At 37.5% G+C, this 144,179-nt stretch overlaps 2 protein-coding genes across 5 annotated transcripts; one reads left to right on the forward strand and one right to left on the reverse strand.

The window, feature by feature from the left end:
• The first annotated feature begins 1,250 nt into the window (after positions 1–1,250).
• On the forward strand, positions 1,251–61,786 carry trim55b (tripartite motif containing 55b). Of its 4 annotated transcripts, none has more exons than XM_051929168.1 (11): positions 1,251–1,580; positions 2,335–2,507; positions 15,358–15,535; positions 17,107–17,202; positions 21,083–21,316; positions 21,611–21,633; positions 21,729–21,853; positions 25,505–25,770; positions 29,340–29,609; positions 30,420–30,510; positions 61,699–61,760. In XM_051929168.1, exons 1-11 carry the CDS (start codon positions 1,416–1,418, stop codon positions 61,707–61,709), a joined length of 1,632 nt encoding a protein of 543 aa, XP_051785128.1. In that variant the 5' UTR covers positions 1,251–1,415; the 3' UTR covers positions 61,710–61,760. The 4 variants fall into 4 exon arrangements, with proteins under 4 accessions (XP_051785128.1, XP_028659416.1, XP_051785129.1 ...); XM_028803583.2 differs by lacking the exon at positions 61,699–61,760 and adding an exon at positions 48,587–49,209; XM_051929169.1 differs by lacking the exon at positions 30,420–30,510 and having other exon boundaries at positions 1,253–1,580; positions 61,699–61,786.
• On the reverse strand, positions 49,378–51,562 carry crhb (corticotropin releasing hormone b). The gene is made up of 2 exons (XM_028803584.2): positions 50,578–51,562; positions 49,378–50,059 (listed from the first exon to the last, which is right to left on the reverse strand). The coding sequence occupies exon 2, from the start codon at positions 50,037–50,039 to the stop codon at positions 49,563–49,565; it is 477 nt and encodes a 158-aa protein (XP_028659417.1). The 5' UTR covers positions 50,040–50,059; positions 50,578–51,562; the 3' UTR covers positions 49,378–49,562.
• Positions 61,787–144,179: the final 82,393 nt, after the last annotated feature.

Genomic DNA, 144,179 nt, shown 5'->3' on the forward strand with positions numbered 1-144,179 from the left:
CAATTTAAAGTAAAAGTTGTTGATTTGATTGAGGACGAGCCCAGTTTAATGTTCTGCTCCCAAGCTTGAATTTGAGATTTCCTGCGTATATAGTTTTTTCACACTTAGATTTATTTTGGCATGTGCTGCTGTTGTATTTAATTAGAAAATTCCTTGTATACCTTATTTAACATGTCTATGTTTTTCTGTGTTTATTTGGTTACATGGCCTATGTTTTTCCTAAGGGTTAGAGTGGCAACACTGCCAAAAATGCTTCGTGAAGCCACCTGGGGAGCAGCCAGGTGAGTCGAAGGTCAGCGCGGCACTTTGGGCGTCTGATAACAAGAGTATCTTTAAACCGCCAACAGTTATTTTTTACTATAGAATTGTAAAATTTAAGAAGTACAGTGTCTTTCCTTTTGTAAGTCCATAGTGTGACAAAATTATTTGGAAATCTAAATCTAGTCTCTCTTGAATGAACACGGGTGTTGGCTCCAGCCTTGCATGCAATGTGGCTGAGAAAGGCTCAGACTCCTAACAGTCTTGAAAAAAAGGCGGTTGATAGGCATTGTGGTGTAATGGTTAAGGCTTTGGATCTCAAGCACAGAGGTTTTGGGTTTAAATCCTGTGCCTGTGTGACTGTGAGCAAGATGCTTCACCTGCCTGTGCTCCAATTGGAAAATAAAAACAAAAGAAATGTGGCCAATTGTATCTCAAATGTTGCAAGTCACCCTGGATAAAGGTCTCATCTAAATAAGTGAATATATAGGCTGTAGCTTTAAGCTTATTGCCTGAAGTCATATGATGCATCACTTGATGTTTTCAGTTTTGGCAAAAATCAATGTCCCTTTCTGACTGGCAGTTTGACAGGGGGTGTTGCAGAAAGCTGTTAGATTCTGCTGCTGACATCTTGGTTGGCTCTTGCTCAATACGTTGCCATGTGAAGTATTTTTAGAACCATGAAACTGCAGGAGAACAGGGTTTTATTTTTATGGAGGTCATCTCAACACCATTTCCTTTGGCTTGCTCACACTTGCCGGCGGGTTGAGCTTCCTAGAATGATATCAGTAGTGGTATTGGTCTTCACCTGTTAGCTTAGCTTGAAGTCACAGGGCATTTTGTCATTTTCTTTGAAACAGGAATGTTAACCCATGTGCTCCTTCCCCTCCCCTTACTCTCAGAGCCTTTACCAGCTGCTGGAGTTTATCCCCTTGTCATTTTCATATAAGGACAAGTTAGCATAGCAACCTGTGACGAGGTTAGTGCTAAAAACAGCTCCACTGCCCAACAGATTGCAGGCCGTTAAACAATGTGACCTGCGAGTAGGCTGAGGACATTGAACTATCCAAGCAGGCAGCCCATGAGGATAAAAACGTGTTTGTAGTATTTACACATACTGTTTAATCCCATTTATCTGCCTTTTATTAAGTAGTGCAATGAGCACCTCTCTGGACTACTCGTTTTCCAAAGAGAAGCAAACCATGGATAATTTGGAAAAGCAGCTCATTTGTCCAATCTGTTTGGAGATGTTCACAAAGCCTGTGGTGATCCTCCCCTGCCAGCACAACCTCTGCCGGAAGTGCGCCAATGATGTTTTCCAGGTAGGCGTTTTGTTTTTTTTTTTTAACATACTACACATAAAAAGTAAAGCATTTCCTTGTGCAAACGCGCAGTGACACAGTGCTTAGCACTGCTTCCTGACACCTCCAGGACATTGGGTTCAATCCCTGCCCTGGCATTGTCTATGTGGACTTTACTTAATCTCCTCATGTTTATCTTATATTCTTTTTTTCAGATAGACCTGTTTTTTCCCTAACATCCCAAAACACATGGGTTGAGTTAACTTATAACTGTGCACTGTTGCTACGTGTATAAATATGACACCTGTCTACGTCTGGCTTCCACCTTAGACGCAGCTCTGCCAGAACTGACTCCAATTCTCTAAGAAAATAGGTGGATTAATTATGTTCTCATATTCAAGGAATAAACAGAAATGAGTGTTTGTATTCAGAATGAGACCTAGGACTTTATCACCTTTATGCAAATAGTGCTACTCGTTTTTAATCATTAAGAAAAGAAGACACTTAAAGTACTGTAGTCAGTTTTAGTTTATTTCAAAAGACGAGCAGTACACCCTCATTCTTCCAAAATGCTAATGGAAAATGGTTTATTGATGTAATTTTAGGAAAATAAAAATTTGAAAAGAGGCTGTGACTATAGTTTATCTTTTGCAATAATCTAACACGTTTTCTTTGAATGAAATTTTGTTACTTTTCAAGATTTTATCAATTTTTGACAAAGTACTTATTGTATTTCTTTTTGACTTGCTCCTTTTTATATGTTGGTTGTGCTTAGGCTTCTAACCCTTACTTACCCACCAGAGGGGGAACCACGGTTGCGTCAGGTGGTCGATTTAGATGTCCATCATGTAGGCATGAAGTAGTCTTGGACAGACATGGTGTTTATGGTCTCCAGAGGAACCTACTGGTGGAAAACATTATTGATTTGTATAAGCAAGAATCCACCAGGTAAGGCTTGTCTTAAGTGATGTTTCCACTAAGTGCAAGTTATACTGTTGCATAGGCACCAAATTGGTGTACTTTGAAACTAAAACTTGATATGCACGTTAATTGTTTTGTGGACCAATAGAAGTCATAAAATAGCAATCTGACACGGTGAGTCATATTTTCTAAGTTAGTCAAATCTCTGTCCTAACAGGTGCAGCTGAACAAATGATGTCTGTAGCACCCAGTTTAGTAGTACACTCATGATTTTCCGTATGCACTATTTTATTAGAAGGTAAAAAAGCATTCTACTTGTCAGAGAAAAACAATAAATAATATAGGGGAAAAATCCTAAAATAGAAGTTTACAGTTCTAAAACAAATCACAGACCTGCCTGGTTTACTTCCAAAGTCTCATCCTTTCATGTAGGTGTTTCCTTTTATGTTCCTGTTTTCAGTATAAAAAATCTTCACCAACCATCCAAAACAGCACATTAAATTTCTGAAATTAGTCATATAAAAAAATGGACATTTCTGGTTTCCCTCACCTTAAAGGGCACTAATCAATTGCTCCTGCATAATGTAACAACAATAAAGAAAATTAATTCATTTCCTTTTAATTTATCTTTGATTTGAAAATGTAATAATCAGTATTAACATTCTAAAATGGCACATGTTTGTGAGGTGTCACAGACCTATCCTCAGAGCTTCAGAAATCTTCAAAAAGTTAATGTCAAAAAAGGCTCAGATTGTTGTGATAAATGTTTTTTATTTAATTTTCTTGAATTTCCTGTAAGCTTAAAATGTATCTTCACATCTATTCTGTGGGTTTCATATCCACAGAATCAATTTTTGATGTTTATTTTTGTTTGTATCCCTTATTTAGTAGTTGTTAATTTAATAACTTTATTTTTGATGCCATCTTGTTCTGGTAATGCCATCATGTCATTTTGAGAGCTGTGTGTTGGTCGTTGCCATGGTAGCATTCCCATCATGCATCAGGAATATGTGTCAATAATATCATCAAGAGTGACGGTATAATGGTCCCTCCTTGTAAGCTCCAAACTTGTTAACTTTATGGGTGATCATGTGCAGTTCTGTCTTTGTTATTTTGCAATTTTATCCCAGCTTGAAATGAGACTTTAAATTTTGCTCTTGCATTACCGGTTTTGACAATCAGTTTTTGACTTACAGTTTTAATCTCAGTGTTGTTTTTTGACCACATTTTTTTCCTAGTTCCTCCATTCAGATTCGCTACTCTCTTTTTCCAGAAAATACACTGATTCCTCCTACTTTTGTGAACCCAGATATGATTGCTGTGGTTACCTCTACATGGCAGAACAGTTGTTAGAACTAGAAAAATCAGTAAGAAATTGTCCATGCAGCACTTCCGTTTAAATTTCATTTTAGTGATACCACAGGAAATCACTCAACAGAAGATTTTACAATACAATACAAGCAATTGTACTTTACAATGATATACAATAAATGACATTAACTTACATAAAACATAATATGTACACAAATAAATGGCAGAGGAAAATGAACTGAAAATTCAGTAAAGTGAGAAATTAAAATATTTAATTTGAAACTAAACACATTAGGTCAAAAAAAGTAAACAAGTTGCAGGAGACCGGCAGATTGGTACAGGGGTCATGCCTCTGCCTCTGCCCACGTTGACCTTTTCAAAGTTGTTGTGATGTGTGTGTGTTTGTATGTGTTCATTTCTTTCTCTTCATCATCTAGCATATGCTCTGGTAGGGCAAGCAAGCTGTCAGCTGTTTTGACAGCAACATTCAGAGTGTATATCTTAGAAACTGCTCCTTTTAAATGTTTGTATCTTTGCTTTGGTCTAATCATCTACAAGCTCTACACAACACAAAAAATTGCAGAATTCTTCTTTGAAAATTTTAATTTTAAGACATCAAAATCCCTTTTGATTTTCCATTGACACATACACATACCGACACCATGTTAAAATCAGCTTTTCTTGACATTTTGAACTTTGTCACATGGAAGTAAAAGTGCATTGGCAAATGTTCATATCTTTAAAATTTTAATATTATAATAAATAGTCAATATAAAATAATCAAAATATATTTCTGAATTAAGTCAGAAAAATATTTCTGATATTCCTCCCACAAAATGACCATGGAGAGATATACAATGGTCACGACAAACACCATTTCTTTAATATTTTTGGAGTTTATGAAAAGTTTACACAAGGTTTCCCAAAACAAAGGAACAATTAACTGAGGAAATCCTGTAATGTTCATGCCACTCGCAGAGCTTTACTAGCCTACTCTAAGCACTTCCAATGATCTTTAATGATAATACAATTGTGCTAGGATTTTCCAGTTTAAATGGATTAACAGGATTTAATTAAGGCATTAACTGGTCATAAATATGCTTCATGGATGAATGGCTGACATCTTCATCAACTTAGCACAGACTGACAGTCTGAAGATACAGAATGCCTCTTTATCTTTTCTGGAAATCTTTTGTATTTGTTATTTTTGATTGTTTTTGGAGGAAAAAATAGGCTACCTACAAATAATATTGTACTCAAAATTTAGGGTGTGATTTGATACTATTTTACCTATGTCCTTTTTTAATGAGAGCAATTGGGCTTACAAGGCAATTGGCCATTCTAGTAACTGACCATTCTCAAAATCAAACCAAAACAAATAACAATTTGGAACTCTGCAAATAAACTGCTTTGTTTAAATCAGGGTAACATCCTTTTACATAGTTTGCGTCATTCAAAAAACAGATTTAATTTGCACAATAGCTATAGTGATTTTAAAAGAGGCGCACATCTCCTTTGCACATCTTAGATGCTTTGTTCCATATATACATCTAAGCAGTCTGAGACCTCATTAAGACCCCACGTATCAGTTTTTAGTATTGTGCTGGCATCAGTCAGTTACCCTGAGTTGCTGACAGCACTGCAGCCACAGATAAAGCGACAAACTCATTTCACTAGGACAGGTCCTTATCACAGTCTGGTGTGGCACACTTCATATTCATTGTAAGTTCTGCTTCAGACTGTCCTGTATTTTAGAGGATTAACTAGGTGGGGCTTGGGCATGCTCTGATTATTTGATCAGACAGAGTAAATATCCTTGGCTCTCACTGAGCCAAAGAGATTAGAAATCTGATAGGAGGGCAGACAAATTAAGTGCACATTCTATAAATATTCATTCAAATACATTTATCAGATACATGTTTCTCACCAATGTAACTTCTACCGAGGTTTCTGACAACTTTCCAACCCTAAAATTGTGGTATCAAAACGAGGGAATGCTATTATAGAGACTGTTATACCCAAAATAATACAATAGGCTAAAGCATACAAGCCATGGTGACACTTTATAATAATGCATTGATTAGTCAAACATAATACTGTATAACACTCTATAGATTATTTCTTTGTGTGCATTTCAAAAGCTGTAAATGTCATTAAATGAAAATTCATATACAGTATAAGAGTTGGGTGTTTTGAAACATTTACAAATTATTTAACAAATAGTATTTTTTCTAATTTTTTAAATTTATACTTCATAACAAATGTCTTTAAAGTTCAATGATGTGTGTCTTATTTATCATGTACTAGTTTGTTGTTCATGAGTTGAACAGTCCTGTAAAGATGACTATATCATATTTCTCCCTGATTTGTTACATCCTTACAAATCATTCATTCATTCTTTTTTCAGTACTTAAAGTTGAAACTTTTAATCCATTACAAAGGTTTGTGCATTTTTGTTAATGAAAGTTATTATAAAGTGTTACAGAATTTATCGAATAACCCACATTTAAGGGATGAGGGAACACATGTAAACACAAATTAGGCAATGTTCTTCTTTCGGCTGCTCCTGTTAGTGGTTGCCAGGGCAGATCATCCTTTTTAAATATCTTCCAGTCCTCCGCATCTTGTTACACCCATCACCTGCATGTTCTCTTTCTCCACATCCATAAACCTTATCTTAGGCCTTCCTCTTTTCCTCTTGCCTGACAGCTCTATTCTTAGCATAATTTTCCCAATATACCCCTCATCTCTCCTCTGCATATGTCCATACCAACGCAATCTCGCCTCTCTTACTTTGTCACAACCGTCCAATCTTTGCTGATCCTCTAATGTATTCATTTCTAATCCTGTCCATCCTCGTCACACCAAATGCAAATCTTAGCATCTTTAACTCTGCCACTTCCAGCTCTGTCTCCTGGTTTTCGGTCAGTGCCACCATCTCCAAACCATATAACATAGCTGGTCTCACTGCCATCCTGTAGACCTTCCCTTTCATTCTTATTGATACCTGTCTGTCACAAATTACTCCTGACACTCCATACTCCACTCCACCCATTGCACCCTGCCTGCACTCTCTTTTTCACTTCTCTTCCATATCCCCATTACTCTGTACTGTTGATCCCAAGTATTTAAACTCATCCACCTTTGCCAACTCTACTCCCTGCATCCTCACCATTCCACTGACCTCCCTCTCATTTACAAACATGTATTCTGTCTTGTTCCTACTGAACTTCATTCCTCTCCTCTCTAGAGCATATCTCCACCTCTACCGGGTCTCCTCAATCTTTTCTCTACTCTCGCTACAGATGACAATGTCATCAGCAATCATCATAGTCCACGGAGAGCCCTGTCTAATCTCGTCTGTTAACCTGTCCATCACCATTGCAAGTAAGAAAGGGCTCAGAGCTGATCCCTGATGTAATCCCACCTCCACGCTGAATGTATCCATCACTCCTACTGCAGACCTCATCACTGTCACACTTCCCTCATACATATCCTGTACATCTCTTACATACTTTTCTGCCAATCCCATCTTCCTCATACAATAGCACATCTCCTCTCAAGGCACCCTGTCATATGCTTTCTCCAGGTCCACAAAGATGCAATACAACTCCTTCTGGCCTTCTCTAGACTTCTCCATCAACAACCTCTGAGCAAACATCACATCTGTGGTGCTCTTTCCTGGCTTGAAACCATACTGCTGATCACTAATCATCACCTCTCTTCTTAACTTAAGTTCCACTACTCTTTCCCATAACTTCATGCTGTGGCTCTTCTGTTTTATCCCCCTGTAGTTTCTACAGCTCTGAACATCCCCCTTATTCTTAAAAATCAGTACTAGTGCATTTCATCTCTACTCCTCAGGCATCCTCTCACTTTCCAAGATTCCATTAAACAATCTGGTTAAAAACTCCACTGCCATCTCTCCTAAACACCTCCATGCTTCCATAGGTATGTCATCTGGGCCACCGGCCTTTTCATCCTCTTCATAGCTGTCTTTATTTCCTCCTTGTTAATCCGTTGCACTTCCTGATTCATTATCATCACATCATCCAACCTTCTCTCTGTCTCATTCTCATCATTCAACAGCCAATCAAAGTACTCTTTCCATCTGCTCAACACACTTCCCGCTTGTGAGTACATTTCCATCTTTATCCTTTATCACCCTAACCTGCTGCACATCTTTCTCAGCTTGGTCCCTCTGTCTAATCAATCGGTACAGGTCCTTTTAGTTGCACAGCTATCTGGCAACTCTTTACTGCCACCCAGTACCTGTCTTAACTCCTCCCTGAACTCAAACTTGCAGTCTTCCTTTTTCAACTTCCACCATTTGACCCTTGGCTCAGCCCTCACTCTCCTCCTCTTCTTGATCTCCAATGTCATCCTACAGATTGCCATCCTCTGCGGCCTAACTACACTTTCCCCTGCCACCACTTTGCAGTCTTCACTCTTCTTCAGATTGACCCTCCTGCATAGGATATAATCTGTCTTCATCCACTCTTCTGAACAATCTGAATTGTTGTCTGCATATAGATATGGAAAAAATTTACACTGGATGCCCTTCCTGGTGTAACTCTCCCCATTTATTTGGGCTTGGGACTGGCAAGAAGAAACACACTCTTTTGTGCATCCCCTGTGGCTGGGTTTAAATACAAATTATGCAATAAACTTTGCAAAACCTTTTGTCTATCTAGTCCAACCTGTATATCTGTTGAGATATTCTGTTAAGATTTGCATGAATGTCATTTCAGTTACTGGTACTTGTGATCTCATTCTTTTAGGCAATATCCAAAGCTTGTGTTGATAAGTTACTTTGATTATACAAGGTGAGACACAAAAATAACCAGACTGTGTTTAGGGCTTTCCTGGAAAACTGTCTGGAGGTCGGCCGAACGTGAATCATAGAACTATATCTCCTCCTACACACCATCTCAAACCGCTGACTGTATTTGCACAACAATCGCTACACGAGTTGCTTCTAAAATGTCGAGTGAAAAAATTGAATATCAAATCAACATCAAATGTCTCACAAAATTGAACAAAACGGCCACAGAAATGTATGAGATGATAAAAACAGTGTGCAGTGATAACAGTTTGTCACACACACAAGTTTTTGAGTGGCACAAACATTTCAAGAAAGGACAGGAAAATTTGGAAGATGTTCAACGTCCAGGTCGCCCACGCTCGTCTCGGATGGATGAAAACATCAAAATGGTGAATCAGATTGTTCGAAATGATTGTCCTGCTTTTTCTGTAAAGCAGTTTTTGACTGACAAAAACATTCCTGTCCTCGATCATCCTCCCTATTTGCCCGATTTTGCTCCCTGTGATTTTTACTTGTTCCTGAAAATCAAAAGTGACCTGAAGGGAACATATTTTTCTTCAATGGTTGAAGTGAAGACAGAAACGGCAAGCTTGTTGAAGAGCCTCAAGCAAGAAGACTTCCAGCACTGTTTCAATCAATGGAAGATATGTATGGAGCGGTATAGAGATCTGGAGGTATATAGAAGGTAACAATGTTTAGAATGCTTTAATTTCATCAATAAATACATATTTGTTTACCAATCCGGTTATTTTTGTGTCTTACCTCGTATGCTATAGAACGACTGGTAACACTGGCAAATTTAGATCCTGCTTCACCACTACAGTCCTGTACAACATTTAATACCAAGTATACACAAATAATTCTCAACTCCACAAATTCAGGGATCAAATGACATACAGCAGCAAACCCATACTCTTGGAGCCTACTCCACAAGGTGCTGCAGGGTACATTCAGTACCAGTAAAATGTATTCATCCCTTGGAAGTTTTCACATTTTATTGTTATAAGACATTGAATCACAGTGGATTTAGTTTGGCTTTTTGAGACTGATCAACAAAAAAGAGACTTTTTAATGTCAAAGTAAAAATACTTCTCTGCAAACCGATGAAAATTAATTACAAATCTAAAATACAAAATCAAATGATAGCATGTCATTCTCTAATGTTAACAGTACCGTTTTCCACCCTGTATTTACATAAATCACAAAATCGCCATTTTGAAACTCATATGAATATTATTTTGCAGTTTAATTCCCTTATTGCATTTGGCCTAGCATCACACATGGTTTAGTACACCTTAAAACAAAAGGCTGTCAGGAAGGTGGAAAGCTGCACAAACCCTGTTCCCATCAGCATGGCAAATTTATTGGCTTGTAAAGTACCCAGCTACTGATTCAGTCTTCACCATTAGTTCAGTCTGTGTCTCTGAGTAAGTAAGGTTTCCCATCAGTTCTCAGACTGTAGAAATTACTAAGTGAATATAAATGTGAACCCATGGTTACACTGTATCTGAAAACATATATGAAACATCCAAACACACAATACTCTGTTGCAGAAAGGTCAAAACTATGTGTGCATGCACTGTATATAAACACCAGTGCCTTGATGTTGAACTTTGACTGACAGTGCACAGTTTAAAAGTAAATGTGCAAACAGAGGGAAACATATGAACTTGGGTTTTGCATTATAGTCTCAATTGTTTGAATTTTGGCTCTATAATTGCCTTAATGCTGTCAGAGCTTACCATTTTTCTTGGCTTTGGTTTTGCTTTTCCATTATTTTGATCAATGTGTTCCAAATATTTCTCAAAGACACTGACTCCATTTTTGTTCACGAAACAATTCTGTGATTTACCTTAGTTTTGCAGATTGCTGCAAAAGATGGTAAAATGAACACCATAAAATTAGGTACAACAACAACAACAACATTTATTTATATAGCACATTTTCATACAAAAAGTAGCTCAAAGTGCTTTACATAATGAAGAGAAGAAAAATAAAAGACAAAATAAGAAATTAAAATAAGACAACATTAATTAACATAGAAAGGAGTAAGGTCCGATGGCCAGGGTGGACAGAAAAAACAAAAAAAAACTCCAGAAGGCTGGAGAAAAAAATAAAATCTGTAGGGGTTCCAGGCCACGAGACCGCCCAGTCCCCTTTGGGCATTCTACCTAACATAAATGAAATAGTCCTCTTTGTAGTTCGGGCTTTTCACGGAGTCACTTGATGCTGATGGTCATACAGACTTCTGGCTTTTAATCCATCCATCATTGTTGGAACATCATGGTGCTTTGGGTAGATGGTGGTGGCGCACGCCACCACCAACAGGACACCGGAAAAGGAAACAGAAGAGAGAGTAGGGGTTAGTACAGTTTTTGAATGAATAGTTATTATAATGAATTGGATATACAGAGTATCAGGATTAAATTACAGTGAAGTTATGAGAAGGCCATGTTAAAGTAATGTGTTTTCAGTAGTTTTTTAAAGTGCTCCACTGTATTAGCCTGGCGAATTCCTACTGGCAGGCTATTCCAGATTTTAGGTGCATAACAGCAGAAGGCCGCCTCACCACTTCTTTTAAGTTTTGCTCTTGGAATTCTAAGGAGACACTCAATTGAGGATCTGAGGTTACGATTTGGAATATAAGGTGTCAGACATTCCGATATATAAGCCGGGGCGAGATTATTTAAAGCTTTATAAACCATAAGCAGAATTTTAAAGTCAATTCTGAATGACACAGGTAACCAGTGTAGTGACATCAAAACTGGAGAAATGTGTTCGGATTTTCTTTTCCTGGTAAGGATTCTAGCAGCTGCATTCAGAGGGCAACCAAAGCAGATTGAGCTTAGACGTTATACTGACAGCTGAAGCTCACCGGTGTTTAGATGAGTTGACTTTCATTAATATAACATTTACAAAAGGATGCTGTAATACATTTAAAAGTGTAGGTCCTGGAGAGTTAAGAAAGACTAAGCAGTTGTCAAGGAACAGGATTATTATACGATATTGTCCTCTGAATTCGTGTCTGGTAATCCATACACAAATGAATGAAAAACAAATACAAAATTCAAAATATATTTTTGGGATTGGTCCATTAATTGAATGCACTTTTGAATAATTCATAACTAATTTGCATGACAGAGAAACACTATACATTAAGAAAGCTCATATTCTTTTTTCTTTAAAGGGAAAAGTATATTTGTTTCTTTTTAACCAATGGCATCAGAACTGAGAAGAAAACCAAAACGGTAACCGAAAAATATATCTATTGGTCAGGACTTTGTTCTCTTGCAGAATCACCTTTAGAACATTAGAAAACATTTGATGAGAGCAGGCCCGTCTGCCCAGTATAACTTACCAAATGTATTCCCCTATTTTCTGCAAGATAACATCAAGTCAACTTTTGAAGGTCCTTACAGTCCTACTCTCTACCACACTACTTCATTTATTCCATGTGTCTATAGTTCTCTGTGTGAAGAAAAACTTTCTAAGGAAATTTACCCTGAACAAGTTTCCAACCGCGCCCCTGTGTTCTTGTTGAATACATTTTAAAGTAGTGGTCTGGATTCTCTGTACTAATTTCTTTCATGATTTTAAAAACTTCAGTCATGGCACCTCTTAATCTCCTTTTCCTCTTGTAAAATACGCATCACGCAGAGCATTTGCATGGCAGATGCACTTCAATGAGGTGGCTGCGGTGGCAAGTGTGTGCATGTGTCTGACAGTGATGTTCACAGAGTAACAACAGAGTGTCGTCATGTAATTCTGATGATGTCATTGACATAACATTTAACAGCAGAATTTTAATAATAATATTGTCATTATGTATATTTACATGACTTATTTTTCAAACCTACAGTATTTATTCCAAATCAGGGCCTTGAAGGTCAAATACTGTGCATCCCAGCAGCAAAGGTAGTGGGCAGTGCTGAACTTTATAATTACATCAATGCAATTCTTAACTTTTTTATTATGTTTGCTACTGACTAAAGGATAAATATAGTCAAGGGATGCCCTGCTAGTAAAAGTAACACTTTCTCGAGTAATACCTTTATATTTAGTTTATTTTAGAATAATTCCTTTACATCTAGGTTCTGTAAACACCTACAGAGTGGAAAATGCGTCTCTTTCTTGAAAAAGGTTGCAAAATGGTAGCCGCATTGTGTGCAGTAATTGAAGTGCAACCCTAGCTTTTAGAGATAATCTTAATGCTATATTTGCGTGCTATAGGGATTTTTAGAACTGTGATATACTCATGTGAATTTCTGCTCTGAGTTTTGGGAGAATCACAAAATGAGTGTTTGATATTCTGCTTGATCTTTACCAAAAACAATTAAAGGTTAAGGTTTATTTTATTTTATTTTATTTTTTTGTTCAGATAAAAAAACAAAGGAAAGGAAAGAAAATTAATTAATCAACATAACTTACAAATATCATTTCTCACTTATACATTAACTTTATTTTATATAATGAAAGTACCCCATATTCCTGAATTTGTTTAGTAGGGTATGACACTGTTATGTTATAAAGAAATTAGGTGAGAGGTCAGTGCTATGTTGTAACATAGAAGTGACCAAATGAAATATCCCACTGGGAAGCTTGTATTTCCTTGGGAAGATTGTATTTCCTATATTTCCAATAGTACATGAATGCAGCATGAGAATGTCTGCTAACTGGGGTGCAGTGCTTATAGGGTCCACAAGGGAGCAGTGTTTCCTGGTGTTCATTGCAATTTAACACTGTGTAGTATTTATTTATTTTTTGTCTTTTTATCAAGGTAACTCTTAATAAAGTGTAGACATCTAAAAACCTTAAAATGCAGTATATTAAAATTTTACATTGAGTATGATGTTTCAGTTATTGCTTTGCATATGTCATGCCAATGTCCTCTTCTGTTTCCGTATTGTTTCATAAAAGCAACTGTGTAGAAGTACATTCAAACTAGTAAAACTGCCAATAACTTAAGCTACTTTAATATTATGATATGCATGTATCTGTCTAACCTTAATTTCTAATACTTGAGTGTAAACAGTAGATAAGAAAACAGAACTAAGTAAGGATTTAAAGAAACAAGGTCATAGACTGAAGCCTGTATAATGGTGAAACAGAACAATGCTATGAATTTCTATTATTGAGTTTGTATTTGAGCTCTGCACATACACCTTTTGCACATTATTTTGCATTGCGCAATATACAAAAATATTTAGAATGGCACTGAGTATTATAGGAATAGTGAGAAGAAAAAGTATGTAAACACTTTGGAAATAAATGCATCTATGTATATATTTGTCTTAAAATATGGTCTGATCTTCAACTAAGTTAAAATAATAAACACAGTCTGTTTCAGCTATTAATGAACACATTATTGTATTATTCTTGTACATATTGAATACACCATTCAAACATTCACAGTGTAAATTTGAAAAATATGTAAATATGTAAATCCCTAGGGCTGATGATTTCAGCAAAGCTAACTTGGGTCAGAAGTTAGCAAACTTGGGATCCAGTTAATGAATTGAGATTGAAGGTGTGGTTTAGAGATACTTTGTCCAATAAAAAAAAGACTCAAGTATTTTGACATTGTTATTTGCAAGACGTATCTGCTGATGTGACGCATGCTTCGCATTATTAAACTATTGAATTATCCTGGAAGAATATGCACCAGTACGTATGGCGTAAAAAGGGCACAGCATACCAACCTGAAAACATCATCCAAACATTGAACTACGGTGGAAGGAGAATCATGATTTGGGGCTGCTTTGCTGACTCTGGGTCTGGACAGCTTGCCATCATCGAAGGGAAAATGAACTCCCAAGTTTATCAACGTATCCTACAGGATAATGCCAGAGTGGTTGTCAACCAGCTGAAGCTAAATTGAAGTTGGGTGATGCAGCAGAACAATGCCCCTAAACATTGAAATATATCTACTACAGAATGACTTCAAAAAAAGGAAATCCATCTTTTGGAAGGACTCAGTCAGAGCCCATATGCTAACCCAATAGAGATGCTGTAGAATGAACACAAATGAGCTGTTTGCAGCAAACATCCTAAGAATATGCATGAGCTAAAGCCATATTAATCGAAGAATACAGCATAATTCCTCCTGAACATTGTGCAGGTCTGATCCACAACAACTTGAAACACTTGTTAGAGGTTATTGCTGCCAAGTTAGATTCAATCAGTTATTACATTTCTAAAGCACATTGTGAATGTTTGATAGGTGTGATCAATAAAAACATGAAAAATTAAAATTGTTTCTGTATTATTAGCCTAAGCATATCATGTATGTCTATACTTGTGACTTTGATCAAGATCAGATCACATTTTCTAACCAATTAAGGCAGAAAATGAAGTAATTTCAAAGGGTTCATATGCTTTTTCTTACCACTGTGCATAATACAGTAAAGGCTTTGTGTGTCAATCAATCCTTTAACTAACTACGGAGCTTAACTCTAGTTCAGATCTACAATAAATATTGTGTTTTTTTTATGGTAAGTGTTGTGTTAAATGTATGCACAGTATCTTTTGTTCTAATTTGAATTATTTGGACGGTACTGCCGATGGAGCTGCTGTGATATCAATAAAAATTTAGACTTGAGTGACAATAAAGTATTATCATATAATATCACACATCAATAAAAATACTGAACACATGAAAAACACAGCAATTTAGGAATTCTGACGTGCTATTAGATTAACTGAAATATCAGCTGCTCCTAAGATGTTAATTCTTCCCATTAGCGGTAAAACCAGCACTGAGAGGAAGCGCGACCAACCCATGTGTGAGGAACACGAGGATGAGAAGATCAATATCTACTGTACCACATGTGAAATGCCAACCTGTTCTTTATGTAAGGTTTTTGGAGCTCATAAGGACTGTGAGGTGGCACCTCTTGATACGGTGTTCCAAAGACAAAAGGTACAGTATGACAGTAAGCTGCTGTGTTGTGATCACTTGTATTCTACAGTTTACCCATAAAACATTACAAAAGATTTTAAACATACAGTAGACACTTCTCCATATGAAATATGTAAAGTGGGTTGTCTCATTTTAGTTCAAAGGTAGAACCTCCTCTCTTATTAAAGCGTTGCTGTTATATTTTTAATGAGAAATTAAGTGTGTGAAAAAAAATCAAATTTGATTATTAGTATAACACAGTTTTTCATTAAAAACAGAAATGTAATGTTTTTGTATACTAGGGGGTTTGGCCCCCTGCTCGCTTCGCTTGCCCAACCCCGGGTTTGGTTTACCGGATATACAATTTAAAGAGATTGTTATTTTCATGGGAATTGCTATATATGCATTATTTTCACTTTTACTTTAAAACTTTAGTATAAACAATATTTGCAATTAACTTTTCTTCAAGATCTCATTGAATTTTGATTCCGTGTTTGGACTTACATCATTACAATGCAACGTATAACTGCCTGTGAGTGTATATCGTTTCTTTCTCTTTAACAAATAAAACAACTTATTCGAATGTTTGTCCATGCTCTTTCTTCTTCGTTTTGTCATTGACCTGTCATCTAGAACGTATAAAATTATTGTCCTGATAAAATTTATAAGAGCTGAGAGCGCAGGAAGTGTGTCTGTCAAAAGCATTCACACAAGTAAGAGCTGAGAGCACAGGAACTGTGTCTGACAAAAGCATTCACACAACTAAGGTTAGATGACTGTGGTCTTGTTTGAAAATAGTTGTAAGTAGGGTGTGGCTTGAAAGAATCTGATGTTAAAAGTCTCCGTCTCAAGGGACTTCCTACCGTGCCAACAGTTTTGGAATCTTTTAATTCTCACTGGCAACACAAATTAGATGATCTACAAGTCTCCGACTTAAAGTTTAAATCTGAACAATATATTCAATCTCTTTTCGCTGTTCTGTTATTTCACGTCTTGTCTCCTTCCAAGATTTTTTTTTGTAATAGAGAGATACCATGGTATTTTACTTATTGTGATTGGGAATAAAATTTATTTTTAAACTCTTCTTGTATTTATAAATGAAAAATTGATTAAGGAATTCTCGCAAAGGACACATGGTCAAACTTAGAGGATAAGTTAGCATAACTTGGCATAATTCTATATTATATTGGTATTTGTTGGGCTCATTGTTTTCATTGACTTGGTACATTCAGTACTTCAGTTCATAACTAATTTTAAGCGTTTTGTTTGAGGTAAATTTGTATTCAGTCCTTTGGTGATACATGAAAATGTTTTACCAAGAGTTTCTGAATTGCTACTTAATACATATATAAAAACAAAATTAGCATAGTCTATTTTGTAAAAAATCAGATTCAAGACTAGTTCACCACATGATACTGACAGAAAGCCTAGACAAATGGCTAAAAATAAGTAGCTGGAACATGACCCAGCTTCCCTTGCTCTATGATTGACACAATGAGTTTTTGTTTTTCAAACAGCCTCTGATCTTTTAAACCCTGTGCGTATCAATGAATTAGTTCTCACAGTTTTTCTTTTTGATTTTTCTTTCCCAGTCGGAGCTCAGTGACGGCATTGCAATGCTGGTGGGGAGCAATGACAGACTACAGGGCATAATCAGTCAGCTGGAGGACACATGCAGAACTATAGAGGTAAACAACATTTATCAAAGAGATTATTAATTTATATCAGCGGTTCTCAAACTGTGGGGTGCGCCCCCTAACAAAAAAGGGGGCGAAAATGTTGCCACATGTGGCATAATTTTGCTATTTGTAGGGAAATTTTAAACTTGCAGAGGTGTATCGGCAGCAAAATATATAGGAATACATTTTTTTAGGGTTTCAAAAAAACGTTAGGGGGGCGTGATTAAAACTGTTATGAAAACTCGGGTCGCAAATACTTAAAGGTTGAGAAATGCTGATTTATATGATCATGTATTTACTATTAATTTTAGACAAATACATGTTAATGGTGTGACCTGTAGGAGGTGCCACCATGCTTGAAAAACCACACACAACCTCACCGACAAAAAAACTGCTTCAAATAAGTGTGTTTATTTAACAAAGTACTTCACAGAAGCTTCTTTCTTGTTCCATCACCACCATACAGGCGAGCTTTGTCCACCTTCCACACCTGACTCCAGTATGCCTGTGTGAGGCAGAGCAGCTCATGTTATACAGGGCCTGGGAATACTTCCAATGCTAGGATGTTGCACGTAGGAAGCATTTCTGGATCATGCGGAAGCCCCACAAAATTGGGATCACTTATCTCAGCAGCTCCACCTGGTGGCACCCACAGAACCCAGCTGGGCTCCCCCACAGAACTGAAGATCCCAGCATGCCTTGCAGTTGTGCATATGGGTACCCCGGCCTAGGAATGCTGCCATCTAGCATGTCAAAGGGGAACCTACATTCCTACATTCAAATTAGTAAAGTCAGTGTATAAGCAGTTATCCACTGTTATTAACACAGGGGGAAATACAAACTGTATTAGTCTCAGTAAGAAGTCAGGCCATCCCCAAAGGATAAATGATGGTATTTTCAAAGGAGACTACTAGGTTTCTGATTTATTAAGAGACATTGGGGCTGCCATAGAGTAGTCCTCGATGTCAAAGTCTTTCGTGAGAAATCATGAAATCTTGGTGTAGTATGGATGGACATATCTTTCAGGAAGGGTATAATGGCCTTCTTAATGAGCTTTAAATTGGGAGGCTGAGGACAGTGTGGATGATTCACCAGGATGAAATGTGACCAAACACTATACAAATGAGAACATGTGAACTGAAAAACAGAAAGGACAGTAGGAATACTGAGGAGCATGAGGCAAAGCAGACCAGCTACCTCTTCTTTTAATTAGGATACTCATTATTTATTGTGTCCGCTTTTTGTAGGAGACCCATAATATTATGTTATAATATTATCCATCCGATTTGTACAAAAGAGGGTGTCTCTACTTCCTATAAGGTTTGAGAAGTCCAACTGATCCATTGTGACCAGAGGTGTGACCACGGTGGGGCTGGGGTGGGCACTGCCCCCCCCAGAGACAAGCCGTGCCCCCCTGTGAAATGCTCTCTGTCCAATGAAAACTCTGGAGAAGAATAACATTTGATTTTCAAAACTGAGTTGCTTTCCAATCGGCTCGTTTGAATTTGGGGCGTATCCGTCAGTGTCTCCTCCACTAGACAGGCACCATGCTGTTCACAGTTCACTTCGCCGCACAATTTTGCAGTACGTTTTGAACCTGTTGACTGCATTCTTTAATTAAAACAGCGTATACGTTCCATTCTTCTTTTATTTTCTGGCTGGTAACACCAAAGGCTATGTATAGGTAGCTCATTAAAAAGCAGACATCTTCAACCTCTGTCCCTCCGCAAGCTGCTGGCTTCACGGTTGAGCCAGGCACCGCTGCTACCAACACGGAGCACAGCGCACCCATGTTGGGAACTGAAACTCCAAAAGATGTAGATAAGCCTACACAATCCTCCAGCTCTGTGCCCGTGTCGGGTACTCCAAACCTCTGCCTTCAACAAAATATACAGTCCGGTCTGCCTGACTTAAATATGGATAGCACATTCCAGCCCATTTTAATTAATTATCCCAAGCTTGCATTCGGAAAGACACTCAGATGTTTTAGTGCAAGTTGGTATCAGTCTCGACCATGGCTTGAATATTCTGTTGTCCGTGATGACAGCTTTTACTTTGCCTGCCACATATTTAGTGTTTCCAATTTGGACCGCGAGGACATATTCACCAAACACGGCTACACTAATTGGAAAAAAGCTCTAAAAAAGACGGTGGCGGCTTCCACAAACACGCGTCTAGTATCGCGCACATCAGAACCATGTCTGCATCATGGCACTCATCATTGGTGTGTCTTCAGCAGCATACGAAAGCTCTTTCTCTACTTTGAACCGCATTCTCACTCCACTCCGCCGAACAATGCTGCATTCAAGGAAGAGAAATTTAGTCATTCTGGCACATGAGAAAACCATCACAGAAAATCTAGACATGAATGAATTTATTTCAGAATTTGCCAAGAGTAACCGCAGACTGGTCCTAGATAATATCCAGGTTAAACACTGGAAACTGATGTCCTATAGCCTCCAATGACTACAATAAGCCACGTTTCTGTTCTTGCTCTCATATGTTGTATACATTTGACTTTAGTGATATTTACCTTGTAGATGTAGTTCTTTATTTGTTCACAAAAAATAATACAAGTTCCATTGCCTCTGTTAATTTTATTGAACAATAGGTTATGATTTATGCCACAATTTTTCCTTTTATATGTTACATAAAACTATGTTATTATTATTTAACCCCCCTACAAAATGGGGATGGATGAATGGATGGATGGATATTTTTTGCCCCCCCAGACAAGCCAAATGCCCAACCACACATGATGTTCTGGTCACACCTCTGATTGTGACTCAGTGAAAAGATGTCAAATGCTATATGGTCTACATTAAAATTAACTCTTGTGGCATTTTTCAGCTTGGATTAATATTTTTAAGATATAAAAAATGTGTATGACTCGTCTATTTTAAAGTGTTAAGGGAAGATGCAGCCTCTAATCAAAGGAAAACAGTCTTGAGCTACAGTGGATTCAGAAAATATTCAGACTTCTTCACTTTGTGTACATTTTATTGGGTTGTAGATTTCATTTTAAATGTATACATTTTTGCCCATCAATCTTCATTCAATAACCCATAAAAGAAAATTGAAATATGTTATGAGAAAGGTTTGCAAATTTATTAAAAATCAAAAACCGAAATCCCTCTTTCATGTAAGTATTCAGACCCTTAATTCAGCACTTTGTGGGAGACATTTTGACAGCACTGAGTATTCTCAAAAATGTTAAATATAAGAAATTAAAATTAAATCTACAGCACAATTATGTGTGTAGGAAGTGAAGGGGTCTGAATAATTTCTTAATCCACTGTAAGTTACTGAATTTACATATACTGTGATGTTTTGTCTTGTATGTAAAGCTTTTTGTTTTTCATTATGAAAAATGAGTACACTTTTATTGTTATATTTTTGAAATGTAATTGACCTGATAAGCATGAGTCTACAAGTAAGCATGTTCTGTGACTGAATGCATTTTCCATGCAGCAATTTCTATTGCCCTGTACTCAATGCTACCTGTGTTAAATTCAGCTCTTCACAACTCTGTGATAGAATAATTTTATAACTGAATTATGATGGAAAACAGTACATAAAAATAAATTCCAATGACAATTCAGAATGCCTAACCTTCTTACTGTGCAAAGCTTGACAAACTTTATAACATGAAGTAGGAATACATTTGATTTGCTTCCCATCGAAAACCATTATACATTTTCTCAAAAGTTTATCTCTGTCTTATTTTCAAGATAGCAATACATTGTTAAATGCTTAGGAAAATAAAGCACACAGAAGACTTGAATCATGCTAGGCTAATATCAATTTTTCTTTGATTTTACTTTTGAAAATAAAAAATCACTATGTGATTGTTATTCATTCTGACACTAGTCATTTATATATTCATTAGGAAAACTGTCGAAGACAGAAGTCCCAGATTTGTGAAAAGTTTGATTACTTGTATGCGGTACTAGAGGAACGAAAGGCATCAATGACTCAAAAAATAACCAGTGAACAAGAAGAAAAACTCCAGTATGTACGCACTCTGAAGAAAAAATATGGAGATCATTTGGAATCTGTTTCTAAGATAGTGGAGTCCGGGATACAATCTATGGATGAGCCTGAAATGGCTCTCTTTCTACAGGTACGTAGTCTTACTTTTTAAAAAATTCAAATTTTGCCTTAGAGAGGAAACATTTCTGAAATAACATTCACAACCATGCAAATGAAGCTTCCTGAAAACTATTTTTTATATGGAACAAAAAAAAATTAGCTTATTTATTTTAATTATTTAGGTGTTTAACCTATTTACATTTTAGCTTATTTAAGTAATTCACAAATACCTAATTTGTTACTTATTGTTTTATTTTTCATTCTTTGTATGAGGAAGACATTTCAAATCTTCTAATTGTGTGTGTTAACATATATTTCTTTACAGAACGCTAAACCATTGCTACAAAAGTAAGTCATATATTTTTTAACATACCAATCATCTATCATTTTAGCTACTGTATTGCTAGAAAAGCAACTATAATCTGTCTTGATTGCCTAACCAGATTTGCAGAAGTTTCTGATATATCACAGCTCGAAAAAGTGGAACGGGGCTATGAGAATATGGAACACTTTGAAGCCAATTTTGAAAGAGAGGGAAGAGCGCTGAGAAGCATCGATTTTATGAGAGGTAAAAGTTAAAGATATCATTTTCACTTGATTTTTGTAACTGAAAGGAAAAGCTAAAAATAAGAAAAGAAAATCACAATGGAAGATTTGTTTTATTTTTACACCACCGTTTATGCCCAGGGAAGCATTTAGAGTGTGATTCCTAGAAATTTAACTGAAATGTACCTCTGACCCCAAACCAGTTTGTATTATTATATGTTTGCAATACTTTTGACCACATTCATATTCATATAGTGAGCATCTGCAAGACTGTGGCAGTACTTCCTTTGCCATTGACTACTCTAAAGTCACTCTTTAGAATATTCCATGTGGATATATTTATTTATTCAATATTGTAGAATAGGAGTAGCAACTGAAGTATTTGTTCTATTGGAGCCACTTTGGCAAGACAATGATATTCCTACGCTTAAATAGATGTAGATAAAAAGTAGCGAATTATCTTATAAACTGTTGAAAGTTACTAGGATAGTTAAAGTCCACCACTTATCATATAATCCAGGCTATCCCATTTCCCAAGTGGAGCTAAAAGAAATCCTTTATTCTACAATGACCATACATATGAGTAGTGGCTATGCTACCCATCTAAGACAGATTGAAACCTAAGTAATGAACATAGACCTCATATTTTTTATTTGATACATGGGTTGCGCATTTAGTCTGGTTTAATAATATGCACCCAGTCCTTTTTCCTGGCAGCAGCCTTTTTCTCCCTGTTTTCACTGCTTCCTCTTGGTGCCAATCGTTGAACTGACCACTTTTATGGTCAAATTGTTTTTCAAGGAAATACAACACTATATATAGTGAAAGAAAGAAAAAGATTTGTGGTCCCAGGGGATACCTCGTTTAATGTCTGGATTGAAAAGATTACAGAAATTCACCAGTTTATAGTGGTGAATTGTTTGTAGGTTGTTTGCTCCTCAGAGTGTCAGAATTGCTTCATTTTTTGATGAGTTGTTTCAGCAGGTTCCAGTCTGAATAGGGTCTGAACGTTTAGGTATGGTCTTTAGAGTGGTAGAAGCGGAACGGGTGGGACTAACAACAGCGGAAGCCGAAGTGATGTCAGTTATTCTGTGGCCCATTCTCTTCCATTCTTCAAGGAATAAGGCAAGTGGTTAGTGATGGTGTCACACCCAAAACATTCCCCATATTATCAGATATGGACATGCCTGCAATAAACACTCTTCAGGCTGGCATGTTTGTCTTTTGCTCTCTCTCTCTAAATATATACAGTACATACACATAGAAAAAAAATGCGTACAAGTAATTTCCTCCATGCTATCCATTCATTTATTATACCTGTTAAATCAAATTTAATGTACCAGGGACCAGTAACTATCCTAGAATTACTAGGTGAATTTGTTGATGTATAAGACAAATTAGGCTTTTATTTAGTATCAACAAGAAAACACATTTTTTTTACTGGTGACTCTTCTGGTTTCATAATCACTGAATAAGTAGAAGACTTGAGCTCATAAATAAGTTGTGACCACTGGAAAAACACAATGCTTCATTACATACAGTATACAGCTGTAGACAATACTTCAGACAGTGTTAGGTACACAGAAATAACTTACACACATACTGCAGACATAACTACGAATGATTTGTAGCAGTAGTGGTGGTAGTAGTAGTAATAGTATTGTAACCTAATGCTTTCTGAGAGCTAACAGTGATCAATCATCCATCTAGTTTAGTATTGTCTGCCATGAAGACTGCAATTTAATAAATGTCTGCTCTAATAATCAAAACTATCCCTTTATTTAAAAAGACCTTTCACACATATAGGTGGTACCAAGGCATTTGGGATTAATTACTGCTGTTGGAACTCTGAGACGTTGTGTGTTGTCCATTTTAATGGAGCACTAGGGAATAGTCAAGGAAAAACAAACAAGTGAAGCCTAAAAGAATAAATGATGTTGAAAAGAAAACTGTTAAGGCAGGTCGATCGAACCCTGAATTATTGTGAGGTACCAGAATACTAGGTATTTTAAAATGCTGGACAGAATTGTAGTCTTTTTTGCAGACAAAAGTTAAAACCAGAAATTCAGAAAGGAAAAATCAGAGGACAAAACCAAAAGAGCAAAACAAAGCTCAAAGTAATAAAGAAAGTCAAACACCAACAAGAATTAGCACTGGCTAAGACTTTTTTCTATTAACTAGCTAATATTGAGTGTTTTAAGTTGTTTTCTCAATCCACTGGAAAATACCAAAAATGCTGTATCCCTGAACTTATATAGTTGATGTTTCGCTAATATGCTACACCACATTGTCAATGGTCACATTGCAAGTAGCAATGGACCTGGGTAGTTAAAACAACAGGATGGCATCCAGGAAACATAGGACCTGAAAATGTCAACCAAAACATAACAATTATTTATACAATGACGAAAATAATATTACTGCAAAAAATTCATAAGGGCAAGAAAGAACAAATAAAATAACAGCATTAAAGCACAAATATACAGTATTTTGAAGTACAGGATATAATCTCCCACATCCTATTATGTGCACGATAATTGGTGAGCCTAAGCTGGTCTACTTTGAGTGATTATGAGTGTGAGCATGACTGTTCCCTGTCCCCTGCTATGCATATGATGCTCTTGGGAAAGGCTTTTGTTCTCTGTGATGATGACTTTGGATTTTTCTGTTTCAACAAATTGGTGTTTGGATGTTTAATGCCCATCTTCATACAGTAAAGGAAGAGTAAGCTCATTTTGTAAAGGGCATTATCATAATGGAGATCAATAAAAAAACTTTTATGTTGTTTTGAACAGGCCCATCTTGAAGATTTTGAAAAGGTTAGAACATTAAAAACAACTTTGGTGAGATGGCCAGTCAGCCCAGCAAGCCTGCCAGTTCTATTCACCTAGATTCTCTAAAATAATATTGAGTCAAGAAAACCTTATTGTGTTTTGAACAAGTCCATCTTATAAAAGAGATATAAAAATTTCAGTATTTTAATATTTCATGTAACCTACAGTACATCATATATTTCAGTCACTTAAATTAATCATAGGAAAATTTCTCTGCACAAGTATGTATTATGGTTTACAGTTTCCTACCTTTCTATATCATTTCTGTATATAAGTTTGTTTTTTGCTACAATAATCCACTTCTCATTTTCATAAGACTTCTGTGATGCCATTGGTCACTTGTTTCATGTATATATATAGTAGGAGGGCCCCTCCCTCTCCCCACAGCCCGTTGAGTCTCTCTCGGATTCGCACTAATAAATCGGTACTGCAGGCGAACTATGATACTTAGTGCAATGAGAAAGTTGCAAAATCAATAGAATGTTCAAGCAAATTATAGAAAAAAAACCCGATCTGAATCCATTAAGTAGTTCTGTCATGAAAAGCGGACAGACATAAAAATGGGTCTAAATAACTATAAGAAATTTCACTCTTGGACCACGAAATCTTTAAAACCATTTCTTAGCGAGCACCTATGGGCCAAGGGTAACCTACATTCCAAATTTCAAGTGTCAAGTCCTCATGGTTCGGGAGATTTCGTGATGAATGAGTCAGTGGTATTTGGCTTTTATACATATAGATTCATTATTTTTTGTTGATGTTTTAAATCTTCATAAGCCTGCAGATGGATCTGCCTTGTCTGTATGTCTAATGTATGTACTACATGTATGTATACACAGAGGGGGATGAGGAAGACGAAGAAGAGGAGGAGGGTGAAGAAGTAGAAGAAGAAGGGGAAGCAGAAGATGAAGGAGTTACAAGTGTGGAAACTGAGAGAACAGAGGAAGTTCTTACAAATATTGGGCAATCAGCTCCTGGTGAAGAAGGAGTCTCAGAAACACAGTTACCGCTAACACAGATCCCTGTACAGGAAGAAATAGCTCAGGAATCATTAGGCCTCAGTGCACAAGAAACCGGGCCTAATCCGACAGCTTCTTCTCAGCAGGTAACAAACCATGATGTGTCTGATTTCAACATGAGGTTCATTGATTCTATTGTGTGTCATGCTCATCCATTTCTCATCCAAGAAAATACCAAGCTCCTGAAATTCTGAAGTTTAATGAAATATAAATATCTATACAGTTTATAATGAAGTTGGTAGAGAGTGAAGACAATTAATAATTGGAAAGGTTTGATAGCATGCAATTGGTACTATTATATCACAGTAATTAATCAAACTTAGGATTGTTCTTACTGCAGTACACAAAATGGCTAAAGTGATGTGAGGCCTCAAAAATCAGAGCCCAAAAACAAACTTCCTACAAGCCTTCCCAGATAAGGCCATCTCCACACTGGGCCAAAGGGACTTTGACTTCAAAAGTTAAAAGAAAAAAAAATACTGTATATATATATATATATATATATATATATATATATATATATATATATATATATATATATATATATATATATATACAGTATATATATATATATATATATATATATATATATATATATATATATATACACACTGTATATATATATATATATATATATATATATATATATATATATATATATATATATATATATATATATATATATATATATATATATAAAATGGAGGCAAAAAAGAGTTGAAGAAACTAGTTTACTTAAAGAAGCAAAACAATGCTCTGTACACTTCCCTGCTGTCCTTTTATTAAGCTGGGGGCAGTTCCTAACTGTGATTCAAAGGGTGGTCCTACCTCTTTTGTTTACACCCCTAAAATACAAAGAACATAACAATATTCAAAGATCTACCATAAGACTAATCTTAAAACATAACAAAATCAACAATGCATTGAATGAATCAAACAATAATAACAGAAATAAACAAAATAAACAATCTCAACTGAAAAATAAATGAAAAAGAGTTAAGGAAAAGAAATAGATAGATATAAGGTAGGAAAGTAACCCCGGCAAAAACATAACAAGGGTCCTAACGCTGTGAGGTATCACTGTTCACTTCTGTATTTCCATGGTGCCAACTATATATGATTAATTTCCCCATTCATTTACTGAACCTGTTTAATTTAATTCAGGCAAGTTTATTTAACTCTTATTATGTACAGTTCTACTTAAGAGGTCAGTGTACTATACAATATGGTATGAAAAAGGATATGCAATATAAACACAAGAGATAATTTTGAAATATAAACAGAGAAACATTAGACAATATATACAAAATATGCATACATATACATACTGTATACAGGTTTACTGGGTAGTTTTAAGTTCAAATTCCAGCAGTTCTAGATCAGCCACATTTTGGAATGGTTCATTCCATTATCATATAACAATAATTTAATTTGGATAGAAAATGTCTAGAGAAAGGTCCATCACATATGATGACATATGAACTCCTAGGCAGACAATATGCCAGTACTATTGCCGAGAAGAGAAAGAGAAATGCACAAGAGTTATTAATATTTACTAATGATGGTGCTAGGAAGTGGAAACGTGTTGCATACTGATTAGCACATGCATGTAACAATTTTACTGTGCTCTGTATATGTGACAATTATGACCCTATAAACCTTTATAATAATGCAATCTGAAAGTCTCAATGGCAGATCTGGGGTGTTATGCACTAATACGTTCTAATTCTGTAAGGTAACAGGGAGCTAAATCATTTACAATATTTTATTAATTGAGAATGAGGATTTTAAAATCTGCTCTAAACATCATTGAAAGCCACTAAATGAATTAAAGTAACTGAGTTATATGGTCATACAACTTAGTATGGATAAGATCCATGTTTCCATCTTTTGAACTAACTGTAGCATAGTAATTGAACAACTTAAATAGCCTGATCATAAAGTATTACAATAGTAAATTCTGCTTGAAAGAAATTAATTAACAAGCTTTTCAGGATCCTGCAGCTTAAAAAACTGAAGCTTGCAATGCTTTTAAGCTGGAGAAACCATGCTTTAGTAAGTGCAGTGAAAATATCTGTGTCAAATATAATAACTTTTGGACAGATTCGACTGATCTAAAATTCTGCTGCATAACAAGTTTTTCTGAATTTAAACAAAAATATTTTTCATCCACATTCTCACTTTAATAAAACACTTCATCAGTAATGTAGTTAAAATAGTCTCTCTATTATATAAAAAAAATCCTGGGACGAGACGTGACTTTTTCAGAGAGATACTTTCACGTCCCACAAGACTTTGTGCCAAGAGATTTAACCACGCCCGGGGCCGGAAATAAAAGACAAAGAGTAGATGACAAAGTAGAACGTCGTAAAGAGGTTTCAAAACATTGGCACAATACACATGCAGAGCAGGTTAGAGATAATGAAAGTACTAAAATTCGAAAGTCTCAAAAAAATGATAGTAAAGATTGCATTCGTGCAAACAAACGGAAATTATTGCTTGGTGAAATAACGGAACAGCGAAAAGAGATCGAATATATTGTTCGGATTTAAATTTTAAGTCGGAGACTTACCATCAGGGAAAAGTAGTGTTTCTTCCCAATGAAGAGGTGTATCTACGTGAATTAAAAGATTTGTTGTTTGGTGAAAGTGAAATCGACATACGTGAGCGGCAGAGACGCGAAGTGGCTAGTGCATAGCACAGACCGGGGGGTTTGGCGAGCGAAGCGAATGGGGGTGAAGCCCCCTAATATTATTTGGTTTAAATGTTAAATGCTGTTGAGTTTCATCAGCATACAATTGAAAATTATTCCTGTGTTTCCAATTTACATCCCCAAATGGCAACATATACAGAGAAAAAAAAACTGGTCCTAGCACTGGCCGGATCTAGGAGGGTGCTAGGAAAGTTGCTGTGCCCCCCATCCATGTTAAATATGCTTGATCAAAACAACTGAGGACACACACCCCTTCACCTCCTCCCCATCATGTGCAACACAAGTTAAAATAATTCTGTGCTGTTGCTACGACAAAGATCAAACTGAACTTCCTCATGAAAATTATAGTTTTTTAATGTAAGATTCAAGCTCTGTGAATACAGGTTTATTTAAAATATTTCAATAAGAATCGAATTTGGAAATTAGTCTACAGTTTAATTCTTAATGGTTCATTTGTAGGAGTAAATTTCAATGAATGCTTTTGGTGAAATGAGTTCTGGAGTCAGTCCTGACCGCATTTGTTACACAGGAGCACAAACTTTCCCTGGGAAGAGTGACAGGCCATTACAGGACACACTCACACACACAACTTGTGATGCTAGGACAACTTAAAGTCACCAATCAAGCTAAAGGGGGAGTAAACTGATTAAAGGTACCGTGCAGCCGCCTGTGATGTCAGAACATAAGTGGATACCTACATCTACTGAAGAGACCCACTGCATCATATCTTCTAGGATACAATAAGGACCAACTTAAAAGATATGTTCAGTATTATTCAAGTCAAAATTATTTCTTCACAAATATAGTATACATATGAATTTGCCACACAACATTTTGTTGTAAAGTTAAGAATTTCCTGTAAATTTTAAAAAATACATTGCCTGTCCTGGCATTTTATAATTATGTAATTCTGATTACAATACTGTGTTTGCCTTGCTTCAGGTAACAGCTGAACAGATCACTGGATCTCCAACTATGGAGCAGAATGAACTGAGCACCTCACCACCTACAAGAAATCTCTTGCTATACCCTGGGTGGTACAAATCAGCATCCTCTGGCACATCTGCCACCAACCAGTTAGGGGCAGTTCAACAGGCGCCTGCAGATTCCCAGGAGTTAGAAAAACCTGCAACAACAGCAAAAGGAACAGCGGACAATGAAAACTCAGGGGCAAACAATAAGAATTCCAGCTTTGCTGAAGACACGGTCCAGGTGAGTAAAAAGCACAACCTATATAGAGCTGCAACTTGCCCTGTTAAGAGGCTTTAAAGAGTAGCTTCTGAAAAAGGAAACATATATTGTATAATTTCATAATACGGTAGCATATTGTAGTATTAGAGTATATGCAGTTTCTAACACTTTATGCAGGCATAGTTTTTATTTTTTTGGTACAATCGATAATTCTACACCTAAGGATATCACCAATGGATGTTATGCATCAAAGAAATATAGTACTTGCCTTAAAATCTACCCTCATACTTGTTTGTGCAGACTGCCTATTTTTCTATTGACACTCTAAGATGATCAAGTCTTATCCATTACATATACAGTATATGCGTACTGACTCCATGGATTTTTGCTCATTTCATCACTCTCTTAGGTAGCTTGCTACACTTAGAAGGTCCATTCACTTTATCCAAGCTGGAATGGAGATAATGTCACTGTGACTGGCATGCCATTTTTGTGGGCTCTACTGAAGGTTTTTCATTTGAGTATGTAATGCCAGCTAATGCTGCCATGGAATCATCCCCAGGATTATACAAGAGTCAGCACTATAATATACACCATATATATACACAGTATATACTGTATGTATGTATATACTGTATATATATATACATATATATATATATATATATTTTGAGTTACAAATCTTTTCATTGTTCTTATGTAAACAGATTCACATTTTTTGCTTGATTCCTTATTTGAATAAATAACAGATCTGTATAACTATTTGCTTTTGTAACAAATCAAATGAGAGTGCACACAGATGAAGCAATGGTGTCTTGTCTCCTCACACAGGGTTTAGCGTTCTGCTTGACAATTCTGGCTTTGTTTGTCATTCTGTATCAGCTTTGGAGTCAGATTCAGTGCGTGATTGTAACAGTTTTGGGTAGGATTCTTATTTCTGTCTTATTTTCCTAATTCATGTCAACTAATTTTGCTGCAATGTAGTTTCTCATTATCCAAAAATCTTTACGTTTACTAGTTTGAAGTTCATACCTTAATGAATGGGTATTGCAATAGAAAAAAATACACCAATAATTTTTTGTATACAATTGGATTTTCCGTCTCTGATAATGGTAAACTACAGTGAAGTATTGTTTTACTATCAGCTGTCCTAAAAGTACGGATAAAAAGTGGTTTCCATCTTATTAAAGTTACCCAGCTGTGCTGTTACTGAAATAGGACACTCTTAAACTTACCCTAAGTTTTTACATATTTAGATGAGGAAATATTAGACTAAAATATGAATACTCTGTATATTCCTTGGGTGCATTTATTCAGATCCCAGAAGGCTAAAGGGGCAGTATGTCTAACCTCTCTCCTGCATCTGTGCATATATGTTATATAGCGTATCTTTATCAATACATCCATAGCCGTTTTTGTTGGTCATAGTTGCTGGAAACTGGAGAGTATCCCAGAAACAGAGACAATTTAAACCTAGTTAACGTCTAGAAAAGTTTAAATTCACATGTTAGTAGTACTGTTTTTTTTTCCCGTTATCCATCTGTGCACCTGACCATCTATGCACACTTTTCACTCACAGTGTGTTTTCAAGGCTTATGGAGGCCCAAGGATGGCAGAGAGGGATAACAGAGAGAAAACAGAGTGGGAATACTCCTAGTTTGAATTTGGCACAATTATATGAACACTGCTTATTTATAGTTTGCTAAAAGTAGGAACAACAAACTATCTACTATAATTATTCTGAAATAAATAGTTTAGCATAAGTTAGCTGATCCAGATATTTTTTTACTTCAAGATGAAATTTTAGTACCAGCTTCAACAATTATATTTGAAATGGCACATATAATTTACAGAATGTACCATATAAATGAGCTTTCATAAGGTAACAAAATAATATTAGTTTGAAGCTGAAAAGCCTAATGGTATTTAAATCATATGAAATCAAGAACCTAATAGCATTACATCAAAATGCTTAGAAAACTGCTTCTGTGGGTGTAATGATTAATCTAAATACTAATCTGTGTGTCTCTGCTATATGGCTAGAATTTTTTTAGAAAACGTTTGCGTAATTGTGAACATTTGTTTCTCTGTTGCACCAGTTTATTGATTCCACACAACAAGGAACCTTTAACTGCATTAACAATATTCTTCTGACATTTCTGTGTCTCTAGGCCACTTCCTGAATTATACATCCAATGTACAGCTATCTCTTATGTTGGCCTTTGTAGCCAAAAATGGATCTTCATTTGTTTCCACTATCCTTTCCACTTTTCAGCCACACATGTTGATTCATCCTCATCTAATTCACCTCCTGTAGATCATACATAACCTTTTTTTGGAATGAGTGTTGGAATGTCCTAGTGAATGCCAGTTAGCCTTTTTTTTAAGCTTGTTTTTACCTTTCTTGATATCAGGCAACATCTTTTTATCAAATGTTTCAGTTGTGAAATAGGCCACTGGAATTTATGAAAACCCTCCTTCAGTTACTTTGCGTACCTCTTTTCATCTCCCTCATACTTTACTTTCTCCTTTGGTTTAAATAAATACCTCCAAGCTGGTTCCTTTTCATTTCTTTTTCATTTTCTTTTTCATTTGTCTATAATCAGCTTACTGTTCAGTATTAGATGTAGCACTATTTCCAGTCTATTTGGAGTTCACAGATAAGAATATCCTTAAATAAAATCTGTACACAGTTATCTATGTCACAATCTCTGTGGCCGCAGTTTTTTTAATTATGAACTTTTGTCCACCACTACCCTATATATTTGTTAATTTGTTTATCCTTTCATGCTGTTATTCATTTCATATTTTTTCCATTTCTAGATCTTGCCCTTTTATTTCTTTCAACATTGTCATTTTCTTTGTCACATACTCCTTCAAGTTTTGGAAGCACTTCTACTCTATCGTATCTGCCACCATCTCTTTCTGTTGTTGTAACTATTGATTCCTTGCCCAGAAGATACTCTTCTTAGCCACACTAATTACTTCTCTCAGTTGTGTGCTCCCTGCTTAAACCACTTGATATTCTCTACATTGCTCCCCAAAAATCTTCTTCCAACTCAGCCATCTTCCAACATTCTTATAGCATATACTGTATAATGCTCTAGTTATCTTTGATATAAGGTTTTTGCATAGGAAGCATTTCTTACACACCAAACAAGCTTGTGTCTTTGTGCTTATTACATAGCTTCTTGTGGATGGTGCCTGTCTTCATATCCTCTCATATAGTTCCTCAATATAACACTTCATATTGCATTAAATTTTTACAATTTCTACATATTTTTTTTTTTTGTTTTTTCTGCTTATCTGCACATTTTAAACTTATTAACACCTACCCGAAAGGTTTTGGTCTATCATTAGGTTTGCGTACATTTATCACAGTCAAACTTGTGTCTGTCAGTTATCTTACCAAATTTACAGCTTTCTTTCCTCATTGCCAAGTTCCCGACCATGGCTGTAAGCTTCAATATCAACATTTCATGAAGATTCAGTTTTCCTTCACTACCTTTTTTTCCTGCTTCTCAATTACAATATCTCTTCTTAATTTTAAATTTTTGTTAAATAGGAAAACAAACAACAGCACACAGTTCAGTCAAAGATACATTTATGTCAGCAAAACAGAGGTACAAACTTTTTGCTCAAAAAAAGAATTACATTTTCTTCAACTTAACATAATATTAGATATCACTTTCCCAGTTATGAGAGGTAGACTAGGTTTCTTTCATTTAAGCAAAATGAGTTTTCATGTGAGAAATGTCTTAGAGAATACCATCATAGGTTTTCCTTTACATAGTATAATCCCATCTGGTGTTAATCAAAATATTACTGTTAAGGGGTTGAGTGTCAATTTCCATCTGAGACAGGGTGAAAATTTTACAAAAATACTGGCCAAAAATGATCTTATCTGAACGTAGAACATTCCCCAAACATATGAGCTAGTAAGGTGGGTGGCTATTAATAGCATTCACAGTTCAGATCTTGTCCTGACGATATTTTCAAATGAGATACTGTTTATGTGCCTGATACACAAATAGTAGTTGATTTATCATATACTTTACACACATTGAAGAAGAATGAATTTTCTGAATAGCTGAGATCCATTATTTATTTGAAATTATTTGCATTTACTATAAGCAAGATGGAGAAAACATATCTTAATGATACCCCAGATATTATTTACCACTATCTACTGTATATTTTCAAAAGTGTTAGCCTTAAACTGTATGCAAAGTCAAGATCTGTTTTTGACATATTTGCAGTGGTAGTGCTGCTGCTTTGCAGTAAGGAGACTGTGGAAGATTGTGGGTTCGCTTCCCGGTTCCCCCCTGTGTGGATAGCGCTTTGAGTACTGAGAAAAGCGCTATATAAATGTAATGAATTATTATATTTGGATTAACCATCTCCAACAAGGGTCTTACTTGAGCCCCAAACCTTATCTACCTTCTTGTTGTTGCATCTCCTTTGTTAATTTTGCAATTTTTTCCACCACTTCCTATTTAACTTAGATTTCCCCTCCCCTGAGTCCATTTACTTAATTTACATAGTAGGTACTTAGTTTACACAGTTGAGAATATAGGATAGTAAATGAAGAAAGTAATAATGTTAGATTTAAATAAACAATTGGAGGTGTAAAACTTGAACTTACACATAAGAGTCATAGTGGACTCTTTGCCTTCTACATCCATATAGTGTTCAGCGGTAATTAGGAAATCTAATAGGATGTTAAGTTAAATTGCATGATGTGTAGAGTACACGTCAAGGGAGGTTGTGCTTAAGCTATACAAGGCACTAGAGAGGGCTCATCTGGCATACTATGTGCATTTTTGATCTCCATGTCGCAAAGAGAAGGGTAATTATTCTAATTTCCAGGATTACATGGTATGTAATAAATGAAGGTGTTTGTTGATGAGTAAGAGACAAGTATCATATAAGTTGTAGCCTCTTGAAACCATGGGAGGACTTTTGGGGTGATAACTGGCTTGCATGCAGCATGTGTTGGGCTTTGGTTTTCTGATTAAACAGTCATTAGGGAAAAGGCCTTTACAGTTGTCCCTTCTCTTGTGACACAAGACATAACTAATGAGGAAAAAATAAATTACTTAACACTAGAATCCCTGAAACCTACAAAAAAAGTTGTAATGCCAGGCCACCTTAAATTTCTTTGCACCTCCTCATCAGCGTCTTTGTCTTGCAAATATATCGATCAGCACTGGCAGCAGACTGCCTGCTCACTCATCCCCCCACGGAGGCAGCTGAAGTCAAATCAGATGCTGAAGTCTCTTTATCTGGCAATGAGGAGTTTGGAATTGTATAGGGTAAATAATATATAGTTATTTGGGATACATATATTTCATATGTGTTCCGTGTCTACAACGATCTGGGTAAATGTAGGATGAGAGGAAACGCGAGGCAAGAAGTGTTGAACACGTAACTAAAACAAAAAAATTTTCATGCTACTGTAATAATGACAAAATGCTGATGTGAAGTGCATAATGTGTGAAGACTGAAGTTCCAATATCAAATAAACACTTTCACAAAAGGTATATCAAAAGAAGTGCGCTTTTATTCAAAAATATATCCAATGGAAAAAAATCATTCAATTTAAATGTTGTTGTTGAATCTTTTCAGTTTAAGCAAACAGAAGTTAAAAGGTGATATAACTGAAGTGTTCAAAATTAGGAAGAGAATTAGTATGGTGAATCCCAGAGGTTTTTTAAAATGAGTCTTTAAAAAGAAAGCAGGGAGGTATGAAATTTATTGAGGGTAAAATTCACACAAACATTAAAATTGTTTTTTCTTTTAACTGAGAACCATACATGCATGATATAAGTTAACAAGTAGTTCAGTTGGCAGTTGTACTTTAGGGATCTTAAAAATATCACACAATATAATTTTGGAGAAATTAGTCAAATATGATTGATAAGAATTGTTGGGTTGAATGGCCATTTTTCACCAAAAGTATTCTAATGTTCCAAAGCTTCAGCTATTCTTTCTTCTGGAAAGAACATCGTTTTCTTTTAAACTCAAATTCAAAACTATTTTTTTTTCTTGGGAACGAGAATAGATAATAAAATCACCAGTTACAGTTCCCAAAGTTTCCCATGGGATTTACCTGCTAACAGTGAGTTTTCCCATCTGACTTCCAAATAGCAGGTCAAGCCTCATTGTGTTTCTTCTCCTTGCTTGATTCACCGGAATCTGTCTTTAGTTATGTTTTCAACTTCTTCTCTCAGGCTCCTTCTGCAAATTTCTTTAGCTCTTGAGTATCTGTTCTCCAAAGTATGCTTATTTTGTTCTGTCATTTTAGAAATAAGTCATTAAATGGCCATCATGTGTTTAGAGGCTTAACTCCAAGTAGTGGTCAATCCAACCTGCTATTCCCAGACCCAGAGGCCATGAGACATTGCGTAGCTTGATTCTCTCTGATTGAACTCAAATATACACATGAGATCATCCAGATGTCAGAGAAGCAGCATCACAAAACTAAAACTTCACATCCTAATAAAGTCTGAGCTCTTGATCTATCCTTCATGTTGCCTTACAGTTGATATAACTTAGGTTCTTATGGAGAACACATACCTGTGGTTCATAATAGCAATTAGGAGACCAGTCAAAATACCACGCAGGTTTAATGACCAATTGTAAAATACTTCCCCAAGAGAACAGATTCACTTCAAATTGACTGCCACTGTGAAAATTATTTCAGCTGGTTAGAAGGGAATGGGAAGCTGGTAAAAGAGATAACATGTCAGCTATTGCTTTCTCTGTGCTATTGTGTTGAAAGGACTAGCACCTTTATTACTCCTCTTTTACAGTGTCCAAAAATGTGTTTTTAAATCTTTAATGGATAACATCTCAGTCAAACAGGATAAAATATTATTTTAGATACTGTCAACAAAGCAACTGCCAAAGACCCTGACTTTTGAGCATATGATTATAGTAGGGCAAAAAGGGCAAAGGGTTATCACTGTGTCCAGCCTGTTTTTCTCCAGTAGCTTTCCAAGATCACCATTATTACATTCTCATAACGTACTCATCCTGATTACTGTGACTCATACCGAGGGATAAAGCTTTTTATTGCTCTGACTCACATAAGGAAAGGGAGATGAGTTTTCAGGTGACAGCTCCAATAATTCTTTCTCTAGCCTGAGACTTACAAGAGAAGGATGGTGGGCAACTGACCACATCTCAGAGTAGATAACAAAGATTTATTATGGTTTGTTGTCTGGAATGAGCATTCAATTTGTGACTTTCCTTCATTTGAAATCTGGAACTTCATATGTACTAAGAGTAGGCCCCAAAAAAAAAGCAGAGGAACAAAATTAGAGTAAGGACCAAACAAGAATAATGTCTGACAGCACTTTTGTGTAGGTGTCCTTGCTTGGCAGACACATATTAGGGTTCCATGTGCCTTTGATCACCAGTCCAGGCAACCATGCCTCCATCTCAACTTGGCTTTAACCTCTCTACAGCCTAGAGCTCTCATATAGAGCTTGGACTCCATTAATACGGTGGTCACCTAGCAAGAACAACAAATGAGGCCTGAAACTTTTACTTAAAACTGTTGAAATAAGCTCGCTAGTATTTATTGATAATGGGTTTTCATGTACGGCATTACAATATAGTCGGCATTTTCTTTATGTCTACATGATTTGTTCTGTTAATTCTCCTGTATTTGAAAGCGATAGATAGATAGATAGATAGATAGATAGATAGATAGATAGATAGATAGATAGATAGATAGATAGATAGATAGATAGATAGATACTTTATTAATCCCAAGGGGAAATAGAGGATAAAGGGAAAGAGAGATGTGTACAATTAATTAATCTATGTATGAGTGTTCAATTCATTTCAGTTTATTTTGTTATAATACTCTTCACTTCAATGTCACCTCATTTAGAATTCTTTTTGCTGCTATGTCCTCAATTCTTTTAGCATAAGCTCCCCAATGACCTCATATTGCATTAAGTAGATTTGAAAATTGATAGATGATTGTAGTGAAGGATGCAGTTATCCATCTGCTCCACCAGGCTTATTCTCACCTGGACAAATCTAGCAGCATTGTGAGGATTATGTTTTTTAATTTCTCTGTACCTTCAATACCATCCAGCCATTTCTGTTAAAGGGTAAGCTCAGAGATTTGCTGGTGGATGCACCTATGGTGTAATGGATAATGGACCAGATGTTAGAAACACTGGAGCACCACAAGGAACAGTCTTGTCTCCTTTTCTCTTCGCTCTGTACACCTTAGACTGTCACTTGCAGACGTTCTTGGACGACTCTGCACTTATAAGGTGTGTTGATAAAGGGGAATGAAACAGAGTATCGGACTTGGTGGACAACTTTGTTTCTTTGTGCAGAAAGAATTGTCTGCAACATCAGCAAAAGCAAGTAACTGGTTTTTGATTTTCGCTGCACCAAAGACCTTCTATGTCCAGTCACTATTCAGTACTATGAGTACTTGGGGAACCACGTTAATGACTGGTTGGAATGGTCTCATAACACAGAGGAACTATATAAGAAAGGGCAGAGTGGGCTCAGTTTTCATAGGGGACTGCGTTCCTTTAATGTGGGAAGTCACATTCTTCACATCTTCTACAAATTTGTGAAGGTCGGTGGACTTTTCTAAGCTGCGGTGTGCTGGACTGGTAACGTCACTTCAAGAGAGGCCCACAGAATCCACAAGCTAATCAAAAGGGGGTTGCTCAGTTATGGTAGTAGCAGAGTAGAGAATTAAAACAAATCTAAGTGCCATTATAAACAATGCTGCACATACTCTCGCAGACACACTAACATTGAGCACCTTCAGCCAAAGAATTATTCACCAGAAGTCTAAAAAATCTTGAACTATTCTTTACAGAGGATAATATTAGAAACCACTTTCCCATTCAGTTAGTAGACAGGACTGGATTCCTTCAGTTGAGCAATATTTCCATATTTAATGTTGTCCCATCTGGTGTTGCTCCAAAAATTACTGTTTAAAGGACTGAGGGAGATTTTACGTCAGAGGTAGCCTAAAAGGTATGCTAAAATTTTATTCCAAAATGGTCTGATTGTAGAGCACTATACCAAAACATATGATCTAGTCAGGTGGCACCTGTTGGCAGCATTCACAATTCGGACCATATCTTGGATACATTTTCAAAAAGAAATGGAGTTTGCACCCAGGGTACAATTTTCAGCTGGGTTATAGTATGCAGGGCATCAAATTTCAATCCAGACTCTTTTCATATGCAGCTTCTAGCTGTGCCCCAAAGCTGCCCACCTCCATCTGATCCGCTGATTCCCTCAGTATGTTTAGGAAGACTTTGAAGACTCTCTTGTTCTGTGACTATCTGTCTAATATTTAATGGCTTTGATAGGCTCTTGTAACTAAGGAAATATTAACTAGTCTTGTGGTGTTCTGTATGGCACAGAGCTCTTCAATTATGATGGTCAATTTTCTTTTTGTAAACACTTGTTTCAAAACAGTCCACAGAAAGATGTTCACTTGAATATGTTGACCTCTTTTGTAAATCACTTTGGATAAAAGCATCTCCTTAGTGAGTAAATGTAAAATGTAAATATAAGTATGATCTGTACATTCTTAAGATTGATCTTAAGATCCCATCATCCCATGCAATCATCTAGGTTGAATTCCTTAAATGTTTTTGATAAAGCCTACAAATACTAACAGTATCTTCATCAAAACTAGACAGTATTTCTTCAGTAATAGAGAAAGTGAAAGATGGTGCAAACATTTTAATGATAACTGGTGATTTCCATATACTAAATATTTAACACCTACTGTATGTAGTCTTTTTTATTGTTAATTAAATAGAAAAATAAATATTTTTTTATTTAAATAGGTTTCCTAATTAGCTTTATTTCATAGAGTCTGTTTATATAGTTATTGGGACACTTGTTACTTTTTGAAAGGTAGTTTCAAATAAGAACTCACAAAGTAAATGAAAAATTTACCCCATTCTCTTTAGGTAATAAAACTTGAACTTCCTAAAATGCAAGTGAAATTTTGAAAATAGCACGGAGGTAAGGTTAGTAAAGCTGTCTTGTGGCTGTGTCAGCCTAGATCAGATTGTAGGCTGAGCATTGTGTGTGTGGAGTTAGGCACAGTCTGCCTGAGTTTTTCCTCTGGGTATGACAGTTTTTCTTCCTCCATGTTAGGATATAATATACAGTAAGTGAGTGTGGAAGAGAGTGAGAGTGTGCCCTGTACTGAGTGGGTGGTCAATTAAGTGCCTAAACCAACTTTTATAGAATCTAGCTATCTCACTTTGTCATAGAAAAATCCCTTACAGAAGATGGAGACACAAAATTTACGATTCAGATACAAAATCTTTTGTATAAATTATGCTTATATTGTCTTCTGTGCAACACCTTAAATGTTTTGAAAATGTGCACCATATCATAAAGCATTCACACATTTTTATGCAGGTTATCATTATTTTTTAATCCATCTGTCTTGCTAACAATTATTACATATTCTTAATTAAATTGTTGAAATACTTTTATTCCTTTAAGGCAATGGTTCTTAAACTTTTTTTTTGTTACAATACAACTTTGCCTTATTTGTGTCCTCAAAACCCAGAATAGCCCCTAAATGTCATTCTGCCCACTTGGAGAACCACTGCCAACCATCATCCTTCTCATCCTAGGTGGGGTGGGTCTCTTAGAGAATCACCAATGTAGGTTGTAATGAAGCAATGAAGTTTAACTGCTTGTGGCCACAAATAAACAGACAATCCACAAACTGTAAGCGACCCTTTCACATTAATTACTATTGTGAATCTCAACCCTGTGTGACCCAAATTCAGACAACACTGATCACTAGTTTAAGAACATATGCTTTAAAGGAATACTCAGACTAAAAATATTTTTTTAATAAGTTACTTACCCCATATACTTTGTAGTGATGGCCGAGAGAAATGTTTAATTTCATATTTTCATAGAGAAAGGACATAACAAAATTTTTGAGGGAACAGGACCCAATGGTGAGCAATGTTGTATAATAGCAAACAATACAAAATGTCCATAAAAAAAATCTCATGTTGGTTGTGTTGTATAATTCACACATCGAGTCATTCAGTTATATGCTGTGGAAAATAAAACAGTTCACAAACAAGAAGTGCTTCATCCGGAGTCACACTTTTGATTTGAACTCAGTACTCTTGACCAATGAATGAGGGGGAGAGACAGTTCTTCAATTCAAAGCTATATCCTGTTCATGTTTTATTTTCTGGAATTATTTATTCAATGATATTTTAGCAAAAAATACATGTACTTTGCATGATCTGAGTATACAACTGGATGACTTAATGTGTGGATTATGTGACACAAGTAACGTGATATTTATATTGTTTGCTATATTCCAGCATTGGTTATTTATGGGTCTTGTTCTATCAAAAAAAATTGCAATGTTCTTTCTCATTTAAAGTATAAGATTAAAAGGTTTTCTCAGCCACCATTTCAAAGTACATGAAGTAGCATATGAAAAAGATATAATTTTTGGGTAGGGTATTCCTTTAAGTATTTTTTGCCCAGTGAATAAACATAATAATGTAATAATGGTAACCGCTTTTATTTTACTCTTTTTAATGTGATTTCACTAGAGTTTATTATCACATCATCAAGCTGCACTTCACAGTATTAGGATTTCAAGCTCAGTTCTGAGCATCACTTGGATTTGGTCCACTGTATGCGCAGAGATTACATTTCCTCCCCATGTCTGCATCACGTTTTTTCTGAGTGCTCCAGTTCTCCTTCCATATTTCAAAATCATGCAGGATTAGGACAGAATTCAAAAATTGAAGGGTGCATTTATTAACACATGATTTTTTTTGCTCTTTACAGTGATATTGTCAAAGCATATAAGCTTTTCACAAAAGTTTTTTCTTTTTCTTTCTTTCTTTCTTTCTTTCTTTCTTTCTTTCTTTCTTTCTTTCTTTGTTTCTTTCTTTGTTTCTTTCTTTCTTTCTTTCTTTCTATTGAATTGAACAAACAGATAAACACTTTGGAGAAGGGTTGAATACTGTGTACATTATATCATTACGTAATGTCATCAAAGATTCTCTAATGATAAATATGAATAGGTCTATTATTATAATTATTATTATTATTATTATTATTTCAATATTGGTTGCCACTTTACCTTTTCATCCCTTTGTTTGGTGAACATCTGCTCTTGGTGTTAATTCACCTTCTTTTTTTGTCTTACAGCAGCGCTGAACACCTTTTATTGAGCATGCCTAGGTTTAGGTTTCTGTTAGATAGATTTTCATTAAATATGCCAAGTTTCAAAGCAAAAAAAATCAAATAATCTCTCAAATTATGCTTAGAAAACAAAAATCGTTAAGGAGAGTATTATTTTTCGGGATACACTGTAATTCGGTTTCAATTTCATTGAACATGTGTAAAACCCTCCAAAAATGTTCTGTTGTGAAGTACAACACAAGAGCACTTATGTTTCAAGGAGGGATGTTTAAAGTTGTTTCTTTTATTAATTGTTGTTAGTTTTAAATTGAAATAATATATTAAAAATAGTATTACTGCATCAGAGAGATTTGGTATTTGCATAAATACATCAAGGGAGGCATGATGGTGGATTTGGCAGTGCTGCATATGCACAGATCTCATGCCAGACATCGTCTGTGTGAGGTCTGCATGTTCTGTGAGTGATTGTGTTGGTTTCTTTGTGGGTACTCAGATTTTCTTTTCACATCTCCAAGGACACACAGGATAAGCTAATTGGTGATCCCAAATTGACCCCTGTACAGGTGTGTGCATGAGTAGGTCCTATGATAGATTGACATCCTATCCAGGGTGGCTTCCTGCTTTGTGCCCAGTGCTGGTGGTATAAGCTCTGAACAGAGACCCTGAAATGGATAATGTGTGCTTGAGAATAGGATAACATCATGAAATGTCTTCTTTCTGACTTAACCAAGAAATATTAAATGACCCTGAACAGGAGTCCTGTTTGGAGTTGTGTTCTATTTTGTACCCTTTACTGCTGGGATAATTTGCAAACTTCCACAACACTGGGTTGTATTAAGTGGGTTTAAGAATGTTACCTGTATATATATATATATATATATATATATATATATATATATATATATATATATATATATATATATATATATATATATATATATATATATTCACGGCATTCGTAGTCTGTGTCACAATCTGATTGTATGGGTGGTTACCTACCAGGTAACGCTTGTGGTTGGCCAGCAATCTGCTAACATCCGCCACGGTGCCCTCAGTTTGTGAGGAGCAGTTGTGTGTGTGTGTGTGTGTGTGTGTGTGTACATCCATCCATCCATCCATCCCTTTTCAAATTCACTTCATTATGGGTATTTTTGCAGGGATGCTGGAGGCTGTCACAGCAGGCATCAGGCACAAGGCTGGAATTATCCTTAGATGGAGCACCAGTCCATCAGAGGGTGAACACACATGCACAAACACACACTTGCTAGAACTAATTTTAGCATTACTCATAAACCCAAATTAGAATAGTGTGAGCAAACTGAAACTGTCTTATAAATATCTGCTTACTGTCAATATGTGATGACAATATTTTCATAGTTTCAACCTATACTTAACATTCACTGTCAGTCATGTAAGATATGGGTGTGATGACACCAGAGGAAATACAAATGGAAAACCTTTTAAAAAAGCAATAAAAATAAAAAATAATATGCACAAGGATGGAAACATTTGGAAACATTCAAACATCCATCCATTTGCCAAATCTGCTTATTCTATGCTTATCCTGACAACATCAGGCATTAGATAGGAACATGGCACCAGTCCATCACTGGGCACACTCACTCACTTGCCCTTACATTCACTTACACTGTGCAGATGGACTAGTTGATCTAGTATACACAGCTAGCACCTGAATTCTTGCCCCCAGAAACCGTGAAGTAGCAGCATTAATAACCACACTCCCTTGCAAGCAGGTCCTCCAACTTGCAGGAAAATCTTGGGGGTTGGTGGCAGGATTGGCACTCCAGCTGCTGTAAAAACCTCACACTGTTCCAGTGGGGAGCTGAGGTATCACTAAGTGCACTCGGATGCCAATCCAGGTGGGTGTGGGTGCGGTAACGCACTATCAGCGTATGATCCCAACCTCTCTCTCTCTCTCTCTCTCTTCAGCAGGACATATTTCATGAAAACATTCAAAACAACAGCCATCCTCCAGTAAACTGGGTAGAAGTCACTGCCTGTGTGAAATCTGCAATTTTTTCCCATCTCTACATGCGATTTTATGTGTCCATACTGGTTTTCCGCCCACATCCCAACCATATGCTTGTTAGCTTAACTTTACATTGTCCCTCCATAAATGGGTGTGTTTGTGTGTTTGAGTGTGCCCTGTAGTAGACTGCCAGGCTGTCCAGCGCTGGCTTTGCCTTGTGTCTGATGCACTCAGAAAATGTTTCAGCCCCATAAACCTGCATTATAGACTAACAGGGGTCAGTAGATTTCCATTTTCAAGTTTACTTCTAGTGCTTAAAACGTTTTTAAGAATTTGAATGTGTATTTTAATGCATAGGAGTATTTTTGTAGGTGGGTTTTGAAATATGCAAAATTAAATTTACTATGGAAGGTATCTTTATTGGGTTTTAGTTAAAGTGCCAAAGTACACTTGCAGCATTCTGGAGCAAGAAACCTACTTTTTTATCCGCAGGCCTTTAGGACTGATTGATCTTTTACAAAGCTTGAGAGCAAAACTGAATTTAACCCTAGTCATGCTGCTCCATATCAGAAGACAGCCTTTAAAAGTGAAACCCCTAAGCATGTCTGAGCTTCTAAGATCCCATTAAACCATTAACTTCAGAACCAATGCTGCATGGTGCACATGAAGAACAATAAGTAATGGAACATATTTCTTTTTTTAATAAAATAAGTTTTTGATGTGTTTTTGATAATATATAGCCATTTGTTTAAGAAAATGTTGAAAGTAACACAATTCATCATTCAATAGAGGCTGTGTTTCTCAAATACTGAATGTGAAGAACCTCCATCAAGAAAACAGTGTACAGTAGGCTACATTGAACAGCCTATAATGAAATATTAGGGGCAAAAATGAAAATCCGTTCATGTTGATCTTTTAGAATCTCAGTCTGGCCCAGAAGAAGGGATCTCTGTTCCTGGATGGCCATACTGACAACAAGAGTTTTTTTATCCATCTTATATTCAAATCCTGTTTTATATTATATAGAGTCCTGGAGTGCTGTAGTGACTACAGTATATGTTATGTTTACAAACAGCTTAATAATCAGAAGCTACTTCTTTCTTGTAATTAATTATTCCATCTTATGATCTGCCCTGTATATCTGCCATTTCACCATTCTAAGAAAGCCAAAAATTTGGTGGATTAGCATCTCTTAATTCTCATTTTCAATCTCATTTCTTTCTGCAGACTTTAGGAAAAGGTGGAATGGTGGCACAGCAGACTGCACTGCACCGTCACACATCATGTTTAATGGGTTCAGATTTTGCACCAGAACATTGTTTTGTGTTAGGCTCTCCCAGAAACTGTGTAGGGTTTTCTCCAAGTGCTCAAATTTTTCCTCCTACATCCCCAAAGACTTACTTTACATGGTGGGTGGATTGATGACTCAGAGTTGGCCCCCATATCAGTGACTGCAGGTGTGTGCGTGCTTGTGCTCTGTAATAGTCCAGCATCTTGTTCAGGGTGTTTCCTGCAATGCATATTGAATTAATTATTCACATTTATATAGCACTTCTCTTACCACTCAAAATGCTTTATATAGACAGAGGTGAACCATTTCAACCAACACCAATGTGTTCTACCACCAAGATAATGCAACAGTGGCCATTATTGAGCCAGTACGCTCACAATACGTTAGCTTTTAGGTGGTGAAGGGGTGAGAGAGATAGGCAATTAGAGACAGAGATTGATTAGGGGACCAGAATGCACGAGGCCATGGTGGGCAATTTAGCCTGGACATCTCTTTTTGAAAGATGCCTAGGGATCTTCAATGACCACAGAGAGTCAGCACCTTGGTTTTACGTCTCATCTGAAAGATGGCACCATTTTTACAGAGCAGTGTCTCCATCTCTGCATTGGGGCAGTGGGGTCCACATGCAGACCACAGGGTAAGCACCTTCTGCTGGTCTCACCAACAGCTCTTCTAGCAGCAACCCAAACATTTCTTAGATGCTCTCCCATCCAAGTACTGAATGGCCTGTTCTAAAGCACAAATGGTATGGCTGCTGTGATGCTTGGATGGGCTGTAGGTACCCATGAATTTAATTTGGATTAAGTAGGCTTGAGAATATATGAAAGTATGAATGTATGGATGTGTGTATGTATATATGCATTTATGTATGTATGTATAACGGTATGTATGTGTTTTATCAAACAGTTTCTACACTACTAAAATTCCCATGTTTTAACAGTACCATTTGATCTGGTAAGCTGTTAACTGCCATTTTTCTATTAGTCTCACTGTTAATTGGCTGTTGTGTAAAGAAAAAATGAAATCTTAAGAAAACCGAATCTTAAGAAAAGGGAGAACTAAATTAGACTTTGCACTAAAATGTGTAAAAACTTTTTTCAATTGTAACTTAAAACCCAGACTGTTAATGTTTTCTGTGACTGTGAACAGAGAGACCCTGCAAGCCATCTAATTAAATGAGACCATTAATTAACTACAGAGACTGGCCTCACTTCAAAAAAGTGGTCCAAAGTACTCCCTCCAGACATTGTGACTCTCGAGAACTAAGGTGGTGGGGAGCTAATATCATTCTGGGTGGCAACAGCCATGTTTTGAAATTGATTGCTATCACAGTGCTGGGCGATACCCACTCACAGCAGGACAGATTGATGAGGAAGTTAGAGTCCGCTGATACTCCCTGCTGTGTACAGACTCGTACTCTTTGGGTCATTCTTTAGAGTACCACTCAAACTAAAGAATTAGGACAATCCTTGCTGTAAATCAATTACCTTATATAATTATTTGTCTCGGCGGCATGGTGGCGCAGTGGGTAGCGCTGCTGCCTCGCAGTTGGGTGATCTGGGGACCTGGGTTCACTTCCCGGGTCCTCCCTGCATGGAGTTTGCATGTTCTCCCCGTGTCTGCGTGGGTTTCCTCCGGGCGCTCCGGTTTCCTCCCACAGTCCAAAGACATGCAGGTTAGGTGGATTGGTGATTCTAAATTGCCCCTGGTGTGTGCTTGGTGTGTGGGTGTGTTTGTGTGTGTCCTGTGGTGGGTTGGCACCCTGCCCGGGATTGGTTCCTGTCCTGTGTTGGCTGGGATTGGCTCCAGCAGACCCCTGTGTTCGGATTCAGCGGGTTGGAAAATGGATGGAATTATTTGTCTCATTCTCTTTTGTCATAAAGCCCTTCCTATCTGGAACAAAGTGGCAGCAGTCCTGAATTTCGGTATTATTTGTGTCCATTATTTCTTCTTAAGTGTTGAATTGAAACATCTTGCTGTGATGAGCTCATGTATATCCAAATAGTATCAGATACTCTTGTTAGTTAATGATATTTATTATTTGCACTTCAGTGGTTATTTTTAATAAAAAGATGTAGGAGTTTAGAATCACAATAAACAAGAGACAAAAAAAAAAACAATAAGATAACAGAGACAAGTTAATACTCGTGTTTAACACAATGACAGTCTGAATTTCACAAAGACTTCACACAATTAATAAAACCTAATGTTGCAAATTGGGACAAGCCTTCTTATCACATGTGAAATTCAGTTAAAAGAAAGAATTAATCTCAACTGGTTTAAACAAACATTTGCACCCACTGTGACATCACATTTCTCTAAACTTGCTCTTCTACAAATTATATCCATCCATCCGTTTCCCATCCAAATCAGGCAGCCTGTCCCAACAAGCATTAACAGGGCAGGGCATCAGACCATTGCACACAGACACCCCTCTGCCAGTTTAGCAATGCCGATCCACCTAATCTAATCGAACCTGCATGTCTGCAGGAAACCAGAGTACATGGAGGAAACCCTTATATACACAGGGAGAACATACAAACTCTACACAGACAACAACCTGCACCCATGATATGTTTGATCCATGTTAAAACAGTGCTAAACACTTTATCACTGTGCCTTCTTGTTCCACAGTAGTTCAGAATACGTCATTTCTAATGCTCCATTCTAAAATACTAATCTATCTCTCTATCTATCTATCTATCAAGCTGTTTATCTCTTGTCAGCAGTCACAGTCTCACATAAAAACAAACTCATTACTGCCGAACCAATAAACTTACTATTTTATTAGATGCTGGTAGACGAATTTTAAGCATCTGCAGAAAACTGGCCGAAAACGAATTCCCTAATAGCTAATATTAAACAAAGACTTTAAAAAGGTAAGTTTCAGGAAAACTGGCCAGTTTGAATTGTGTCACAGTCCAAGTTTCACTGGGCTTTTGTAAGTTATCCTAGTGTCTGCATGAGCTTTTATCAGAGGAATTTCTCCCAAAGTTAGGTCACTGCCATGACAGTGAATATGCTCAGCGGCGGCCAGGCATCCCGTCCAAGACTCAATCCTGCTCGGCACGATGTGCCAACCTGCAAAATTTCAGATCCGACGTCAAACTGAAACTGATTTAAGTTGTTCAAAAGCGGATGGACTCTCAATGACCAGAACTAAACAAAACTGCCCTGAATATATTTCTGGTAGACCCAAACGACTCTGTCAAATGATACGTGCCTGATCTCTAAACCTGATTATCGGGGGTGCACTTAAAATCTCAGCTTTCACGCTTATAAAAATGCAACTACATCAGTGACCAATCTGTAACACTCACTGTATTTGGAATTGCCTATGCCTTCAGAAGTGACTACCCAATAAACGGAGAACCCTGCAGAGTTACATTTACTGGGCTGTGCAGGTACAGCGTGGGCACTTACTGTCTGCTAGGACTAAAACATTGCGGTCTCAACATGAAGCTTTTATGATTTTCCTCTTTTCTCTTTTTCATTTCTGCGCAGCCTGGCTCCGGTGAAGCATCTTCTCAACAAAATGAAACTCAACCAAACGCAGACGCCAAAGCCGGCGAGGGACCTCGACATGTTTTCTCCTTTTCCTGGCTCAATTCTCTTACTGAGTAATGAGTCTTCGAAGCTGAACAAGACCGGGGTTGTTTCGTTCAAACTGGGCCAAGAAAAGAGCACGTGAAGACTTGGAAAGAAGAAGATGATGATGATGATGAAGAAGAAGAAGCCATTCTAAAACTTTTAGGAAGGATTCCAGGTTGCTGGTGTACTTATTTAAGTTGAGTGCTGCTTGGGTTGATTCATAAGCAGCCTTGCGAACTTTTTTTTTCTAATTCTCCAAAGCGGGTTACTGTCAGTTTCTTGTTTTAGCATTGCTTGTTTCTTTACACTCCCCTGGGATTTAACTGCATTGTAAGGGGAAGTCATCTCGCGCTTACCCTGACAAAGATCATAGTAAAATGATGCTAACATTAAAAATAACAAGATCTTCACACTCGAATGTAAACATAGCGTTGAAAGTTTTATTAAAAATATAAATATTAGACATTCTGTTAAACAACAAAAATGCCGGATTGCTCATATTATGTTTATTATTAAACAAAGTACAGTGAAATTGATTTCACGATTTATTATCCATTTTTTTTCTGAATACAGCAACCGGAATTTTGTGGATTTCATATCAACCTAATATGAATTTCTATTGTTACGAAAAGAATTAAGATCTTTGCGTCAATGTTATTGTTTTGTATTATCACTGGTACAATAGTTATACAAATTAAAGATGACTTATGCTTCAACTGCCTCGCGTTTCTGATACGATTCGATTACCATCAAGCGAAATACATTTCCTGTTTCTGTTTCTTCAGCTGGAGGTTTAAAGCTATAAAAATAAACAAATAATGTAAAGGTAGCACTATGATACATAATACTGCGTGTTTTAGGTTAGCCTTCACTCGGGTTTGGCGGAAGATCACTTTCCGATGACCTCCATCATTTTCCTGTTGTTGTGCGCCTGTTGGGCCAGTTGCTCAGCTCGAGCCATTTCCAGAACCTCTCGGAGGAGATGGAAGGTCAGGTCCAGTGAAATGGGGGGCTCCTCAGAACGCTTCCCCTTCTGTATTGAGCCGTCTGTCTGGTCAGCATAGTGTTTCACCAGCCGGCTGACGTTGCCAATTTTACCTTGCAAAAGCCGCTGAGTAAGTTGAACCTGCAGAGCTCTGGACAGCGTGTCGGGAGGCACATTTGATAAGGACAGATGCGCATTTCCAAGCCGAATGAAGTACTCCTCTCCCATTCGCACCAGTACTGGAAGAGACTGCTGCTGGAGATCTGTTTGAGGATCGACGCCGGTCTGAGCTGCTCCGCCACTCTCGGCTGGTCGACATTGACGACGTGGTAGAAACGCAACTAGCAGGGCAGCGGTGCAAACGAGCAAATGCAGCTTCATGTCCAAAATCCTCCAAGAACCTAAAAAAATAATAGTAAGAAGTAAATAAAGAGTCTATCTACCAGTTCATTTTTTTATCATGTATCTAATTATTCAAACGAGGCTACTTTTCCGTGTTTTTTGTTGACTGTAAGTGAACCAATTTGCAATCCCATTCCGCGAGAGATTATTTTAAAGGTTTCCAACCCCTTTTAACAGTAAGTAATCATAATCGTCAAGTAATTCAGCTCCTTGGAGTCTGGCAATGCGCTGTTTTCCCATAAACTTTTTTTGTTCATATTCTATGTGGTTTGTATTCAGCGAAGGGAACGCTGCGTCCCAGCAACAGAATTGTTTTAGCAAATCATATTTGTTTAACAGCGCCTACAGCCGCTCTGTAAATGCACGCTGCAAAATGTACTTTACTACTAAAAAAAGAAAAGTTCTATAGTAAAAAAAACAGTAGAAAAACATCTCCTTTTAAACTAGAATATGATCTGCAATCTATCAATCACATTCCACTTCTATATATATTAGAAAGCCGAAAAAAATGTCTTACCTTAGGCAGAGTAAGTCAAGTCGGTAAATGTCTCAGTGGAAAGAGGAGCCCAGTAAAAGAGCAGTGTCCTCCTGCTTGATTTGCTTCTTGGATCACAAGAGATCTCTATATCGAATTTTACAAATAAAGATAGGAATTTGGGTTTTATAGCTCGAGATCTGCGATTAGAGTCACGCTATGAGCTCAGAGCTCGCGCCTGCGTAGACACTTGAATGAGTAGACACCTGAATGAAGAATCCATTTAAAAAGGTGCTGGGCAGAGTTAGCCAGTGTCAAGTGTAGCCACTGTCCAATTGTTTGCAAATACCTTTAATGTGGTAGAATGACGCAACATAAACTGTAACAAATCCGTCACAGAGATCGACCCTCTCCATTGAAAAGCACGAGAACCGGCACCTTTTTCCTTTTTATCACACAACAGCTGGCTAAAACCGGCGCGGGTTTGTTACGCCTCGTAGCGGTTTGTCATTTCTGTACTTTGATTTTACTGCCTCGAATTCATTTCTGGATCCAATTAATAACTTTCACAAATTAACCAGATTCATTGTCTACCGCTGTCCCTGGTGCTGAACATTGAACATTGGTGTTGTAACTTTTGTCTTACGTAACCAAAACGAGTTAAACGTCTTCTGTTGCAAGCAATCTTTCAGTGACTTACAGTGGAAATATAAAGTCAGAAACTAGAGGGCAACATCAACATTAATTAACATAAAAGGGGTTACATGCGGAAATATGCATTAAATCTACGGAAGCTGTGTCACGTAACGCTGCTTTAATGCACACGCTACTATAGCTTATTCAAATAAATGTATTAGTTAATAAATGACTATAGTGCTCTTATGATGAACTTTACATTAAAAAACACGGAACGCTTCATTAATTATAATGCCATTGACGCTCATTTTGTTAAAGTGGCAGGGGGATAACACTTTAGAAATTCTATCAAGTTATGCATACAGGAGAGGATGTCCTCGGGATGTGTTATTGTTTTTATTGTTATATTTCAACCAGCTTTTTGGATTTAAATATCAGATTATTATTATTATTATTATTAATAATAATAGTCATCCTCGCTAGTTAAAATATTTCACTCATTTTGTCTCATTTGAATTATATCAAAACTATCAAAGTCTGTTAGTCTCAGAAAATAAACGAAAGCATTTATAACAACAAACGTAAAATGTAATTGAACTGATTTGAGTACTTTTGTACATTCTAATCAATTAATTAGTCAGGCTGTGGGCTCTGTTGACTAATTTTGTCTTCTTTATAGATTATATAGTTTTGTCTGAAGTAGATAAAAAAGAATACTGAATATTTTGTAATTACAATTAAAACAATGGAAAAAGTCTGTTTTGAACTACCTCATTATTTGCAGGGAAAATGTAAATTAAAACATCAAATATTTCCAATGGTGAGAGTTACATAAGTAAACTATGAAACTGAACTCAGTAATCTTTTTCTATGCACAAAACAAGCATCTCATCTTTTGAGGGTATTTATGTATTCTGACCATGAGGATGGCCTGCAGTGTTTATATCTGAACTCTGATTAGAATGGTGCTAGACATGCCTGTAAACAACTGTACAGGGTAATATGGATAAGCAAGATATTGATAACATAAAGAAAATAAAAAATGAGAGGAATTCTCACATATACTTCATATGGCAATACGTTTAATACAGTTAAACAGGTTTTTAGTGGCAAATAAGTTACACTGAGCAACATTTTTTTCAAATGTATTGCTTCCTGGAAAATGGCCAACATTAATGGATTCCACTTGCCCTGATAACGCTTTTCCATCATTACAGTTTCCTACTGAAATCTTTCACCATGTTCATCACTGACTGCACCAAGATTACCAGGGAAGAAGTCCAGGTGTGAATGCAGAAACAGAATCTTCGGTGACATGTTGCACTTCATGGTTTTGTATGTTTGAAGCATGTTGTCAACCAGCACAAAAGGGTAAGATAGGTAGACTTTATTATTTTATAGTGATATCTATATTGTTTAAAAATGCATGCCAAACCCAAAATGCAAACCGGAAATCATGGTCAAAAATAAATGTTGCAAAATCTTAACTCAAACTTTGAGTATGTGTCCCTAATTAAATATAGAAAAATGTTAGTCTGTATCTTTGTTTTATCCTTGAAAATTGCTTGTAAAAATCTTTGTCACTTAGGGAAAGATAATGTAAATATTCACACACTGTGTATGATTATTAAATTACAGAGACTGCTGCATTCATTTAAAAAAAGGTGTGGTGGAGTTTAAAATGAATAATATGTAGCATATCTGTTGTTAAATGTTCTGTATGTCTTTATTTGTAATGTCACAGAGTCAGGATGCTTGACAAACCAGCTTTCTACCCCCAGAGTTCGATTGAAAAGGAAAGCAGCACCTGGGCAAGTTTTATGACTTAATTGCATTCCTTCCTTTCTTATTTATTTGAATCTACAAAAACGCTGGACTGGGAATGTTCAGGCTGCCTGAGTTGTTTCATTGTTGAATGACCCAGGAAGGAGGTGTGTGTGTGTGTGTGTGTGTGTGTGCGTGTGTGTGTGTGTGTGTGTGTCAGGAGCTACAGGGGGAGCCATGTTCCCTCTGCCATTTTCCATCCTGAAGAGAGCAGACAAGATGATGACCTGGAGAGAACTGACCAGAAGAAACACAATGAAACTACAAGTTTATCTGCTGCCTGAAACTACACATTTAGTATTATCAGGCCGTATGGTTTGGTTTGTGACCAGCATTCACATTGTACTCTGCTTCCTTATAATATGGGCCTATTATCAAAGAAACATAATTAAATGTGTCACTAAACTCTGCCTGTTCTTTTACTCTATCTAGTTGTCTGATGTTATAGATGTAAATGTCGAGGAGGGTTTGAGGGTTTAGTGCACCTGACAGTTCAGCAAGAGTATGGGATTTGAGATATTCTGGTAAAGTCTATAAAAAAAAGAGTATAACGGGGAAAATTGTGTCACCTAGGTCTGTATACAACAAAACAATAGTAAACATTAAATGTAAAATATATCAACATTTGACCTAAACCTTTCTTTTATCAGACATAAACTATAACATGAAAATGTAAACATGTGATAACACTGATTCAGCAACCCACCTGTCACTTTGACGTATGGTGATATATGCTATAGTTTTTCACCAAAAAGATTTTAAATGTTCTTTCCTGAATTCATTTTCTATTTCATTTTTAAGGAAGGAACAGTATTTTTTATTACAGGTAAGAAAGACCATAGTGAACTAAGGCCTTAATATATATCACATAAGACACATTGTGACAGACAGACAGACAGACAGACAGACAGACAGACAGACAGACAGACAGACAGACAGACAGATAGATAGATAGATAGATAGATAGATAGATAGATAGATAGATAGATAGATAGATAGATAGATAGATAGATAGATAGATAGATAGATAGATAGATAGATAGATAGATAGATAGATAGATAGATAGATCCTACTGCAAGGATGTCCAGACTGAGAAGAAACAGAGCAGAAAAAGACAAATAAACACACGCAGTAAGTCCTTAGATCGTGAGATCTGTTTATCGAAATATGGGGGAGAAGGCAAGAACCAAAGTCAGAAAACTAGCAAGGTGAAAACCAAAATAAACTTGAGAAAAGCATTCTTTTAATGTCTCTTGAATCCACAAAGTTGAACAAACGAGTAGTCAAAATGGCCAGTATTTATATTGTTGTAGAGATGATGAGTCTAATGTGACTTTCGGGGGAAGCCCCTTACCACCGAAGGTTACACATAGAGTCAATACCTCAAATGGTACCTTTGCAAAATTAAAACAAAGACAAAATAATTGTTCATTCTTGATAATGGCTTCCCATGAAGATATTATATATGCCAAAAGTTTATCCATAGTAAAAATCTTAAGGGAGAGACTTTATTTTAGGTGAGAAAACTGTATTTCTTCTAAAAGTAATTAATTTCTAACTGAATTCATGACAAAGCCAAGCAATAAGCACTGATGATGTCTGAAGTTGCATGTTCCTAGAGGATCATGGGATACATCATTATATCAATGGGACACACTGAAATTCAAAAATAGCTGCACCCATCAATAAATAAAATGCCACTGCATAATAATTAGAAAAATGAACAACTTTGAAACAAAAAGATATTTTAAAAATTACATCATAAATGGATTTTCCACTGTAAAAAATAAAACCTAATTGATACAGGCAAATCCACAGACCAAAAGTCAGCAATCAAAAAACAGAGCAAAAAAAGGTCAAAATCCAGAAAAATCTACAAAACAATAACAATAAAAATGCAATGCCAATCTGAAAAACCTGACCTTCTGCCTGAGGTGTTAAGGACAGACGATGGTCCTCCAGCTATGTGTTGTGGTGGCCTCAGTCCTGAAACTCAGTTTTAAGGGGATAGGGAACATAACTAAACACAAAAACATAACATAAATGAAGAAAACGATATTCAATATGTAATATCGAACATATATAAAAAAACATAAGTAAACATAAGAATAACGCATCAGACAACAATTTAAATGAGCCAGGGATTAAATCCTAACACTAATAAACTGAAAATTGCATTACAAGAATGATTCTGATCTAGCATATCATTCAGCATAAAATACTTGCCATTTCTACTCTTAGGTCAGTTATCTGACCTCACACTGTGAAGTGGATCTTCCTGATAGATTGATGTCTGAAGTAATCACATTTAGTGCTTATGTTATGATCAGAGCCTACTGTACTGAAGTAATCAACTGCAGGTAAAATGATGATACACAATGTTCTGAATGCAAAAGTAAGTTAATACATAATACACTGTATATATCCTGTGAGTTGGAGTAGTTAAATAAATAGAGATTTATACACATCTTCTCATAAGAGGCTGCAGCAGGATTGAAAAAATGCCACACACAATGAAGACATTTGGATCTAGAATCCACAATGAAAGTGTAAGGAAATCTCACTCTTGTGAAGGGGAGCATGACTGGCATGAAAATGTAAACTATTGGTACATATAGATGAAGGTGTTTGGGGAAAGGATTACGTAGATTATTAAGAGAGCAGTTATTGTATGTTATATAATGTCTATGCAGTTTTCTATTTGTTTTCAATCTAATTAAATCCAATTCATCCCAATACACTATATGTACACATTAGTGCTGACGTACCTCCAGTGAAATCTTAGCCAGCTCAGTCACTTCCGTTGTCTGCACTAAAGCTGTGATTTTTGTTTAGTGGCAAAAGACAAAGAAGTTTAAGTTTCAGCGAACAGATAGCCCTACAGCTGGACATTTTTGTGTACCTTTATGTCAAACTTCCAGTAAGCACAATGTTTTCATACATTTCCCCTCTGATGCAGAAACCCAATTTAAATGGATCATTGTTATCCAGAGAGAGAGCTTTACAGTTACCAAGTTTGAGACCGGCATTTTATAAAAAAGGATTTTCACGAACCAGGGTCTGAGGTCAGGCGGTGACTGTTGAAGAAGGGAACGGTTTCTGTATTGTTTGAGTTGCACAATTTCTCCATTCCACATTCAAGACTGGGGGTTTGGGAGAGGAGAAAGTGACTGACTGAGGATGACATACCGGGCAAAGAGGAGGTTGATAAAATCCTCAAGGGAAACAACTAAATTTTGTCTCCGGATCAGGCAATTGTTGACCTGGCACTTAATAAATAATGACTCTCAGGGAGGAGATCCTCAACCTGAGAAAACAAATTGAGACCCTTACAATGAAGCAGCGGTTTGGCATTCACCGTTTTTCTGGCTCATACAGAGGTATTTGCTTTTTTACAAGGTAAGATGTCCAGCAGACTCATGTTATTATGCATTGTAACAATGGTGGCGAGTACCACTATGGATGGATTCTCTGCTCTTTACATGGCTCTTTGAGGTCTTCAGGACTGGAAGTGACATCATCATTGGCACCGGAAACAGAAGTGATGTTGTCATGGCCTGAAAGTGACGTCATCGTTGGCGACAGAACCAGAAGTGACATCATCAGTGGCTCTGGTACCCTGCAGGATTTCCTGTGGATGGTCTGCAAGAGATTGAGAAAGACAGTCAGCGCACCCCACTGCCCCAGGGTCTGGCGTGGAATTACTATCATTTAGGCCCTTCAACTGTCTCCCAAATGCATGTGTGTGACACCTTCAAAATTGTGGATGTAGCTTGAAACATATAGTTTGAAGTCCTTCTCCTTTTCAGCTCCTGACATTTGGCACAATGTTTGAATAATGCAATTTACATTGTTTACCATCAGTCGGGGCACATCTTGAAGCGATCAGATGAAAAACGCCATAGCTACTCTGTTTTGATATCCATGGTGGAAGCACAGCAGCTGGCTGACCCAGAACCCAGAAGAGAGTGTGCATATAGTATATTACACACAAGACAGGAACCAACCTTAAAAAATGGGAGATATACAATATTTTATATTTAAATAACACATTTATGGAAAGCATACACAGTTATAACAAAATTTCACACTTGCAGTGAGTGTTACAATTACTTTACAGAAAAAAAGAAAAGTATTATAGTTAAGACTAAAATAAAACCAATCAAGTACAGTAAATCAGTACACATACGGCCCTAGTCAATAATGCAGCACATTAGGAATGCAACATAGCAAACTGTTAGACAGCTATTTGTGGTAATGTGGTTTGAAATTATTTGTCAGAATTTAAGGAAACACCTTTTCTGAAATCAGTCGGCAGAGTTGTGATGGTTGAAAAATATAAAATGTAAACTTTTCATCTGAGCTAAGTCTTTAAGCTTTTCTTTTAAAGATGCGATATTTCAGTATAAGGTGGAGTGGTGGCTCTGAGCCTAAGGATCTGCGCTGGTCTCTGTAAGGTTGCCAGTTCAAATCCTGTTACTGCCAGACGTGATCCTACTCCATTGGGCCCTTGATCAAACCTCTTAACCTGAAAATTGCTCCACTGTACAATGTGTGATCCACAGCGGTCATGTGAGAAGACAATTCCCCCTCGGGAATTAATATAGTAAATCAAACAACAATCAATCGGGATTTTGAGGACACTTCAGTGTCGGCTGGGAAAACAGAAGCAGTATAAGGTTAAACACTTGACTCCATCTCTTCAGAGGAGCTTTAGCATAAAGCCCTTCTTAAATCAGACTTCTATAAGTGTCATTGGCTTGACCTACAGCTAGTTATGAGTGAAACAAACAAGTTTCAATTTGCATACAGTATTGTGAAACTGACACTAAAATTCGTTTTGCAGGCGATTTCACAATTGTGCAGCGCAAAACTCACTAAAAACAGTTTTTGGGGGGGTTTTAAAGTTTTTTGCATTAAAACAGGAAACATTGTTCTCTAAATTCTCATTTACACTTGCATATTTCCAAATGTCATTTTCTGCTGAATGTAATTTGAAAAATCAATTCTGTTTATGCCACTCATTCATCAAGGAGGAGCACAGCACATTTTCTTAAAATGTGACATGCTGCATATTTGCCACACACTAATGTGTTACCTTCTCAGGAAAATCTCACTACATGGGGATCCAACATCCATTCCCCTCTCAGTTGAAGAAACGGCACTACCTACCACTATCCTGCAACTTTCTTGATTACTGCAGAAGAGGTTGAGGACATGTATGCAGAAAGTCAGTCTCTGATACATCTTTAGGATGTGGGTCTCTAAGACTGTCAATATAATTGTCAAAGTGGAGATTATACTACCAGAACATGTCTGGCAACACCAGAAAATGTCTACCAGTGAGAGGACATTAGTCTGGTGATTTTGTTTTCACTAGAGGTCTTATAATACTAAATGATAGGTAGAGGCATACAGAATTCATGCATTTAAACACTTCCAGACAGGACTAAACACCTTTCTTCTTGTGCCAAAAGCACAGATTTCTTCTGTATGACAGCAAACACTGAACAGGATTTAGGGGTGGATGTTGACACACATGTTTTCATCGACACAGAAGAAATTAAAAAGGCAAGTAAAATGTTAGGTTAGAGCATAAAATCTGTTGAATTTAAATGAAGGTAAGTTATACTCAAAGTTTTCAAAACTATATGATGCACTAGTAAGCCTGCAGAAGACAGCGGCCAAGTGCATCCCAGGACTAAAGGACACGTCCTACTCTGACAGACTCAGAGAATTAAACCTGTTTAGTCACGAGCAGAGGAGACTGCGTGGGGACCCAATCCAGGTCTTCAAAATCCTCAAAGGCATTTAAAGCAGATCCAGCAACATTCTTTCAGATTAAGGGTGAATCACATACTCGAGGACATCAGTGGACATTAAGAGAAAGTGTATTTAGGACTGAAGACAGAAATTACTTTTTTACACAAAGAGTTATGGGACTCTGGATCAAACTACTGAGATACATAGTTGTAGCAGAAACCTTGACAACCTTTAAAAAGAATCTGCATGATATATTGGAACAGCTTAGCTATGAGCTAAACAGATGGGCTTGATGGGCTGAATGGTTTCCTCTTGTTTGTCAAAAGTCTTATGTTCTTATATTCCATTTTTTTTCCAAATATAACACCAAATATTACTGTGAATTCAGTTATGCACAAATCATTTCACTCATTACTACCTAAACCAACTTTCTTGAGTGTTCTCTGGCAACGGTATGAATACGTCCAATATAAAATCCCCAAGAGAATCATAAAGAAGATTGATCTTTGGGAGTACAGAGGAGTAACTCATTCCAAGAAAAAAACAGAATAACAAAGAGAAAAAAGGCACTCCATAGTCTCAGTCTGGCTTTCCAGTGTACACCTCAACATTCTTTCATCAAGTATCCGCTTTATTGCTTTATTTGCTCCTTTAGTGCCAAAATCTTAAAATGCAACTTTAAAAACAAATGTTAATAAATGACCACATTATATCTTTTCAGAAAATTACATAAAATCAAAATCTTTGTTTCCAAGGTTTTTAAGTGGCTCCACTTGCAATTTGGCTTTGTTGGTTTTCGGAATTCTTGTTTTTCAGATTTGTGTTCTTTTGCTAAGTTTTAAGGTCTGCCCTGTGCTTCTGTTGTAGCTTCATTTATAGTTGAGGTGTTCTGTTTTTTAGTTGTAAATGATTGTTTTGTTTTTGGGCTCCATCACTTTGTGTTTTTAGTGAAGCCAATCAGAGAATTTTTGAGTGTTTAAGTGTTTCAATTATTTATTGTCTTATTTCTTTAATTTCATTGTCTCTCAGTTTTGTTGTTTATTTTGTATATGATAGAATTTATGATTTAAGAAATTGTGTAATAGTAGAGATTGTTTCTTTTTGTCTTTTTTAGTTTTGTAAGTTTATTTTTTTGTTAAGTCATTAATTCTTAGTTATTTAGTTAAAGAAAGATGAATCAGTTTAGATAATGTAAAACAAGAAGTAGGAAGAGAAAAAGGTTTGGGGAAAGTCTGTGACCATGTATAATGAAACTAAATTTAATTAATTAATTAATTAATGAATAGGCAGCACGGTGGCACAATGGTAGTGCTGCTGCCTCACAGTTAGGAGACCCGGGTTCGCTTCCCAAGTCCTCCCTGCATGGAGTTTGCATGTTCTCCCCGTGTCTGCATGGGTTTCCTCCGGGTGCTCCAGTTTCCTCCCACAGTCCTAAGACATGCAGGTTAGGTGCATTGGCAATCCGAAATTGTCCCTAGTGTGTGCTTGGTGTGTGTGTGGGTGCCCTATGGTGGGCTGGATTTATTCCTGCCTTGCAGCCTGTGCTGGCTGGGATTGGCTCCAGCAGACCTCTGTGTTAGGATATGGCAGGTTGGACAATAACTGACTGACTGACTAATTAATTAAATAATTAAGTAATTAAAAAAAAAATCTTTTTACAAAGATACTGCTGACATCTTTTCAGATGGGAGTCCGATGCAGAACTGACTCAAGGAGGTCTGAACTGTTGGTGAAATGCTGGTCATATTCTCAAAACTGAAGAAGCACACAGTGCAAACCACTGCTTTCGTAGGTACCTACCATCACCAGAGCCCTTAAGCTGCCCCCCAAGCACACATGCATGGCAACAGATAATTGTCATCAAGGGCAAATTTAAACCAAACTTCTTCTTATTGCTCTCAATTAGGAAAAGTTAGTAGCTCAGTACAACCTTTATTTTTGTCCAGAACCACAACCCATAACATAAATCACAGGTATGTACCCAAATAGGTAAGTAGGAGCAAGGTGGTCAAATACAAGATACAGGGGTGAACAAAAGTAGGTTTATAGTTGTTTGTATAGTAAAAGACATGCAGGTTATAATTATTACAATAGCTGGATTAACTCAATAGCTTTATGAACTTTATTAACTCAAAAGAATGTCACAATGGCACAATGCACTTGCCGGCCTTATGTACTCACAGCTGTAAACCTATTTTTTCCCACCCTTGTATAGGGGGCCCTTTAGAAAATGATGTATTATAGAGCTGTTGAGTTCTCCCATGGGTATGTGACACTTTAATTGAGAATAGGTGTTCAGGGGTACAGGATTACCTGCCATCACCACAGAAGGATGTCTTAGTAATTTCCTGAGAGCATAACTAACTGTAGTAATGGATGTCAGTTGTACTCTGGAAAAAGATTCAGGCTTTTATTGAAATGAAGCTCCATACCATTGAGTGGTTGAGTGTATGGGATATAAATGAGGGCAAGCATTTGACCTGTGGGAGGAATAATGGCTAACAGGGAAGAGAGACAGGAGGTGGAAGGTGGAAAGAGGACACATATATATGGCACTTTGAGATGGATGAGTGGCGAGCCACTCCACCTAGCAGACTGAGTTTCCAGATCTGTATAGTCAAGCCCAGTGATGAAACAATGTTTTTATGTTACTTACTTATTTATTGGTGTGTTATGAATAGGTTTATTATTTTTCAGGTGTATTGCCCTCCTATTTTCTTCCCTCGCATGTGTTTCCTTTGAGCTAATAAACACTCTTTTTTTTTTTTAGCATCTTGGCCTTCTTAGTGATATTCTGGATTCAGAAGCAGTGCAAAAATCCACTCTTTTGTTTTCAATACTTACTAATTGATCTTTTCTTCTCATTTGTCTTTACACTCATTTAACACAAAGGGACGTAGCTATGTGACTCATGAATATGATCTTTACTCTCTCAATAGGCTGGAATTGATCAACCTAATTCAATCTGAAAAATGAACTGAAAAAGTCACCATGGGGACATACATGAAAGGAGATTACTTGGTGAGACTTGTGTAATTAAACCAATAAATTTTAGAATAGACAAATGAATGTAAAGTAATAAATGTAATAAAAATGTCACTTCAGTATTGATACAAACAAAAGATTTTTTCCTTGTAATTTCGGAATAAGTGCACAAAAGTGCAATTTATAGCAACTGTTATAATATCAGTTAAAATTTCGGGGCTACTTGTATGTGTAAATCACATAACCCACGGAGAAAATGTTTTTTATAGAAGCCAAAGTTATTTTTAACCAACAAGACGGTAATTCACATTAACATTAATAAATATGAATTGTATTATTACAAATACATATACATACAATACTATCGTAAAGATCTCACATAGCTTTAAACTAGGTTTGCAGTAGGATTCCATAAAGCTGGTCCCATTTTGTTTTATGAAATTTGGTGTCACAGTAGTTCACAGACATACTCTGGAGGTCCAGAGCTTTTAACTTCCTCTTCTATGAGCGCTACACTGGCGTCCTGTAGTGACATGTATTGAGTTCAACAGGTCAGCACCAACAAGTATATAAATGGAGACACTTGTGTGGTCCTATGTTCCTTCTCACCCACTCAGGTCTGCTGATGAATGGAGCCTGACAATGCCACCTCTGCGTGGCAGCAAATCTCAATCTGACACTTTTCTTGTGTAGCTCCTAGCTATTGGAATGATCTGCCCACCGCCATTTGATCTGCTGACTCCCTTAATGTGTTTAAGAAGCATTTGAAAACTCTTGTTCTGTGAATTTCTGTCAAATTGGGAATGGCTTTGACAGGTTCTTGTGACCAAGGGAGTCTAACTAACTTGTAATTTGTTGTCAGCTCTTACTTATGATGACCATGACTATGTCCTGTAATGTTTATTCCTAAACAGTGTCACACACATGTGAGTAGGAGTCAACTAAAGGGCCTGAATAATGACAATTCCACCTCTGACCTGGGGGGTGGCAGGATGCACTAACTGTCTTCCTCAATCACTTGCAGACCATTCTCAGGAAATCCAACAGGGTTCTGGCGCCTTTGATGACATCACTACCGCTTCTGCCATCGTTGATGACATCACTTCCAGTCCCACATCTAATGACGTCACTTCCACTTCTGGCCCCAATAATGTCACTTCCTGCACTGGCATTTAAAGCCGCCATCTTGAATCAGTATTGCAGTTCTGTTTTGGACTCAGTTGAGTGAATAACCCACAACCTGTAAAAATACCTTTTTGCAGCCAAGGCACATTATACGGGTGGCTACCCCAACCTTTATGATGTTTAAGTGTCGTTCTTGTCACAACAGGCTAATGTTTATTCGATTATGTTGACCTATTTTGTAAGTCACTTTGAATAAAAGCATCTGCTTAGTGAATAAATGTAAATGTAACCCATATTAATTAAAAATCATAGGTTCAGCTGCACAAGTATATTTCGAGACAGCTACTGTTAAGGACTACATACTGTTGTCACACATGCGCATGGGAGGCAGCTAAATAGCCTAAATAAGGGCAATTCCACACCAGACCAGGGGGTGGCAAAGTGTGCTGATCCTTTCTCTATTTCCACTGCAGACCAGTTATGGGAAAATCTGTCTGACCCTGACGATGTCACTTCCAGTTCTGGCCCCACTGGTGTCACTTCCTCTACTCTCCCTTAAAACTGCCATCTTTGCCTCAGCAATTCAGTTCTGTTTTGGACTCCAACCTGTACACAACTGTACATAAATTTCAACAATTTTGCAGCCAGGAACTATTATACGGGTGGCTGCCCCAAGCCTTTTTGTGGCTCCTTGTCTTATCTTTGACAATCCATAAAACATAAAAGTTCTTCTATAAAATAAAAACTGGTTATTACTTTAGAGTATAGAACAGATTTTGTGTGCATGCAAGCATCTTTGCTAAACTTATGTCTGTTACAGTAAATCTATCACTTAAAAATGTGGAAGGAGAGAGCCTCAGTCTACTCCACCTCAGTCCAACTAGCATGTTCTATGAGTTAACGTCACGATATCCATGCTGGTTCCTCAACTCTTTCTTTGTTCTCCCTAACAAATTACCTTTTGCGTTTTTCTCAGTGAATGACGTGAATCCAGCTGCCCTTATTTGCTTCTGGTCGCTCCTCAAGAAGACACTCTTGAGAAACAAAGCCAATCTCATGTCCTTTTGCCGATGGCAGAATCAGGTCATGTATGTAACTGCCATACTTATATGTTTTGTGTTTAGAGCAGAGGTTTTCAAGTTCAGTCCTGTGGCTGCACTGTGACTGCAGATTTTTATCCCAACCGAATTTGCAATCAGTGATTCCTTTTTAACTTTACTTAACCTTATTGCTTAAATAGCTGATCTTTGTTTCTTCTGTTATTTTGCACTTAGAGAAGTTCAGTAGTGCATAAGAACTACATTTATGCAAGAAATTGATTTTTTTTTTTGCCATAGGTTTAAAAGCTCAACTGAGTTTAGTAATTTTCTTTTTAGTTCCTATTTTTCTGTGAAATTTGCCTTGCTAATTGTATCCAAATACTGACAATTAATGAGCACCTGAGCAGACACAGGTGCAAATGACATTGAATGCTATAGGGTAGCAGCTAGTTCTGTGTTATCAACTCACATGCTCATTAGCAAATAATGTCTTAAATGACAGAGAGGAGGTGCAGCGGTTAACGGACTGGTGTAAAGCCAATAATCTGTCTCTGAATGTAGACAAAACAAAGGAGATGATGTTTGTCTTTAGGAAGACTAAGAGTGACCGTCTGCCACTGAACATTGTAGAGTGGCACTGTGAACTGTAGAGGTCGTCAATAGCACCAAATTCCTGGGTGTCCACCTGGCAGAGAATCTCACCTGGTCCCACAACACCAGCTCTTTAGCCAAGAAAGCCCAGCAGCGGCTCTACTTCCTGCATAGGCTGAGGAAAGCCCATCTAAGATAGATAGATAGATAGATAGATAGATAGATAGATAGATAGATAGATAGATAGATAGATAGATAGATAGATAGATAGATACTTTATTAATCCCAAGGAGAAATTCACATACTCCAGCAGCACCTTACTGATACAAAAAAACAATATTAAATTAAAGATTGATAATAATGCAGGTAAAAACAGACAATAACTTTATATAATGTTAACGTTTACCCCCCCGGGTGGAATTGAAGAGTCGCATAGTTTGGGGGAGGAACGATCTTCTCAGTCTGTCAGTGGAGCAGGACAGTGACAGCAGTCTGTCACTGAAGCTACTCTTCTGTCTGGAGATGACGCTGTTTAGTGGATGCAGTGGATTCTCCATAATTGATAGGAGCCTGCTGAGCGCTTGTCACTCTGCCACAGATGCTAAGCTGTCCATCTCCATGCCAACAATAGAGCCTGCCTTCCTCACCAGTTTGTCCAGGCGTGAGGCGTCTTTCTTTTAATGCTGCCTCCCCAGCACACCACCGCGTAGAAGAGGGCGCTCGCCACAACCATCTGATAGAACATCTGCAGCATCTTATTGCAGATGTTGAAGGACGCCAGCCTTCTAAGGAAGTATAGCCGGCTCTGTCCTTTCTTACACAGAGCATCAGTATTGGCAGTCCAGTCTAATTTATCATCCAGCTGCACTCCCAGGTATTTATAGGTCTGCACCATCTACACACAGTCACCTCTGATGATCACGGGGTCCATGAGGGGTCTTCTCATGTTCTCATGACATCTTCCACCATCTACTCTAACAACATTCTACAGAGGAACCATAGAGAGCATCCTGAGCAACTGCATCACTGTCTGGTTTGGAAATTGCACGGTCAGGGATCTCAAAGCCCTACAACAGATAGTGAAGACAGCTGAGAAGATCATCGGTGTCTCTCTTCTCTCCATCATGGACATTTACACCACATGCTGCATCCGCAAAGCCACCAGCATTGTGAATGATCCAACACACCCTTCACATTCACTGTTTACACTCCTGCCATTGAGAAGAAGGTACCGAAGCATTCATGCCCTCACCTCCAGAATGTGTAACAGTTTCTTCCCCTAAGCAGTCAGACTCCTGAACACTCATGGACCAGACTGATATCTGATAATTGTGTTCTGTTCTGCAGTGTTGCACATGGTTGCACATGTTTGCACATTTGACTCACATGTACCTTGTTATATATTATGTGTCTTTATGTTATGTGTCATGGATTCTTCATTGTCCTGTGTTTTATGTAGCACCATGGTCCTGGAGGAACATTGTTTCGCTTCACTGTATTCTGTACTACTGTATATGGATGAAATGACGATAAATACTCTTGACTTCTTGACTGAACATTAACAAAGAAGAAAATATTAAACAGCAAGATAAAAAGAACAGATCCATCCCTGTCTAACACTCATTAAGGCTTAATCTAAAAGTCATTTATCATAACCAGTCTGAAATTTCTGGAGGAACACAAGCAAATAATGAAACTAGGAAATGAGAGCTTCATTAATGGACGAGTCCAACTAAAAGATAATAATGGTTAGGGCAAAAACCAGCAGACGTGGGGGGCCCAGGACTGAACTTGAATAAAAACCATTTTAGATAAGATTCTGCACATACATCATGTGTCCTGCATTACCGACAAACAAGGTATGAATTTATTTTTGAGATCCAAAACAAAAAATAACCTACTTGAAAACTGTTTTCAATTCCTATAAACTGCAACCACTTCATATTGTAATTGCCCCTTTAAGATTCACCACTCCAAATCCTGTTGAGGCAAATGTTATTTTAAGAATGCCATTAGCTCAATTTGTTCTCCAGATTAAGCTGGCCTTGTGTTCTTAGTTTGAAATTTCCCATCTAATGGGGGTTTAATAAATGCATGCATAATTAAATGTCAATGTTTCATTAAATATTGAAACTGAAAAAGAGAAAAACAAAACAAAAAAAAACTGTCAAAGATTTTTTTTTTACAAAATCCATCAAAAAAAGTAAATAAAACTACAAAGCAAAGCAGATTTTTTTCCATGAAAGATATTTTAACATAAAGTGTGTACTTGTGTTTTAATTAGTGTAAGTGTCATGTTGCAACAGTTTAATTTGAATTTACTTAAAGTCACAAAATAAGCTCTACTTGCATCGTTTCCCATAGGAAATGCGCTTAGTTTTCAATGTTTCATTTCTGTCTCCCTTTGCTTTCTAATCATCTCATTTATTGTTAATATCACCCTCCGAACTGCTTTACTTACATTTACATCTACCTCTAAATTCAAGTCAAGACTAGCTGATGTATTTAGTCTTGATGGACTTTTAAATATGTCCCTTGTGTGCAGCGTATGTAAAGCAGAAAGGAATGGGAAGAGTTCCGAGGCCTCTAGAGTGGCTTCCAGTGATTCATTACAAGTCATTTATTAGAAAAACACGTCACTGGAGCTGTCAATCCTGCTCACACCATTGGGCAAAAGAAAAAAGAAAAAAGTTATCTTTCAAGCTGTTCAGTTCTGTGCACAAGTTTCCATCATCTTCTGAGAATCTCAATCAGCTCTTTAGTTTATGTAAATGGTCTTGCTTTCGTCATTACTTTGCCACAGAACCACTGGGGAGCAGAGATGAACAGAAAGTTCATTTCAATTCTACGCTGCACAGTCAACTGAAGAAAATGACAAGTCTTCAGAAGATGGGAAAGCTTTCATGAGCACCTTTAAAAGCCAGAAGGACAAGGAAGAGCACAACGTATGCTGGGCTTAAAATGAAGTGGAATCAAGACAAAGAAGGGCAAAACAAATTCAGACATTTTACAACCCCAATTGGGCAGAATCCAGTTCTGGACAGGATGCCTTCACAGGATAGGACATACACCCCAGTGTTCAATCAGCGTTGGGCAATTAGTCAAGTATGCACAACTATGAAGTGTACGTCGAAACCCGAGTCCATATAAAATAGCATTTCTGAATACACAGAAAGTGTGCGCAGTCCTCACATACACAGTGGTCAGGCTGGGATTCAAACCCAGGTCTCTGAAGCTTAGCTGCTGCTATAGCTGAGATTTATATATGTATATTGTAAGAATGGAGTTTAAACAATTGGCTGAAAAGCAATATACTCCTAATACAGGGCAAGCTGTGAAAAATTCTCTTCTGGAATTCCTTTTTATTTGAAGTATGGGTCATAAAGCTCAAACATTTCTCTAAATGCTAAATCATCTTAAATGTCTTATGGTAGTTAACTAAGCTCCAGTGCAACCTTTCTTGGTCTGAGACATTTAAAAATGAGTACAGATCCCATAATCTTCCCAGATAGTCATGGACCCCAGTGCTGTCATGCTAGCTTATGCCACTTGTGCCAGTTTTATATTTCTAGTGGTGTTATAATTTTAACTTTGTAAAAATGTCACACTAAACTTCACGTCAGTAATCTGTGATTCATTGTTTTGGTTTGCTTCGACATCTTCAAGCCATTGACGCTAAATGGCATTTAAGTCACAGGAAAACATGGCATATTGATATTTTCTTCTCATTTAGAATATCAATGTAGAAAAGTGAATAATTTTTTACAATCATGTTATTATGACCTGAATTTAATGGTATAGTTGGGCTGTATCATTAATAAGAATTCTTTGATGAGCACCTTGGGATTTCAGCAAGAATATTTAGGAGCTGATGATGCTTGGGGCTTCTTTTTTGACGCTAGTGCATCTTGTTCCTTTAAATTATTTGAACATTATTTAATGTTACTGAAACCATTAAAAAAAGCTTTTACAAATAACATTATGAATAATTCATTGCTTCTGAAAATCTGCATCAAATTATCATTAATGTGACACATTTTAAAATTCCCATTTTTTGACTCTTGTTTGTGTCTATCATTAATCTGAAACAGCTTGCACAAATTACACTTTCCAGTGGCCCACAGGAATGAAAACTCAAAAAAAGAGATCTCTTTAATATGTTTTTGGTTTCTCCTGGACAACAATTAGATCAGAAAGAAATAAAATGGAGACATTTTCATTTGTCTCATGCTTTCTCAGATTTTTCTCCTGATACGCCAATATTCTCACAATTGTGTCCTCTTGAGTTTCAGCAGAGATCTCAGCAAAGTCACACTAAGGACTCAGATTTTCCAAGTAGCGTGTTGACATTTTTTTTTTCATTCCAGATTGAAAGTATGTACTTTGTGTGCTCAGTAATTTATAATGACAAGCATGGACAGTTGTTTGTGGTAATAAAACATTATGATTACAAAACTGTAGTCCTTGCTTCTGAATAATAAACTGCTCAAGAAAATTAAAGGAACACTTTGAACACACATCAGATCTCAATGGGATATCTGTACTGATATGGACTGGGTAATGTGTTACGAATGAAAGGATGCCACATTGTTTGATGGAAATGAAAATTATCAACCTACAGAGGGTTGAATTCAAAGACACCCCAAAAATCAAAGTGAAAAAATTATGCAGCAGGCTAGTCCATTTTGCCGAAATTTCATTACAGCAACTCAGAATCGTACTCAGTAGTTTGTATGGCCCACACATGCTTGTATGCATACATGCCTCACGACGTCGGGGCATGCTCCTAATGAGACGATGGATGGTGTCCTGGAAGATATCCTCCCAGATCTGGACCAGGGCATCACTGAGCTCCTGGACAGTCTGAGGTGCAACCTGGCAGCTTCGGATGGACTGAAACATAATGTCCCAAAGGTGTTTTATTGGATTTAGGTCAGGAGAGTGTGAGGGCCAGTCAATGATATCAATTCCTTCGTCCTCCAGGAACTGCCTGCATACTCTTGCCACATGAGGCCGGGCAGTGTCGTGCACCACGAGGAACCCAGGACCCACTACACCAGCGTAAGGGTCTGACAATGGGTCCAAGGATTTCATCCCGATACCTAATGGCAGTCGTTGTCTAGCCTGTAGAGGTCTGTGCGTCCCTCCATGGATATGCCTCCCCAAACCATCACTGACCCACCACTAAACTGGTCATGCTGAACAATGTTACAGGCAGCATAATGTTCTCCATGGCTTCTCCAGACCCTTTCACGTCTGTCACATGTGCTCAGGGTGAACCTGCTTTCATCTGTGAAAAGCACATTGAACTACTGGTGGACCTGCCAATTCTGGTATTCTATGGCAAATTTCAATCGAGCTTCACGGTGTTGGGCAGTGAGCAAAGGGCCCACCACAGGATGTCGGGCCCTCAGGCCATCCTCAGGAAGTCTGTTTCTGATTGTTTGGTCAGAGACATTCACAACAGTGGCCTGCTGGAGGTCATTTTGTAGGGCTCTGGTAGTGCTCATCCTGTTCCTCCTTGCCCAAAGGAGCAGATACCGGTCCTACTGATAGGTTAAGGACCTTCTACGGCCCTGTCTGGCTCTCCTAAAGTAACTGCCTGTCTCCTGGAATCTCCTTCATGCCCTTGAGACTATGCTGGGAGACATAGCAATCCTTCTGGCAATGCCAGGTATTGATGTGCCATCCTGGAGAAGCTGGACTATCTGTGCAACCTCTGTAGGGTCCAGGTATCGCCTCATGCTACCAGTAGTGACAGTGACCATAGCCAAATGCAAAACTACCGAAAAAACAGTCAGAAAAGATGAGGAGGGAAAAATGTCAGTGGCCTCCATCTGTTATACAATTCCTGTTTTAGGGGGTCATCTCATTGTTGCCCCTCTAGTGCACCTATTTGTTAATTTCATTAACACCAAAGCAGCTGAAACTGATTAACAAGCCCCTCTGCTATTTAACTGACCAGATCAATGTCCCAGAAGTTTCATTGACTTGATGCTATACTCTGATTAAAAGGTGTTCCTTTAATTTTTTTGAGCAGTATACTATTAGCTGCTCTAATTTATATTGCTGTGTTCCAGATAGCTCATACTCATTCTGGAAGAATAGGCAGGTGATGTGGTGTAGTGGCTAAGATGTTAGACCCTGAGGCTGTGGGTTCAAATTCTGATACTGATACTGTGTGACCAAGAGAAAGTCACTTCATCTGTCTGTGGTCTGACTGGAAAAACAAAAGAAATGGAACAAATTGTGTCTCAAATATTGTAAGTCACCTTGGATAAAGGCATCAGTACAATAATAAGTAAAAAATATGACATCTTAAAAGAAATTAAAATAAGACCTCACAAAATATAGCATGCCTTTCAAAGCAGATTCTCAGTTTTGACTCCTTTTACCTCACTTGTATCTCAGTTGTCCTTATTGTCTAAAACTATTTCTCACAAGGAATTTTTAGAGAAACATCTGTGACAAAGTTGATTTCTAAATTAAACATAAATGAGAATCTCTTCTAAGTCTCGTGAGCTATTACAGATCAACCTAGGGGAGGCTCTGATACAAAAGGTCATTCCAGCCTTTAGGACTGAAAATTTCAGGAAGCTGGTTTATTGTGTGATCAGATTAAGTTTTTAGGTTCTTTTTTATTGGGGGATAGGAAGAAAATTCAAAAGCAGCTGAGTATGTTTCAGTTAGAGAAAAGCTCCTTGCTATTGTCCATTTATGTAGTACTGAGCTTTTTATTAAAGTGTCAGAAAAGCAGCAACTGAACTGAATGAGTCCAGTTTGAAAGAACAGCTGAACTGAACTAAAAGTGTTTGGTTTTTCAAGCAGTAGCTGAGAATGAAACCAAGAATCTGATAAAAGGCAGCCACTCTCCTGATTCTGTTCTGTACCAAAATAAGTGCACACTCCTGGCTTTCGTTCTGCTAACAATGCAGCTGACAGTTTCTTAGTTTCTCAAGACACATAAATGTTATCGAATCATTATCACAAAGTCAAGGTTATTTTCCTATGGGAATCAAAAGCTGAGATTTCTAACTAATCCTACTTTGCCTCAAGGCCGTCTTAATGTAGGGGGCACAATGGGCACTGAATAGGGGCTCCATGAAAATAGGGGACCACCATGTTTCTAATGCTTATATATGTTTCTGTTTTGTTATCAAAACAGGGGCCCCAGCACATTACTTTGCTGGGGGCCTATAATGCTGTTAAAATGGCCTTCCCACTTTCCCAGAATACACTGTACCCCTGTTTAGTTTGACATGACTTTCACACTAAGGCTTATTACCTGAGATCTGTAAGCAGAAAAGATTAAAGTATCTCCCATATTGAAACTGAACCAGAATATTTTTATGATGGGCCCAGTTCAAAACTTTACATTTACATAAGTCAACATCCCCCTTTTTTCTGTCCCTGCATTGTACATTATTCTGACAATGTCAAGTGCAAAACAACACCTATAAGCCCTGGATTCAGCAAACACACACTCGTACTCAATCAAACTAAAGATGAGAGCAATGTGGAAAATGGAATACATCTTGTGCTTATGTGATTTAGCTGGAAATTGAGTGAGCATCCCAGTATCCACAGCCACTGAACAATTCTGTTACACCATAATTAAATATACAGCAATTAACTCCTTATGAAACGAAGGAATATGGGTGACAGCTTTTGGATTAAAAATCTTATCTTTACTTAACTAATTTTAGAAGCCCTACAGATGTTTATTCTTTAAATGTTATCTTTTATGACCTGCAGAATTAGATGAAACGCAAGAACCATTGTAGGGCATTCTCTCTCACACACACCCAGACTCACTCATACAAGGCCAGTTTTAAAGTAGTCAGTAATCCCTACATACAAGCCTTTTCAGCATAGGAAGAAGACCACAAAAACCCATGGAAAACCCAGTATAGACATGGAGAACAGACAGACTCCACACAGACCTTGCTCAGTGTCGGATTAACCAATAGGCATATGTAGCATATGCTACGGGCCCCGTAATTTCGGGGGCCCCCAAATGGTGGACCCAATATTTAATGAAAAAGTGTAGCATTGAAAAACTAGTCTTTAAAAATATTATCTTTACGTTTTTAAACTGTAAATTTCTTACACAACAAAACTTTAGGGGCCCAACACATAAAATTCACATAAATATTATAAGATTCTTATTATAATCGAGAGTAAAATAATTATTTAGTCCGGTTTGAACTGTTCAGAATCTAAACTTCAGATGATGCAGACCAAAAGGGCCCCCAAATTTGAAATGTGCTACGGACCCCCAAAGCTCTTAATCCGGCCCTGACCTTGCTCACTCAAACCTGAAACCAGCTACTGCAGAGGATCTGGAGGAGGAAATGCAAAAAAGATAAGCAACTGCCCCTGGAAAAAGCCATGTTACCTTTGGTTTAGTTTTCTATGAAATAGTGTATGACAAGCATTTAGTGGCCTAGTGCCCAGGGAATGAAAAGAAAGGTGCATCCTTGCTCAGCAAACATATTGCTGTGGTGTTTTACATCATGGAGGTTCTAACCACAGTAACTCTATCACCCTCTCTTGTGTGTATGAACAATTGGTGAGGTGTTGGTGCAGTATGAGCTAATGGAGGGGAGAAATGATCACAGATGTGAATATAATCTGCTTCTTATAGGGACTGTTCTTAAAGGGGCACAGGACATACAGGAGTCTCATGCCAGAAAATGACATCAAAACCAAACCTACCAGACTGCTAGTATGCTAGGGAAACTTGTCCCCATACAGATCAGATGATCTTGGAAGATGACAGAGAGAAAAAAAGAGAGAATGAGTGAGAGACAGAAGTAGAGATAGAATGAGCATTTTAACAATATGGGGTAAATTAACCCTGCTGTAACTTCATCTTCCACAATAAATGGGTCAGTTGTCTGACTTCTTGCATTAAGTAGGCTTAATACTAAACTATACAAAGCAAGCAAAAGGCATACTAAACCTTCTAAATATGAATATTAGGAAGAAGTGAATATCTCAAAACAAGAATACCATATTTTAAAGCATCCATTTTACTTCAAAAGGTCACAGCACTGATCTTAATCACTTCCAAATTAATTTTGTGATGGCATGTTTAAGATTCAGGGTCAGCAAGTTTATTATCACCCTTGTATAGTCAAGGAAACATGGATTTGTGAGAGGCAGCTGTTCTCAAAAACACTGTTATCCCATAACATTTACCTCTAAGGGTCAGTGATTCTCACATGCAAGTCTGAAATTAAACTCCCATGAATGATTTTCTGACCAGCCACATACAAATGGTACGGGCAGAAATGAAACCTGCCCAATTAGAAATTTCAATAAAAGTCAGGGAAATCTTCTGAAACAGAGATCCCCCTAAACGCCAGACCCAGAGCATTAAGCCAGGATACAGAAAAGCAAGAGGAAGTCAGGAAAAAGTCAATGATTCTGCTGGCGACGAGGTAAGACCTGTAAACAAGTACAAGAGGACCAATCCAAGAACAACACTTTAATGTAAGAGATTCCATCACACTGGCTCAAACGGTTCAAATAGCTTTGTAGAGAATCTGGCAAGTTACAACTGACAACACAAAAATCCTCTACAACATTAATTTGCTAAGACAATATCTCCAAACTCTAAGTATTAAAAAGAATGAGCAACTGTTAAACATGGCCACAGCATCAGATTCCTGTCTCCCAAGCTGTGGAGCTCTAGTGGGATCAGATACACTGAGAAGTAAGCAGCACCGCTTCTTATGCCTTAAGACTCAAAAGAACCCAAGTTTTCATCATTTGTGTGTGTAGATATTCTTATTCAATTAGCCTTATATGAAGAAGAAACTTTTTCATTAGGCTGGCCTACTACATCAATTACCTAGGAAAGACATTTTTTAAAAACAATATGAACTTAAAGTGAAACTTCTGAAAGGCTTTCAAATGACAAATTAAATGATTTGTGGAAAAGGCAGCAGTTTAATGAAAGCAATTGATTTTTTTTTCAAGTAGTAAATGAGACAGATGATGAGCACACAAGCCAAGATATGTTAATGCCAACAAGTAATCTTTGTAAAAAAGCCACCAAGGATCTAGCAGATAATTGTTTGAGAAACTGCAATGGAATCATCATTATCTTTATTAAGTTGTGTTTTGTCTTCATGTTTAGTTAGTATACTGTTATGTATAAATATGAAATGTCAAATTCATTTTAAAGTGAAATGTGCATATCTATGTTACTTTCTTGTCTCTTACGTAAAGTTCTTAAAGCTTTAAATTGTTTTTTTGCCTTAATCTAAAGCTATCAATCTGCCCATTTTCTGGACCCTATTTTTCCACTAAAAGATGATGAACAGTCAAGGCCAATTGTATTATTAAGTGGTGCAAAGCAGGAACCAAACCCAGGTAGGATATTAATGCATTGCATAACATAAAATTACTTTTCCATCATTGTGCATACATTTTTTTACCATTTTAGAGCAAGAGAAAGTTGGAACCTATCTCAGTATTATAATACACATCTTTAATAGCATCAACTGTCAGTCCCAAGTCTAAGATGTCAACCTCAGTCTTGCAAACAAGAATGGGTTCAAGGTTCTTAAAATCGTTATATTTTAAAATTGTGAGGACAAGATAGGTGATAATAACTAAAATAGTGAATACTTTGTTATCTTTATTAATAATAATTATAAATCATATAAATACTTACAGATACAGTAATCCCTCCTCCATCGCGGGGGTTGCGTTCCAGAGCCACCCGCGAAGTAGGAAAATCCGCGAAGTAGAAACCATACGTTTATATGGTTATTTTTAGAATGTCATGCTTGGGTCACAGATTTGCGCAGAAACACAGGAGGTTGTAGAGAGACAGGAACGTTATTCAAACACTGCAAACAAACATTTGTCTCTTTTTCAAAAGTTTAAACTGTGCTCCATGACAAGACAGAGATGACAGTTCTGTCTCACAATTAAAAGAATGCAAACATATCTTCCTTTTCAAAGGAGTGCAAAGCAAGCAGTCAAAAAAAAAATCAATACGGCTTTTAAGTATGCGAAGCACCGCCGGTACAAAGCTGTTGAAGGCGGCAGCTCACACCCCCTCTGTCAGGAGCAGGAAGAGAGAGAGAGAGAGAGAGAGAGAGGGAGAGACAGATAAAAAAAATCAATACGTGCCCTTTGAGCTTTTAAGTATGCGAAGCTCCGTGCAGCCTGTCCTTCAGGAAGCAGCTGCACACAGCCCCCCTGCTCACACCCCCCTACGTCAGCGCAAGAGAGAGAAAGAGAGAGAGAGAGAGAAAGTTAGCTGGATAGCTTTTCAGCCATCTGCCAATAGCGTCCCTTGTATGAAATCAACTGGGCAAACCAACTGAGGAAGCATGTACCAGAAATTAAAAGACCTATTGTCCGCAGAAACCCGCGAAGCAGCGAAAAATCCGCGATATATATTTAAATATGCTTACATATAAAATCCGCGATGGAGTGAAGCCGCGAAAGGCGAAGCGCGATATAGCGAGGGATCACTGTATACAACAGAGAAAATGTATTAATTAGCAATAGCCTTGATTTATCTGTCCTTCATTATCTAACTATACAGAAACAAAACATAACAGAATTTATATGGATTTCCAATATATCAAAAATATTTCCTTAAGATATAACAACACTTTCTGCAAAAAGACTAATATGATATTCTCACCTTCTGCGTATAATTACTTTTGATGCTGTACCTCTCTGCCTTTCCCAACACACAAGGAGCAGACTTTAACCCTACCCCTAACCCTGGCCCAAACTCCACTCTGTAGGTATTTACGGTTTAATACTCCAAACCATTTCTGGGCTCAAGAATGCTTAGGCTTTCCTCACAGAATTCCCTTTGGTGGCCCAAGGTGTTCCTGCATTCCTGAGCCCTGGTACCTGCAGTGAATTTAGAAAATATTCAGAATCCTTCACTTTTTCACATTTTCTTATATTGTAGTCTTGTGTTAAATTATTTAAATTCATGTTTTCTCTAATCAGGCATCACTTAATACCACAGAATGACAAAGCCACAGCAGGATTTTAGACATTTTTGCAAATTTATTAAAACACAACTTGAAATATCACATTGATATAAGTATTCCGACCTCTTCACTTTGCTGTGACACTTGAAATTTGGCTTTCATGCATCCCATCCTATTGATCATTATTGAGATGTTTCTACATCTTTTTTGGAGTCTACTAATGGTCAATTCAATTGATTGGACATTATTAGGAAAGGCACACACTTGTCTATTAGAGGTCCCTCAGCTGAAAATGTGTGTCAGAGCAAATCCAAGTCAGGAGGTTGAAGGACTTGAATACAGAGCTTAGAGACAGGATTGTATTGAGGCACAGATCAGCAGCAGGATGGAGCACCAATTGTTCCCAAGAGCACAGTTGCCTTTCAAAATTTTTAAACTGAAGAAGTCTGGAGCAACCATGATTCTTCTTAGAGCTGGCAACATGATAAAACTGAGCAATCCTGTGAGAAGGGGCATGGTATGTGAGGTGACCCAAAAACCTGTGTGGAGAAACTTCTAGGACAACTTTCACTGCAACACTTTATCCGATCTGGCCTTTATGACAGAGTGGTCAGACAGAAGCATCTCCTATCCTAAAAGACACATGTACGCCCACTTGGAGTTTTTTAAAAGACACCTAAAGGACACTCAGACTGTGAGAAACAAGCTATTCCCTGGTCTGATGAAAACAACGGAAGTGTTATGTCTGCATAATAGCATTCCAGTGGTGAAGCATAGTGGTGACAGAATAATTCTGCAAGGTTGTTTTTTACAGGCAGGGACTGGGAAACTAGATAGGGTTGAGGGGAAAGCTGAAAGGAGCAAAGTACAGAGATATTCTTCATAAAAACCTAAACCAGAGAACTTTGGACCTCAGACTGAGTTCGAGGTCTACCTTCTAAAAGGACACTGACCCAAAGCACAAAGCAAAGACAACATAGGAGTAACTTAAAGACAATTCTGGGAATATACTTGAGTTTCCCAACCACGGTCCAGACTTGGACCAAACTGAACATCCCTGTAGAGATCTGAAAATAGCTGTCATCTGAAGGTCTCCATCCGACCTGACAGAGTTTGAGAGGATCTGCAGAGAAGAGTGACAGAAAATCTGCAAATTCAGGTGTGTGAAGCCTGTCACATCATAGCCCAAAACACTTGAGGCTGTAATTGTTGCCATAGGTGTTTCAACTAAGTATTGAGTAAAGTGTCTGAGTACTTGTGCCACGGTGATATTCGAGTTTTTATTTTCACTGCATTTGTGAATTTTTCTAAATTCCTGTTTTCTTTTTGTCATTATGAGGTGTTGAGTGTTGATTGAGGTGGGAAACAATTAATTGAAATGATTTTAGCACAAAGCTGCAGGATAGCAAAATGTGGTTAAAAAACTGAAAGGGTCTGAATATTTTCTAAATCTGCTTTATTTAATGAGGTAGGCACCTTTAGTGTTCTTGACGTTGCCTGTAAACGGGCGCTGAGACATACCGATCCCATAGTAACACCCTGTGCTTCAGCCTGAAAGTCTGGGAGAAATTACAGCCCCATAAAGTACCCCATTAGGTAGAATGCCCAGTAGAGGCTGGGTGGTCTCATGGCCTTGGAGCCCCTGCAGATGTTGTTGGTTTTTTTTTCTCCAGTCCTCTGGTGTTTTTTTTTTTTTTTCTGTCCTCCTGGCCATCGGACCTTACTTTATTCTTTGCATACAATGACCTTTCAATACATTTTAGTGATAGTGAGTATTATTCTCAAGTAGGCCCGAGTAGCAGATTTGTGCAGTTTTGTTCTGATTTTGATTTTTGAATTCATTTTGGTCTATTGGTTTTGGTTGCCTGTTGATCGATTGAATTCCATTGTTTAGACTCCTGGCTGTCCTCTCACCATGGATTTTATTTTCATTTATTTTTCCCCAGTATTTTCATGCTCACAATAATCCTCAGGCACAAAAGTGTATCCTTAACATCTGGAATTTTTTTGTTTGGTTAATGAATCCCCAAAAGTTAAAGTTAAGAGCAGACATGAGGCAGTACTTTAGATAGAAGCATAAACTATAAAAATTCTTAAAGCAAATTTCTGTACTAATGATGATTTCAGTGCGTCAAGTTCATTTTTGGATTGAATTACTTGATGAATCTGGCAATCAATGAAAAAAATGTTTGTAGACATAAAATGCTGACATTTAAGTTAAATATTTTAATCATCTTGTTTATGTAGAAGCCAATTATTCTTAAGGAAACATTATTTTTTTAAACCTCTCAAATTCAAATCTGTATATTTTGACTATTGTTATGTTAGTTGTGTATTCAGCTTCTCAACAGCTCAGTTAAGCTTACCCTCTCCAGAGACATGTAACTGATTATTCACTTGTCAAAGTCACACTCGTTAAGCTTGCATCACTACATAAAGAAATATTTCGCCCAAAAATTATAGTTCTATAATATGTTAGTTACCCCTGTAGTGTACAATGATGGCCAAGAATTTTTAATCTCATGTTTTCCTGCAGAATGAGGATAACAAATTTTATGACTGAATCGAAGTCAATGGTAACCAATGGTGAACATCAGCAAATAGTATCAAAAATATTTCAAGTATCTTATGCCGCATCATCCACATGTTGATTTATTCAGTCGACAACATCCCAAGCACATGTATTTTTACTAAAATATTGTTTCTGAAAAACACTCTTGTAAATTAAATAGAACGCATCCAGATGCAAATAAGCATTTGAATTTTCAGCCCACCTCCTGTCATTACATTTGTGTATATATACAGAGTACCGTGGGATTTTTTAGTGGTAGTCTGTGAAACTGTATCCATGAATTGAACTTTCAAGTGAACACAATGAGGAAGATATCAAGAATATCAACAGCAAGTGAACACAATGAGGAAGATATCAAGAATATCAACAGCAAGTGAACACAATGAGGAAGATATCAAGAATATCAACAGCAAGTGAACACAATGAGGAAGTCTAACTTTTCTTTTCTCCTTGGTGTGAGGAGACAGCTTTTTATTCTGTACTTTCAAAATTGTTCTTAAGTATTGCAGGAGGTCAGTAGATGTTTCATAATAAATATAACCGTCGTCCAAAGAAAATTTATATAAACTACTCAGAAAACATCTGCTTTACAGGTCATAAATAAATAAATAATGAACTGGAAGCTGTCCACAATTCTCAGGATGAACAATTTCAGGAAGCAATTTCAGTTCTCATGCCAAAAAATCTTGGTCGTCTTTGACGACTTCACACAAGTGGCTATTCTAAGGGTTTTTTGGGGCGGGTGTTTTTAAATGCTTGTCAACCACTGAGAGAATCAATTGTTGTGCAGCTTGAGGTTAATCATACACAGTATTTATTTATTTATGTATTTATTTTCCAGCCAAATTCAAGAAGTTGAGCAGAAACAGGAAAGAAGATATTTTCAGACTCATAATTATCCATTTTTTGGCTTCTTTTAATGGCACAACTGTAAGAATCATTCTTTTCTAGCACAAAAGAGACACTAAATTACTGTTCCAATAAAAGGCATATCAAAGGCTAGCTTTTTAAACTTGAGTGAGGCAGAGAATAGAAAGGTCAACACAGGAAATAATGTAATTACAGGGCTATGGAATTGGTAAAAAGAGTGACATGCAGTCATACCACATGCAATTCAGAACAGGTTATCTTCTTGAAGCTAAGCATGTTCTGGCCCAGCCACTTGGATGGGAGACCATCTAGGAAAATTCTGGGTTGCTGCTGTAAGAAGTGTTGCTCAGGCTAGCAGGGGTAACTTACTCTGTGGTCTGTCTGTGGATCCCAATGTCCCAGTGCAGTGATGGGGACAATGTGCTATTAAAATAGCACCATCCTTCAGATGAGACATAAAACTGAGGTCCTGATTCTCTGTGGTCATAAAAAATTCCAGGGCATTCTTCGTTAAGAGCAGGGTGTATCCCAATGTCCAGAAGAAATTTCCTTCCATGGCCTAGTCATTCTGGCCCCCTGTCTGTAACTGTCTATCTCTCTCACCACTTCACCACCTAACAGCTAATGTGGGGTGAGCATACTGGAGCAAAAATGGCTGGTGTTGTATCATCTAGGTGGATGTTACACATTAGTGGTGATTGAAGTGGCTCCCAACTCACTATTAAAAAATGCTTTGAGTAGTGAGAAAAGTGCAATATAAATGTAAAGAATTATTATTATTATGAAGCAATAAATTTACAGTTAAAATGAATAATTGTCAAAAACTAAAGTACAAAAAAAAACGTAGAAAAGAATCTGCCAGAGAAACTAGACTTCTCAAGCTGAACAAACAGAAATTTCCTTTAAAACACATTACAGACAATTACAGAGTATGTGCCTCCCTCTTAAATAAGATGGCCACCAAAAGTATGTTAGATCACGTGCACATACAGTGTGTAGGACACAAGAAATGGTTAACATATAGTGTACATAGCCAAAGGGAATGATAGATGGCATCACCAAAATATAAAAAATAATCAGTACATAAAAACAAAAGAACAAAACAAGAAAATTTTGTAATCGTGACACACACACTTCAAGGGTGCCAAGCAGGAATAGTCAGATATTCCACAGCAAATGGAGTACTAGGGTGTTGTACCGTGTTAGCCATTATGAATGTAGAGAAAAGCCAAGCAAAATGACACCTTTTATTGGCTAACTAAAAAGATTACAATATGCAAGCTTTCGAGGCAACTCAGATGATTACATCTTGCCTGCAGAAGGGGCCTGAGTTGCCTCGAAAGCTTGCATATTGTAATCTTTTTAGTTAGCCAATAAAAGGTGTCATTTTGCTTGGCTTTTCTCCACAGCAAATGGAGAAAGGCAAGATTCAAGGCAAGGGACATAGCACTTTAGAAGATAAGGCAAAGGTAAGGAAAAGTAATTGTGAGTATACTTTTTACAACCAAAATACTAAAGACAACGTTCTACATTTAATTCTTCTTATCTTTTTAATTATGAGGAAACAGGTTTAAAAACATGCAAGTAAACAAGGGTGCCATCTGGTAAAAATCACTTATGTTACTGAGTTGATTGGGCTGCCTTTTTATACTTTTATTTATTTCGATGTTTTATTCCTAGCCATAGTGTGACAAACAGTGAAACTGAAGAATGCTTTGTTTAGCATTTGTAACAAGCCATGAGGAGACAAGTGTTTATAGCAGAAGAAATATGGTGATAGGGAGGTTACAGAGCAGAAAAACAGTCTTCATGATGGGAAAGCATGGGAACAAGTGGTGGTGTGTTAAGCAGTGGATAACGAGACTGAAAATGCAATGTCATCAGATAGTACAGAATGATTTATACAATTTTTTAATTAATTTTATGTAGCACATTGGACTTCTACTCCAATTTTAAATGGCATACATTAACTGCTATTGCACATTATCTAAGTCAGATGAATGTTGAAAAGACTGAAATTTAGAAAGGCCTACATACTATTAATAAAATAAATGTGTAAAATGTAATCTGTTAACGTTAAACTTTAACAAATCCTTATTGATAAAATGAGGTTTAAATCTTTCTTAAACTACAGTTAATATTAATATAATTTTACAAGAGATTTAAAATAAACTGTTTTAGTGAGCATTAATGATTGTGAAAAACAAAGAAGCTGGAGATGATCTTTCGCTTTGCATCAGTCAAGAATGTTTTACATAGCTTTACATACAAGTTGTCACACATGTGTGCATGAGAAGGCAGCTAAAGGGCTAAAAAAAGGATAATTCCATGCCGGACCAGGGGATGGCAGAGTGCACTGATCCTTTCTCTTTTTCCTCTGCAGACCAACCACAGGAAATTCTGCTTCGGCCTGATGACATCACTTCTGTTTCTAGGCCCGATGATATCATTTCTGGTTCCGGGCCCAATGACATCACTTCCACTTCCTGCACAGATGCTGTCATTTCGCCTGTCCAGCTTTAAAACCATCAAGTTTTGTCTGTAACCTCAGTTCTGTTTTAGACTAATTTCTGTAATGGCCATTGCTCAAATCTTTGCCTTTTTTACAGCCAATTCTCAAGTATACAGGTTGGCTGCTCTAAACCTTTTTGCAGTGTCATTTGAATCATTTCACCAAGGATAAGTGTCTGTTTGTGTGTCCATCTGGTTGCTATGTCTCTGTCATTCCAAAAGACGGCACATCACAAACATTTTTAGCAATTAAATACATTGCATTTTTCATTCCAATAGATGATGCATATAATAGAAACATATGTACTGCAAAGTGCTCTGCAAACATTAGTGCTGAGGTCTACGTTGATTATTTAGATTCCAACCTGCCTTAGACAGGTAGCACAGCTAATTTAAAATGAATTGCCATAAATAAATTACAATAGTGATGTTCTAAACCTAAAATAAAGCCCTGAATCCATGTATTAGACACAATGTTTGCAGAAAAGACCAAATTAAAAGAAAATGAAATGCACAATGGCATCACTAGGGTTGGTGTCACCCATTGCAGTAATCACAGGCCCCTGGGCGACTTGATAAACATTGCTCCTTGACTTTACACAATGCAGCATGTAGACCACCTAGCTGTTTAATGCAGCGCAGTAATTCCCATGATTAATGATGTGAGGACACTCGAGCATTTCATTGAGCAGCAGAGGATATTCCCCTTGTAGATTTCACCCAGTACAGTCTGTGCCACCTGCACACCCCTAGAGACTCCACTGGAAAAAACAATTAATGTTTCAAAAAATATATATTAAAAAATTGACAATATTGTATATAAATGTGAATTTGCGAAAAACACTGCAGCTAGCTGTCAAGTGAACAACCATATCAAATGGCTAAACCAATATTGTAGACTTTGTAAGTATTGTTTGTACTAGGGTGTTGTACCGTGTTAGCCATTATGAATGTAGAGAAAAGCCAAGCAAAATGACACCTTTTATTGGCTAACTAAAAAGATTACAATATGCAAGCTTTCGAGGCATCTCAGGCCCCTTCTTCAGGCAAGATGTAATACAGAAACTGGAGTTCCCTGTGTTTATATACACACTCTAGGACAAGAAACAACATTGGTAAATCTTTAAATGAGAAATTTTAAATGTAAAAAATTAATAGATTCATTCAGGCTAGGATTAATTTAACAAGAGAGAGAAGAACAATGTATGGTCAAGATCTTTGGATAAGATAACTGTCCAACAAAGTCTTTTGAAGTTTGTAATGAGTTTTTTCAAAACAATGTGGATCTGTAGACAGGTTGTCTGTCATTCTGTGAGATGTAAACAATCCTCATATCTGGCCATAAAACTCTTGTCTTTATTCAAGCCATGTTGTAATGTATTAAATTTTAGCATATGTTTAACTTCCCATTCTTTTCTCTCTTGCTGTATTATGGGCAACTTCAAAACACAGCAAGAGAGAAAAGAATGGGAAGTTAAACTCATGCTAAAATTTAATAGCAATGCAGCATTAGTCTAAGGAAGCAGTTTTTCAACAATGAAAGAAGTAATGAAAGAAATGTAAATAAAAATGATGAAAAGAGGTCAGATTAGACAGAAGTCATACCAAATCAAAAGCCATTGTCCAGATTCTCCCTGCAAATCAATTGAACAGATCTTGATGCTGGATTAGCCTCTAGTTTTGTATTCATTACTGAAGAGAACCTTGCTGTGGTGCAGGGATGTGCACAAATGGGTGGCTTCTGTGGCTCAAGTCCCTGTCATATTTCTTTCATTGGCTGAAGTGTGCTTTTATCCTATTAGGATCTAATTGATCACTTCGGAGCAGAAGCGTATGCCTCTGTTTAGTTAAAAAAATAGCAAAATCTGCAACAAGCATATATCCTCCTAAAGATAGGCTAGGCTACTGTTTATGACTAATAGTATTACTATTATTGCAACATCTTTTTTTACAAAAATCGTTTACATCTTGCCTGAAGAAGGGGCCTGAGTTGCCTCGAAAGCTTGCATATTGTAATCTTTTTAGTTAGCCAATAAAAGGTGTCATTTTGCTTGGCTTTTCTCTATTATTGCAACAAAAATGTATAATAAGCATAAGGGTATGCTGGCAGTGTTGTTTTACATGATGTCATGATTTAGAAGGTAGCTGTATGCTGTTTCCACAAACTGTGTATATTCACTTTGGTTATAATGGCAGTCTTTTTTGTTTGCTTGTTACAGTTTTCAGCCACTACCTACTTACTATTAGAGATTCACCAAAAAATTAAAAGCGCACAGTTTTTTTTTCCCGTCAACTCCAGCACATTGCAGTAGAGTTTTGCATAAGTGTGAGTACAAAGCATTGCCTTATAGTCACAATCATAACAGTTTTGGAAAAATATATTGTAGGTGTCCAATGGATGGCAGTTAAGGATTTGTTTTGTAATAAAGTTGGAGAAACTAAAAAACATATTGGTGGAAAGTGTAATCTTTATGCAATTTTAAAAGAAAATGTGATTCAAAGGACCTTAGGTATGTACCACCCCTGTTTAAAATGCATACAGTTCAGTACTCAGGAGACTGTGAGAGGCGCTCTTTTCAGATTAGTGTGACTGCGGCGTAGTACTGTTACAGTCAAAGAGGGACAATCATAGTGTCCAGGAGCACATACAGTCATATGAAAGAGTTTGGGAACCCCTCTCAGCCTGCATAATAATTTACTCTACTTTTAACAAAAAAGATAAAGTAGTATGCCTTTCATTTCCTAGGAACATCTGAGTACTGGGGTTTTTTCCGAACAAAGATTTTTAGTGAAGCAGTATTTAGTTGTATGAAATTAAATCAAATATGAAAAACTGGCTGTGCAAAAATTTGGGTCCCCTTGTAATTTTGCTGATCTGAATGCATGTAACTGCTCAATACTGATTACTTGCAACACTAAATTGGTTGAATTAGCTCATTAAGCCTTGAACTTCATAGACAGGTGTGTCCAATCATGAGAAAAGGTATTTATGGTGGTCAGTTGCAAGTTGTGCTTCCCTTTGACTCTCCTCTGAAGAGTGACAGCATGGGATCCTCAAAGCAACTCTCAAAAGATCTGAAAACAAAGATTGTTCAGTATCCTAGTTTAGGGGAAGGCTACAAAAAGCTATCTCAGAGGTTTAAACTGTCAGTTTCAACTGTAAGGAATGGAATCAGGAAATGGAAGGCCACAGGCACAGTTGCTGTTAAACCCAGCAGGTCTGGTAAGCCAAGAAAAATACAGGAGCGGCCTATGCGCAGGATTGTGAGAATAGTTACAGACAACCCACAGATCACCTCCAAACACCTGCAAGAACATCTTGCTGCAGATGGTGTATCTGTACATCGTTCTACAATTCAGCGCAATTTACACAAAGAACATCTATATGGCAGGGTGATGAGAAAGAAGCCCTTTCTGCCACAAAAAGAGTCGCTTGTTGTATGCAAATGCTCATTTAGACAGCCAGATTCATTTTGGAACAAAGTGCTTTGGACTGATGAGGCAAAAATTGAGTTATTTGGTCATAACAAAAAGCGCTTTGCATGGCGGAAGAAGAACATTGCATTCCAAGAAAAACACCTGCTACCTACTGTCAAATTTGGTGGAGGTTCCATCATGCTGTGGGGCTGTGAGGCTAGTTCAGGGACTGCGGTCCTTGTTAAAGTTGAGGGTCGGATGAATTCAAACCAATATCAACAAATTCTTCAGGATAATGTTCAAGCATCAGTCACAAAGTTGAGGTTACGCAGGGGTTGGATATTCCAACAAGACAATGACCCAAAACACAGTTCGAAATCTACAAAGGCATTCATGCAGAGGGAGAAGTACAATGTTCTGGAATGGCTGTCACAGTCCCCTGACTTGAATATCATAGAAAATCTATGTGATGATTTGAAGCAGGCTGTCCATGCTTGGCAGCCATCTAAGTTAACTGAACTGGAGAGATTTTGTATGGAAGAATGGACAGAAATTCCTCCATCCAGAATCCAGACACTCATCAAAGGCTATGGTAGGCGTCCAGAGGCTGTTATATTTGCAAAATGAGGCTCAACTAAGTATTGATGTAATATCTCTGTTGGGGTGCCCAAATTTATGCACCTCTCTAATTTTGTTATGCTGCATATTGCATATTTTCTGTTAATCCAATAAACTTAATGTAACTGCTGAAATACTACTGTTTCCATAAGGCATGTCAAATATTAAAAGGAAGTTGCTACTTTGAAAGTTCAGCCAATGATAAACAAAAATCCAAAGAATTAAGAGGGGTTCCCAAACTTTTTCATATGACTGTAAATATGAAAAGCATTTGCCTGTCACTTAACAGAATCCAGGGTCAAAACAACTAATCAGGTGTGCAAGTACATTATTTTATATGTGTTACATTTGGGAGTCTTCTAACTGGCTTTGTTAAGTGCTCTCAGTGTAACACCGTTAGGCTAAGGTTGCATCATAATGGATGTATAGCATCATCTGCAAAACTCCATCAAAAGCCAACCATAGTGTGGTGCCTTATTTACTGCTTAACTGAGCTTAATGTGCTCTCTATAAAACATCAGTAGCCTTCCAGCATCCATACCATATACACTTCAGAACAGGTCATCCATCTGAAGCTAAGCGTGTTCGGGCCTGGCCAGTATTTGGATGGGAGACCATCTAGAAAAAGCTTAGGGCTGCTTCTGGATGAAGTGTTGGTGAGGACAGTACGGGGCTCTTATCCTGATCTCAATGCCCCAGTGCAATGATGGGGATATTGTACTGTAAATATGGTGCCATCCTTTGCATGACAAGCAAAACCAAGATCCTGACTCCCTGTGGTCATGAAAGATCCTTGGGTATCCTTCTTAAGAGCAGGGTGTATCCTGATGTCCAGGCTAAACTGCCCTCCATGTCATAATCATCCCCGTGTGACACCTGTAGGGGGTGTGCCAGCCACCCAACTCGACACAAACAGACGCTACAGGCACAGTTATAAAAGCACATGTAATTTATTTTTCTTTTTCCCCATTCCCCTCAAGTCTAACACACAGTCCCAAAGCACAACACACTTCTTGTCCTTTTCTTTCTTTTTCTTCTGTTTCTCCTTCACTCTCCCCCGGTAAGCGGTGTTGTCCTCCTCCCAACTCTGGCTCCCGGAGTAGTGGCTGCTGGCTCCTTTTATAACGCACCCGGGAGTGGCAGAAGAGCTGCTCTGTAGGGCTCAGCAGCAGCTACAGCACCCCCTGGTGGCACCCGCAGATCCCAACAAGGCCTACATGAAGCCCTGCGGGAGTCCTAGGCACTGCTGCAACCCAGGGGGGCTGCCATCTAGTTCTCCGGGGGAGGTAACGCTCTGGATAGGCTGGTTCTCCCGGTCTTCCCAGCGTGGAGGTGACCCAGCCGGGCAAGGGCCCCGACCTTCTGCCACACCTGTTTCTAACTGGCTATCTCTCTCTCCACTTCACCACCTAATAACTATTACGTAGTGAGTGTACTGGAGCAAAAATGGCTGCCATCGCATCATCCAGGTGGATGCTACACATTAGTGGTGGTTGAAAAGGCTCTCTACTCACTGAAGCCCTGTGAGGAGCAAGAAAAATGTTATATAAATGTAAAGAATTATTACTATAATAATAATTATTATTATTAAGATTGTCTGCAGTTTTTTCAGGTGTTTATGTTCTGGCAGACAAAATACCTCACAATTATCACAAATATTAGAGAGGTCAGGATAAATAGGTCAGACATGTAGCCCCCAATTCTGCAAGGAAAAGGAAAGACTAATTATGACAAAAGCTTTTTGTATCTTCCGGAGAAGATGAACTCCTGAAAATGTCAACTAATTGAAATATTGGGTGCACTTGGATGGACTTTCCCCTCTAGAACCACCATATATATGGGGATATACTCCGATAGTAGTATTATTATCTGATGTTTAGAATTTTCATTAATTTATTTTGTTTTATGTTTTTCATCAGTTGTATGTTCAAGCTTCAATTTGTTGTAATTTGATTTTTTAATTTTATTAAAATGGATTTATTCTGAAAGTCATAGCCAGACAATAAAGTTCTAACAGTGAATTAGGTTTTACTTTTAACTTACTACAAACAGCAATGACATTTATAGGCTGCACATCTATGGAGCCCATGCAGTGCATTGAATGACTTTTTATTCAATTTTAAGAGTTGTTTTTTCCCTCTAAATGTACTGTGGTGACCTTTTAACTTAGGGGTAAACGAAAGAAAGCATGAAGAACTTTTTATAAAAGAATAAGGTTTAAAACAGGAGAGAAGTAAGGATTGTACAGGAAAGAACAGGTGCAAAGAAACAAAATATCATGAACTATGTACAATGTCCACCCCTTCTCTGTTTTGACTTTGGGAAACTCCTAAGGTAAGCTGCACTATCATGTAAACTGACCAAGGAACACTGTTGCTTGTCTTAGACCTGACAACGCCACTTCCCACTCTGTTTCTCTCTTTCTCACTTTTTGCTACTAGCCAAGTAACACCTACTCTCACAGCCACAGCGCCTGGCACCCGCACTTGAGCATTATAATGCAAATGCTAACTACAACTTCCTTGAGCTTTGATGAACATTTCATCCTTCCACTTCACAGCTCACTCTTCACACCACATGTGATCCACCCCACCACCCCCTACCCCGACCATATCCCCAATTGGTCAGAGCCACTCTACATGTATTGTATCTAGTGCTTCTGCAGGCAGCCTTTACTTGTATAAGCTGGAAAGGCCCAAACAGCTAGCTGGCACTGTTTCTGTCAGTGTGCCATGCCAGTAATGTATTCAGTGTATTAACATAGCCTACTCACTACATTATTGTTGATAAATAAAAGAAAATGGGGCAGCAAATCTTTTCTATTTTGTTGATAACTGGGTGAGTCAGTCAACTACACATTTATATATACAGTATAATATATATATTTATATTTTATGCATATATACTGTAAAAACAAATGTCATCACAGGAACACAATACCCCACAGGGGCAAGAGGTGGTGCTGTCACTAACAGACTCATCTTTTCTCTCCCCTGCTGTGAAGATCCTTCTTGATGGAAAATAACCCTGCTCCTTCTAGGCATAGGGTTAAAAAAGTCAAATGCCCCCCGGATATCAGCGTCTCATTTGGACCTGAACTTGGTGAAAGAATGGAGCTTCCTGTGACTGACCCGCTCCCCTGAGAGGCAAATACTTCTATGAAGCCAAGAAGGCTGCATTACATGATTTCTGCTTTGTGCCCTCTGATTGTGATTTATAATTGTTTAAGAATTTAAAGAGGTGACCCTGTTGGCACCCCAACCCTTTTAGTACTCACCCTGTAATTTTATATTTATATATATATATGTGTGTGTATATATATATATATATTTACACCAGAGGGAGCAAAGCCTTCTTTTTATAAAGCCATGGCTTCCTTGATATCTAGGACAACACTTTAAGTGAGAAAAAAGATGTTGGCAGAGAATGACAGTTTGAAAGATGAAAAAGGTTTTTATAGTCACAGCATATTTTTATCTGACCTGTTAGTTTTGTAACACCATGCCCAATTTGAAATTCTTGAAAGCAATTCAACAATATGTAACTTGTACTGTTTCTAGGACTACCAAACTGTCTTGTGGAACAATGTTCATTTCTCTTTGCCTTTCCATTTTTTCCCAGCTTATGTGAACGTATGTGAAGAGTGACTCTTAAATTACATAAATCTGGTGCCTTGGCCCTAAAACCCCCAGAACTGTATACATCTTTGTGTTTGTAATCATTCACAAGATGACCAGGCAATTTCCTTTATTTGTGTTTACAGATGTTTGCTTTTGGAAAACCTGGAATGGTCTTTAAGCAAGCTTTCATTAAACATGAAATGATGGCAAGGAGGCTTTCTGAAGCACAGCAGGAACCTTTATGTGAAAATGACTCAAGCTTTCACATTTAAACTTCGAAGAGAAGCCAGCTGCGCAGAGAATTGTAAGCTGTAAGTAAACTCCTTTCCACTGCTTCATCTGCTTTAGTGTTGCTTTTCTTTATTGCTCTAGTTACACAAACACAATTTTTCATTAAGCTTTTTGAAGATTTATAATACTTCTGAATTTAAGGTTTAAAAAACATAATGGAAATGGATGGAATCCCGAAAAGAGGGTAAGATTTATTCAACATAGATGACCTAATAAAAAAAAAAGTTTATATTTTTAATTGTAACACAGAAAATGGAGAAACACTACATTCAGCATAATTCAGGGTTCAAAACATTTACAGTAACTCCAATTTCAGAACTGATATTGATGGAGGCAGAAACTACTTAATATCATTTGATAGAAACACAAGCATAGACTGTCAAAGGTTTAGGGAAACACCAGTCTCCATTTTATTATGAAGTTGGAGGAAAGAGTATTGTGGATTGGTACGCTTCATTGGCTGTACTTGTTTTAGAAGGAGGTGATCCAGCCTAACAAGATTTTCCTTTTGTCTTATTATTTGTTTATATTCACTTTCTCTTTCCTGGGTCAATTTTAAAACTTAGCAGAAAAATCAGAGGATATCATATACATTGGTCGTGGCTTATTTCAGAATCAAACAGAGTACCAAGATATCTGTCCATTTGCTCCACTTGTTTTTGTGTTCCACTTAAAATATTTCTTTGTGTTTTGTGTTTAGAATAAATACAACATATTATATATAAAATTTGATCGACAGGTCAAGAATATCTCAGCCAAGCTTCATTCCATCATGCCCACTGTGCTGGAAGCCATTAGCTGAGTGCACTACATCCAGTTTTCGAATGGTGTAGGTGTACATACATTAAACATAACATATTTTTGCCAACATAAAAAGGCATTTTGAAGAAGTCCAGGTCTCATCTAGTGAGAATGAAGCTGCTTTTATAATTATAAGCTGTTACATTTCATTAAAGCACACATTATCAGTGATGCCAAGATGCGGCTGACAAACATCTTATCTCTGTGGCCTGGGTCAACCCATGATTCATTTATTTTGAGGAAAACTAGCTTTGGCAAACCTCAGTTTTTCATAATTACTTTTTGTTCTATCAGGAATCACGTCTTTATATGTGCCAGGTAATAGCGGCTACCCGTTTGTACTGTATCTTATGCAGTTCCCGGACCCCCAGCAGACAGAACAATGTTGCACATGATCTTGCACGCTCAGTTGCGGAGGGCAGACAGATGCTCTTGAATGCAGGTTGGGGATTCTCAACATGTTAGGAGGACACCAATGAATGTCTGCAGCATCATGAATACAAACTGTATGTATTAGGTTGATTAGCATCGAGACATGTTCATGAACACACATGTACAATATGATTGTAAAAGGGGTAAATTTTGAAGAATTGTGCATACGCAAAGTTTTATAAATCTTTTTTGTTTTCCTTTTTTTTGTTGTGCATTGTCATACACATGTATCTTGGGGACAGCTTAAAAGCACTGGTGGTGGTAATTCCTCATCAATCCACAAGGTGGCGCTGTTTACTAATGCCTCTTCTCTTCCTCCCTCTACAGACTGGATAATTGACAGCCCTACCACCTCTGATGTCACTTCCCGTGTCTGTCCCTCTGGACTTGTCTCCTAATCTCTAGGCTGTATTTAACTGTCGCCATTGGAACAGTCACTATTGAGACTCGCATCAGCAAAGATGTTTCTGCCCTTCCTAATATGTTTATACCTCCCATCTTCTTTCAATAATTTATGCTTGTTTGTGCTTTTTCATTACAGTACATATTTTCATATTTTCAAATCCCCACAAAGTTTTATAAAAGAAACCCCAGGTTTGCCATCTCCTGACTCCAGTTAGCCACTGTTGAAATCATTGGCCTAGGGGTTTATGTATTTTTCCATCCATATCTGCTAATATTTAAATGATACTGTATGTTCAATATGTACAAGAATAATCCAATAATTTGTGCATTATTAGTCAAAACAGATTGCATTTTCAAACCAGTAAAGGCGCACTAAGCATGATAACGTGCAGTGGATACACTTGACTTGAGCATTCATAGTTTTCATACTCTTTCTCTGTTGATTCACTTGCTGCTTCCTGAGCAGCTCTTCTTTTCTCCACCCTACCAACCTTCTTTTGTCGGCATCTTTTCGTGTTAAAACGGATTAAGTCAGTTTTTGTGCTGCAATTACTTAGCATGTTTTCCTTAACTTTTCACTTAAGCTGGCACTTAAGTCTTCAATCTGCCTCAAGAATGATTTAAGATATGAAGAGGTAGGGGAAGTGACAGCGAAAGTGTTAGGGATGAGAACAGCACACGTACACATGCACCGCACGGCCTCCCTGTTGGCCGCTGCCGAGAGTTGATTCTACAATAAAATAAAAAGAGGTCTAACCTTGGAGGTCAATCATCACCCCGAAAGCAGATAGTAGACATCACGTAGTATATGTGTACCAAATTTCAGGTTAATACGTCAAACGGTTTGCAAGCTACAAGCGATTTAAAATCCTGGACAGACAAATGGACAGCCACGGTAGCGTATTATATATAAAGATTATTGTAATTTAGATGAAAATCAAACCATACTTTATTTAAAAAATTTATATCGATGAGGTTATTTCCAAAGGGTTCACTTACTCTTTTTTGCCACTGTAATTCAATTCCTTTGCTTATGCTCAGGGACTTGATTTTCTCTTTGTCCTCTTGTGCAATTGTCTTTTCTCACTGTATCATTTTCATCCCTCTGTATTTCTTATTCTCAATGGATTGGTTGATGAACTTCTGTTCTTCAAGTATGTCTCTGCCGATGAATAAACTCTAATTTTTTGCAGCACCTGTCACAGTGCATGCCACTACAAAGTGGTTTATAAACCAAGCAGGAGTACTATTTAAAATAACAATCTATTATAAAAGATCAGTTCAATCTATGACCCCCAGTACCTTCAATTTAAATACAGCTTTATACAACACGAGTAGCTGCTTTTATCACCTCACACTTAATAAAGCTGGCAATGCCCACAGTCTGGCAGACCGTCAGTGTTTAATTACTGGTGTGCAACTGGAGGTGAAGGCGCAGCATGTGATGATGTTAACTTGCAGAGACCTGACCGCTAGTCTTTGATGAATTTTCGTTCTGATTATACCTGCAGCTCATAAAAAAGTGAATCACTGCATGCTGTCGTTCTTCAGTTAATGTGGTAAGCTGAGAGGCCATGCTGACCTCAAAACTAGTGAAAGACATCTGAGTACACAAACCCATTTATACTTATCTAACTGGGGACAAAAAACATCAAAAGTATTGTCCTGATTTCAAGATAAATTAAAAAGCATTGTAGGAAAAGCAATTTAACATTCAGTATTTAAAAAGGAAATCCAAGAATTAAAGTGTATTTTTTTAACATATACATAATATTATAAGAAACTTTGAAACAGGGCTCATAGTTGGTCCTCTAAAGGGCGCAATCTCATCTTGGGTTATTCTAAGTTATGTTACCAAGCACAATGGTTGCACAGTGGTAGAGCTGCTGCCTGGCAGGAAGGAGATTCAGGTTTGCATCCCAGGCATTCTCTTGTGTGGAGTTTACATGTTCCCTCTGTGTCTACATGAATTTCCTGCTGTTGTCCAAAGACATGCATGTTAGGTGAATTGGTGAATCTAACTTGGCCTGTGTTTGTATGTTCACCCAGCAATGGACTGCTGTCTTTGTCCAAGGTTTGTTCCTGCCTTGTGCCCTAAGCTAGCTGAGACAGGTATCAGCCCCTCTTGACCCTGGGTTGGAAAATGACAAGAAGCTATTACTATTAAAAAGAAAAGCAAATTTCAAAAGTGCATGGATATATTACTATATGAATTTCCTCAAAATTATATTTTGCTAAATGTGTTTAAAAAACAATACACCTTTTAATCAATATTAAAAAAGCTAACGTCATGGGGATAAAGTAACATGTTAACAGAAGATACATTTGCAGCACATTCATAGCAGACCTGTGCAAATTCTAACAATTGGAGGCACATACAGTGCAATGTCTTAAAAAACCTAGCATTAAAAAAAGGTTCAAAATAATGGATGTATTGCAACAGCTGCCTTTCATAATGTTACTAGGCCACAGGTAAACAATTCAGAGAACTTCAAACAGTTGGAAGCCAATCTCTATTTATTCAGTAGTAAATGAAAAATATTACTCCTGAAGGCAGTTCATGTGGGTTGTTCTGTCCAATAGAAAATAGTTCAGTGTTTTCAAATGCTTGGCTAGGCCAGACAACTAGATGACACTGTAAACCTATGCAGTCAGTAGGGAGTGTTCCTGGCGGTCTACATACCCAAGTACAAACCATCTAGAACAAAAAAGGTTTCTGTTATTATAATAGTGAAGCACATTAGGATGGGTTAAACGCTAAGATTTCAAAAAGTTCAAATCTGGGAAAAAACAAATTGCTGCTCCAACAGACCTACCTGAACAGCAGAATTTGAACAAAAATGCTCTGCAACAATCACTCCTCTTAACAACCCTGCAATATCTTTTTATATCACCTCTGGCATCCTATTCTCCCTCCAGCTAAAGCCTCTCTATCACCCGTTCTTGGACTCCATACACTCTGGAATCGTAAATTAAAGTGTTGGTGCAAGCAAGGAGCGTTTAAGTTGAGTTAAACCCATGACCATCGGTTCAAGAATTCTCTGAGAAAATCTTGGGACTATAATCCTGGCAGCCCCAAGTATTCCTGCAGACCTGAGCTTTGGACCACCCTAAGGGGTCCATCTACTGAAATACAAAACAGGGCCCCTTGCTCACCAGGAGCTCATAACAGAAAAAATGACATTTTCTGATTTAAGGAAAATCAGAATGACATTTAATACATCTGGAATATGAGTTTTACATTTTATGTGAACAACCTTCAACATGGGAGCTGTTTAAAACTGATAAAACAAACATAGCAAAAGGGAGTAAGGCTTTAAAAAAATACCCTCAAAGCAGACAAGGTCCTCCATTAGCCTGTCTACAGATGGCCTTACCCCAGGCAACCAGCCCCCAGCTACTACAGACAGGCTTCAGCTTACATAGGCCTAAAATGGTGCCTGGCTTTTTGCAATATACTTTATATTCGTAAAATGCACAAAAACATACCCTTCAACGAATGAGGATTACCATCAGTTTCCTTTTTGATGAGACAAATCTAACATGGATTCTTTATAAAAGAAGAAGAATTTATTTGAACTTCACAAAAAACAAGCAAAAGAGGTACAAGGGAGCAAAAAGGGTTTGCTTAAAAAGTTGGCCCACACAAACAAGCCCAAATACAAAATCCGAGAATTAAAAACCAAGAACAGGGCAAAAAGTCCACAAATCAGAAAATCAAAAGAAGAAAATTCAGACAATTCTAACCTCTAAACACACTAAATAACACTCTACAAGAATCCATTCTCTGTACCAGAAGATAAAAGTGGAGGGCAGGCCTTCAGAGGTGATATCATGGTGGCCTACACTAGCAGAATACAAGGGATAAATCCAAACTTAGCTGCACATTACATAAATGCTAAACAATAAATAATAACATTAACAGAAATAACATAAAAACATAAAAGATATCTGAAAAATAAAAAAAGCAATAAAAAAGAAAATACACCTAAGCAAGAGAATCAGCCCTCATGAAAGGGACACCAAGTGAAGAAATTCGGAGATAACAGTACTACCTGAATTCACAAAGGTATGGCATAGTATTGATCTTTCATCTCATTCACTAATATAAAATAAAAAAATAATAATCAAGTTAGATGCAATTGGAATTGTTGTGGTCAAATTGTGTTTGGAGTGGTGTGATAGTCACCTAAAAAGTTTAGTTTGGTTTCAATTTTCATTCAAAAACTTCTTATCTTTAATTGTTTTTTGTGTTGAGTATCAAATCAACAACAATTTCACATTTTTTTCCCAAAAACCTGAATGGAAATTTATGTGAATGTAGAAAAGCGTGAAAGTGAGATGTTGTAAGAGGAAACTCTGCCAATCCCCATCCCATGCGAATGCAGCATAGTTACATGGTGATTGACCTGTTAGGTCACTTCCTCTATCAAAATGGTGGCAAATTAGTTTGTCCAAACTTTGGAGGAAAATTCTAAAAACAAAGAAAGTGCTAATGCACTTAAAAAATAAAAAAAATAAAAAATAAAAGTTAGATTTAGGCTTTTGATTATGAATTTGGTTTTATCTTCATTTTGGTTTTGGCTTTGCTTTTTGTAATTAAACATGCTTAGACCCCAGTTGGACTAATGACAATTCGACTCCCTGCTGCTCAGAAAGCCTGTCATTTCCGGGTTATTAAAGTGTCTTCTTCTTTGGTTTGTATCTCTGCCCAAGGTGTTGCACAACATTTTGAGCCAAAATCCTAAATTTTTGTTTACTATAAAAGCATGGAATTTGAGCTTCAGGAGTAATGTAAAAGAAAACAAGACTATTTGTTTTTCATGTTTCTTTCTTCATCTATACACATACACTTGATCAGAGGCCTGTCTAATATTGTGTAAGCCCTCCTTCTGCCCCCAAAACAGCTCTGATCTTTTGAAGCATACACTCCACAAGACCTCTGAAGGTGTCTTGTAGTATCTGGCACAAATACGTTAGCAGCAGATTCTTCAGTCCCTGTAAGTCTCCATGAATCAGAGTTCTTTTTCCAGCACCTCCCGCAGATTCTTGATTTGACTGAGATCTGGGGAATTTGCAAGACAAGACAACACCTTAAATTCTTTGTTATGGTTCTCATACTATTTCTAAACAATTTTGCAGCATGGTGCATTATCCTGCTGAAAAAGGCCAAGCCAACTGGGAAGTCTGTTGCAATGAAAGGGTGTATGTGGTCTTTAACAATCTTTAAGTAGGTGGCACATGTCAAAGTAACATCCACATGAATGCCAGGACCCAATAGAACATTGCCCAGAGTATCACACTGCCAAAGACTTCTCTGTTTGCTTCTCTCTCTCCTTTTCTATACCATATCTCAGTTTTATTTGAAAACACAAAATCTATAAGTAAAGAAGCCACCTAGAAATGGAATGGTCATCAACTTCTGATTACTTTTACCTGGACATTCAGGTTGCATGAATCTTTCTATCACTATATATTTGCTGGATGCCAATAAACATAAATTTTCATTAAAAACCTATAGCATTGATTTTGTCTGTTACTAGCATCTCTGAGAGGTTCACATTATTCATTCTTTGTCTAACAGTTATATATTCACATCTGCTTATTGTCATATAGTATTCTTTACTGAGTGCAGACAGAGAATGCTGTAACAATTTAACAGGTAAAATACAATTACAAAATGTACAAATAACTAATTACATAATACATACACATACATATTTAAGCACCCAATAAAACAAAGCAGTTCTAAAGTGATTAGCATAAATGGAGCTTAGCAATATCTGTCCACTAACATTAGAGTTGAACTATAGCCAGTTGACAACAGAGAAGAGGAAAATGAAAACCCGAGTCAGCACAACCCTGGAGAAAATAAACCTCTGGGGATCCAGAGTCAGACAAAGTCAGACACAGCTACAGTCCTGAAGATTTGGGCCAACTAGCTGTCCATCCCGTCCTGGGAGTCTACAGTAAAGTCTGGGCACAGTTTTCTAATATGTTGACCAGAATTTTTCCAATCTTTGATGCCAAGGCTCTCGAAAAGAGAAATGGAATAGAGGAGATTATTAATGATCTTCCTAATTGTTGTATTTCTTATATTTTTAGACAAATGACTAAGAAACAGTGATACAGTATGCACATCTAGTCAGCAGCTATGGTAACACTTACCTACACACACACTTCCTACTTCAGAGGGTTTAGAATAACTCAACTGGAAGTCTAGGTGCTTAACAGAGACTTTGTATTGTCAAACCTGCTTTAATGACATTCTCAGTGTCTGGCCTTTAATTATCTTCCTGCTTAATAACATTATTTTATTAATTTCACTATTAGGAAAAACTGCCTTCAATTGCACACCAAAAAGTTCAAAGCTTCTAAGCCTTTACAGCACTGAAAAAGATGTGACAACACGAGCGCATGACTCAGTGAGCAGTTTCTGAGAGCTTTCCTTAACACGTTAAATGGCAGTTTGACAAAAATGTCACATAATTCTGAGTGAACACTTCCTTAATGTATTTCTAATACACATTAAAGAACACTTTCTGAATAAGAGGACAAATAATGAAAAAACTGAAAAAAAAGAATTCTTGAGTCTTAAAAAAATGGGGGCATCAAAAAGAGTTTTCAGATGTAAAATCATTGCTCTAAATCAGTAGTCCCCAACTCCGGTCCTGGAGGACAACAATGGCTACAGGTTTTCATTCAAACTCTTTTTTTAATTATTGACCTGTTTTTTCTGCTAATTAACTTCTTTTGAATTAATTTTAATTAATTTTGGAACCAATTACTGACATAAGGTGAGGTATTATTCTGTCTCTCTCTCTCTTTCTATATACAGTATATACTGTGTGTATATATATATATATATATATATATATATATATATATATATATATATATATATATATATATTTTACCTGTAACACCACACTGCACGATAACATGCAGTGAATACACTTTTCATCCTCTTTCTCTGTACGTTTAGAATTTGTTTACTTAGAGGTGGATGTGCTTGCTGCTTTCTGATCAGCTCTTCTTTTCTCAACCCTAGTGGACCACTTCCTCTCTTCTTTCATCGGCATCTTTTTGTGTTAAAACTGATTAAGTCAGTGTTTGTGTTGCAATTACTTAGTATGTTTTCTTTAATTTTTCACTTAAGCTGGCAGTTTAGTCTTCAATCTGCCTCAAGAATGATTTAAGATATGAAGAGGTAGGGGAAGTGATGGTGAAGGTGGTAGGGAATGAGAATGGCTCCTGTATGCATGCGCCGCATGGCTGCCCAGCTGGTTGCTGCTGTGAGTTGATTCTACAATAAAATAAATTAAAATAAAAAAAGGAATAACTTTGGAGGTGAAACAGTTTGCAAGCTACAGGTGATTTAAAATCCTGGACAAACAAACAAACAGCCATGGTAGCGTATTAAATATATATATTGTAACAGATAGAGGGCTCTATCACTCCCTTGAACCCTTGTTCGAGACGCCAAACACCAGATAAAAGTCCAATATGACTTTATTTTATAATAATAATGTGCACCAAGCACTCTACACTCCACTATACTCATATAATACACAATAATACAATCAATAATTAATCCTCCACTCCCAGACGCGTTGCCAACCTTCCACCCAGCTCAGCTCAACGTCTGGGATTTCCCACAATCCTTTTATAGTCCTTGACCCGGAAGTGGTTTTGTCCCTCAGTCCATGTGACTTTCTATCACTTCCGGGTCAGATAAAAACTTCACCTTTTCTTCAGCCTGGAAGTATATCATTTCTTCCATTCCCGTGACTTGGAAATACTTCCGGGCTATACGGAAATCATAAATCCCTGGGCCTCCCTGCACTGACTCCTGGTGGCCCCCATGGTATCCAGCAGGGCTGTGAAGAAAAACTCCAAGGTCCATGATTCCCTGCTGGCATTCGGCGCACCTCCATGCTGCAAGGAGGGCTCCATCTGGCGGCTTGGAGGTGTTGGCCGGAATATATGGCCGGCAATCCTTCACTATATATAGTATATATTGTGATGGACAGCCGGCAGCTCAACCAAGTCGACACATGCAGGACGCTAGATGGTGACTTCCCTGCAGCATAGCGGTGCCCCGGATTCCCTCAGGGCACTATGGGATATGGAGTTCGGCTTCACGGCCCTGCTGGGTACTGTGGATGTTACAGGGAGACATGGGGATTTCTGCTCCCCATATAGACCAGAAGTAATCCCAAGTCATGGGATGGAAGGACAGAAGCACTGCCGGGTCAAGGACTATATAAAGGATTGGTGGAGACCACCCAGCAAGAGAGTTGGAGGGAGTGTGACAGAGCTTGCTGGGCAAAGTGGAGGAGAGAATTATTGTGTTGATATTGTGTTTATTGTAGATGTGGTGCTTAGAAGGCACTATTTTTGAAGAAGAAAGAATTAAAAGTCTTCTTATTGCTTTTAACTTGTGTCCAGAGCATCTGTCTATTGACAGCGCCCTCAAGTTTCAATATACTGTATATATATATTGTGAAATGAATAGACTTGATACACTTAAAAAGGTTTGTGGCATCCACCCGTATATTATTCCTGGCGGCAAAAGGCTTTTAAATAGCACAGAGATGTTGTCATTACGGAGTCCAAAACAGAACTGCTGAGGGTTTGCAAAGATGGCGGCTTTAAGGGAACCAGAAGTGATGTTCTTCTGATGTCAGTTTGTGTGCCGGAAGTGACGTTCTTCTGGGTGCCGGAACCGGAAGTGATATTCTTCTGGACGCCTGTGTTGTTGTGGGTCCACTGCTCTCTTAGTAAAGACAGTTTTAAATAAATAATCACTGCACTTAGCAAAGGGGCGTGGTAGTTCTGGCTGAATTGGGTCTCAGGGTCATCTGCGGTGTGGGCGTTTCTCACCTAAGTGCACAGGTGAGAGACTTCCCACATCCGTGATCGTACCTGAGACTGCTAATTTGTTGCAGCTGCTATGCCCTCTCGACATATATAGAAGCACAAGCCGGCTAGAAGGAGGAAAAAGAAATGAATGGAAAGAGAAAGAGATGGAGGTTGCTGGAAGGAAGTAAGGAGAAAGCGTGTGAGAGAGAGAGCATGAAGGCGAACGAGCGAGAGCATGCTTGAGTGCAGCTGGACTGTGGGCCTTAGCGAGGTGTGTAGCTAACACCTAGGGCAGTTGATTGTAGTCGCTCCCGCTGAGTATTTGGAGAACAGCAGGAGTGACTAGTGAGGAAGGTGACTCGCCGTGGAAGGACAGTGGGAGTCGGGAGACTTAGGCTTATAATCTCCAGCGTGGGAGTCCTGGCCGTTGGAGAGAAGCTAAGTCCCGGTCTGGCATGACAGTGCGACCGAAGCTAGGATTGGGAGGTCTCCAGACCTGAGTGATTGAGAGAAAGGTCAGCTGCAGAGAGGGCATCTTGCCTGCTGAAGGGCCCAAACGGGAGGAGCAGGTGAGACGCTAGTGTAAAAGAAGCACTGGGCTTTTCATTGTTTTAAAGGACTGCTTCCAGCAACATTTTAACCTCATCGTCGTTTAATGGATTATTTATTGGTTTGACTGAACTATTTATTTGAACACTTTTGATTTTGCTGATTTTAATAAAGCACTTTGCACTTTTCCACCATCCCCTTTGCTATGTTGCCTCACTGCTTAGCTCATCTCGGTTATAACTATTGACAGTGTTGAGTTGAAGGGCTCCCAAACAGCGGTTTAGTGTATATGAGGTCTATCTGAAAAAAGTCCAGCCATTGTTACTATACCAAGAACAGTTTGCACAGCATCAATGTAACCTGGCAGCCAAGGAGAGTGGACTGGAATGCATGTGTGTGACAATGACAACTTCACTGGACTAGTCAGTGAGGGCACTAGACGCTGCTGAGTGAGCATGTGTACTGTTTGGCCATCACATTCAAAATGACTGAGCAAGTAAAGCAACGAAACTGTATTAAATTTTGTGTTAATCTTGAACATTCGTTCGCACGGCACAGCATGCTTCTTGCGGGAGGCAGGAGCAATCTCTGGATGGATCATCATGAAAATTATGTCAAGTATACATCTCAGTATTTAAATTATTCAGAGAGCTGTAATATCACGAATGTAATGGATTATGTGTCCTGTCGCAGGAAGAAAATGCCCGTTTATGAAGCACGTAGTGATTCACACACATAGAGCACATAGAAGAACACATACAAAACAAAGGATTTAAAGTGCTACTTTAGTTACGATGGGATTTGAGAAACTAGTAAATTAAATGATTTAAAAATAAAGTTTATTTTCTACTTTAATGACAAAATAAACTCTGTGATTAAAGTGGAAATTTTGAAATTAAAGTTGACATTTCGAACTTCTTTCTCACTCTGTCCCTATTTTTTTTCTTTTTTCTGTACCCTAATAAGCTTTCATATGACACTCAGATGGTGGGCTATGACTCACCTTTTCATGGCGACTTTGATATCTGACAACTTCTGTTTTATTTTGGGCACTGTGCGACTTTGTGAACTTGAGCTTTCCAGTTCCTTCGACACGCTATGTCACTCGATCAACTTCCTTTTGTTGTTTATACCACTGTTTAACCCAACAAATAGTACGTTTTTCCTTGCCTCCACTTGGTATTCGCTGAAATTATTCTATTTTCCCCCGTGCTTTTACCATTGTCTTTCACAGAACGCTGAGCTTAAGGGCTATTTATATTGATTTGCATCTTCAAAGAGGCGTAATTCTGAGAGGAGTTGAGGAGTGGCATCTGGCGCGTGCACGTGCGTTACTTTTCACACTAACTGGGATTTATGTAGTGGAAGAACGTGAAAGTTGGCAATCGCACAGATTTATGCATCTGGATTTTTTTGTGTGTATACGCACATTTCCGCTTTTGTCCGTATGCCATGTTTTAGTGTGAATTTTACACACGGTGTTATGCATAAGGCCCCTGGATGTTTGTGCTGACAGCCTCACAACTGGTTATGCATTGTGATTTATAATACTCATGTGGTTGCAGTTGGATGTGTTGTTAATAATGATAGATAATAATGAGTCCCAAAAGTAAGGCACCTGCAAAAAACAAAGTTATAACAAAAAATAGCAATGTTATTAAAAAAAAAACAAAAGCACCAAAGAAGTACAGAAATGGATTGTGCACATTACAAACCATAAAACTGTGACAATATGTCAGAGCAGCTAGCTGTGTCATGACAGCTGATTTTTTGTACATTTTTTTTCAGTCTTTGTACAATTTTCTTCTCATTTTGATAATTAACTTTTTTATTTCATTTTTAATTGCAGAGAATACAAATATACCAAAGTGTTTTTTTTTATAAATTTTGTTTTGATTTTAGCTAGACTTATATATTGTTTTGTTCTGAAATATTCCTCAATGCCATCTTGGGTGCTGAGTAGCCGTAGAGGTGCGGTCCTAGAAGTCACATTGAATGACATCATCAGTGTGACAACATTTAAGCTGACACTGTGTGTAGCTGTTTGTTCAATTTTGTGGATACATTCTAAAAGGAATGTTTTGTAAATGCTTTAGTTTTGATTTGCTGATTATAATATTTTTGCCTTCAATTTTTGACTTCCATTATTGCTTTGATTCTTGATAGTTAGTCTTTCTTTTAATGTCCCATGCCTTGTTTTTTGTCTACATTTTACCTTCCAGTCCATGCTTTTCCTTTTGACTGTAACATTCTCACCTTCTTTCTCACAAGGCACTAATATACTCTGGATATGACAGCTGTCCATTCAGGGCAGGCACAAAGCCAGCCAGGCATGCTAGCACCAGCAGGTCCAATTTGTAGCTAACATCCTACCTGACATCCCTGTCTTTCATCTGTGAGAAGAAAAACAAAAGAGAAAAAAAATGAAGTATCCCTGTAGGAAATTTGCTTGACCCCGGGGAGCACAGACAAACTCCATTAACTGCTGCCTACACTCTCTGCTCCTGGCACATGCATTACCTTAATTAGAAGAGAAAGTCTCTTAAACATAATCCAGTGCTAGCTACAATTTTACTGGGATCTTTCATATACTATTATTGTGATAATATAAAGGATATATTATTAATGGGCAACATGGCCGCACAGTGGTAGTGCTGCTGCCTCACAGTAAAGTTCATTATCCAGGTCCTCCCTGTGTGGAGTTTGCATGTTCTCCTTGCGTTTGCATGGGTTTCCTCCTGCAGTCAAAAGACATGCAAGTTAGATGGATTGGCGATACTAGATTGACCGTAGTGTGTGAATGGGGTATGTGTTTGTGTGTGTTTGCCCTGCGATGGACTGAGCTAGGCTGGGAGTGGCTCAAGCACCCCCTCAACCCCGTTCAAGACAAAGCAGGTTAGAAAATAAAAGAGAAATATGATTATTATTATTATTATTTCAGTTCAATTTTTTTTGTTATCTATCTATCTATCTATCTATCTATCTATCTATCTATCTATCTATCTATCTATCTATCTAGAAAGAGAATGACACAATAAATGAAAAAGATTTAGGGTTCAACCTTGCACCCCATATATTGTGGTTTCAAGAAAAAAAATAAATGAATGAGAAAAAGTTTTTTTCAGACTTGAGTTCAATATAGAACTAGTGAGAGCAGAGCTTCTGGTTTTCAGCCCTCCAGACAGGAAGGGGCAGATCCAGGTGGACGGACACCAGAAGTGACTTCTGTGATGTCATAGCTGTTAATCATCCAGTCTACAGAGGGGAAAAGAAAGAGGCATTAAACACAGCACCATCCCCTGATGAGGTGGTATAATTACAGTCACTAGAGCCTTTCAGCTGTCCCCCATTCACACATGCATGACAAGACCTCCCTCCAACCCAGACCCATCGCATAGGGCGTTTTGAACCATAAGGTCGTGAGCCCAAGAAAGAGCATTGGTGCTGGCAGGAAGAGAGCCCCAACAATGGAGAACTTTAAACTGATAAGGCTGAAGATCCAAACATCATCTGGTGACCTGTGGATTTGACTCCTTGCGAAGACCCATCCACTGTAAGGGTGCATAGTCAATCACCACAGTGAACACAGTTGGTTAATAGCCCACTTTGTCACCAAGGCTTGTCCTTCTGCCACCGCATGCCTTGTCTCCTGGTCAAGTAGTTTCCAGTTCATGAACATGACAGGACACTTTCACTCAACACAGCACTAAGACCTGTGTCCGTAAAAACAAAAGGTAGAATAAAATCAGGAGATATCAATACAGGTGCTGACATATGGGCCTTGTTTAAATCTCAGAATGAGGTGTCCAATTTAACATCCCATACCATCATATTAGGAGCTGCTTCTTTGTGAGGTCTGTCAAGGGCTCTGCCCTGTTGGAAAAATGAGGAACAAACCGGTGGTAATACCCCGTTAAACCAAAAAAAGCTTGGACCTGCCACTTGGTTTTCAGTCAGGGCCATTTGACGATGACATCAAGTTTGACACATTTTGGTCTCACCATACCTTTTCCCACTAAGTAGCCTAAATATTTGGCCTTCTTCCACCCAAAGAAATGTTTCTTTGGGTTGATCTGGAGACTGGATTTGTTTTGTGCCAGGGGCACCATGCGTACCTGCTGTATGTGTTCCTACCAGCTGCCAGAATAGATATATCATCGAGGTAGGCAGCACTATAGGCATTCTGGGGACATAGCACTCTATCCACCAAATGCTGGAAAGTCGCCAACTGCCATCTGGTGTTGTGACTAGGACAATGGGGCTAGACCATTCACTCACTCACTCATCAATAAAACCACTAAATAAAACGCTGAAATTTGACAGAATGGTATATCTACGTCAGCAGGTATCCACTAAGAAAGGGCATTTTGATATATCAATATTTATGACTAGAAAATCCCCCTACAATAGAAAAAGTAAATACCCCAAAAACTCAAAAATGCCTGGATAGAATTGACTGAAATTTAGTGAAAATTTTATTATGGAAAAAATAAAATTAGCTGACATGTGTTTTTTATTTCTCAATATTTGTCAGTAATAAAGCTGTAGTGATTGGGGGATTCTTAGGCAGCACATCCCTTTTTGCTTCAGCTGTGATTGAGCAGAGAAATGTGTTGTGTACTTTACACAAATGAAGACAGCAAGCAGAGCAGTGACGCTGCACAAGCTGGCACTGTAATCACGCAGTTCAATAGGACTGGCGGTGAATGAAAAAAAGCAGTTCCCGACACAGGCAAAAAGACAAGGTGGCGAAATGCATAGACAAATGAGAAGTGAAGTGGATGAAAAAAAGTTAGGCGAAAGTCATAGAAGACATGGTTAACAAGCGGCTCCTTGGGTACACACGGTATTCCTTATACCATCAGATTCTTCTTACTCCTCAAAATGTGTTATAAAATACATTCAAATTTAACCCTGTTTGGTTTGTCCAATGTTCTTATATACATAAACTTCAAAGAACAGGGGGTCGGGAAGCTGACTTGGTCATAAAAGACATGTAATATCGCGGAGAATATTGTATTGCAATGTGTCTCTACCCTCCAATCTGCAAAGCACTAGTAGAGAACTACTGGTAGAGCGCACCAGCCCACTTCAATCCCTATCTACAATACAACACCATGCCTTGGTCAATTTAAATCCTTGCATAGCTCACTAAAGTGGCCCTCCACAGACAGAGTATAGTGGAGCTGGACATTGCACAAAGTTGATAATATTATTCCTTGTCATCTGTTATTTTCTGTACATTGCTGAAACATTGAGTTCATTCCATAGGACACAGAAATGTGCAGCCTGTAAATATCAGTACTATATGAAATAAGTTAAAGTAAATCACGATTCTGTTTATAATGCTTTTCATCTAAACCCTCTAAGACTTTTGTAATAGTACATGATTACAGATCAAAGCATTACATTCAAATCTGAAATTATATTTATACCCAAAATACCCATTACTCCTACTAGTTACCTGTTTGAATTCAAACAAGTACTGTTTATTCTGCTGTGATCAAGTTGTGTCCTGTCCTGGGTTTGTTTCTGACTTGTGCCCTATGCTGGCTGGGATAGACTGGGTTAGAAAATGACATGATAGTCTCCTAAAAGCAAAGAACTGATCTATGGCAGGAATGTTTTACTCATGTGCAATTGTATGTAGCATGTTCAAGAGAAGGTGACAAAGTGGCATGGTGGTACCTCATAGTAAGAACACCAGGGTTCTCATCCAGAGTCTTCCCCATATGGAATTTGCATGTTCTCCGAATGTCTGCATGGAGTTTCTCTGGGTGCTTAGGTTTCTTCCCAAAGTCCAAGGATATGTAAGTGAGGTGGATTGGTGATGTGAAATTAGCCTGTGCATTCCCTCTGTGGTGGACTGACACCTTGTCCAGGGATTGTTCCTGACTTGCTTGCTGGGCTAAACTCCAGCTCCCCTACAACCCTGCTCAGGATTAAGTGGGCTTAGACAGTGATACGGTATAAGAGTAAAGATTGCCATTGAAATAATATTAGCCCCTGGGTGGAAAAAACAAAACAAATACTATATACAGAAAAGTACTCAGTTACTTACATGGTACTTCTGATACACCAATTCATCCTCACTAACCAAGGCCCATTGATTTGGGAAAAGTCGAGTAACACAGTTAGTTTTACAATAAAATACAGAGATGTTTTACTGAGCAATCTTATCAAGGTTAGGGTTAAAATATATATTTCAACATGCAGCCTATTAATCTCTGCCAGAACAAAATTAGGCACAAAAATGATAAAAAAAAATAAACTGGGTGATGAAGAGAAGTGGTAAATCCAAAGTACGAACAGTACCTGAGCATTGTAGGGGCCATCAGGCAAAGTGAAAATTATAGAACAAGCTCTATACACCAATTCAATGCCACTATAGAGAAAAAGTGGACCTGTACTTTTGATTGTGGACCATTTGTGGGCACCAGACCCTTTAAATGTCAAACAGTTCTCATGGATGAAGGGCTGTCTAGTTTGAACTATAAATACACCACTGAACGATTAACATAAACCAAGCTGACAAAACATTTCGATTTATCATCTTCTGGCAACCAGACGATACAGGTGACATTCTCTCTCTCTGCTCAGGTCTGTTCAACAGTTCAAAATATAGTTTACATGTACATGAAATGTATTGAACAAAGTCACTGACTCATCTTGCATTGTTAAATGCTGCATTATTCTGATAATGTTTTGCATTTAAATGACAAGGGATTGAGGAGCTGAGGCTGTATTCATGAGCCACGAGTCATAAAAAATTAATCTTACCCAGATATTAATAAAGGTTTACATGAAGATTTAGGCTTTAATTATTTCAGGATTGAAAAAAGAAATATGTGTCTACTCCAGTAAACTTGATAAGGGCATTAACAGTAATTAAAAAAGATCCCAGGGCTCCATACCATTGACGTAACACATCATTTTTAAAAGAAACCTGAAGACACAGATGGCACCAATGTGGAGACGAATCTCAAAACATAGATAATCGAGCAAATTAACTTAAATATGAATTAATTAGCAAAATAATGAAGATACAGTAAATAAGCATTTTTTATCTCCTGTCATGTATTCAGCATGTTGGGTTTGACTGACTTGCTAGTAGAAATCTAAAATAAAGCTGCGTTGAAAACAAAGTTATAACAACCACAACCAACAGCTGACCAATAACAAGCTGCTTACTGTTTTATGAGAATCTATCTTGCTCCCTATTAATCATGTTGCCTCTGCAGTAGTCAAAGGTCGGGCAACAAATCATAAGTGCAAGGGTAAAGTTTTTCTGTTCATGAACCACCTACACAAAGTAAAAGAAGGTAAAGAAATGAGAGCAAGGAAACACAAAAAAAAAAACTGTTCTGCGCATACTCTGCTACTGTGCAGCCAGTCCTCCCCTTGCCCAGCCAATTTTTTTTTATATTCTCCCTTTTTTATCTCCTTTCTCACTGTACGGTATTGTAATTTTAGAAATGTTTTCTCTGTCCAGTCAATTGTCATCCTCATTAACCTTCCATCAGATTGATCTTGTCTAATTTACTCCCAGTATTCTTCCACATTATTTGTGTTAGATAGATAGATAGATAGATAGATAGATAGATAGATAGATAGATAGATAGATAGATAGATAGATAGATAGATAGATAGATAGATAGATAGATAGATAGATCCTATTGAAAGGATGTCCAGAATGAGAAGAAAAAGAGCAGAAAAAGACAAATAAACACACGCAGTAAGTCCTTAGATCGTGAGATCTGTTTATCGAAATATGGGGGAGAAGGCAAGAACCAAAGTCAGAAAACTAGCAAGGTGAAAACCAAAATAAACTTGAGAAAAGCATTCTTTTAAAGTCTTTTGAATCCACAAAGTTGAACAAACGAGTAGTCAAAATGGCCAGTATTTATATCGTTGCAGAGATGATGAGTCTAATGTGACTTTCGGGTGAACATAGCTCAAAATGGTACCTTTGCAAAATTAAAACAAAGACAAAATAATTGTTCATTCTTGATAATGGCTTTCCATGAAGATATTATATATGGCAAAAGATTATCCATAGTAAAAATCATAAGGGAGAGACTTTATTTTAGGCGAGAAAACTATATTTCTTGTAAAAGTAATTAATTTATAACTGAATTCATGACAAGGCCAAGCAATAAGCGCTGATGATGTCTGAAGTTGCATGTTCCTAGAGGATAATGGGATACATCATTATATCAATGGGACACACTGAAATTCAAAAATGGCTGTACCCATCAATAAACAAAATGCCACTGCATAATAATTAGAAAAATTAACAACTTTGAAACAAAAATATATTTTAAAAAATTACATTATAAAAGAATTTTCGGGGCGGCACGGTGGCGCAGTGGGTAGTGCTGCTGCCTCGCAGTTGGGAGACCTGGGGACCTGGGTTCGCTTCCCGGGTCCTCCCTGCGTGGAGTTTGCATGTTCTCCCCGTGTCTGTGTGGGTTTCCTCCGGGCGCTCCGGTTTCCTCCCACAGTCCAAAGACATGCAGGTTAGGTGGATTGGCGATTCTAAATTGGCCCTAGTGTGTGCTTGGTGTGTGGGTGTGTTTGTGTGTGTCCTGCGGTGGGTTGGCACCCTGCCCGGGATTGGTTTCTGCCCGGTGTTGGCTGGGATTGGCTCCCCGTGACCCTGTGTTCGGATTCAGCAGGTTGGATAATGGATGGATGGAAGAATTTTCCACTGTAAAAAATAAAACCTAATTGATGAAGGCAAATCCACAGACCAAAAGTCAGCAATTAAAAACAAAGCAAGAAAAGGTCAAAATCCAGATAAATCCAACTAGTTTAGTTGCTAAATCCAACTTAGCATTTTCTGTAACTGCCCTTAAGAATTGAACTTGACACAATTGGGTACACTGCTATGTAACTTTTCTGGCTGTCCTGTGCAGAATTCTTCCAAGCTTCTTGTAGGATTTGCCATAACTCTTCTTTTGACATTGGCTGCTTTTTTCTTGTTTGCCTTGTCCATCTGATCCCACACAGCTTTAGTTATGTTGGCACCCACCTCTCCTCCTGCCTGATGCCCAGCACTGGTTTCCCACAAGGCTTTATGCTGAGTCCCCTCGTTTATGCTTCATGCACTTGACTACACACCTGCAGATGACACAAAAGCTATTACAGTATTAAATTTGCTGTTGATACAACACAGGAGCGGTTGATCTCAAATGGGGATCAGCTAGCCTACAGGGATGAAGTTTACAAATTGGCAATATGGTGTTCAGAAAACAGCCTGTTATATAATACCAAGTAAATAAAAGAACTTGTCATCGATTTCAGGAGATACTGTGTTGACTCGTCTCTTCATAAAATCAAAGACGGTAACATGGAGACATTCTGGGAACCCACATAACTGAGGACCTTACATGGTCAATAAACATTACCAGGTCAAAAAGGCACAGTAGCTTTATGCTTTGAGACACTTAAAACATTCAATCTGGCGAAGCTGCTAGTGTTGTGGTGTACATCTGGGGCCTCTAAACTGGAAGAACCAGGGGAGGAAGCGTATCCAGAACATTACCTCCCATAGAGTGCTAGGTGGCAGCTCCCCTGCGTTGCAGTGGTGCCTCGGACTTCCACAGAGCTCCATGGGAGTTGGAGTTTGGTGCAGCCCTGTTGGGTTTCATGGCCACTGCCAGGGGGTGCTGCTGCTGAACCTTTAATTGCTGTACCTCTGCCACACCCGAAAGTGCTGCCAGTAATAGGTCAATGAGCACCTGGAGCACTTTTGGGTGCCTTATTAAAGGAGCCAGCAGCCACAACTCCGGGAGCCACAGTCGGGTGGAAGAGGACAAGACTTGCCAGGAGGAGTAGAGACAGACAGAGAAGAAAAGAAAAGACAGTTTTTGATTTAGTGTTGGATTTGTTGGAAACGGGGGAAAGCATTTCTAACGGGAAAAAGGAGGAAAATAAAAATGTGTGGCCTGAACTTGTGTCCTGCGTCTGTCTGTGTTGGGTTTGGGTGGCAGTGCACCCCTTAGTGGTCCACAGTGTCCTTTTACCACTGCTCCACAGAAAGCATTCTGACATAATGCATCAACAGGTAGCCATCATCTTTAACCTGTTGCCTTCTGGGCTATAAAAACCCGCATCTTCAGGCTCACGTCAAATCACTTCAAGTGGCTTTATTGTCATACCATTCATACACATTGACATGAAGTAATCCTGGACCGTGGTGCAAAATATACAAATATATAAACACAGGACAAGTGCCAAACAGGTAAAAAACTGTACTATAGTATAATAGATAGATAAATAATTAAAAATAAATAATAGGTAAGTAAACAAAAATAGTTTTTATTGTAGAGACATCATTGAACTAAACTTAGTGAAAAAATGACCCCACCCCAAAGACTCAGATATTTGGGAACCTTACGTGTAATTTTTATTTATTATGTGAAATACTGTTCATTGTGTACAGTCTACCAGTAGATAGATAGATAGATAGATAGATAGATAGATAGATAGATAGATAGATAGATAGATAGATAGATAGATAGATAGATAGATAGATACTTTATTAATCCCAGGGGGATTCAATACATTATTTTTTCTTTATAAAATTTTGTATTTGCATTATTCAATATATATAAAATGCTGAGAATTTTCAGACTGTCACACAAAAAACTCACCAACCACTTGGCCGTCGACTTTGATCTTGCTCTCAGTCAAGAGCTTATGCCATGATATGTGTAACATGACCCATGAACTGGTTGTGGAGTCTGTCTTGGCCATGAAATTAGGCTTCATGTCCTTCTTGACAGGAAAACAACAGTAACATGGGCATTGCCGACAAGGTAAAGAATCCTGGCAAACTCTGCAAAATACAGGAAAACAACAGCTACACATACACACACCATTGCTGGCATTAAAAGGCCTGTGGTGAGCTCTGCTGACAGTGAAGCACATTGAACAGGCCATTGAGCTGCAGCCGCACCTTCAGAAGGCAGTGAAGGACACTGCAGCAAGCTTTATGAAAGGGGCATGGACCACCGTTCTTTGAAGACCAGAGGTCCAATTATCACTTGTATATTATATTTATATTTTGTTTGTGAGTGTTCTTAAATAGTTTGTTAGATTACAAACTATTATTGAAGAGGCCCGAGTTGCCTGGAAAACTTGCATAGTGTAGTCTTTTTAGTTAGCAAATAAAAGGTGTAATTTTACTTGACAGTGTCAATGTCAATTTATTTATATAGCACATTTAAAACAACATAGGAATGCTGTGGCCAAAGTGCTTTACAATAATAGAAGGAAAAAAACATACAATTAACATAAATAACATAAATAGAAATAAAATAAATGAACATAAATAAAATAAATAATAAATAGAAGTAATGTTACATAATCACAACAAGGAAACCATCAGTACTACTGAAGGTCACGGAATGCGAGTGAATAGAAATGAGTCTTTAATCTTGTTTTGAACAGTTCAATTGTAGACGACTCCTTTATGTAACTACACTACATTCATAAAGGCTAACATGATACAACACCCTAGTACTACTACATTACGTGCAATAGTAAAAAGAGTTATAGTCACCTAAAAACATAGAAAAAGTGTTAGTATTATATAATATTTATTGCAGTAAATTGCTATGGGTAAAATTGCCTTTAGCTACATTTAATTATGATAATGATGCTGGAAATAAAAAAAAATCATAAAATTAGGTGTATTACCAGGAACACGACAGGGACGTAGCAGCTTATTGTTCCCATTACATCTTTATATTTACATGGCATGTTCAATGTTTGCACATTATTGTTAAACTGATAATGTATAAATTAAAAAAAATGAATAATAGCACAGATAAGTTCAGGTTTTCCTGGTCAGTTTTGTATCCTGCTAGGCAGCCTACTATACATTAAAGTTTTCTGCTTTATCGCATATTGGGAACTTTTTCAAAGCCCAAAGAACCTGATATATAGGCAAAAAAAAACTTTCCACAATTAAATAGTACTTTGTCAAGCAATGGTCAACGAGGAACCCCACAACCCAGTAAGGTGCTATTTCAGAGCCATTATTTTTAAGAGTGTAGGAGCAGTGATGAGCATTTACAGCACTTATTGTAAAGTCACTTACACTCAGCATTGTGACATCAAGTTAAACAAAATAAGTAGTTACGAAAGGTCATAACTAATATATTGCTTGCAAGCTGGTGTCACTTTAATGAAGGCCCTGTCACAGCTCCTTGCCGTTTTCATTGTGTGTTTGTGTTTTTAACTGTTGTAGGTCATCTCCACCCTTCAGCTACATTTTGTCAAACATCTTCAAGGGTTAAAGCCATTCAAGATAGCGTAGTTGACTTGCCTGTGGTCAGAAACAAAGTCAAAAGCAGATCCGATCTTGAAAGCTAGCTGCTTGAAGACCAGCTCTTTGGTTTATGTGTTCATGGCTTAGAGGTCAATAATCTTAAAGTTTTCCTAAGGTCTTATTCTATGTAACTATAAGATGTTATAAGTGTATGGATTGATGACTAAGAACGTTTGAGTTTTAAATTTGTGAAGTGACTCAATTCATTTTATTAATCAAGTTAATTGTAAGTAATGCAGCAAGGAGATGTTGGCAGCTATTAAGAAAGTTGCTAGGTTTGAGGATGACGTGCCTTTTGGCTTTTTTAAAATAAAAAAAAATGGTATGTCTGTACTGATGAATAAACCTTAATGTATAATCCGAGGTTTGTGCCATTTATTAACTTTATTGTATTTTTTCACAAAACAAACATACCGGCTGCTATATGCCTTTTTTACTTGTCTTGATCTGCTATAAGAAAACTAACTTTTTTTGTGATCAGGTTATTTTAATTTGTACTAAATTAAATGCCCTTTTTGTACATTTTAACATTATGAATTGTAAGGCTGTTGTAGCAATTCTCAGTTGGCTTTTCTTTTGATGATTACTTTTAGGGAAATGCTAGCATCATTTCATCAATATTTGATGCTTTGCTTCCTCTTTGGGTATAATTATTGAATTCTATTTTTATCATCATTTTTTTATCTCAGTAGTAGTGAATTACACTGTTTTTGACATGAACCATATGCCATAAATATATTACCTCTCAGCAGGCCAGATCACAATGACTTGTTTTCCATTTCTGACTGTAAATATTCTGCAGTACCAGAGCCTGAACTATTTACTGTCCGCCATAACATCCTTTGAGGTTACTGGCATGATGGCTACTCATTCTCTTTTGTGGTGTAGGGGGTTGTATTGATGACACTGAAGTTCCAAGTATATCAAAGTTCACCCCACAATTAAGGTTACAAGCGTGTCTTTGGAATAACATAAAACAAAAACACACAAACGAGGTGCAGAATATACAATCACCAACACCAGGCTGGGATTTGCACTCAGTCTTTTAAAATTGTGCAACAACAGTGCTCTCCATTGCACCACCATGCCATTTTCTATAAGTGCTACCCGTCTAAGCCAGGTTGAAATCTAAGTAATCAATGCAGACCTCCATGTTAACATTTGCAGTGCACCACACAATGCATATGTCACTGTTATATGCCATTTGGTATGGGATTCATAAAAGCAGCATTAATGTGTGTGATGTGCCATCTGTTGGAATGACAAATGCAACGCGTTTAATTACTAAAAATGTTTGTGGTGCGCCATCTTTTGGAATGACAGAGACATAGCAACTGGATGGACACACAGACACTTAATGCTTTTATCATGGTGGAAATTTGAACCGGACAGTCTCTACTCTTTAAAACAGTAGTTTTGACAGGCATTTGACAAGTCTTAAAGTGTTCTAACAATACACTTTATGTAAACTCATCAGATATATCTGTTGGGGAAAATTTAGCTTTTTATAGAAGCTCTTTAAATAAATAAATACATAAATATATAGTGTATTGTGTATGTGCATACATATTTATTTATCTATGGTCTGAACACACACCAGAATGACTTGGCAGTCCCAGTCCCAGTGATGCATTATGCAGGCATATTGCTATTGGTATAAAGGACCCCCAGCAGCGTTTCCTGACACACTCCTGCTGTATGATTCATTAGATGAAAGTCCTCAGTGTCATTGTGTTAGAGAGAGGATGTGCAGCATTGTTCATAATGGCACTCAGTTTTGCTTTAATTTTCTCCTTTGCTACCACCTCCAGGGGGTCCTATATCTGAGCCTGTACATTTATTTAGCTTCTTGATTCGGTGAGACCCAAATTACTAATTAATTACTATGCAAAAACATAAATCTGTGGCATTTTGTTGTTTCATCCTACTGCCTACTTAATATGATATGACTAAGATGATCAGACATTTTCATATTCCATTCTTTAATATTCCTATCTATTTTCCCTCCTGTGAGCCATCCAATACGTCTTAAAATGGCTAGTAAAATTCAGCTGGAGAAGCTCCTTCATCTCAGTCCTGCATGTCTGATGAATGAAAGATTCAGCTCTGAACTCTTTTGAGTTTGTAAAGGTGCTCTAATAGGCCGGGAGTCAGACTTTAAACTCTCAGGCCTTAGGTTCAATCCTTGTCTCCAGCTCAGCTTATAAAGCTATGAAGAGTGAAACACTATGCAGGTCCCTCAATCTTCTTCTGTTTCAGTTGTTTAACGTACAGACAAACAATTGTCCTGTTATTCTGTGCTTGTAAAGAGCCATAATTAAAGACATTTGCCAAATAAATAATTGCAGGTGTACACACAAGCCAAGGACATAGGCCAAATTACTTCATTACCCCTGTCTAGCATAGTCTGTAAAATTATAGACAGCCTCTCAGTCGATGGTAAGCTTCTAATTGCTGTCTCCAGTTAACAACAGCTCTAACTGTTTGAGAAGCAGATCAATAGAGGCCATTTCTTTTGATTAATTGCTAGTGGACATGTTTTTAAGCAAGTCTATGGTGTTGACAATGGACACTCTTGGGAAACTCTGAGATATTAAAAGAAAGTTTCATTTGAATGGTTGATTTTCATAAAAAAGCAAGTATGTTTCTCTTTGCCTTTGTTCACTCATTGCTCCATTGGTAGGGAATTGCTTTTCATTTAACTTTCTTCCTGGTCTAAGTTCTAGAATATCTTCCAGAGTCAGGTGTCAAGCCTCTAACGCTTGAGTGCCATCAGTTCAGAGTAGCCTCTGTCAGTTTCTAGTGTCCTGGCACATTGATGTTTTATATAGCCTTTTATGAGGAAGGTCTATATGGCAGGTTTCAGGCTGCCCTTTTCTCTCTCTTGGGTTAAATAGGTCCACTTAAGGCCATGTCACATTAGAAGGCTTTCCCACGATTTTCATGCTGGCGTAATGCCATGAAGGTAAATCACCTAATGTGACTCTGCCCGTTTACTCACTCCAGCTAGGGCTCTGTGTGCATGACAGCTGACATACAATGAATACTCATTCAGGAATACAATGCATAGAATGCAGCAATAGGAATAAAAAATGTGGGTATTTTGTGCCTCACTAACAAAAGAGATGCTCCTCTGTCTGATATCCCGTGTTTTATGTATTACGACGGAATGAAAAAGAAAGAAAAAGGGGCCGAGATTGTGGCTGAACTTGCCATACCTGTTAACCCTTCATACAGCACCAGCTCCATCAAGCAACACACTATTGACTGTGGAAAGTCGTCATGTATTCCTGTAATTTGACATCCCTAGAGATCTTCAATCATGTAAATTAAAATTGTCTGGCAACAAGATCAACAACTGCTGTCGGCAACGTGACATCGCTTTATGAAAACCATTTCTTCATCTGTTGACTAGGGGAAAATTCTGTCACCCTCTGTAATCTAACTCGCTGTCACTCTAGGGTCCTAAAATGTTGTCTTATTTTAATTCTTACTTTGTCTTTTATTTTTCTTTTCTTCATCATGTAAAGCACTTTGAGCTACATTATTTGTATGAAAATGTGCTATATAAATAAATGTTGTTGTTGTTGTTGTAAAAGGATTTTACCTTGGTCACATTCAACAGTGTCTGACTACGAGGTGAGACACAAAAATAACTGGACTGGGCTTGGGGCCTTCCTAGGAAACCGTCTGGAGGTTGGCCGAATGTGAATCACAGAACTATATCCCCTCCTACACGCCCTCTCAAACCGCTGACTGGCTACGTATATCCTGTGAATAGCCCAGTCAGTATTTGCACAACAATCGCTACACGAGTTGCCGTGATAATGTTGGGTGAAAAATTCGAAAAGCGAATTAACATCAAATTTCTTGCGAAATTTCTTTTTCCTTAAAGCAGTTTCTGACTGACAAAAACATTCCTGTACTCAATCATCCTCCCTATTCACCCGATTTAGCTCCTTGTGATTTTTACTTGTTCCCGAAAATAAAAAGTGACCTGAAGGGAACACAATTTTCTTCAATGGATGAAGTGAAGACAAAAACGGCAGGCCTGTTGAAGAGAATCAAGCAAGAAGACTTTCAACACTGTTTCAATCAATGGAAGATATGTATGGAGCAGTGTAGTGATCAGGAGGGGGAGTATACTATATATTTGTATATATATTTATATATATTTGTGAATTTCCCCTTGGATTAATAAAGTATCTATCTATCTATCTATCTATCTATCTATCTATCTATCTATCTATCTATCTATCTATCTATCTATACAGAAGGTGACAATGTTTAGAATGCTGTAATTCATCAATACATTTTTTTTTTACCAATGTGGTTATTTTTGTGTCTCTCCTCATATACCACCTGTTATCGTCCTCTGCCTACACACACTAAAGTCCTTTCTTTTGTCAATGTGGACTTCTCTCTCTTACTCATTCTCATTTAGCCTTACTTCTGCACACTCCAGGACCATCTGTACATTTGTTCTTGCCAGCTGGGCAATGCCCTAGAACATAAAAAAAAAATGTCAAATTATTTCAAAGATAAATCAAGAAATAATGATGTATATATTTGATAAGTCTGTATTAGAATCCAGGGTATTGTACTTTAAACATTGTTTGCATTTCATTGAACAGGCAACATTATGTACCCATGTGAATATGATATGTGGGAGGTCCTGCTCAACAAGCTTTTCTTGAGTTATTTCTCAATTTGTTATGAAAGCAATTTCCAGACTCTTTGGAAACTAATTAAAAGGAAGCCCACAGAGGTAAAGATTATGCAAATATTCACCTAACAAATAGCCTAGATACACAGCTGATTAGTTTCATAGCCCTGGGAGAATAAAAATGTGTTCCATGGCTTGTCTGCTGAGTATCACATTTGATAATGCAAAATAGTGTTTATCAACCGGTGTTAAAATAATCTATGAACCCAAGTAATAATTAATTGCCATAAAGTCTTTATTACGGGAAAGGTACAGCCTCATTTTTTATTTAAATTGACCTGCTTTTCATTACGATGAAAATTTTGCAATGCAAGATACAATGAAATGTCTTCTACCTGAGATTCATGAATTTCATAAATTATTACTGAAAACCATGTGAAAAGTATAACAAGGCAAATAATGAATGAAACGTGTCAGTATTACATATTGTAAGTAACTTTAATTTATAACAATTGTGCATATGGCATTAGTGTGTATGTTATATACTGTATGTACCGTATATATACAGTATATACACACACATATATATATATATATTTATACAGTATGTATATACATGACACAAGTCACTGTCTTGCACCCAAAAGATGAGGCTGAGTCCAAGGGCTTCAGGAAAACCAGCTTTATTCAATTGAAAACAGGAACAGCAAGGCTATTTATTGAAAGGGGACCTACCAGTTCAATACAAACAGACAGCAAAACAAGCAGTGGCATTATCAGTTGTCCTATTTTGGCTCCCTTCTTCAGTTCAGGAACAGACAGTCCTCCTTGTCCAGTTGATCTAGATCAGTGGCTAGAACCGGGTCATTCTGGAGGGGAGGAAACTGAAAAGAAAAGAAGGCCAGGGCAGTAGCCAATTTAAAGTACTCCCCGCATCAATCAATAGGCATGTTATGCAATAGGGCTGTGAAGTCATAGTTGCCTAGGTGGCATGTCGAACCTGCCATTGCCTCACAGACGGACAAACAACCCTCAACTGACGCGTCACCTGCAGGGGGGTCTTAACAGGCCTCACTATATAGTGTGACAGTAGGAGGCACTATACCAGTGCTTAACCCGACACAGACAGATGTAGGAGGCACACTTATTAAAACACAAGCTATTTTTTATTTTATTTTCGCTTGTGGAGAACATGTTCCCCATTCCCACAAACCCACAACACAGTCCCAAACACAAGCACAATCCAAATACTTTACTTTCTCCTCCATTCCTCTCCAGCAAGCTTTGTCTCCCTCCTCCCGACTCTGGCTGTCTGAGTAATGACTGCTGGCTCCTTTAATAATGGCCCCGGAAGTGCTCCAGGTGCTCGTTGACCTACCTCCAGCAGCACTTCCAGGTGTGGCAGAAAACCCACCCAAGAGGACTCAGCAGCTGTTGCAGCACCCCTTGACAACATCCCCAGATCCCAAGAGGGATGTAGATAACTCCAACTCCCATGAAGCCCTGTGGGAATCTGAGGCAACACTGCAAACCATGGGGGCTGCCATCTAACATCCTGGAGGAGGTACTGTTCTGCCCACTCTTGCTCTACCGGTCCTCTCTGTGAAGAGGCATCCCAGCTGGACAAGGACTCCAGACATCTGTGTCAATATATATATATATAGTAGTAACCAGTAGGGGGTACCACTGAGCCCCCAAACCACAGACACAATATCACCCAACACAGTCCCAGGTTCAAATAAAGGATTTTTATTTGTCACCAAACTTCCCAAGTGAACACAGTCAATAAATATGCAATCACAATGTTCTTCTACTCCTTCCACCCTCCTGGTGAGTGCTGCCCACTGCCTCCTGACTCTGACTCACCGAGGGTTTTTCTTAACCCGGATCCAGGAATGCTTTCAGTGTCACAACAGTGATCATCCAGAGCACTTCCAAGTCATGCAGGAACCAGAGCAGTCTTCCCCTGGCAGCACCCTCATGTTCCACCCAAGGACCCCAATAGGGCTGCTCTTCTACACTCCAACTCTCATGTAACCCTGCGGGAGTCCTAACTGGGACCAGCCTGGAAGGACACTGCCATCTATCATTTTGTGGAATGAACTACTTCTGGCATCCACGTTTGTCCAGTCCATCCATTTTTACCCTCCTTCCATGCTGTCCTTCTATTATGGCCTCCCAACTGGGTAAAAGGTCACTCTCTCTCCAGTCCATTCACCTTGACAATTACAATATATATAGGGTATATAAAATGATAATTTATACAGTACCTATAAAAAGCATTAATCACCTTGAACGTTTTCACATTTTATTATACAATATTGAATCACAGTGAATCAAATTAGGATTTTTTGACATTGATTAACAGAAAAAGACTCTTTAATGTGAAAAACAGATCTCTGCAAAGTGGTCTAAATTAATTACAAATATTTTCATTTAAGGGGACATTAGCTGACCATAATGAGAATATTATATACTTTGTTGTTCTGCACTGATTTTATTGTATGTGTGTCTTCACTGCCAGATTAAGCATGTTATGCTCCTTCCTATGTAGCGCAGATCAGGTAGTGACAGGGACAGCCCCCTAAGTATATAGTGCTGATCCCTTATATCACAGGCTCCGTGGGTGTTAGTTAGTCGTTGTGTAGGAATTCGAGAGACACAGAGAGATCGATCATTTTATCTCAGGGAGTGGTGCAGTGGTTAGTGCGGCTGCTCCACAGCACAGATCACATTTGCAGCCACAATAACCGGTGCGGCATTGCTGGAGGACATTTTCCTAGCCCTCAGGAACACTTAAAACTCCATTGCAATGCAATAATCCACTCCAAAAACGTTCAGTTTTTCCTTCTCTATTGTCTTCAATGCATTTCGACGATGTCAAGTCAAGTCAAGTGGCTTTATTGTCATATCATCCATACACAGTATTGCAGCAAACAGTGGCAGCAAATAATGTTCCACAGGACTGTGGTGCAACATATACATCTGCCAAAACTGCTGAACATTTCAATGTTTTCTCTGCACTAAAGGAGAAGCAAATTTGGGTGGGTTTGCTCATCATTACCAGTCATCTTTTCCCATAACTTTACCCTAGAAAAGAACTTTAGAGTATGGTTGGATGCAAGTTAACCTTTTTATTGTCAAATATACCTGAAAAGTTAAAGACATTTGGGTCCCTCTTTAAATGAAAACAGAGCAAGCTAACGTCTTTTTTTCCCAGCTGTACATATGTTTCTGTGTTATAAAATGCTCTTCTAGCTTCCATAATGCTGGTATTCTAGAATTGACTTAAAGTTGTTCAATAAAAAGAACATGAGCCGTTCTCCTCGCAATTATAAACATGCATCAAAGTAAAACCTATGTGAGACTTCGTTGTTAAAGTGATGCTTCCTCTTCTATAATGGAGAATTTCCTTTGACCCTGATCGAGTTCTTCTAAATGAGAATTCTTAAAACGTCTTTTAATTAGCATGGAGTGACTCATACACTCAGGGGAAAAAACACACAGGGACAGATCATCAATCAATGCAACACATCAATGCAGATGAACCCAATAAATAAACACAACACGGGAGCTAGAAACTCAACAAAGGTGATGGATTTTGAAACCCTTGTCCCAAACGTGAAATCAACAGTGACATTTGAGCTTCTGAGAAGACCTGAGCTTCTTCAAGCATCATGTCACGTAATATCCGGATGTCCCTTAATATTTATCTAGCATTGTTTTCACCTGCCAATCCTGTCACATAATCATTTTATACAAGCTATTTTGTAACATATTGAATGGTGAAGAACTTGGCCAAACAAGTGTACTGTAGATGTTCATGCTAACTTTGACTGAACTGGAAAAAGCAGGAAGGAAAATTTTTGTTTTCGTTTTCATGTTGTTTTCACCCAGAGTATTTCCTGTAAAATCAAGTTTTTCTAAGGTTTATTTTTTTTAAACATTGGGAGTATCACAGAATAAGTGGTACAGAAACAAGTGAAATGAGAACATTAGGTAAGCTGATTTCAATTAAGCATTTTATTTATGACATGGACAAGGCAAGATGTGCCTGACAGCTTGTGGCCTGACAATGCATCGTTTGTGTTATAACCAATACTCATATAAATGCTCAAGTTTCTACACTTGAAAATATTCTAGGTAGTAATTAGGAGAATATCAATATTATTTCCAGATTTTATCAATTAATGTCAGAAAAGTGCAAAGTGCTACTGGGAAAAAGGAACGTTAATTATAAACATAAGATGGGAGACACTATCCTGCAGGAAGCAACCTTTGAAAATGATTTAGAGGTTTATGTTAACATAACATTTTCATCATCTAAGCAATGCACTAAAGCTGTAAAAAGGGCGAAAATGTTTGGGCAAATCATAAAAAGTGTTGAATTTAAATCAAATGACGCTGTGCTCATACTATATAATGCACTAATGAGACCATAACTGGAGTATTGTGTGCACTTCAGGTGGCCAACTCCAAGAAAGACATAGCAGCACCTGAAGCTGTACAGACCTTCAGGACATGTCCTGCTCTGACAGATATACATTATCCCTTGATTATTCCACACCCTGACCACAACCCTTGCTGAATCCGCAAACTCAAATGAATTGTCATATCAAGGTCAAATCAAACAGTCCTGAGAAAATTCTGTGAGCAAATCACATGACTGCTTATCAGCAATTTTAACTTTAACATTAACAACTACAAAGGGCCAAAGTCTTTGGCTAAAACCTTACAATCTAAAGTTTGTGTTTTCTTGCCTAGTTTTCCAGTTATTGTATGGCATTATGCTTATGTTTTGGCATATTTGTGTACACCTGCTCAGTATCCATGTGTGTAATTCATGCACTTTAATAAACTAGTGAGCAATACTTGAGTATAAACCTAAGGATAAAATATAGGGAGTTAGTCTTCAAATCTACAAAAACCGTCCGTATGAAAATGCTATTATGGTCCTTCATGGCCAGAGCTCCAACTCTTTTGTTGTCTGAAATGCATTATGTTTGCACATTGATGTGGAAGGAAAAAATTACTGCATAAGATTGTCAGATTCCCTGAAGGATAGAGGAGACACTCAGTAAATGATGTCTGATCAAAGTTTAATTGGATTATTTGCATCAGTTTGCTGCTTTATTAATTATCTCTTGTTTGTTTAGTTTATTTACTCTTAAAGTTACTAGTGTGAATGTGGTGATTAGGATTCACAAGTGTACTCTCTTAATATAAAAATGACAGACACAATTCTCTGGGTCTTCATTGCGAAAGAAAATGAGATGAAGCATTTGGAGAACAAGGTAACCAAAGCTAATGGCTGCATTTGATGAGGTTGTATGCACATGTGCAGCTTAAGGGTTATGTAGCAGAGATGAAAATACTATTAAACCAAGTCGAGCTTACAAGAATAATATTACTAAAAACGACAGGTAAATGAAGAGCTTTCATAGTGGAGAATTAAGAGAGCAGTCAGATATCAGGCAAAATCTAAAGCATGAAAAAGACAAAAAAAACTAATTGTCAAAGTCCAAAATGAGTGTCAAAAATCAAAGTAGAACAAAAAAAAAAAACCTAACCATTGTCTAATAGACCTTTTCCCAATTAATATGCAAAGCATTTGTTTTTGTTTGAGTTCCATAGTACTGTGTCATAATATGATATGCCATAAAAACATTTTCTAGGTCACGGAATGAAAATGATTATTATAACTTTATTGAAAAATGGCCAGTCTCTATTTTAGAGACAAACTAGATGGTCTGATTGTGACTAAAAATCATTGGTCAACAAGTCAAAGAAAAAGGCCCTCACATTAAACTGAAATTCTTAGCCTTCACTGAACACTAAATGTTCTGTTTTTTATTATGTAGATTGAAATTATTTTTTAATAGTACCATTGTCATGTGACCAACAATGGACGTTGTTACTACAAACATATGGATGCATTCATGAAATCAGGACCAGATTAAGACCTTTAGAGACTCTAAGCACCCTATATATCTAATTCAAAATATAAACAATAAAGTGCCGTAAAATAAAATTGTATTTTTCTAAATAAAAAGTAAGATGGAGGTATGTGGGTGCCCCATTTAATGGAGCTTGGTTTAGCTGCACCATATAGTCCAACAACAACAACAATAACAACATTTATTTATATAGCACATTTTCATATAAATGAGGTAGCTCAAAGTGCTTTACGTGATGAAGAAAGAGAAAAAAGTCAAAATATATAAAAAATAAAATTAGGCAATATTAATTAACATAAAATAAAAGTAAGGTCCGATGGCAAGGGAGGACAGAAAAAACAAAAGAAAACTCCAGACGGCTGGAGAAAAAAAATAAAATCTGCAGGGGCTCCAGGCCACGAGACCACCCAGCCCCTTCTGGGCATTCTACCTAACATAAATGACCTCACAATCAGTCCTCGTGGTATTCAAGGTTCACATGGAAGAAGTTGATGATGACGTTCATGTGGACTTCTGGCCTTTAATCCATCAATGTAGGGACATCATGGTGCTTTGATCAGAACACCAGAAAAAGAACAGCAGAGAAAGTAGGGGTTAGTATGGATTTCGGAGCCACCATGAATGATAATGATAATTAAAATCATATACAGAGTATCAGGATTAAGCTAAAATGAAGCTATGAGAAAGTCATGTTAAAATAATGTGTTTTTAGCAGTATTTTTAAGTGCTCCACTGTATTAGTCTGGCGAATTTCTATCGGTCAGCTATTCCAGATTTTAGGTGCTTAACAGCAGAAGGCTCCCTCACCACTTCTTTTAGTTTCAGCTCCTGGAATTCTAAGCAGACACTCATTTGACGATCTAAGGTTACGATTTGGAGTGTAAGGTGAAAGACATTCTGAAATATAGGATGGAGCGAGATTATTTAAGGCTTTGTAAACAATAAGCAGTATTTTAAAGTCAAATCTAAATGACACAGGTAACCAATGTAGTGACATCAAAACTGGAGAGATGTGTCCGGATTTTCTTTTCCTAGTTAAGATTCTAGCAGCTGCATTCTGCACTCGTTGCAATCGATTGATGTCCTTGGAATGGAAAATTTCTGTGGTGCCCCCTTTCGCTTGATTCCCTAAGCACATGCTTCTTTTGTTTAATGATTCATCCAGCCCTGTATGAAAATAATTTAGAAAATATTGGCACCCACAAGATGAACCCACAACAAAATAGTAATTCAACGCCAGACCAGGGGACGGCAGAGTGTGCTAACTGTCTCTCTCAGTCTCTTGCAGACCATTCTCGGGAAATCTCGTTTGGTTCCAGGAGTGACATCTTCTTGACCGGAAGTGACGTCATTGTCAGCAATGGACCCAGAAGTGACATCATCGTTGGTGCCAGTACCAAGCGGGATTTCCCGAGAATGGTCTGCAAGAGACTGAGAGAGACAGTTAGCACACTCCGCTGCCCCCTGGTCTGGCATAGAATTACTATTTTGTAGGCCCTTTAGCTGTTTCCCATGCGCAGGTGTGTGACAACATATTGAATTTCTGAAAAGACAGTTTTTCCCTAATTAAATTTATACTGGGGACTTTGGATAGTTTAATATATTATAGAACATCAGGTTGGAGTTGGATGGTTATTTGAACAGCAAGTCTGTACTCTTGAATGGGATTCCAGGCTCCAAAAAGTTACTGTAATTTTCTCCACAATTTGTTTTCATGGAGTTTTTCATTTTCCCTGTTGTATTGCCATCTGGCTATTGGTATTATAAACCAATAAATTAATGAGGTTAATTGCATAAGAATGTACAGTATCTTTATAATTATACATATCTTTAGATTTTAAAGTAAACTATATTGTAATATTTACACTTAAATGCTTGAATTGTGATTTACAAATAAACTTATGTAAAGTTTCATTTCTAGTTTCTGAGCTAATTATTTTATCTGTTTGGATTTTTCTTTCTTTTAGTGCTTTGCCGTCCTCCTCCTTGAGAAGAGAATTACTAAGATTTTAAGTTTGTTGGTTAAGTATTTTTGGAGTTTTTCTAATTGTGGACAATTGTTTCGATATGTGCTTGTGTCAAACATCCCAGAATTATTTCATGTTAGAAGACTCATTTGTTCGGTTCAGTTACTGAACTTCTAGCCATGCGTTGCCCAAACTCAATAACAATGGCTGTATGAGGTTCATGAACTGCAGTCAGCTCTGGCGGAATGACAAACTGGACCCATGGGGTGTATATGTGTGAATTCAGTAGTTCTCAATCTCGGTTGTGGGGACCCATTGTGGCTGCAGGTTTTTGTTCCAACCATCTTCTGTTTTTACTTGGACCACTAGCCTAATGAAGTGATCTGTTTTTACCCAGTTTCTTTGTTTTGGAGTCAATGTAAAAATTGTGAAACTAAATTTGGTAAATTTTTATTAAGATGTACTAAGCAATTATATGGGAAATGTATTTTTTACTTTTTAACAATGTTTTCATCTCAATTTTCATTGTTCCTTTCCAGGTTTTCTGGTTATTTAATCCATGATTTACTAATTAGTGGGTCTGACGCTAAAGTAGTTGCAGCCTTTCATCATTCAGTGTTGCTTTCCCAGGTACCTGCTCTGCTTCTTTTTAATTGTCATTATTAGGATACAACGAAAGAAGCAACTACACAGAAAAGGGTCTAAATAACAGAAACAAATGAGTTAAGCATTTAAAGATATTGAAACAATAGAAACACTTCTAAATGTTTTATAAATGTAAAAATCAAACTGCTTTTCTGAATGTAGAAAAAGAGAAGAGGAAAAAGATCAGCTAATTAAATGAGATTCATTTTTATCACTGATTTAGGATCTGGATGGAACAAAAGCCTGCAGCCACAGAGGGTCCCTGGGACTCAGTTTGAGGACCCTTGCATTAGAGGTCAGGTGACTGTGTGTCTGTACCTCTGGGTGTCTGATGTGCATTCTCCATGTGTATTGTGACTATAAAATCTGACAATGGGATTATCCAAATCAGAGTTTCATCACTTTATATCTAATTCTACTTCTTAGCTGTTTTTATATTGTTGTTCTTTCTTATTTTTCTTAATTAAAGATCATTGTCTCTCTTTTTAAACAATGAGTGAATCTTCTTTTTTCTTTTCTTTATTTTAATTATTATTTCTGTTTGTTGATTTTCTTTGGTATTGTGCTTTTGAAATGTATTTTATTTAATTAGTTAATGGGTATTTAATTTACTTTGTTCTCTTGCGTTATTTTCCTGTCGTTCTTGTTAATTATCATTATTATGTATTCTTAAAAAATGTAATTTTTTGCCCATTATTTTTTTTTTTTTGGATTTCCTGAATTGCCCTCCATTATCATCAGCACAATTGAATTAATTAAGACACAATTGAGGTGGCGCCTTCGGCTTTGGTTTTCTTTAAATCCAACCTCTTCAGCGGTTGCAGGTAATCAAGACGTCACAAATACATTTTAAGCTCTCTGGCCTATAACTGCTAGGATTGACCCTAATCACTAATTTTATGATGGGATGACTTTTGCTAGTTTCTGATTTTTAACTTGCTTGATCACTCTGTTAGAAATATTTCTTATTTATTTTTAAGCCTTCAAATTTGTAGCAAGTACAACAATTTCAATATCATTTAATTTCATTAATATTTCCTGTTGATATATGTCCAACTTCTTCACAGATAATGATTTATTAAAAAGACTGAATGCATTTTCAATTTATTTCTTTGTATACTGCATCTCCCCTTCTGCCATAACCAACATGAATGAGAGATTCAAGCAGCTGAGATTTTAGAGCAAATCAAAATAGACAAGACCACCCAACACTGAGAGTCCCTAAACAAATGACTGGTCAAAATCTGAAGCGGACCACATGCCCTAGTAGCACACAGTATCATAGAAACCATTTTAGCAAATGATGTTGACTGTGATATCATTCATTACTTGTTTAAAGTGGAGACAAATTAAAGTTAAACACTCCACTATCCTTTTGGATACTGAAACACCCCTTGCTGTCATAGTTCATTAATTGAGTGTCCGGAGAGCAGGCTTGTCTTGCTCTGCTCTGCAATATCCTGACATGCCTAAAGTTCTGTAATAATGAGAATTTTTTTCAGTTATCCATACCTCTAGTCACTAGTGTACCCACTGTTTCTAGCAAATTCTACCAATTCCTGGTCTTTAAAGGGGATTTGACAAGTGCTGTCTTGTGCTGTGTAGCAGTCAGCCAGGTACAGTGAAGAGAAGAGGGTCTAAAACCACATAATTCTCTTGTGATACCCATTGCTTAAATTATACATAATTGATCTGAAAATTGTATGAATACTACATAATGTTAAAATTGTTTGAAAGACCAGTTAATTAGTGTGCCATTGCCATTAAAAATATAAAGTCGGCCTTCTACATCCACAGATTCAACCAACCACAGATCGAAAATATTATAAAAAAAATAAATATTATAAAAATAAAAAAGTCCTGAAAAGGAGAACTTGAACTTGCTTTATCCATAAGTGGCCTGTAGTCATATTCTGCTGTAGTCTCCCGCCATAGGACTTAAATAAAATGGCTCATAGTAGTAAACTTACAGTTCCTACATGGCAGCAAATTGCTGAGCCATCACACTGCTCCTTGGTCGGCTAGATCTGCTCACACGAAGCACCCTTGTCCCACTCTGTAGCTTGATAAACCCCATTCCCCCAGCAATAAAATCTAATATATAAAGCAGAGTCGATGTATGTATGTGTGTGTGTATGTATGTATGTATGTTTGTTTGTCCGCCATACAAATCAGCACCGGGCGTCCGATCGCCACCAAACTGGGGATGGGGCTCCTTTGTGACCAGGAGGAGGTCATGGGGTATGTTTGGTTGGGAAAAATGTTCGTGGTGAAGCGCAGGGCACCTTTTCACCAATACAACGTTTGGCACACGTCCCCGTACTTATCATCGACAAAATGGCCGCACGTTGCAACAGACGTTAACGGCGGCGCCATCTAGCGGCACATTTGGTCCCTGTGCATCGCTGTTTACCAATGTTTCTTTAAATTGCCAAGAGATGGAGAAAGTGTCCAAGTATGAGAAGGCCGACTGCTTTCATCGGGTGAAGGGGAACTGCCGTATAGATGTAAAACGTAAATGACCCAGTGCGCGTGACTGGCTTTCCGTATTTGTGATACTATTTCCTCGCTTTCCGACTCACAGTACGATTTCAGTCTTGCTCTTTCTGACTGACTGGTACTATTTGTTCGCTTTCCGACGTATTGTAAATAACGTACATTCATCTCACTGTGGTGCTTATTCCGTACGTAATACCATTTAACACATTATAATTGTCCTGCTTTTCCCTAATATAGGCCTACCCATGCCACCGAAAAAAATGTAGAATTAGAAAGTCCGCTTCCGATGCCAGAAAAAAGTCTATTTCAAGGGCGTCTGAAACATTGCGCTAGACGTGAAGATGTTTTTATACCAAGAATTCCGCTGATTCCAAATGATTTACCCTTTGATTTCAAACGGCTACAATTTCCTGTTCATTTGGCTTTTGCTATGTCAATTAATAAGGCTCAAGGGCAATCACTGCAAGTTAAAGACAACAATTTGGAAAATACATCCTTTTCACACGGACAACTCTACGTACCATGTTCTACAGTGGGAAATCCTCAGAATTTGTTCATTTTCACACCACAAGGCAAAACAAAAACTATAGTGTACCCAAAGGCTCTGGAATGACCACTTATATTACCTATTACAATAAAGTGTCAATCAGAAAACTGTTTGTTCTATTTCTATGTTCTGTTTCTTTCATTTGGGAAATTCACCGGTTATAGATTCCCGAGCAACACCGGGTACTCCTGCTAGTTCTTTATAAAAGGAAAGTTCTTTCTCACTCACCTATCCTACAGCTGCTTCGGACAGCTACCAGTTGCCAATTTTTGAAATGGTTTCCATCTTTGCACTTCTTGCAGTACTACAACTCTTAAACAAAAAACAACATCATATTCTGGAACATAAAGACACACAAGAAAAGAAGACTAAACAGTCGATAATCGAAAAGTTAAACTGAATTCGGACTTTCTTACACTGTTGCTACACTCCAAATACAATAAAAATGAGTCTGTCCATTAGCCCACAGACACCTAGCCAGGGCATCAGCTGTAAACTAAGGTAAGGTTATCTATACGCAGCTTGTGTAAAAAACTGCGCAAACTAGAAACGGTACTTGGATACACACTGCCTGCCCGTAGGTAATCAGCACACTGTGAATTAGATACTCAAGTTTCAACCAACAAAACCGTTATTATTCAAGGGGACATGGGCACACAGAGCTGCAAGCTCTGTCCCGAGTTTCTTTAAACAAAAGCCGTTCAGTCTGCAATCCCAACTATAAGGCGCTGTGAGGACTTTGCCATCACATTGTGTGTTTCTTTCTGTGATAAAATGGGTCCTAAGAGGAAATTAACTGGTCAAAGCAATCCCTTAAAAATTAAGAGGAAGCAAAAATAAAAAAAATCTTTAGATCTTTTGAAAAGTGGCATGTCATGTGCTGAAGTCATTATTCCTTAAACCAAAGGTTCCCAAAATCGATCCTGGGGACCCACTGTGGCTGCAGGTTTTTGTTCCAACCAAGTTCAGTTTTCATTGGACTCTAAGTCTAATTAAGTGAGTCATTATTTCCCAGTTTCTGTATTTTTGAGTCAATATAGAAAATATAAACTAAGTTTGGTAGATTTTTGTTAAAATGTAACAAGCAGTTATATGGGGATTATGTCGTTTTTTAAAGTTGTTAACAGTATTTTCAAACGAATTTTCATTCTGCTTTTCCAGGTGTTCTGGTTATTTAATTGATTATTTACTACTCTGACACTGAAGTCATTTCTGATTTCATCATCCTGGGTGTCTACTGTGCTGGTTGTTAATTGTCACTATTGTCACTAATTGGGTTAAATGAAGTTAGCAAATTGTACAGGAAAAGGGGAAAATAGGAAAACAACAAAAAAGAGTTAAGCATTTATAGCTTTAGATAAAACTAGAAATATTTCTAAATGTCTTATAAATGTAAAAAAAACATACTGTGGTGTTTTTCTGAACGCAAAATAAGAGAAGAATAAAAAAGACCAGCTAATTAAATTAGATCAATTGGCATCGATTATTATCTCCGATTGTGAATCTGTTTGGAACAAAAACCTGCAGCCACACTGAGTCCCCAGGGAACCACTGACCTATACAATGCTGCATGTAACAACTATTTGCATAGTATTTAGATTATATTAAGTATTATAAGTAATGTAGAGATCATTTAAAGTATATAAGAGGTTGTGAATAGGTTATGTGCAAATACTATGCCATTTTATATAAGGGCTTTCACACATTTTGGTATCCACGGGCCCTGGAAACAATCCCCCACAGATACGGAGGTTCGACTGAATAAACGTTCATCTTGTCAGAATCTTGTCATAATTTTCCTGATCTCAATTAAATTTGTTTTCCGAGCTTATATTTTTTCTAAGGTTTGGAATCTTGCTGCTCGTCATTTTTTTAAGGCCTGCACTTTTTTTATTTTATCATTATATTTTTGTTGTGTCATGTTCTCTTATTTTTTAATGGGCATGAATTCATTGCTAAGACACAGTGGTTTGTTGTCTTGGTCACGTCTTCTGGGAGTCATGTCATTTGACTTCATCTGTGTGACGTGATTTGATCCAGTGTCACGGGTCAGTTGTTGTCCAAGGTTGTGGATACACATCAAATAATTTTCACAAGTACTTTTCTGAATTGACTCTCTTAGACTTTTTGCTAGGTGCACAATTTTTTTTTTCTCATTTTTGACCCCCACTAGTTTCCTAGTTTTGATCACATCTCCTGGTTCTTTTTTCCTTGCTGTCGTGCCCTGCTAATTTTTCATTCCTGCTTTGCTCCATTGGACATTTCTGGGCTCTATCAAGTTGCACCCTATGATGCTGAAGGTATTAAACTTAACAACGGTGATCAGGAGAGTATGAAAGAAAAAAGAAATCAATAACAGTCTTCAAAGAGTCCCTGAAAACTCAAGTAATTTAAGGCTTTACTGTGGCTCACTTAATTAGATCTCGTAATGTCATTATGTTACTTCCATCCATCCATCCATCCATTTTCCAACTCGCTGAATCCAAACACAGGGTCACGGGGGTCTGCTGGAGCCAATCCCAGCCAACACAGGGCACAAGGCAGGAAACAAACCCAGGCAGGGTGCCAACCCACCGCAGCATTATGTTACTTGATGTCCTCTTTAACATTTGGGACATTGCTCAAGTCGTGAAAGTTTTCTAAGAATTTCCCCCTATCACTAACAGTAGATTCAGTTCTGAATGGCAGGACAAAAGGAAAGCCAATGCTCAACTAAGCAACAAATAAAATAGTTGTTATCCAGCCTATTATTTCTGCTAGTGAGCTTTTTATTACCAAGGGGTCTCCTGTGGCCATTGCAAAGTGAGAGTGTGCCAGATTTGTCATCTTTTAATTACATTTATTCATGAAGTGGAAAGTAACGAAGCTTCCACAAAATGACCTCTCAGACTAAGGCCATGAAATCAGAGAAAGCAAATTAAAGTAATGAACAGTCTGAGTTTAAATTTTGACTTTTTTTTCCTCTTTCAATTATTGGCTCATTTTTGTTTTGTAAAACCCAACACTGGAAAAAAAACAGTATACTTTACAAAGTGATTGAATGAATGACTCCTAAAATGAACTTAATAAATACAGCAGTGTGTTTATTTCATTTCTGTTTCACATTGATTTATGTCAAACCAATGTAAGTCATTATTGAATTTTAAGACATACGAAATGCTTGTAATCTAAAATATTCAGGCTATGTGATATTTGCCTCTTCTGAGATCTTTTTTTGATTATAATCTAAAATATTCAGGCTGTATCATATATGCTTCATTCAGATATTTTAGCAGATTTTAAACAGAATTAAGTGTTAAACCAACTACAGGGATACAGATTGTGAAACAGAGTAATAAGGAGCAGGAGTCCAGCCCATCTGCTATTGATGCAAGGCAGAAAATGAACCCAGGTAAGATGTTAGTCCATTGCAGGCTACCGACATGAAACATGAATTCACTTATAGGGAAGAAAGTAGAGGCCTGAAAGAAACTCCTGCAATTATAAATAAAACATGCAAACTCCGTAAAGGGAATCACACCAAGTAGGAATCAAACTAGGTTCATTTTGCTGGAGGGCAGAAGCTCCTAGAAAATGGATTTTTTTTTTTTGGCGGCCTTTACTATACACATACACAACTTAAAATCGGCAACAGAAGGGCAAAACACTCAAACGTGAGAAACAAATATCTCTTAGCTTGACTTCTAGTGCTGATTTAACTTTTTGAAAGCAGAGTAGTTAAAGGACAGGAAAGCAGCACATTGTCCCAATGGGTGTTTCTTGTCCAACAGGGAAAACAGAAACAGGGGTGAGTTTCTTTTCTGTTGTTGACTTGTTATGTCATCAGCCGTGTCCAGTAAAAGGTCCAAAGGCTCAACAGCTTGATCAGTTTCCACAAGACACAACTCATTATTATTTCATCGTGATAAAAAGGTGTGGTAGCTGCTCTTTTCACCATCTTATTGAAAATACTGTATTCTGTACAAAGTTGACTACTTTAGACGATGTAATTGCACTAATTGTTTATTCTTATCCCTGCCTGTCTGTAAGTAGAAAGGTCTAACAAAATCTTGTTTATATAAGGTGCTTGACCTTCAATTCTGTCTTTTATAGTTTGACTCTTTTATAGTTTGTCTTTTATAGTTTGCTTTCTGTTTAAAAAGGACCGCCTTGTATTATGCATTAGAAATGATTCTCAAGCATCATCCGCGTTATGTAAAATTAAAATTAATGTGAGTACCAGGCATCCCGAAGGGGATGGAGGATGACTCCTTGCACAGCCAGGATGCCAAAATAATAATAAAGGAAACTGAACAGACTGGCTTTCCAACCAGGAAGGAATAGGAACCCTTGCCCAACCAGGAGGCCAATATAATGGAAATACCAAGGGGAGACTACAAGGTTTGGACCCTTTATCTCCGCTACACTATATGGCTGCACCCCTGGTGTAGGATTCCCACATGGACACATGCAGGCATGCTGGGATCTGTAGTCCAATGGGTAAGCTCTGTTGGCTTCTGTGGGGGCCACCAGGGGGAGCTGCCAGGATTAGTGATCCTTACTTTCAGGGGCTTCCATTCGAAGCGCTAACAGCAAGCTATGTCCTAGCACCGGAAGTGCTCCTGGGTCACAGATAAAAGAAGCTGCTCGACCTCAGCCAAGCAAGTCAGAGTTAGGAGGCAGAGGACAACACTTGTTTGGAGGAAGAGTCAGAGTTGAGAGGAAGGAAGGAAACACTCACTGGAGAGTGCTGGACAGAGAGTGGAGAAAGGAAGGAAGAAAAATTGTGTGTGTTTGTAAGGTATTTTTTTAGTAAAAATCTCTGTTTTCAACCCACGACTGCATTTGTGTTGATTGTGTCCAGGGTTTGGGGCTGTGTGGTGCCCCAGTACTGGAACACAAGGCCAGATTCCTCCTAGTAGTTGTCAGTGTCTCTGAATCTCTGGTCTTAAAGAATGGACAGCATTTGACAGGTGACACAGGATCGTGCTTACTTACTGGTTAGTTAAATGAGTACTGACTGGCACACTGGTTAGTCCTTGTTAACCTCATTAGTGAATGGCCAACAAGCACCATAGCAGCTCAGTCTTTCATACCAAGTTGTCCACTCAGCGTCTATTACAAAGAAGTTATTAGAAGATGAGTGAGTGCTGCAAGAGAGGTGGGCTCGTGTGAGCCAGCCGTCGAGCACTAACAAATGCACTGATGTAATAGCTACCCACCATCATGTGCCTTGTCCTTCTGTGACTGGATTTGATGCATCATATACTGTAATTGGGAAAACAAGAAGTAACAAAAGCAAAAGTTGTGTGAGGTCACATATTGTTGATTTTGGATCTTCATTTTAATGTATGTCATTTTAAATGTTAACGTTTTAAAATTTGTTTACACATTTGTGCAATTAAAATATTGTAATTTTAATTCTCATAAACATTCTTACACTGCATTGCCTTACAAACTCAAAATATGTGCACTTTCACAAATCATTTTATACACCAAGAAGTTGGATTCTTTCATTTTTTAGATATTTATTGTAGCTAGCATTTCTTACCAGAATTTTTACTCTTTTAATATTTAAACACATTTCTTACTTAAAAAAATATAAATATTTTTGCTGGTAATCAGCTGTTCCATTCTTCAGCTCTCTTGTCATGTTACTGCTTGTTGATTTTTATTATTTAAGAATGTCACAAATCACTAGTGAATAACATGTAGATGCTCATTATATCCAAGTATTTTTTTTATTATGGACAAATGTATTTGAACTTAAAAAAAAACAGAATTTTGCATTTCCTAGTGACTATTGCTCTTATCTTTGATTGGAAATTAAACAAAAAAATTACTTTAGACCAAAACATAAATACAGATGTCTCTCCTGGTGATCCCAGTGAATAATACCTTTTACTATACAGTGAGAAAGAAAAAGCACAAGGAAGTGAGGCTTATTTGTTTCTTCAAAATGGCTTACTTCTTTGGAGTTCAACTTTAATGTTAAAAGCTTTCTTAGCACAAGATATAAGTAAACAGATTTTTAATTGTGGAATAAGAATGGAATATGCATCAATATAAATGAAACAAATATTAAAAATATATATCTATGGGATTGGCTCCAGTAGACCCCCATGACCCTGTAGTTAGGATATAGTAGGTTGGATAATGGATAGATGGATAGAATTTAGAAAGATGATATAAAAATAAGGTTCTCAGTCAAAAATCATGGCAAAAATCTCTAATGACTATATAGTGACTATTAATTTGTGGGAATGTTGTTCATCAACTGACCAATCTAGCCATTTTTTTAACTCACTCATCATCCTTAAGACTGATAGAAGGCTAACAGAATGTTACATCATATAGCACCCTGATGTGTAGAGTACAAGTCTAAGGAGATTCTGCTCGAGCTTTATAACACACTGGTGAGGCCTCATCTGGACTACTGTGTACGGTTATGGTGTCCCGGCTACAAAAAAGACATGGCAGCACTAGAAAAAGTCCAGAGAAGAGAGACATGCTGATTCCAGGGCTGAGAGGTATGAATAATGAGGAAAAGACTGAAGCAGAGTTGAACCTCTTCAGTTTATGCAAAAGAAGAATAAGAGGAGACATGACTGTACTGTTTAAAATTATGAAAGGAAGTACTACAGTGGAGCAAGACTGTTAGTTTAAAATGAGTTCAACAAGAAACTGGAAACTTATTAAGGGTAAATTTTGCACAAACTTTAGGTAGTTTCTTTTTTTCACACAAAGGACCATATACACATGAAATAGAATTGTGGTAGACAGTAGGACTTCTGGGACTTTCAAAACTCGGCTTGGGGTTATTTTGGAAGAATTAAGTGGATAGGACTGGTGAGTTTTGATGAGTTGAATGTTATCATCTAGTTTGTTTTAATGTGCTGATGTTCTAGTGATGGACGCTGGGGCTTAACTCATAGCGCTGAATGAAATAATATGATTACTTTATTAATAATTTTTGATAACCAATGCTTAAGTTTTGTACTGATAAAACAATTAATATCTAGACCAACAGTTTCATTCAAACGTGACAATATTATAGCTGTTCAACAAGACTGCTGTCATTGTCCTGCTCCACTGATAGACTGAGAAGATTGTTCCTCCCCCAAAATATGCGACTCTTCAGTTCCACCCAGGGGGGTAAACATTAGCATTATACAAATATATTGTCTGTTTTTTACCTGCATTATTATCAATCTTAAATTTAATATTGTTTTTTTGTATCAGTATGCTGCTGTTGGAGTATGTGAATTTCCCCTTGGGATTAATAAAGTATCTATCTATCTATCTATCTATCTATCTATCTATCTATCTATCTATCTATCTATCTATCTATCTATCTATCTATCTATCTATCTAACAGGACTGACCTTATTGCCGGGATGCATTCTCCACATTAAATTGGCTGTTGGTCTTGCACACATCTTCCTATGGGTAAAATAAAGAATGGTCTTTCATGCAAAGGTAAGTAATGACAAAGAACTTGCAAAAACTCTTTTCAATGTTTCATTCCCTTATTGGTCATCCTTCAAAAGAAGAAAACAACATTCCAATATAGCAGACATACAGGAGTTGCATTCCATGGTGCTAGTTGTTTCAATTACCTGTATGCATCTAAAATGCCTTTTGCACAGCTTGAATGATGCACTAATGCACAAAAGGCAAAAATAGGCTACAGTATATACTCACATATAAGTCTAGTCTTGAAACCCAAAAAATCATTCATAAAATCAGACCCGACTTATAAGCACGTTCAAAAATACAACAGTTTAATTTTTTTTTTTTACATCTTCTTGGTTCCTCCAGTCACGCACCAGTTTCTCAGACAGCACAGTTACCAATTTCTTTCACCACTTCAACGACTTTTAATTCAAAACCAGCTTCATATTTTCTTCTGATTGAACGCTCCATCGTAAATGCTCTTACGATAAAGGTGTATGAGAGTGTGAGATACAAAAAACACAAAACAATGCAAACGTCACTTCGGAATAGTTTGGGTATTACCGTGATACCGCATATCATAATCTTTTGGACGAACAGTGTGAATTTTCTGCATTCGACTTATATAACCAACATTATAAAATACCGGAAATTATATGGCAAAATCAAGCCCCGACTTATACGCGGGAGAATTAAAACATGAGTATATACGGTATATGCACACATTATTGCTGACTTACTTCCAATGAAATCTCAGCCAGCTCATATGTATGTTTAGTGGCGAGAATGTCAGAGAAAAAGAAGTTCAGGTTTCAGCATACAGATCTCTACAGCTGAACATTGTTGTGCACCATTATGTCAAGCTTCCTGTAAGTACAAGGTTCTTAGTTTTTATACATTTTTCTTTGCTGCAGAAACCCAATCTAAATGGATCGGCACTATCTGGATAGAGAGCTTTACACTTAGTCCCCATACCCAAGTTTGTAGCCAGCATTTTAAAAAAAGAGAATTTTTGCACGCCAGAGTCCGAGACAGGGTGGCGATTGTTAAAGAAGGGAGTGGTCCCTGTATTGCTTCAAGACCAGGGGTTTGGGAGAGGAGAGGAGATTGAGGATGACACACCAGGCGAGGAGGAGGAGGATTCAGCAGTTGTCAACCTACCACTTGATGAATAATGTCTCTCAGAGAGGAGAACCACCAGCTGAGGAAACATACTGAGACCCTTACAATGAAACAGCGGTTTGCCATTTACCATTTTGCTGGCTCAGACAGAGACATTTGCTTTTTTAAGACTCCTGTTATTATTTATTGTAACATAGGCACTAAGCGCCAAAATGGATGGATTGCCTTTTGTTGCCCTTGTTGAAAAAGCTCATGCGACTGTGCAGAGTTGCTGTTTTTACAGGTGCTCCTGCTATCAATGATGTAATGCCAGCTCATTCTTTTGGTGACTCATCCCATCCTGTTATAAGTTGTTCAGTGCCATTGATTACATACATAGTTACCTGTCCCTGAATACGGTTTAATCACTTATTATTGAAATGCTGTTTTTTCAAAGAAGCCTAACATAATCACATATTTGTCACATGTAGGTTCATGGTAGACATTAGTTTTTAATGCATTTGAATGTTACCTTCGTAATTGTGGATGTAGCTTGTAACATATACATGTAGTTTAGCTCCTGATGTTTGACACAATGTTTGAATAACGTGACTTATGTCGTTTATCCTAAATATGGGCATGTCTTAAAGCGATCGATTGAAAAATGCCATAGCTACTCCATTTTGGTATCAGTGCCAGAAGAGATTGTGCTTATAGGCTAAATGCAGTAAATCTAGTGATCGGTGGTGTAGCCATTCCTTCAAGGACAGCACTTCCACTCCACCGATGCATGCAAACCCTCTGTAGGCAAACAGGTCCATCATATACATTTTCAGTCATTTTGTGTGTGCCAAAATACTTCTGTAAATGATGTGAAAATGCAATCATGGAAGGAGATAATTTTCATTTAAAAATGCCACTTTTAAATGAAAATGTAGTAGTGTTGACAAAGTCCTCTGTTATCAGAAATGATTAGCTTCAAATGAAGAAAGTGGGTTGAAACAAAAACCTGTAGCTGCTGCTTGAGAGACTCTGTCACACAACCAGCAGCCAGACCGTTTATGGCATCTTGTTAAAGGACTAGTGACTTATAATTGTATATAAATATCTTCAGTTGTAAGATTAAAAATAAGTCTGAACATCATTTCTTTATTCTTGTTTTAAACGACCATCCATGTTTGCTATTCCTGGTTTTAACCCAACATGACACTTAATTTTGGGGTGGTTTCAATGCTTGCTGTTTTCTCTATACTATAAGTATTTGTTTATTGCATTGTGCATTATTTTTGTACATGTAATGTGTTTTTTGCATAACGCTTGCTATTAAATATTCAAATTTGTGCTTTTCCTTTTTCATCCATTCATTTATTTATTCAATAATTTTTCAAAGCTTTCATATCCCAAGTAAGGTTATGGGGGACTCAAGTCCTCACACCCTCACACACACCATACTCACTCACATCACATCAACGTACTGTCGACTATCAGCCTATTTCACACATCACTACATATCACTGACACTTGATGAAAGGCTGTGGATATGGGGGAGACTGAGGAACAAACTCCACACAGACAACATTCAGGCCAGGATTTGTCCCAGGACACAAGTAATTCGTATTCTTATTAATTTAATTATTGAGTTGAATGTATTTAATTTGGAACATTCAGGAATATGTTGCTCATATAAACGCAGTTCTCTACAGATGCATTTAGACGTGCCTCAGTCTCTTCTCAGCCACATTAAAATTCATTAGCTCATGCATTACATTTCTGGCTGCACTCTTTCTTCAGGACAGAAAATCAATTAATTAAAATATGATGGTATTTAACCTTAATCCTCACAGCGACATCTTGGTTATATCTTTCGTATTCATAGCTTACTCTAGGGACTACTTCCAAAATTCTCAATGAAAAATTTAATTTTTGCTGGCCTTTATGTTTCCTTCTTTCAGTTCTTAATCAAACACCATTTTCACAAGGAGCACCTGACAGACTGTGGGCAATCCTACTTACCAATTCCCAGATAATATGAAGTACAGCAACTTTTATTGAAAACTACACTGTAGAAAATACATGGTGATATTAAAAAATAAAAAATTGTTCAAATAAATATAAAACATTTCAACACTGAAGTACTCCAAGAATTGCATTTCACAGTTTAGAAGGTAAATATCAAAAGTAATGTGACAATATTTATTCATCTGTTTTCTGAACTTGTTTCATGCATGTGTTTTAGATAAATAATTCATTAACTTTATTAACCTTTTTATTGCAGTATAATGTCAAGGGGTATTAGAGCCTATGATCATTGGGCACTAGGAAAGTATCGACGCCACACAGGCGGCTTTTCCATAATAGAGGCGGTTTTACTGTCACCAAACAATAAGGCAGATTTACTTTGGTTGGGGAGTGGAGCTCCTCATCACAACAAAATGAAAGTCAGTGCCTGATCCCATGACAAGCAAACATCAATATTTTCAAAAAGTTATGTTTTCCCATCCGTAATGCTTACATTAGACTCAGCATGTTCAAATTTATTCACTTGGGAGAGCAACTTCAAAAAAATTAGTCAGCTTTAGTTGAAAATTCCATTTCAGTGTGGAAGGAAGGCAAAAATCACTAAAAGATATGCATTTTAAAATGTGTCAGCGTTAGAATGGACCTGTGTCATAGGTGGGACCAAGGAAACTAGTAATGTGGTAATGTGTTTCTCCATAATGTGCCACCGGATATGAAATAGTGGAAAATGAATCATTCATACAGTGAAATTATTCATATTGTGAACCAGTTTTCTACTACAGGTTTGGAGATGGGGCCTACGTGACATTCATGGCGCACAAGGCAGAAACTATCATTAGGAACACTTACACATCCACCAACAGCATTGAGCCTGTAATTAAACTTAAACTAGCTAACATATCTTTGCGGTTTGTAGGGAAACTGGGGTAACCAATCAAATCCTACACAAACACGAAGGGAACACATTAAACACTACTAGTGTGGATTGGAGAAATTCAAAATTAATTTTCCGCAGCAAATATGTTGTATTCACCAGTGACCTTGCTTGCTAAATATTTTCTTGAAAATTCAATGTGCAGCATGGCATGGAGATACAAGTACACCATTCAATTAAACGTTTCTCTATTTTGTTATGCAATTTACAAAAATATGGAATTTTTTTCCCTTTTTTGGAGGATGAGAGTGTTGTATAAATGATATTAAGTGCACTTGTCACATGGTAAAATGTTTAAAAATCCAATTATGATATAATTATTAGGAACAAGAATTTTTAACCTTTAGTGATAAGGGACGGCTCCAATGTGTGATTTTGAAAAAAAAGGTTTCCGCTACCACAAACAATAAAATACACATAAAAGACAACAATATAAAAAATTGGATTTAATGCGTAATTCGTTTAATACTTCTAAAAGTAAACATACTTGAAGACATCACTAATGAAGCAGATGATAAGACAGCATAATACAACAGAAGCGGAGAAAACAAATCAACAAAAAGTCATCCTAAATATAAACCATCCATCCATCCATTATCCAACCCGCTATATCCTAACTACAGGGTCACGAGGGTCTGCTAGAGCCAATCCCAGCCAACACAGGGTGCAAGGCAGGAAACAAACCCCGGGCAGGGCGCCAGCCCACCGCAGCCTAAATATAATTTCAAGCATATTTTAAAGAATACGTTCACAGTTTTGGACACATGACCTTATCAAAATACAGTGGACCCTTGACTTACGAACTCAATTTGTTCGTGAGGGCTGGTTGTAACTCAAGTTGGTTGTAAATCAAGACTATTTTTCCCATAAGAAATAATGGAAATGCCCTTAATGTATTCCAAACCTCCCAAAGCAACACTTACTTAACTTTTTTTAATAAAAAAGGGTTGTATAATGTACATAATTTACCAAAAACACCAATAATTTTTCTAATGTACTAACCAAAAAGTTATAAAAAGTGCCTAACCTACCAGAAACAACAATTTCATACTGTACTCACCATTTAAGTTGACATCTTTGGCTTGCAGGAAGGAAGGAGGAGCAGAATGAAATGGAAGGTGGTTATTGTTTGGAAGGAGTTTCCTTATACAAATCTTTTCTTTGTAAAATTGTTGAGATGGTGGATTTCAAGCTGTACATATTAGCGAGATCGGTCACACGAACGCCACTCTCATATTTCCACACAATTTCCTTCTTCGTTTCGATTGTGATCGCTTTCTTTACCTTCATTACCTTCGCTTCCTTCCTTAGCAATTATTGAAATAAATTATATAAATCACTGCACTGACCGAAATTACGTCCACAAACACATGTATCTGGGCTCCGACTGACGTTTACAAATGCTCTCGGCTGTTTGTTTACAATCACACAAGCGGATACACATGACTGCATTCGGGTCATAACGCAAGATGTTGGTCGTAATTCAAAACAAAAATTTTGGTCGTAAAGCAAGTTGTTCGCATGTCAGGCCGGTCGTATATCAAGTGTCAACTGTAATTGTTAAGGTCTGTTGTAATAATTCAAACACTTTTGAGTCTTTTCATTTAGAAATATAATTTCTACTTTTACTTTTAAATGCTCATTTTTAAAATGTGCCAAAATCTCACTAATACAGTCAACAGAGAATCATACAACAATTCTTTTTTAACATGTTAATGAAGAAAAAAGTTTTTTGCTAGTGCATATCACTTTTTTTGCTGTTATAGTCTGTAGAGGCAGGACAAAGTAGGATCTTGTCATATTGGTGTAGAGGGCAGGAAGTAAGAAGAAGATGGGGGCTAACATCCAGCACAACAAGTTTGCCACTGCTGACATAATTTATAAGAGAAGATGGGGCTGAGTGTCCCTTTGCAAGGACAACTGCAGCCATGGAAAGAAGTGGCTTGTAAGTATACAGTATAGAAGACTGACTTAGATGTCCAGAATAGACGGGTGTAGGTTGTCCAAAATAACATAGATTTGACGGTAACTACAGTCCTGTGCTCCACAAAATTTTCTGCTCATTTTTAAAGCACATTTTTGTGAAGTGTCAAATGCAAAAAATTATTTAAGGGTATAGGCAAAGCTGGCAATTGCCACAAAGAACAGTGTATATTTGATACCACAACCTTTTCAAAAGACAGATTTCAATTGATAGGCCTAATCCTGAAAGTCTTGTCATGTTAAACAGGAGTGAAATGTATTCAGGAAAAGCTGAAAGACAACGTAGGATTTAGTTAGAGTGTATCGCTTAGCCAGAAGTGTCATTTTTGATTCCCATAAGAATTGACCTTGGGCTTCTATGATAATGATTTAGTACTTTTTTGTGGTTTAAGAAAGTGTCCACCCAGAAAGAAAGTCAGGTGTGTCCATTTATTTTGGGTGAGAAGGGAAGGAGAGCAGACTTTTTTTTTTCAAAAAGACTTCTCTGTTCAGTTGCCACTTATTGTAAAAATGGACCTTCAATTACTATTACAGATACTTTCACGATATTTTTAGATCAGCTGCTTTTCTGACACGTTTGTGAAGAGCTCAGTTCTGTGTCAGTTTTTTAGCTGGGGCTTAAATGTAGTTTCTTCTCCTTTGATATTTTAGTTATTCT

Source organism: Erpetoichthys calabaricus, chromosome 6 (genome assembly GCF_900747795.2).
Source record: "Erpetoichthys calabaricus chromosome 6, fErpCal1.3, whole genome shotgun sequence".
Taxonomy (NCBI): domain Eukaryota; kingdom Metazoa; phylum Chordata; class Cladistia; order Polypteriformes; family Polypteridae; genus Erpetoichthys; species Erpetoichthys calabaricus.

Excerpts from the sequence above, each read along its gene's own strand:
- crhb (XM_028803584.2), bottom strand. The coding sequence starts at position 50,039 with ATGAAGCTGCATTTGCTCGTTTGCACCGCTGCCCTGCTAGTTGCGTTT.
- trim55b (XM_028803582.2), top strand. The coding sequence starts at position 1,416 with ATGAGCACCTCTCTGGACTACTCGTTTTCCAAAGAGAAGCAAACCATG. Across the intron at positions 2,508-15,357 it reads TATAAGCAAGAATCCACCAG|CGGTAAAACCAGCACTGAGA; the intron begins GTAAGGCTTGTC and ends TCTTCCCATTAG. Across the intron at positions 21,854-25,504 it reads AAGCATCGATTTTATGAGAG|AGGGGGATGAGGAAGACGAA; the intron begins GTAAAAGTTAAA and ends ATGTATACACAG.